At 35.9% G+C, this 144,179-nt stretch overlaps 5 protein-coding genes across 9 annotated transcripts; 2 read left to right on the forward strand and 3 right to left on the reverse strand.

Moving 5' to 3' along the window:
- Positions 1–2,113: 2,113 nt before the first annotated feature.
- LOC121294136 (ubiquitin carboxyl-terminal hydrolase isozyme L5) lies at positions 2,114–12,305 on the reverse strand. The gene is made up of 12 exons (XM_041217722.1): positions 12,209–12,305; positions 11,838–11,938; positions 11,258–11,321; positions 10,701–10,806; positions 9,384–9,509; positions 8,750–8,811; positions 8,272–8,402; positions 8,106–8,169; positions 7,649–7,751; positions 7,331–7,444; positions 4,267–4,365; positions 2,114–3,885 (listed from the first exon to the last, which is right to left on the reverse strand). Exons 2-12 carry the CDS (start codon positions 11,911–11,913, stop codon positions 3,841–3,843), a joined length of 990 nt encoding a protein of 329 aa, XP_041073656.1. The 5' UTR covers positions 11,914–11,938; positions 12,209–12,305; the 3' UTR covers positions 2,114–3,840.
- A 1,311-nt stretch (positions 12,306–13,616) lies between these two features.
- ro60 (Ro60, Y RNA binding protein) lies at positions 13,617–21,207 on the forward strand. Of its 2 annotated transcripts, XM_041277178.1 has the most exons (9): positions 13,617–13,782; positions 14,745–15,351; positions 15,908–16,128; positions 16,225–16,362; positions 16,570–16,707; positions 16,929–17,045; positions 18,321–18,434; positions 18,550–18,696; positions 19,025–21,207. In XM_041277178.1, exons 1-9 carry the CDS (start codon positions 13,777–13,779, stop codon positions 19,175–19,177), a joined length of 1,641 nt encoding a protein of 546 aa, XP_041133112.1. In that variant the 5' UTR covers positions 13,617–13,776; the 3' UTR covers positions 19,178–21,207. The 2 variants fall into 2 exon arrangements, with proteins under 2 accessions (XP_041133112.1, XP_041133113.1); XM_041277179.1 differs by lacking the exon at positions 18,321–18,434.
- A 4,752-nt stretch (positions 21,208–25,959) lies between these two features.
- Positions 25,960–32,503, reverse strand: LOC121294176 (glutaredoxin-2, mitochondrial-like). Of its 4 annotated transcripts, none has more exons than XM_041217783.1 (6): positions 32,328–32,500; positions 29,768–29,834; positions 28,636–28,812; positions 28,050–28,185; positions 27,701–27,796; positions 25,960–27,101 (listed from the first exon to the last, which is right to left on the reverse strand). In XM_041217783.1, exons 1-4 carry the CDS (start codon positions 32,402–32,404, stop codon positions 28,078–28,080), a joined length of 429 nt encoding a protein of 142 aa, XP_041073717.1. In that variant the 5' UTR covers positions 32,405–32,500; the 3' UTR covers positions 25,960–27,101; positions 27,701–27,796; positions 28,050–28,077. The 4 variants fall into 4 exon arrangements, with proteins under 4 accessions (XP_041073717.1, XP_041073716.1, XP_041073718.1 ...); XM_041217782.1 differs by having other exon boundaries at positions 27,954–28,185; XM_041217784.1 differs by lacking the exon at positions 28,050–28,185 and having other exon boundaries at positions 32,328–32,503.
- A 722-nt stretch (positions 32,504–33,225) lies between these two features.
- LOC121330821 (parafibromin-like) lies at positions 33,226–115,879 on the forward strand. Its single transcript, XM_041277646.1, has 17 exons — positions 33,226–33,369; positions 34,064–34,169; positions 34,259–34,328; positions 34,630–34,692; positions 38,856–38,908; positions 39,669–39,757; positions 41,704–41,920; positions 47,747–47,845; positions 51,153–51,231; positions 61,707–61,771; positions 91,779–91,836; positions 94,362–94,397; positions 94,722–94,809; positions 109,106–109,267; positions 112,919–113,019; positions 113,930–114,071; positions 115,144–115,879. Exons 1-17 carry the CDS (start codon positions 33,239–33,241, stop codon positions 115,178–115,180), a joined length of 1,596 nt encoding a protein of 531 aa, XP_041133580.1. The 5' UTR covers positions 33,226–33,238; the 3' UTR covers positions 115,181–115,879.
- Positions 74,197–79,980, reverse strand: LOC121330822 (beta-1,3-galactosyltransferase 2-like). Its single transcript, XM_041277648.1, has 2 exons — positions 79,337–79,980; positions 74,197–76,100 (listed from the first exon to the last, which is right to left on the reverse strand). The coding sequence occupies exon 2, from the start codon at positions 75,826–75,828 to the stop codon at positions 74,545–74,547; it is 1,284 nt and encodes a 427-aa protein (XP_041133582.1). The 5' UTR covers positions 75,829–76,100; positions 79,337–79,980; the 3' UTR covers positions 74,197–74,544.
- Positions 115,880–144,179: the final 28,300 nt, after the last annotated feature.

The raw sequence follows: 144,179 nt of genomic DNA on the forward strand, positions 1-144,179 counted from the left end.
TTAAAGAACAACAGACACGCTGGTATACATCTTTTTTTAAGTGTAGCAATTTAATTAGAAGGTGGATAAGGATATAATACAAAACATCTTTTACATAGCATCTTTTTGGTGGAAACAAAGAACTAAAGTATGTTTAGCCCGATAACACTGCAAACATGCATCCAAATGTTATCTTTGAAACCAAACATCCGAGGTCAGCATGGTAAATGTAGACAGCTTTCATCAAATTCATACAGTTGTAAGCTGTCATGTAGAGATCCAAAAAAAAAAAAAAAATGTAACAAAAAAATGAGGCAAGACTGAGAGCAGAGCAAATCACCAGCAGACTTAAATAATGGATTTTAGCAGCCTTAGCAAGCAACAAGCAATTGCTGTGTCCTCTCCGAGTCGCTGACGTGTTAGTGTGAATAACTAATTGATATCAATCTGCTTCATTGCCCATTTAGGATTGAGTTATATTACATGGTACCACATTATACTATGCTTAGCACATTAAAAATAGATATACAGTGGCTTGCAAAAGTATTGACCCCCCTTGGCATTTTTCCTATTTTGTTGCCTTACAACCTGGAATTAAAATGAATTTTTATTTGGATTTCATGTAATGGACATACACAAAATAGTCCAAATTGGTGAAGTGAAATGAAAAAAATAACTTGTTTCAAAAAATTCTAAAAAATAAATAACGGAAAAGTGGTGCGTGCATATGTATTCACCCCTTTGCTATTAAGCCTCTAAATAAGATCTGGTGCAACCAGTTACCTTCAGAAGTCACATAATTAGTTAAATAAAGTCCACCTGTGTGCAATCTAAGTGTTACATGATCTCAGTATATATACACCTGTTCTGAAAGGCCCCAGAGTCTGCAACACCACTAAGCAAGGAGCATCACCAAGCAAGCGGCACCATGAAGACCAAGGAGCTCTCCAAACAGGTCAAGGACAAAGTTGTGGAGAAGTACAGATTAGGGTTGGGTAATAAAAAAATATCCAAAATTTTGAACATCCCACGGAGCACCATTAAAGCCATTATTAAAAAATGGAAAGAATATGGCATCACAACAAACCTGGCAAGAGAGGGCCGTCCATTAAAACTCACGGACCAGGCAAGGAGGGCATTAACCAGACAGGCAACAAAGAGACCAAAGATAACCCTGAAGGAGCTGCAAAGCTCCACAGCGGAGATTGGAGTATCTGTCCATAGGACCACTTTAAGCTGTACACTCCACAGAGCTGGGCTTTACAGAAGAGTGGCCAGAAAAAAGCCATTGCTTAAAGAAAAAAATAAACAAACATGTTTCGTGTTCAGCAAAAGGCATGTGGGAGACTCCCCAAACATATGGAAGAAGGTACTCTGGTCAGATGAGACTAAAATTTAGCTTTTTGGCCATCAAGGAAAACGCTGTATCTGGCGCAAACCCAACACCTCTCATCACCCCAAGAACACCATCCCCACAGTGAAGCATGGTGGTGGCAGCATCATGCTGTGGGGATGTTTTTCATCGGCAGGGACTGGGAAACTGGTCAGACTTGAAGGAACGATGGATGGCACTAAATACAGGGAAATTCTTGAAGGAAACCTGTTTCAGTCTTCCAGAGATTTGAGACTGGGACGGAGGTTCACCTTCCAGCAGGACAATGACCCTAAGCATACTGCTAAAGCAACACTCGAGTGGTTTAAGGGGAAACATTGAAATGTCTTGGAATGGCCTAGTCAAAGTCCAGACCTCAATCCAATTGAGAATATGTGGTATGACTTAAAGATTGCTGTACACCAGCGGAACCCATCCAACTTGAAGGAGCTGGAGCAGTTTTGCTTTGAATAATGGGCAAAAATCCCAGTGGCTAGATGTGCCAAGCTTATATATACATACCCCAAGAGACTTGCAGCTGTAATTGCTGCAAAAGGTGGCTCTACAAAGTATTGACTTGGAGGGGTGAATAGTTATGCATGCTCAAGTTTTCTGTTTTTTCGTCTTATTTCTTGTTTGTTTCACAATAAAAAAATATTTTGCATCTTCAAAGTGGTAGGCATGTTATGTAAATCAAATGATACAAATCCCCCAAAAATCCATTTTAATTCCAGGTTGTAGGGCAACAAAATAAGAAAAATGCCAAGGGGAAGTCAATACTTTCGCAAGTCACTGTACCTTACTAAATATCATGTGTTTTACCATGATTACAAATAAAGGGGAAAGTTGAATTTATGGGTATAACATAATTTTAGTTTATAATATCACACATTTTAGCTGATATTAGAGCACTATTTACATTAAAAAAACAAAAAACAAAACACTGATCTGTGCTTAGTAGGGATCTTTTTATTACAAGAGCTCTACCATTATTTACACATAGAAAGAAATACTCAGGCTTGTGATTAGACACCATGTTTACTAATATTTACCACACAAAGTAAAAAGTAGAACACCTTTTGATTTATTGTATCATCTAAAAATCAGACTTTTTAAACTTTTTGGGAATAATACCACCAGAGATTATAGTGCTGTTTCACAAGGCAAGTGTAGCTGGTGCTACCCTTCCAAGCATAAAAAAATCACCTCATAACTGATTAGGTGAAGAATCACCTCCAGCAGAATTTTTGTAAGATTCTATTGATGCAAAAAGTACTATTGAATAAATTCTTTATTCACAAACTCCTAGTTATTACTGCCCTTGATGCCTTGAACTCAAAATAGATTGGTTTACTAATCTTAGCTTATCTCGGGTTGCTACAACCAAATTAAAATCCCAATGAAGACAAGAAACACTGTACACTGTGTTTAAAGTGTGTGCAATCTTTATGGAAATACAGATGATATAATGCTGTAATATTACTGTGTTATGAAAATTTAGATAAGGCGATATTTGGTTAAAGGACAATGCATTAGGATTTTGACGTACTTCATCCCTTTTTTAGGTCAGATGTTTTAATTATATATCTGGTATTCTACTGTGCAAATTAGATTTACAAGTACTTGGTTCATTTTTGCAATCTTTGGTATTTCAAAGAGGATACTACTGATGTATGCACCACATAAAGTGGAGAAGCAAAGCGTGAATCACATTTAGCCTCTAAAGGTCTGTGCTTTCAGGTTTGGTCAAATTCTTACACAACTTCCTTAGTACAGAGAAAGCATATGCATTGTATCTATCGATACACAAACCAACTTACAGTAGTACACCATTGCATATACAGGCGTTTTCATGTTTTCAAAAAATAGTCCCACTTCACAAAATGACCCATTGTATACTTCCTGTTTATAAAGCTCCCTCAACAAAAAAGAGCACCATCTAGTGACAAGCTGACATTTTGTATCAGATAGCACACACCTTTATTATTCTCTCCTGTACTTCAAGCTATAAAAACCTTTCAGTTTATATAGGGTAATCCTTTTTCAGTACCATAATAAATACATGTTAGCTTTGTTGAACCTATCAATATAAGGATGCCATTATGGTGCCCATATAAAATTATTATTGATAACAATGCTCCCATTCCAAAGAGCCCTTGGAACTGCCAAACACTATCTAAATTCCATTTGTAGTATTTCCAAGCACGCAAAAGAAGCTACAATATCTAAAAAAAAAAAAAACAATGGATTTAACAAAAATCAAGAGAAACCAGCTACAAACATCTATTTATATTTGAAAATACAGAAGACATGTTTATTTAAACATTTCTGCATGCATGTCATAGACTTCAATTGTAATTTAGCAACTGTGGGTATGGATGAACTTCCAACACACTTCCCCCATACTCTGCAGATTACAGATGGCATTGAAATGTTCGATGGGTAGAAAGAGTCTTTACAGGAAGTGGGAGGCTAACAGCAGCACATGGTTACTTGGCTTCTTGGGGCTTTTTGACATTCTGTTTTTCTTTAGCCTGAAAAACAAATACAGCCGATTAAAATGTAGATAGAGATGTATAGCTTTTATAGAAGAGACAATGCATTACACACACTTTAAGACATTAAAAAACTGAAGTTATTTACGTTAGCAAGGAATTAAAACTGAAAAATAATGCATGGAACTATCAGAACTGTGCACCTCTTCCCCCTCAGGAACAGATGGATTAGTATTATTATTATTTTTTTTTTTTTTTTTTTAAACAACAGTGCCATCTAGTGGTAGTTCGGAATATAACGAGTTGTTCAGTAGTTCTGAATAACAAACAGTAAAACCGCAAACCTAGTACAAATGCGTTTTGTAAAGTTAGACATTTGCAGCATTAGTCTTTTGTTAGCAAGTGTATGGAACAACTCACCTTTTCAACCAATGGTATTAATTGCTGGTATTCTGCCAAAGTCTTCAGTAGTTCCATAATAAAGGGAAGGTAGTTGTGCTTTCTTCTGACATTTTCAATCTTAAGTAAAACAAAAACATCAAGACTTCAGGCAGAAAATGGTATTGATAATTTTCAAAGTAATTTTTAAGTGGTCATTTTTATTGAGTGACTACAACTTAACAGTAAAGGATAAACAGATTTTTTAAACTACATTACACAAACAAATTAAATAACTCAGTCATTATATTTGACTAAATCCACACAGCAATTTGAATCCACAAAGCAACCCAAGAAAATTCTTAGCTTAGTTACCATGGAAATGTCTTAAGAATTTTATAAGTTCATAATTTTTCTTAAGTGCAATTCACGATGATTCTTAGACATAATATTTTCTTAAATATAAAAAAAAAAAAAACTTAAATCTTGAGGTGACTTAAGAAAATTCATAGCTCATTCTATCATTAGTAGCCGCATATCATGGTTGAGTTTGTGGTTCAAGACATAAGTTAAAATTTAAGGACTCGTCTAGAATATCTCCGAAGTTACAAATTACACCAAAGATATCGTTTTATATATTGCGCCAGTAGAAATGTAAAAATAACGTGTTTTACAGAAGAATGTGGAAGGAATATCATTCTCTTAATTCTCTGTTATGTTATAGGTAGTTGGAGACAAACTTGAGGTGTCACAGACCACCTGCTGCCGGGCAATGTGGTCCGTGACAGATGCCATCCTCACAAGGCGACAACTATATACCTATACCTCAACAAACTGAAGCTACAGAAGTATGTAAAAATGTTCAAGAGTTTTGCTGATATTTACGTCTGCTAAATATCTGCAATAATGACAAAAAATAAAAGTTCTCCAAATACAATACATTATTCATGAAGCTTGACATAAAAACCATCTCAAAATATGTTTTAAAAAGTTTTAAAATGTTTTTTATGCCGCAATATACAGCACTTTATGTCAACAACGGCACCTTGGGCTTACTTAGTACAGTGGCCTATTTAAAAAAATATATTGAGTGTTATTAGCTAGCTTAGCTTCCTTGCTAACAGGAATTTCATAACCTTGGTAATGGCTTGAGAATTTCGTAGCTAAGAATTCTACTATCACCCTTCATGAATAGAACTTACAGTGGCTCACAAAAGTATTCACCCCTCCTTGGACTTTTCCACATTTAATTGTGTTACAACAAGGAATCAAAATGTTCTAAATGAATTACAAATATAAAAATAGAAAATAATTGATTGCATAAGTATTCACCCCCTTTGCTATGACACACCTAAATAAGCTCTGGTGCAACCTATTGTCTTTAGCAGACAAATAATTAGTTGCATAGAGTCCACCTGTGTGCAATTAAGGTGTTTCACGTGATTTCAGGTTAAATACACCTGTCTCTGGGAGGTCCCACAGTTGGTTAGTACATTTCCCAAGAAAAACTACATCATGAAGACGAAGAAACATTCAAAGCAAATCTGGAATAAGGTTCTTCAAAAGCACCAATCAGGGGTAGGATAGAAGAACATTGCCAAGGCATTGAATATTCCCCATTATTAAGAAATGGAGAGAATATGGAGAGAAAACTGTGAATCTGTCTAGAACAGGCCATCATCAAAAACGGAATATCCGGGCAAGAAGGGCACTAGTCAGGGGGGGGGCCACCAAGAGGCCTATGGCAACTCTAAAGGAGTTACAGTCTTTCACGGCTGAGCTGGGAGACACTGTGCATACGGCAACAATAGCCCAGGTGCTTCACAAAACTGGCCTTTATGGGACAGTGGCAAAAAGAAAGCCATTGTTGAAAAAAACTCACATCAAATCTTGGCTAGTTTGCCAGAAGGCATGTGGGAGACTCTGAGACTAAGTGGAAAAAGATTCTATGGTCTGATGAGACCAAAACAGAGCTTTTTGGCCTCAACGCCAAATGCTATGTTTGGCGCAAGCCTAACACCGCACATCATCCTGAGAACACCATCCCTAACGTGAAGCACGGTGGTGGCAGCATCAAGCAATGGGCATGATTCTCTGCATCAGGGCCTGGAACGTGAAGATAGAGGGCAAAATGGACGCAGCAAAGTATGGAGAAATCATAGAGGAAAACCTGCTGAAGTCTGCAAGAGGCCTGGGACTTGGGAGAAGATTTATCTTCCAGCAGGACAATGACCCAAAACATACAGCCAAAGCCACACTGGAGTGGCTTAAAAACAAAAAGGTCAATGTCCTGGAGTGGCCTAGTCAAAGCCCGGACCTCAATCCAATTGAGAATATGTGGAAAGAGTTAAAAATTGCTGTTCACCAAAGGTCCCCATCCAACTTGACAAAGCTTGAGCAATTTTGCAAATAAAAATGAGCAAAAACTGCAGTTTCCAGATGTGCAAAGCTGGTACAGACTTATCCAAATAAACTAATGGCTGTAATTGCTGCCAAAGGTGCCTCTACTAAATATTGACTTAAGGGGGTGAATACTTATGTAAATCAATTATTTTTTGTTTTGTTTTTTTAATTAATTTAGAACAATTTGTAGATTTTATTTTTCACTTTGACATTATTGACTTTGTGTTGATCAGTTGCAAAAACTCCTAATTAAATACATTTTGGTTCCATGTTGTAACACAATAAAATGTGGAAAAGTCCAAAGGGGGGGTGGAATACTTTTGAGAGCCACTGTAAGAAACAAAAAATGATATAAGAAAAACTTCAGACATCTTTGTCGTGTCAAGTTTTATTTATTATTATTTTCTTTTATTATCCGCCAGAATTGGTTTAGAATAAATAAAAAAAAAAATCCATCCCCACCGCTCCCTCCCTGGCCCGTCTCTGAAACACTCAGAGAAGGAAGACAACACACCCTCACCCAACCTCTCTGTGTCACTGCCATGATTGGTTTTACAAGGCTCTCGACCTCCCCCTACAGTATGGTGTACGAGCCAGACAGCCAGCACAGATCTTCCCTGTTACATGCACATTGTGCAAACACTTTGTATGTAACTTTACAGCCTAATATAAGAACATCTGGAAGTATTTTATGGACACTTACCTTGTATTGTTTTAATTTTTGATTCTCCTCTTCAATTAACAATTGGTATTTTGCAATTTCTGATTGAATGGAACTGAACAGGGTGCTACTCTGGTCTGTGTCCATTGGTTCTTCCTGTATATTAAATTGGAGTTAAACAAAAACCAAATACAACATTAACCATTGGTTCACTAACATAGAAAGACATATTGTATGGATTTATTTCAACTTAAAGGGTACACAGCATCTACTTGAATTTGATCTGCACATCTACTTGATATGTTCTGTTGCATGCACTTACTGTGTTTGATATTTGGCAATACATGTTATAAAACTTACCTCTGTGAGCTGCCTCTGTAGTTCTGCAATCTTGCGTTCATAAACCAGCTTTCTATCTGAGACAATTGCCATCAGGTTAAACCTTATTTCTCCTTCACTGTATCTAAAGAGAAAAAAAACACATTACAGTATGCAAACACAAGTGGGCAGCAAGTAATTTTGTATGCCAAAAGAAACATTTCATAGGTAGAAAACATTCATTATTTCATGAACTGCATGTATTAAAATGTACTTTATACGGCAAAATTAGTGCAGTTTTAAAAAGGTCTTGTAGCAAGCTTTTTTTTTTTTTTGTCCAAAAACCATGACATGACATGTCCATACACATACTCTTTGCCAATTTAAAACAATGACCTTGCTATTCAGAAGGCAGGGTTTCAGATATGTTACCAATAGACAAACTGGGTCAGTCTTAACAAACAAACATCCTACTTAGATAATATTGTGGAACATTTACTTTTGTATTCTTTTCTCTATAACTGGTCGTACTGCGCTGATCCAGTCATCTTGATTACAGACACCTGAAAACAACAATAAAAAATTATAGCATGCGATAAAAATACAAAAAAATAAATAAATAAAATTGAAAACTAACTCTATATTGCTAACAAAAAGAAGCTTACCCAGGTCAATCGGACCTTCTCGAAGCCCATCCAGTTCATATAACCTGCCATTAACTGGAACGTAGCTCACAAAATGAAAAGCATCTTCATCTTTTGCAGTGGACTTTGTATCAAATTCAAACATCTGCTGCCTATTAAAATGCAATAAAATTGAGTATTTATTAAATTAAAATCTGAAGCCAGTTGCACGGCTTGATTTTGTCCACATTTGTTCAGACTGTCTACGTGCCCCTGGGAAAACAAACATGTTTCTAGAGGCATGGAGATAAAACAGACATTGGGATACAATTACTTGTATTAAAAATTGAACAAATAAGGTACTGTATCATCTGTGCATAACAGCTTAAGGATGCAATTTACAGTGCCAGACAATAGTTTATTGTGGCTAAAGTTTGAAAAAGTGCCATTTCTTTAAATAGTTGTCTAATTCACTCTAACAATTTCACAATGTCATATTACACATTTAAATATGTTTTACCTTGCAAAGCTGTTGTGGACTTGTCGAATCACTTCGGAATTGCTTAGTGCCAGGCCTTTCATCTGTTAGTTTTTTTTTGTTGTTGGTTTTGTTTTTTTGAAAAGAAGAAATTATACTCATTACTTTTCTGGCTGCTTTGATAGAAAACAAACTAATAACATCTGACAAATGAGTCAAGAAATCTTGGTCAATGTCTATATAACAAAAAAAAAAAAAAAAAAAAACAAAAAAAAAAAAAAAACACACACACACACACACACACACACACACACACACACATTAAGTGGGAAGGCCAGAATTTATCAAATCCTTAATTGCTATTCAAATTGTACTATAGGTCATTTTTCAAACAGTTTTCTAGTGTATTGGGGACATTAGCATTACAATCTTGTCCTTGCACGGTTTTGTATATCTCTGCAACATAACCAAAGGTGTATCTTTTAATCCTACTAATATCAGGCTTATACTTAAAATAGCAAGAATTTTACTTTAGAGATTAAATAATTTGTAAAACTAAAATTAAACAACCTCCTATAACATTATTGTTCAGATACAGTATGAAAAAGAAAATGAAAAGAACCAAAGTTAAATAGTATACATTCAAACACAAAAGCACAACATAAACTGTACTTACAGTAGCATCGAAACTTTGTGAGAATTCCTTGAATTCAGTCAATGTTTCACCAAGCTGCATGTCAGAATGGTGGCAGTTCAATAATACACTTACTATAGCTTGGGTCGCACATGCATTATTAATGACCTAAAAACCAAAAAAGAAAGCATTACACATGTACACGGTTAGCTGTGGAAAATATGATGAACTACATGCCTTAACCATATCAATAGCCTGTTAACAGCATTCATTCATTGCGACTTCCTCCAGTTCCTAAACCCATGCTTGAAACTGACTTGCAAATGCAGATGCAGAAATTTATTTAATGATTAACCAAAGAGTAATCCAGTGCGGGAGATGACATTACTTAGTAAATACTGACCAGTCATTGGTCAACTGCAGCTACAAAATATGAACAGCCAGGTGTAGCTTAACACCCTGCTTAAATAATTTATATATAATATACATTTATATATAATTTACATTTATTGTTAAAACTCTTTTCATTTATACAAAGTTTTTTTCTTCATCTACGTCAGCCCCCACAAAGATTTGAACTATTTAAATTTATTGTAAAAAAAAAAAAAAAAAAAAAAAAAAGTTGCTAGATGCTTTTCAATATATTGGATAAGATAGGTAGACAAGACCAACATTTCAGAGATGTGGACACAAATCACATTTCTGTTTTGATTTCACTGCAAAGTATAAAAGTTTATTAACCCTCCTAATATGTTCAGAATTCAGGTACATCTGTTACATATTCAGTCATATTGACCTGATGCAATTTCAAACTAATTTAACCAGCCTTAAATTAATTAAATGTTTTTATTTGCAAAGGTTTTACTCTTTATGCTCTTTTAGTCCAGGAGCTGTGATAAAACTTCTTGGGAGCTCCTCATTTTGAAATGTCTTTACCAGTGACATGCTGTTGCAATACTGACAGAGAAAATTAGGCTCTGCCTTGTATATAGTTTTTTTTTTGTTTATAAATATCTCCTGACAGGTGCAGCCATTTCAAGAAATAATAATACAAGTATAATAATAAAATAACAAATTAAAGAAGTTTGTTTTATTCCTGCACACAAATCGACATAGATAAATACCATGGGTCAGAGTGACCTGAAACATCTTATTCGTATACCTATTCTAAAAAATAAATAAACAAACATCTCAGAGGTTCTGTTTTCTGTGTATAGATTCATGACCCCACCTTAGGAAAAGTCTAAAATATCATACAGAAAATGAAAAGAAAAACAGCATTTAAGCTAATTGGAAACTAGAGTCAGGTCAAATAGACCTGAAACCTAATAGGAGGGTTAAAAATGTGACTGCAAATACCTGCTTAGCAAAGAAGAGGTGATCAAGTCTTGAATCCTGTACAATGGACCCAGCAGGTTCCTCCCCTGGCTGCCATTTGAAAAGGAAAATCAATCCATGGACTGGCCTATTGAAGAACAAGCAGCAAAAAAAAAAAAAAAAAAAAAAAATCACTTCCATAAAGTGATCAACATTCAGAATCCCACAAAGAATCAGAACCTTTTATGGAATGCATCTTCCCTTGACACCGAATGGTTAGAATACTGTGCCAATAACACTGTCGGAAATCTGCTATTTGCAACAGTAACACCTTATTTATGTAGAATATTTTTTAAGCATGCATTTGTTCCTTCTATATAAGAAATGGCAAATGCATCTTCTTTTGGGTGATCTTTGGCTACTGTTCAAAACTGCATTTAAAATAAATTTATCAATGGCCCTTGTTCTCTAATGCTTCAAAATACCACTATGCAGTGCTACAAAATATCAGCTAGACATACTATTAAAAGTAAGGTTTGGTAAATGTTCACAAAATACAATATATGTCCAATCAATGTTCATTTGTCTAGAAAACTCACTTCAGTTTTTCAAAGTTTTCTGGTTCCATGCTCCATATTTCTTCAACCTGGGATCCCTTACAACCTAAAAATTGTATATACCCCAAAAATTAAAAAAAAAAAAAAAAAAGTCACAAAACTGCCACCCCAAAACTAAGACTGCAAATTAAAACCGCATGGCAAACAGGAAGACTGTAATTGGGTTATAGGTTATTTTGAGTATACAAAACAGCAATGTTCAACAAGCATTACAGCTACGATTGCTATTCTTTCTTTTTTTCTCTCTCTCTCTCTCTCTCTTTTTCTTTGCGCTCGACACGATACGACCCGGGTCATACAAATGCGTCCACGCCACCGGTCGCTCCCTTTTGAACAAACCTCAGCTAACGCCAAGTACATGAGAAAGCTTCTTTAAATTTCGTGATAAATAAACAAAAAAATAATAAATAATAAATAAATAAATAAATAAAATTCACAGATTTGGATACTGCATTTACACAAATAACAAGTACCTAAAATCAGAAAGACAGTGAAAGTACATCATGTTATACACGTCCTGTTTACACAAAAAGCATGCCCATGACAATATTGTAGCTCATACCAAACCCTTTAATGAGTTCAGTGAATACTCCAGGGTCACTCTCCATTAGACACCATTCTCCCGCGCTTCCAGACATTTTGTTGAGATATTTATTTATTTATTTATTAAATTTAAATTAATGGACCCAATGGATGGTTGACAACAATTGATCAAAGACGTCACCGGCGATAGTAACATCTGTTGTTCCTACACTTCCTTGTTGTAGTACAATATATGTCATAGCTCCCATGACAATATGTTTCATAACGGGCGACCAAACCCTTTAAATCAGAGTTTCAGGTTTGGAATACTCCAAGGTCACTTATGAGGTCCAGTTAGACAGGACACCATTCTCCCGCGCTTCCAGACATTTTGTTGAGATATTTATTTATTTATTTATTTATTTGTAAATGGTGGTTAGACACAATTGAAATATGATCAACGTATTCGCTCTCTAGCTTTTCACTGCAGATGCCTGCATAAGAAAGGAAACTCCGCCCCTTTCCCGACAACCACTGCAGGAAGAAGCTGCCCAACACTTCCCATCTCTATGGTAACAATATATAACACACATTATCGAGTCAGTGGACATTGAATATAGTCGAATGCAAACATATTAGGTAGGACTGGTTTAAATGATATGAAAGTAAACAGGTCTAACATACTGGATTTTAAACAAAATGAGTGTCCAGACGCCAGCGTAGAGTCCTTAAAACAAGCAGTTGACTGTCACTCAGTTTTGGATTTGAAGAGAGAGAATTACCACTGGCGGTGTAGACGGAAACCAATGAAATATTAACAACGTTTGATAAACGGGTGGAATTGGTGCTTCATTTTTTTTCGAAGAAGGATTATTTGTGAAACTATGTTGTTTAACCAGTTCATTATTTTGTGGAAATACCATATTAATTAAATGACTTTTTTTTTCTTTTTTTTTTTAGAAAAAAAACAAAACCTAATTTAATTGTAGTTCAAGAAGATATATAGTTCACGCCATTCACACCATTATTACTTAACAATAAAAAGCCTAGAACACGACATTTCTAATAATTAAGATTTATTTACCAAGCGATTGCCTTTATAACCGGTGCAGTGTTGTTTTTTTTAAACTTAGGTGGCTGTATATAGACCCCTTATTATTAATGTTAATTTGTCAAAACAATATACCTATAATAATAATAATAATACTAATACTACGACTACTACTACTACTACTACTACTACTACTACTACTACTACTAATAATAATAATAATAATAATAATAATAATAATAATAATAATAATAAATACATAAATAAATAATCCTGCCTAAGTATTATGCGCATTTAAAAACAAAAACACGACCCTATAGTTAAACTAGAATAAAATGACTTTGTTAATGAAAAAACGGAGAGGAACAGATTAATTAGACTGTTTAGAGTAAAACGTTAAATAACGTTTACTGTAAAACGAACAATGCAGATAAATAAATAACCAACTCATTTGATGCATTTAATAGTGCCAGATTGGACTGTGGCAGTGAAATCTACGCTTCCATAAATGTTAAACCTTAGTTTAGTTATAGCTTTTACCATACATATGTAACACGTACAACGATATTGGATTAACCGTGGCACAGATGTGATTAAAAAAATTTAAAAAAAATAAAAAAATGTAATTTACAGAAATTACATTATTCTGCTGTTTTTGGATTGTCGTTCGAATTATACAAAATGCAATCACGTGGGGATACGGAATTTGCAAAAGACACTGCCACCATGGGCCGATGTTGGTGGTCCTTACAGGCAACGCGTCAAATTAGAAAAAAATGGTACATGCGCAGATCTGTCCATTGAGCCTTGTTTTTCTGTAATACTTAGGAGCATCACAACGGCTTGTTTGATTTTAATCGGAGGCCAATAAGAAACAAAATTGTACATATTACCACAGTGAACATATACAACATCGATTCTGAACAATATGGAGGTAAGTAACCGTGTTTTTACATTTCAGTGGCACATACACACAAAGAGGTCGATTGAACAGGTGAATGGTTCATTTAAATACTACATTAAGTCTTTGTTGTGAGTACAACAAAGGACGTATGAGAGGGGTCTTACGTGTATACTGATGTACGCAGTGTTGGGCTGTTACATTGTCGAAGGATGCAATTGTTATATTCGAGAGTAGTGAGTACTGCTGAGTAAACATGAGGATGAGTAACGGATTTGCTCAGAGGCAGACACCACATTTCTCCTTGGTTACACAATGCGTTGCGTTTAGCTAAGTAGGTGTTTAACTTATCCTATTAACATCTCTTTCCAGATTGTTTGGATACATAAGTAAAAAGAAAATCAGACAAATGATTGTGTCTAATGCATTATTGTACTGATATAGACTGTAAATGTTATATGGAGAGACAATAAAGAACAATAGTCTAGATATATCAGTGGACTTTTTTATTTTCTTCTAAATTAGACTTCTTAATTGTTATTAGTTGTAACATTTTAGTTACATAAAAATAAACTCTCTCTCTCTCTCTCTCTCTCTCTCTCTCTCTCTCTCTCTATCTATATATATATATAGAGAGAGAGAGAGAGAGAGAGAGAGAGAGAGAGATAGAGATTGATTATTTTTATGTATACATAATTAGTGGAGGTCTGTCTGGCACACATAAACTTTTACTTGCATCAAGTTCTGCCCCTCAAAAAATAAATCTACTTTTAAGTAATTTTACGAGTTGTAAAGATATCGCTATAAAAAAGAAATTTTAAAAACAAGAATATTAACTAGTTTTATTGAATTCTGAACTTTTAATTAGGTTTATTTGTAAATGTAAAAGTCTGTAGGCATACATTGATTTATTTATTTTTTTCTCCAAGATAATTCTCTTGTAACTTCTAATTTTCAGTGTGGTACAGTAATACTATAATGTATTGTTTTGATAGATGGAAGAAGTTGAGCAAATGGAGGCCACAGGAGAAACAGTTCCCCAGTCACTGCCCCTGAATGAGAAACAGGCCCTAAACTCAGCAGGTGGATTTACCTGGGAGGTGAATGACATGACACGCCTACGTCGCTTTTTGTGCTATGGCTCAGAAGGTGGGACGTATTATATCAAAGAGCAGCAGCTGGCATTGGAAAATGCATTGGTTTTAATCAGACTTATAGAGGATGGCAGGGGTGTTGAAGTGGTTCAAGAAATCAAAACATTTTGTCTTGAAGGGAGAGCAGCAAGAACAAACCCTGCCCTGTTTGCTCTTGCCGTTTGCTCTCAGCACTCAGATATCAAAACCAAGCAGGCCGCCTTCAGAGCTGTGGGGGAGGTTTGCCAGCTCCCCACCCACCTGTTTACTCTCATCCAGTTTAAAAAGGACCTCAAGGAAGGCATGAAGTGTGGTATGTGGGGCCGAGCCCTGAGGAAAACGGTGGCAGACTGGTATAATGAGAAAGATGCCATGTGTTTGGCAATGGCTGTCACAAAATATAAGCAAAGGAATGGCTGGTCACACAAGGATCTCCTGAGACTGTCACACATGAAACCTGCAAATGAAGGTAAAAAACAAAATGGTGTATTGGGACTGTGTATATGTTTTACATTTTTTGTTTAAATATGATTTTCATACAGGAAGTTGTAAAGTTTGTAAAACATAACTTTAACCAAGGCATACCACACAGATTTTTGGCTAACATTTAGGGGGCTCAGCACAGTCTGTCCTAAAAAATAAAAATTAGATAAATTAAAAACCAACTCCATAGCCACTTTCTACCACCATAGAAATTGTGCAGGATTTTCAATTTTATAATTCAATAAATACACAGAATTAATAAAGTGTCGCACCATGTTTTTTATTTTTTTTATCCAAACAATTAGGCTGTTAAATATTTAGCAGCTGCCAAGGCAGTTTATTCACACAAATCTATAAATACATAAAAAGCCTTACATTTATTACATGGTGAATTGCAAGGGAAACCTCCTCCTAATAGGTTTTCCAGTTGGACAGTGGTGTTTCTGAAAAAACAGTTTTTGTGGTATTAATTGGAATTAGACATATCCTTTGAACCTGACCATCTGCACACTGTATTTAATAATCATCTATGTTGTGTTAAGGGCTTGCACTGGTCGCTAAATACATTACAAAAGGTTGGAAGGCTGTCCAGACAGTGTATAACGAGAAGGAGAATTCAGACTACATCCGAAAGGTTATGCAATACTTGGAAGCTGTGGAAAAAGTTAAACACACCACTGATGAGCTGGAAGTAATTCATTTGATAGAGGAACACAAACTAGTCAGAGAACAGTTACTCACCAGCCACCTAAAATCTAAAGAGGTATGTTGTGCTGTAATGGAATGTTAATTTTAGTAACTGAGTAATCATTTCTATTTCTAGTATTTTAATACTAATAAAAATACTAATCCTTTATAGGTGTGGAAGACTTTGCTGAAGGAAATGCCACTAACTGTGATGATGAGAAATCTAGGAAAGATGACGGCAGACATGGTTCTAACAGGAGACGTTGCCATGGTGTGTGAGAAAATCCAGAATGAAAACATTTTAAAGAAGGTGAGAACTGTTACCATCTTTTTGTATGTGATTGCATAGATGAGGAGAGACTGAAAGTTAGCTCAATGTCCATTCAATTACTGGCTGATTTTGAGACTTCCAAAAGCTGCCAGTTAGCCAGATTTGATTATGATATGTGCACACATGTCTACTGGAATGGCAAATAGGTTAGAAAGAGATTTAAACAACTTCATATTTATTTTCCAGGCACGAGTTCATCCTTTCAATGTCTTAGTGGCTTTAGAGACCTACAAAAAAGGCAGTGGAAACCGGGGCAAGCTGACATGGAACCCAGATAAAGACATCCTTGAGGCACTAGACAGTGCATTCTACACAAGTTTCAAGGTTGGAACAGGGGGGTGAGGGGTGCTATTTAAATTATTTTTAATTAAATAAACATGCTTTGTGTATTAGAAAGGCCTACATGTGGCACAGTGTGCAATATATCTAAAAACAATTTGACAAGATCTAGCCTAGGGGTTGTTGTGTTGAAATCTGCATTTCCTGATCAGGCTGAGGGATGATAATTAGAGTACAGGGTTAATGCCAATCACTCTTTTCCTCAGAATGTGGAGCCCACAGAGAAGCGGCTGGTCATAGCTGTCGATGTCAGTGACTCAATGAACAGCCTTGTTTTAGGGAGTTCTATTACTGCCGCCAGTGTGGCTGCCGCTATGACTATGGTAAGCCAATACCAATTAACAAGACAGAAGACTTGTATAGGTTTTAGTTTGTATATGACATATACCTGACAAAATGGGACCTTTTAGTATTAATTTAAAAATATGCAGCCTTCCATTTGATGCCTTATCTTAAAGGGTAATTGGAGGCAGAGTGGTCCCGTGGTTAAAGTCCAGTGCTTGTAACTAGAAGGTCACTGGTTCAAATCCCACCTCTGACTGACTGTGTGACCATGAGCAAGTCACTTAACCTCCTTGTGCTCCATCCTGCGGATGAGATGTTAAATCAGTGTCCTTTTGTAAATGACTCTGCAACTAATGCATAGTTCACAGCCTACTTCTGTAAAGCGTTTGTGATGGTGGTCCACTATGAAAGGTGCAATATAAAAATAAAGATATAATTATTAATGTAAATGAATATACAACCATGTCAATAGAAAACATGTTAACTAAAGCTTCTGAGGCATGTTCAGCTTATCCTTGAGCAGTATAACATATAAAAACCATTAAAACAAATTAACATTGAATGTATTGGAGCACTCTTCTGTCGCGCTTTGTGTGACGTCCTGTCATTGACTCGCTCTGTAGTCAAACATTCTGTTGAGCGTATGTCCTATTCCTATATTATGTAGCTATTGTTTTGTTATGCCCGCCCTTTGCTGGTGTAAAGGCTTAGGCACATAAAAATACTATTTGTTACTGTTTTTCCTTTTGTTATTTTTGCACCCAAGCACTTTGCATTCCGACGTAATTCACCCTGCTGGCGTTCATTGGTGTGGGTGGCGGCCTGCCTTTCCATCTCACCCAGAAAGCTGACAAAAAATTGAAATACTGGCCAAACAATTGACTTTTTAACAAAATTGACGCAATGAGACACATTTGTTATGTATACAGAGCATTTAGATTGTTATTTTGAGTACCGTTCCCCATTAAGCTTGTACACAGCCAGTAGTGCTACTCCATTACATTGCCATCTAGGCAGTCCATGACCTATGAATACGCTTTAATTGATTACAATAGTTGGAAAGTGAAAGGAAGTCCCTCTGCTTAGTCAAAAAGACACACCTACCTGTATGGGCAGTTTGCTTAAATTGGTCAGAATACCCATATAAACAATCTGAAATTGGCACTTTTTCTTGCTGCATCTACAGTCTTGCCTCCCATCAGGTCTTGTTTGAGGTATCTGTAGAGTTACTAGCTGTTCACAAACAGTTGATAAGATACTGTAATAAAGAGGTTTTATTTATTTATTTATTTATTTATTTATTTATTATACAGGTTTTTGCACGCACAGGGAAGGACTCACAGATTTGGGTTTTTTCACACTCCATAGTCCCTTGTCCAGTCACTGCAGACATGACTCTTCCACAAGTTATGAAAGAATTTGAAAAGGTATAGACCATCTAGATAAATCTGTTTTATTAAAGTGGGTTATTAATATAGGTATAACATGCTTGCTAAAATAAGTTTGTTTTATTTAGTTGGTTTACTTATCTGCCTAATTTAGATTACTATGGGGGCCACTGACTGTGCCCTTCCCATGCTGTGGGCCCTGGAGACCAACATTATTGCAGATGTTTTTATTGTTTTCACTGACAATGAGACCTGGCTTGGGGACATTCACCCAGCAGAGGCACTGAGGAAATACAGAAATGTAAGTTGATGACTATTTTACGTTGCTTTAAAATAATTACCAGTCTTGATTTGAAAGCTGTGTTATCAATCTGTCTTGATAAGTCTGTACTGCATGTAAAGTTTGCTGACATCACAGGATATAAGCAATGTGATAAGATAAAAACCTAAAAGTTAATTTTATTGTAACGTATTTCAAAAGGAGGCTGATTAAGATCAGTATCATCCTTTAATTGCTGTTTTCCATTTGTATATGCACCAAAACGCCTTGTGCATTACACATCTAGCCAGTAGTATATTGCTTAAAGCATCATTCAGTTCCTGTTTTGTTTAAACCTTTCTATTTCTAGAAAATGGGAATTTTCTCTAAGTTAATTGTCTGTGGAATGACTTCAGATGGCTTCACCATCGCAGATCCTCAGGACCGAGGGATGCTGGATATCTGTGGCTTTGACTCAGGAGCTTTGGAAGTCATCCAACATTTTGTTATGGATATGATTTAAATGAACCACAAAAACTGAACCACAATGAAGAATAGCACATTGCACACAGCTGCAAGATCAATGGAAAGTAGAAATGCATTTTGAGGAAACATCAGCACGTACTGATATACCAGCCCAACACCGAACTAACCTTAAGTTTAACCCCTTTGCTGCATGATGTGTAAACATCAATAGAGAGGCAATTTCATTTGTCTAGTTGTTGTGTCCAGCAGGCTAGACAACACCATTGATTTAATAATATATTGAAAATGAAACTGAACAAAATGAAAATAATTTAAGCACACACATTTTAGAACTACTGAAACTAATTACCTATTAAAGGTTCAATGTACAGGGCAAGGTGCAGCACAGGGTTAACAAGAATTGTTCTTCAGCACATTTTGATTTCATTTTGTTATGATTTTGAATTATGGTATAAGATTATCGTACGAGTCATGAGACATTAGCAAAACCTTATTAACTAAGAATACATTAGATTGGTAATGCATACAGTTTTATATAGCTATATGAGTAAATTGCATATAAGCCACATTTTATAGTTTTGAAGCAATGCATGCTATTTATTGTATGGTTTTTATTTTATATTTTTATATTTTAAGGGATCATTCTTAGGTGATATGCTTTTTAAAAAAGTTAGACATGTTTGAGGAACTAGACGAGTTTGGAAAGAAACAAGGTTACATTGCTCTTAAGTAAAGAAAAGGTCAAATGAAAAACTAGCTTTGTGCATTTTGTAAATGCTTACAGTTTGTTTTTAACATTTTATTATATTAAAATGCAGGTAACATTAATTGGACGTAACCTTTCAGATTAACCACATTTATATAGTACTAATGTAACTTTAAAATACAGTTTTTTGGTCTAAATATATTTATACTAATATAAACAGTTAATAAATAACATACAACATGTACCCCCTGGAAAGTAAAACCTGACTCAGAAATATCAAAGACCAGTCAACTGTGAAGTGATTTTAAGGGTATAATGCTTTCTTACAAGATGGGTGCTTACAGTTATCCGTTTTGTAGTAAATTTTGGTAAATGAACCATGGTTACTTAGTTTAAGGTAGGTATAGCTCTCGAGTTACATTTTATAAATAGTGAGTATAGTATGCTTAAAGAGGTAGAAGAGTAGACAAAAAATACTGTAACTGATTGTGTACTAAAAAGTATAAATGTGATGGCTAGGAACTCATGACCTGTGATTGAGCCTTTTGTACATCTAAAATACTAGATGCCAATTAAGACCAAGGGGCCATTGCACAATAGGTAATTACTGTAAACGAGAATGTGCAATAATATGTAGGTGCTGTTTACACAGTGCATTGCAGGAGAATAAAACATCGCATCTTGTAGCATTTTTTAAATTCATTTGTTTTGTAGCAGTAATTAAACAGTAAGTACATTAATGGAGATTGTAAAGCGTTTTAGGGTTCAGTGTTAGTAGGAATGGTGAAAATGGATTTGCAAAGTAGGAAGTAAATGAGAATATGGGGATTACAAAATGTGTTGTAAAAGGGACTTGCAACAAGTTAAAATCATTGAATTTTTGTAAAGTTTATCAACACAAATCAGGGACAAGCACATAAGTAACAAGAGAAACTACTGGGTACATACATTAACACACTTGGCATTTGTTGGTACAGTATTTGCGTTATTAAATGTAAATAATACAATTCTTAGACACTGGGGCACAATTAGGTTGACTTTGAGCTAGCAAATAACATTCTAGGTAAATAATCACACATGTAATAAAGAGAATGTAGCAAATGAATTATTTTGATTTATTTTAGATAAACTAATATATTCTCCACAACCAATTTTCCTAAAACTCACAGTGACTTTCTGTGTGATCATATACTTAGGACATGTACATGTCAGGTTAACGATCTGTATTAGATTGTTTTGATCTTACAGCCACCTGAACTAATCTGTTACCTGCTTTTACGAGCCAGTAAACACACACACACACACAGTGCCGAGAACAAGTTTGTGAACCCCAATGAAAATTCCATAGTTTTACCATGATAGCCGCCTTAAATCAAAACCAGTCTTTTCTTAAATATCCAATAGGGTTTATATTAACCAATTCCATGTCTTTTGAAACAATGTATGAATTAGACAAACAATAGTAATTAAGATTCAGGATATGTGAAAAAGTAAATGAACCCCTGGTTTTATTATCTCAATTAAGAGATTATTATTAGAATCAGGTGTTTAAATAATTAGGTAGATTTTCAGGGGTGAGTTTGGGAGGCTCCATCCTACATAAAAATCAGAAACTTTGTGAGTTTAGGCTTCACAATACAGGTGTGTGGAAACATATTATGCCATGATCAAAAGAAATCTCTGAAGACCTCAGAAAAACATTTATTGATGCTCATCAGTCTAGAAAGGGTTACAAAACCATTTCTAAGAATTTGGGGCTCCAACAATCCACTGCCAGACAGATAGTCTACAGATGGAGAAAGTTCAAGACTACAGTCACTCTACCCAGGAGCAGTTATCCTACCAAAATCTCTCCAAGAACCGGAAAATCATTAAGGAAGTCACAAAGAGTAACATCTAAGAATCTGCAGGCCACTCTCGCCTTGGCTAATGTGACTCAACTATCAGAAAAAGACTGAAAAAGAATGGTGTTCATGGAAGGATAGCCAGGAGGAAAACACAGCTTTCTAAAAAGAACATTGGTGCCCATCTTAAGTTAGCAAGAGAGCACATAGATGATCCACAAGACTTCTGGAACAACGTTCTCTGGACAGATGAGTCAAAGGTAGAACTTTTTGGCCTCAATGAGAAACGTTATGTTTGGCGAAACCCAAGCACTGTGTTCGAACAGACGAACCTCACCCCAACTGTCAAGCATTGTGGTGGGAATGTGATGGTTTGGGGCTGCTTTGCTGCTTGAGGACCTGGACGGCTTTCCATCGTTGACACAACCATGAATTCTGCAATGTATCAGAAGATTCTAGAGGAGAATGTCAGGCCATCCGTCTGTGAGCTGAAGCTGAATCGAAAGTGGGTCATGTAGTAAGACAATGATCCTAAACATACAAGCAGATCTACAAAAGAATGGCTGCAGAAGAAGAAATTCTGTGTTTTAGAATGGCCTAGTCAAAGTCTAGACCTAAAGCTCATCGAAATGTTGTGGCAATTTGTCCATGCAAGGAAGCCCTCAAATGTCACCAAGTTGAAGTAGTTCTGTAAGAAGGAATGGGCCAACATTCCTCAAAACCGATGTAAGAGACTTACCAAGTTACTAGAAACGCTTAGTTGAAGTCATTGCTGCTCAAGGGGGTGCCCCCAGTTACTGAATCTAAAGGTTCATCATTTGTGGATAAATAAATGTTGAACAAGTATCATATTTTGTGTCATTTGTTTAATCAGCGTATCTATTATTAGGACTTAGATTAAGATCTAATAACGTTTTAGGCTTGAAATATGTGAAAATCCTAAGGGGTTCACAAAGTTTTTCTCTGCACTGTGTGTGTATGTGATTATATTATATATATATATATATATATATATATATATATATATATATATATATATATATATATATATATACGTACGTGTGTGTGTGTGTGTCGATGTATTGTAAAGGATACAGGAAAAAAAGACTGATGTAGACAAAATAAGCAAAGTTTATTGAACAATAATAGAACAAAAAATGTTTCATACACTACAAACCAATAATCTTTTTTAGAGCAAGCCAGAACTTGTAGACTAGGATATTTTTATTAAGCATGACTTCGGGTAAGAATTCAGAGTCGTTTCTAGGCCTTCTAGAACCAGGTTACCCGACTCCTGGAAGGGGTTAATTACACCATGTTTGTCCCTAAAGCACTATGAACTAATGCGTGTGTTTGTGGCTGTAGGTTGTTGTACGTCATAGCAGGGGAGAAAGGAAGGGAAGGGAATGCAAGCCAGCTGACTGCATGTATTTGTCTGTGTCCTGCTTTCACATTTTTTAAATGATCAGTTTGAGAAATAAACTTTGTTCATCTGCTGACTGGTTTATTACAAAGCACACGCTACATTCAAGATTCATCTTCCAGCAGGACAATGACTCCAAACATACAGCCAAAGCTACAATGGAGTGGCTTAAAAACAAAAAGGTCAATGTCCTGGAGTGGCCCAGTCAAAGCCCGGACCTCAATCCAATTGAGAATATGTGGAAAGAGTTCAAAATTGCTGTTCACCAAAGGTCCTCATCCAACTTGACAGAGCTTGAGCAATTTTGCAAAGAATGGACAAAAATTGCAGTGTCCAGATGTGCAAAGCTGGTAGAGACTTATCTAAATAGACTCATGGCTGTAATTGCTGCCAAAGTTGCCTCTACCAAATATTGACTCAAGGGGGTGAATACTTATGCAATCAATTATTTTCTGTTTTGTGTTTGTAATAAATTTAGAACAATTTGTATTATATTATTTTTCACTTTGACATTATGGATTATATAAAACAATGGGTTAAAAGAAAATATGCAAATAAAGCATTACAAGAGCCAGCGTTTTAAAAGTCAACACGGTAGCTGCATGCATATTTTGCCCATTTTGGGGCTTATCAGTCTAACGCAACTGTATTTTGACTTAGAGTAAGTAAAAACAAGTAGCTTTTGAATTAAGGTGAATGAAAGCAATCCATTTGAAAAGCAATGGGTTATAGGGAAATATGCAAATATTTTTTTGTATGTATATATATATATATATATATATATATATATATATATATATATATATATATATATATATATATATATATATATATAAAAATCAGACCAACATCATCTCACATTCGTAAATATTGACACTTGCTTTTAAAGGGAGATGCAGCCTAACCCCTGAAAAAGTTGTCAATTTTTTGCTTTGTTCTTGCATTTCTAACCATTTTAATCGCAGTCTGGAGCTCTGCATTATAATTTCTCATTTTTCTGTGCTTCAGTGGGACAAACAGATTGATACAGAATGGTGCGACTGAGGGAGCATTGCATTTTGAGGAATCATATCATCATAAAGAACTGTCTGCGCACACCAGTGGCAAGTCTATCACAAACCAGTAAAGGTACGCATACCATAGGTTGAAAACCACTGGTCTAGTCGGTCAAGCCGAGTGGCTCCGCTACAACAGGTCGCATGGAAAACTGAGACGTTCAATTTTAGCAAAAAGGGATTCGAAGAGGAATCAATCCTGAAAATGGATTCGGGTAATATCGAAAACCCGGGGAGTTCTACTACTATGTAGAATAAATGATTTTTTTTTCTATGGGTTAATATCGCGACTTCCTTACTGTGCAGAAATTTTTTTTTTTTCTACGGGTAAATATCGCGACTTTCTTTGTATGCATCGGGACGCAGGACATTTGCTAAGAAATCGGGACTGTCGCGACCATATAGTGACTGTTGGCATGTATGCTATATATATATATATATATATATATATATATATATATTATATATATATATATTATATACATATATATTAGTGTTATTCCTCACATATCCTCTTGCCTTTCTGATAGCTGAAATCTCAAAAAACCTTCCCAGACCTCAGGGTGAGAATTAGCCTTGGACTCATCCGGGGTGAGTTTTAGGCTAGGCTAATTCTCACAGGGTGAAAATTAGTCTGTAACACTGGTCACAGGCTGGAAATGAGAATGCTGTAAAGACAGTGTAATGTTGTGAGGTGAGAATCTTGTATCAGTAAAACTGGAATCAGGATTTTAATGCTGGAAATCACATACTATGAAAATGCAATATCGTGTCTTAAGTATTTAACTTATATAATTTCCAAATGCATATGTTCATAAGCTTTCTCAAAGTAAATGAGGCTTCTTTATGAATGTGAAGCATGTAACATAATACTAGTCAGCACTCGGATATCCATTACCAAGATAAACGCCAGTCGCGTTATACCGCCCTTGTATTAAGAATGAAATCAATCCCATTATATCATTAAAAAAATCTAATATATGAAAGCCCTTAACCATCACACGTGATTTCCAACTCCGTCACCAGTTTTCTGATACAAAGCCCATCTCTTAAGTGTTACAATGTACTTGTTTATCGGTCACAGTCTGCATTTTTTTTCCTTGCATGCCAAATCAGTGTGCCTTTTATTGTGTAGCTACACAGCGCTTCCTCTAATTTCACCATGACAAAAATACAGCAAAAACAAAAGCAGCTACGGTAATGTAAAAGTTAATAATTAAATGATGAATTTAAAAAAAAAAAAATCTGCGATCTTTAGTTGCTTTTGTGGATTTTCATTTGCAAGTGAACTGTGACATTAGGGCCTTATCGAGCAATATATTCTGCAATGTTGAATACTGACTTTTGATACAGTTTTAATTCTAGAAACTGGTGGGTTTTTTTTTTTTTTTAATCTTTTGCTAAATTGCATTGCCTTTTACGCAGTTCTGTGCATTTTGCTGTTGGGGAATTTTACATAATGCTACAATACGGATCAGATTTAAAAGTATTATGTGTCCACAGTCGTCTCTTTTTGCCAAGTGATATTTTAAGGATCATATTGCTCTAAATTAAAGTACTTATTCTGTTAAATATAATGCTGTACCAAACAAAACCAACTTCAGTACATTTAAGTGGAAGCCTGCTTATTTTAAAACAGTCCTTTCCGCTATATATTTTTGACATTGTATTTTTTTTTTTTTTTTTTTGTGTGTTCCCTGAAAAAATGGACAAGGGTTGGAACAGGCCTGTGACAGGATAGCTTGTGTGGGTGACATCAGACCAGGAAATGAATGGACATAAGGCAGTACGTGTGGGCAAATAAAACGCTGGCTGCAATCAAGATTTATTAAATAACATTTTTAAAATAATAAACAAAACAAAATGGCCAAAATAACCAAACACTAACAAGCGGAATACAACTACCCTGAGGATGGTGGGAAAACAGGTAAGCAGCACACACAGCAATTGTATTCCTCTCAGGTCTCCTCTAACACCCCCTCCAGCGAAAGCTGATGTGCTCTATGCAGCCACCTCCAAATCAACAAATCATTAAATTAAAATGGAGATGGCTACATGCGCACAAGTTTAATAAATCTGCATGGCTGTCAACTAATTCAGTAATTGTTAAGCTGATCAGCCACACATTCTCACGAAAGGTTCTCAAGCACACAAAACAATACCACATAATGGCGGATGGCATTTCTGCCCGTCCTACATTTAAACAATAAGGGCTTTTCGACATCATACATAATATAGAAATCATAATACTAATACAAGACATACATTATATATTGTAGTGATCCTGGTTCCCACAGGCAGGCACATCACACAGGGCGAGGCAATCCACACACAGGCGGAGGGCGGGCGCGAACTCGGGACCTCTCTTACTGAAGCACAGCGCCGATACCGCTGTACAAAAGAGCTGGCTCCTTTGCAAGGAGTGTATGTCTTTGTATGTGATTACGTCACCTACCAGCCCTTCAGCCTGCCCCTATATAGTGTATCGTGCACGGGGGAAGGCTGCGCTGACTATTATTATTATTATTATTATTATTATTATTATACAATTTTCTTTTTTTTTTAAACTCTGTTTTTGGCTGTTCTAGAGGAGGGGTCCTGCTCCAACCTGTTCTGACAGCCGATTGGCTCTTGGATGACAAGATGTTAAATACTGCTATGTGACTAAACATTTTTGACATGGGTACAGCTCTTATTATTATTATGCATAACCTCTTGTCAGCAACAGTTGCTACTTACTACTTATGAAATTGTAAGTTTGAAATTACAGTAAAAATTTACAAGTTAAAAAAGAGGCAGTAGGGGAAATTAGTTTCTTGAAATAAGTTGTTTTCTGCACAGGGATTTCCAAGTACTTGCACGTGGGCTGCCAGGAGAAGTGCAGCCATCTGTGCTGTGCATTGGAACAGAACCCCAACTTGAATAATATGCCCCTAAAAAACAGTAACATAGAGAAATGTGTACATGTTACAGTTCATGTGTAAAATTGGTAAATCTATAGTCGATTAACCTGTAGCTATGTAGATCTACCAGATCAGAGGTCAATGTATAAATAAGTAAGTAGAGAGTAGTTAGTGCTACAGCATTTGAGGTAAATTCAGAAATAAAGTAACGTCAGGAAGCTTAATGGCAAAAACATAGGGTAAACAATAGGTATGGTAATAATGACATCCCTTCAACAAAACACATGCCTCTACTAAGTGTGATTTAGTATTCAGTTGAACAGATTTAGAAAAAAGCATAACCTAAGTGCACACAGGTTTTGCATTACAGTGAGAATCACACGTAGTACTCCATAATTTTGCTGACAAAACATTATTTTGTATTGTGAATTGTTGCCAGTGATTTTACATATATATATATATATATAGATATATATATATATATATATATATATATATATATATATATATATATATATATATATATATATAGATAGATAGATATAGATATAGATATAGATATATAGAGAGAGAGAGAGACAGAGCAATAACAGCTGAGCACATTTTAATTTAACTGTAATCATTAGTACCTTAAAATAGAAGTGGTAGATGGATTATGGAATGGCCTTCAAGCTCTGCTTTAAAGATGTCTCAGATGTCAGAGTAGTAGTGAAAATCAAGAAACCCTGCAAAGGCATGATTTATCTTGGGTTTGAATGCAGCAACATGACAGTCACCAAATTCTTCACTTACATGATCACTAAAATCCTCAACTAAACTGGTTGGTCTGATAATTTAAAAACAAACAAAAATACAGTACAAACACATGCAGCCTATTTGTACCAATATGTATAATGCAGAAGCTCTGCTCATTGCCAGTCCAAAGAGATTATATTTCCAGGGCCCTTTAGAAGCTACAGGAGGCAGGCTGAGACCCACTTGAGTTGTCCATTCCACTTCCCTCACATCACGGGGCACACTGCTCTATCAATGGCAACAGCTTGCCTCTCTTATGAAGTTCTTTTGTTTCTGAACCACCGCCAATACATGTACCATTTACAAACACTCTTGGAACCTAGGCAAACAAAAAATACACATCATTTAGATTAGCACTGACATAGAATGGTTTGTGTGTGTTTTCGATTGCAATTTAGTATATGTACCCATCTAAATGACAAGCAAACCCAATAAAAAGTGTTTATACAATAAGCAACTTTTTATAATCCCCAATACCAGTATGAACACTGGGTATCAAATTAATATGCTTAACACTAGTGGTTGATACCATAGATTAAAGACAAAGAAACACAAACAACATAACTGAGCCCTGTTTTGAAGCACAAAGGCAATTTGTCATAGATAAATAAAATAATGAAGTATGAAGCTGCAAATAATTACTCAGAATAATAATGTAAAGTTGCTTCTTGGAAATATCATTCAATTAAAGTAGTTTTGTTTCTCTGAGAAAATTAGCTTTTATCTTTGAACTTAAAACTGGGCCAAGTATGTGTTAAAAGAACCTCACCGTCCTCGCTCCGGTCATTTCACCCAAAGTGTCCTGAAGCTGTTTTCCTTCTTCATGCTGATCCAATTCGATTACTTTATATGGGGTGCCGATTTCGTTAAACACGTTTTTAGCCAATCGACAAGAAGGACAGGTGGTTTTGGAGAATATCACAATGCAGTTATGTGAAACCACTTCCTGAAAAAAAAGTAAACATTACATTTCAAACACCACCACACCCTCACATAAACTAGAAATTGACAAATCTAACAAATTACAGAATACTAGTCAGAATAGCCTTTATTTACACAGCAACTTGCAGCACTAGGTGGTTCAAGCAGGGAATTTGGTGATTGAAATGAATCAGTCATTTAAGTCAGTGATCCTGTTGCTGATTACACAGTGTAACAATTTTTTTTTTTTTTTTTTTTTTTTGTTCCTGGGTAGTAAGTGTTATTTCCTAATTGCTTATGCCTCAAAAGTATAGAAAATGTCTATTATTCCCCGCAAACTTTGCTTTTGTGACCAGGACAGGTAAATTTCAAAATATCACTATTTCCAATGGGAAAATGGGCAAATGTGTGTCTTTTCATTCACATAAAATCAGAAAAAAACAACATATGAATCCAAATTAACATGTATTTATACTAAAGTAATACAAAAATGACTACAAAAGAGTTAGAAGTGAGTTGATCACTTCTAAATCTTCTGTAGTCATTTTTGTATTTTTAGTATAAATACATGTTAATTTGGATTCATATGTTGTTTTTTTCTGATTTTATGTGAATGAAAAGACACACATTTGCCCGTTTTCCCATTGGAAATAGTGATATTTTGAAATTTACCTGTCCTGGTCACAAAAGCAAAGTTTGCGGGGAATAATAGACATTTTCTTTACTTTTGAGGCATAAGCAATTAGGAAATAACACTTACTACCCAGGAACAAAAATTGTGTAACACAGTATTATTGACCTACCCAAAACATATGAACATAACATTAAATCGCAGTTTGAAAATATTGTTTTCCACAACACACATACATACACCAACCCTCCTTGTTTATAAAAAAGGACAATATCCAGCATGGAACAACATTGTTTTGACATCAAATAGGAATTCCAGTTGTTTCTGTTTTTGACTGATGTAAACATACCTGAACAAAGCTGGCAGATGCTGTATTAAAGGAGGAACCCGGTGGACTGTTTGTAAAGTTTCCCATCCTGTAAAGAAATGAAAAGAAATCATACTATTGCCAAATAATCTTTTGGTATATTTCAATAATATGCACTAACTTGGAACAAAATATCTATTTACAGATTCTGACAGAGTTCAATTGTATATAACACTATAGTTCTGATAACCCACTGTGGTTATACATTTATAACTAGTAGGCTTCAGACTGAAACATACCTTCCCCCATGCAAAGTATATCAATGCATCATCTTTTAACAGTTGACAGCTGATAAGGGCTTGTCAGCTTAGGTGTACTGACATTAATACAGTGAAAAGAAATAAAACCAGCACGGTCCAGCTTTAATCCATTACTTTCAGCTTCGCCATCCACTGATTATTACAAGTTAAATCTCTAATCTCTGACCAATAGGCACCAGCACATAGCACGAACATAATGGGACAATTGCAACGAACTTGCAGTTAGTACGGAACTGCGTACTAGCTAGTATGGTATCTTGGGATCATCCCCAGCTGCGTACTAATTTAATACCAATTGGAACGAAAAGAAAAAGCGAAACAAAGTTGGAGACTAGGTAATCTCCAGTTTTAGTACAGTACTGAGGATTGTGGTTTTGTTTTGGTGTGCTTTGAAACAGGAAGTGAAGAGGGCCGGGGCTCAAAATATGAGCGATTGCTAGAAACTGTATTTTAAATGTGGTTTTTCGTAAAGGTTTTTTTTTTTTTTTAAGAAACTAAAACATCTTAATTAGTGTATTTATTTGGATTTATTAATGCTTAAGTTTTAAACTTGAAGGGTATATTTATGCACAACAAATACAGAATTCCCCTTGCGCTTTTTTTTTTTTTTTTTGTTTTTTACACCTGCCCCCCCCCTCCCCTCCCCTCCCCTGGAGCCCCCGCCCCTGCCCTGCCCTGCCCCGCCCACGGGACGGGACGGGCCCGCCCTGCCCTGCCCTGGACACCGACTGGACGTTGTGGCTGTTAACTTGTTTGGTGTTGTACTTAGTCTAAACATTGAATACAATGCTTTTTCTTTTCTTTTTTAAATATTGAACCCGGCACAGCGTCGATCAGCTATACAAGAGAGCCGTATACAAGACAGCCGCAACCGCTTACGAGTGTATCAATATTGTTGTGTTGTGTCATCTACCAGTTCTGACCCCTACGCTATGCAAGCTACAGCCTACTAATATGTAGCATTGGCTACTAAAAGCATACTTTGACAAGTATACATATAGCCTGTTATATATAACTTAAAAATATATTACTCGTATATTAAATATTGTAATTATGTTCCATGTGGGTAATACATAATTACTGTACGGCTTTAAATATATTCTCAATTGTTTCATGATATTTGTAATAAATCCATTCAACTGTAATTGTAATATTTTGCCGTTAGATCATTTTTTTTTCACTGTGGAAGCGATTTTATGAGTGTAGGGAAAGCGTTTTCCGTATTGTTATGTCACGAAACTCATTCCAACGCTACACGAATATATTGCAATGCCAGCAATGGCATCCCTTATATAAAAACTAATATTTGTATATATATATATATATATATATATATATATATATATATATATATATATATACATATATATATATATATATATATATATATATATATATATATATATATATATATATATATATATATATATATATATATATATATACACACACACATATATATATATATATATATATATATATATATATATATATATATATACACACATATATAAACACACAAGTAAATGTCTTTTATATGTAAAATACAGGTACATGGATTTGTGATTATGAATTGTTCAGTTACAAAAGTTGCCAATATATTTTGGAATTTTTCACATTTTGTTCCACTCAGTACGGTAGATTAGGTTAAACTAACTTAGCCTCGTAAGAGTATCCTCTAGAGGGCAGCAGCAGTTACTTTTGGCTTCGTTGTAATTGAGACCTTTTTTAGTACGTAGATGGGGACAAACTTCATCCACCAAGTTCGTTGCAATTGGTATTTAGCTTGCGTACTAACCTCGGGATCATCCCCAATTAGTAGTACGCTGCTTTCAACTTCAATAAATTGAAGGAGTTTGATAAAGCTAACACTCTTAAAGTCAGTTTCAGCACATTATCTGACAGCAGTTTAACATGCTCTCCAACTCTACCTTCCAGCTCTTTTAAACATCGTACTGTTTATTTAAATACTCCACACTGGAGTAGCTAATATAGCATCAACGGCGTGAATTGAGTGAGTGTATGTGTACTTGCTGAATAGAAAATAAATATTCCCTTCACAGCTAAATTAAAAATGAACGTTACATACACTGTACGGACGTAGGGTGCGCAGATTTACACCGAGAAATAAAGGGCACCTGGACACAGTCCAAAGCCTATTATTAGTAACTTCAAAGAATCTCATTTTGTATTTTTGACAAAATACCCAATAATACAATTATTTTGCAAATGCAATTAACATTGTATTTAAAAAGGGCAAATCATGTTAACAGCAACATTACCTGGATTTGTAAGTTCGATTGCTGAAACTGTTAAACAAACCCCTTGTGTTACTAATGCCAGATCTCCAGACGAACATTATAAAACAGCTAAATGAAGACGACAAACATTACACAACACTCTAACACCAACAGCAGTGACCGAGGTTTGAAAACATAACCCGGAAACACGTGCTGAAATGTACTTGAAATGTTGTCTAATAATCTGTCGACCCCAAACATAGAAAAGTTGCCCCATGAACTGCCTGAAAAACAAGCCTGTGGGATACACCATGTGCCCATATTTTCAACAGTTATTTACCAACTAGTATTTTCAGGTATTCTTCTTCTTTACTGTACGAAGTATGTCAAGATTGAACATACAGACTCGTGTGCTGTTTATTATTAGGAAGAGCATCCACGTGCTGAAGCTACAGACAGTACATTGGCTGTTCATGATGTGCACACTATTTGTTCCTGAGTGATATAATAAAACAACGTGGACCGCTAAGTCTTAATTTAATAAACCATTTCCCTGTCGCTGTAAATTGTACAAAATACTTCTCAATGTGGCAGTGTAAATGTTGGTGTCAGTTCCAAATATGGCTGCACCAGCGGGAACATAAAAAAAAAAAAATTGCAATACACATATGTATTTCAGTACCACATATTAACCAAACACTTACTCTATACTATGGATACCTGAGGATATATATATATATAAATATATATATATATATATATATATTATATATATATATATAATATATATAATATATCACTGTAACTGAACTACATCCTCTAATGAAGGGCTGCGTTTTCTGCAGTGATTTTTTGATCAGGCGCTATGATCGGACAGGCACGCCGTACACTAGTAGTCGATTTCTTCTCTTCCTGGGGGCCTGTAAGTTTCACTCAGTGGAGAGCAAGTGAAGATGGCGGACGTGTTGAGTGTCCTGCGTCAGTATAACATCCAGAAAAAAGAAATCGTCGCCAAGGGAGATGAAGTTATCTTCGGCGAATTCTCCTGGCCCAAAAATGTGAAAACGAACTATGTCATCTGGGGGTAAGCGATTGCTTTGTTATTCATCTTTAGCAGTAGCAAAAAACTTTTTTCTCCACTGCATTATTTGTAGGTAGTCGGAGGAGTTGTTGACACACTCAGTTTTAACGGATCGGGAAAATCATGTCGGTATTTCAACCAAACGTTTTAGATTACACATTTACTAGTTGTCACTGTTGATATAGTGAAAGAGTCAGTTTCTAATGCTTCTATTTATTTCTAAATGCGTTTGATCAGGAATGGAAATATGTATTGCTGCTGTTGTGCTGGAGTAAGCATGGAGGTAATCGGATGTGTTGTTGACAGTAGTACTTCAACTTTTAAAGTAGAATATGCAGTAAGACCTGATAATGCCAGTGGTTGTTTTTGTCTCTCTCTCTCTCTCTTTTTTTTTCAGCATTACATCACTAATATTGCACGCCATGTATTTTCATTTGCTGTAATTACTTGGTTTATGATAGCTGAAGTTGCATGGAGAACTAGCTTCCTACTGACTGTTTTGTTTGACGATGTCTTGGTACCTAACTGTATATCCACTGGTTTTATACCAAGTACTGTGTGATCGAGATAATTGTGTTATTTTCTCAACAAATTTGTAAAAATAGTGCAGTGCGTATCATAATCTTGATTGAACTTTTCCCAAACACCTTTTTTCTTTGTTGTTACCTAATATATTCGCACGTTAATACTTTTGCAGGACAGGGAAGGAGGGTCAACCCAAAGAATACTACACTTTGGATTCCATCTTGTTCCTGCTGAACAATGTGCATCTCCCTCACCCTTCCTATGTGCGGAGGGCTGCAGTAAGTGTCATTAGTCGTCTTTTTACTGCAGTGTTATTGCACAGTTTAATTACACGTTCAGATTGACAGTATGCATTCTGTATGTTTAGACAGAGAACATTCCTGTGGTGAGAAGACCTGACAGAAAAGATCTTCTGGCCTATCTAAATGGCGAAAGTTGTAAGTGTGAATGATTTTTGTCTAAATCTTTAGCAATATAACATGCATACTTTGCAATGGTAACAATACAGCATATAAAGCATCACCATATAGGCTATACTGTATGCTTGTAAATATGCAAGCAGGCAGAACTTTCAGAGCATAACTTGTAGTGGCTACTCTGAAAAAGAAACCACAGACTGTAATACAAAATATGGCTTGCTAGAAGTGATACTTGCAAAATAATATTTTTAGATTAAGTTAAGAAAATGTTTCAGTAATTTACCGCCTCTTGTATTAATTCCTTACTTTCATTTTTTAGCTACATCTGCAAGTATTGACAGAAGCGCACCTATTGAGATTGGTTTGCAAAGACCAACACAAGGTATGTCTTCTGCTTTGTTAGATACTTTAGGCCAGTGGTTCCCAAACTGTCAGGACACCAAACGGGGTCGCGGCTATAATGGACGGGGTCATGAGTCTGATTAGTATTAACCTCATTTTCAGGCAATATTTAAGTAAAAAAGATAACTAGCAGTGGAAGTGTGGCACTGCTAAGAGTGCACCTCGTGTTGCTCAGAGTACCTGTGTTTTACCGCTAGTGGTGCTGATCACAGCCTATTCTGTATATATATATGTGTGTGTGTGTGTGTGTGTGTGTATATATATATATATATATATATATATATATATATATATATATATATATATATATATATATATATATATATATATAGTGTGTGTGTGTATATGTATGTGTGTGTATATATATATATATATATATATATATATATATATATATATATATATATATATATATATATATATATATATATATATATATATATATATATATATATAGTGTGTGTGTGTGTGCGTATATATATAAATATAAAAAAAAAAAAGTATTTGCAGTTGCACAAATGTATTGGCCTGCAAATGGGTTTGCATCCGAAAAGCAGGGAACTCCTGCTTTAGGCACAAACTGCCAGTTACCTTTAACAGTTATAAAGGGTACAGTATATAAGTGATGGCTGATATGTATGTAGCCAACTGATGGCGGGCACATGTTTATAACACTACTTTGATGTATTCGGACAACAAGATGATATATCACTTTAAAGGGGTATTACTTTTCATTGACGCCCAATTAGCTGAGCTGTTTAAGGTTTAACGTGGTAACCGGCAGTCTGATTTTATGATGAGAATTCTTTAAGATGGTGATTTATGTCATTGACACCTGCAGCATAGTTTCAAAGCCTAATAGCTCGGACGCAATTTTACGTATCAAGTTCAAATTTACAGGCTAACATGGTATACTAAATGTGTTGGTGAACTTGACATTGCCTAATATGGCTGCTATATTGAGGCCATGTGACTTTTAATTATGGTCTTAATATGTGTACACAGCTCAATGATTTCTCAGTTAAATGCCATTAGGGTGATGTCCAAAATAGGGATGTCACAGTATACCGGTTTTACGGTAAACCGCGGTATAAACGGCTAAGGTTTTGAAATCACAACAACTATTTTCTATACCGTGATTACCAAGTTCACACGGATTAATGTGATATGGACGTGCTTTTTTTTTATTCACTGTTTGTCCATTTATTAAAACTAACTAATGAACACTGACATTTCAAATTCTGAAAACTGCCATGCTTGAGATTATCCGAGTAGGCCATTAAGTAAGTGACATCATGTTTAATATAAACCACACTACTAAACCGTGACCGCTAGCAAACGTGATTGTCAGTAAATGAACACAAAAACACAAATATCAGCAAGAACAAGGCATAACTTTTCATCACTGCTTTCCTGTTAATTAACCTAACGAAATAAGTAACATTAATTACTATCTGTTGTATCGGTCAAGAGAAACGCAGTAAGCAGAGAATCAAAAACGTTATATTTATTACTTTGTAACTAAGTCTAAGATACTACAGGCACGTGTATTGTTTTTTTATTGTAAAGATGTTGCCGTCTCCGAGTTGATAGTGTTGTAGTGATTTTGGTTTTATGTGTTCAAAAATGAATGCAATTTTATAACTATCAAAAAAAAAGGCCTCTAGATGCCTCTTAACTTTGCAACAGTGTCACACCCACCTTTTCATTTTTCTTTGTGTTCATCGCTGTTAATATGCAGTCTAAAAAAAAAAAAAAAATTGTGGTCAGGCACTGCATGTCTTAAAACGCACTCGATTGGCTATTGCTAGGTAACACTGCTTCTCTTAACTTGGGTTTTCAACCTTTTTTTCTTAACTCAACCCCTTCTGTTGGGAGGTTTCAGCTAAAGTACTCTACAATTCTCATTCAATGAATGTTAGCATACTGGCAATATAAGACAGAATAATCTGGTTTACACAATTATTTTTTCTCCTTTTTAATTACTAAACACATTTACACAACAGTCTGGGACTGATAAATTGCTGAGACAAAAAAACAAAGAGGAAGCTTCATTCTTAAAACTTGGATGCAAACAATTAAAAGATAGTATTTAGGAATCTTTTGATTTCTATTGGGAAAAGTCACTAAAATAATACAACATAGTCTGCACTGTAAATGTTTACTTCCCACCTCAGCATAATTGGTGCCTTTTAAAATATACAGTATCAAAAACATTAACCTCAAGATAAAACTAATTCATTACTAACTAAAAATGATCCAAAGGGACTCTGTGTAACTTTGCACTTTCTGACTTTTGTGTTTTCCTTAGTTTTTCTATTGCCAGTAAGAAATGTATCAAACACCGAAGACATATTCAACCAGCTGCTATTGCTGTGCAGCCATAGTAATAAACAAAAACCGTCAAAGTATGATGACTGTGTATGTTTACCAGAGCATTTATACTTCTAAGAAACACAGAAACACTGTGCTTCACTGACACAGGTTTAAAACAAAGATCACAGCCAGCACAGACTGCACTCCAGGTACAATTGTCAGACACCTGCTTCACCTAAATCTACGCAATCGAAATCAGGCATGCGTACAGTGGAAAATCTGGACGTGATTATTTGTTTTTCACTATATAATACCGTTAACAATTCAAGATCGTTATGTTCTCTTACTTTCAATTTTTATTTGTGCATTTCTGAGTTTTCCTGCGTATCCCCTATGACTCTTAGAAGTACCACCAGTGGTACACATACCCCAGGTTGAAAACCTATCTTAATTAATAGGATGCCGTCCAAACTGATAAAGATAGAGGGTATTCAGTTGCAGTGGTCACATCCTTATCCCCCTGTCTTTCCAGACTGAGCCCAGAAAATGTTAATATTCTGATGTTTCTTCACAGTAATTTGAAATAAAAAAGCATCATTATTTTGCTGAGCCTGTGTGAGCTGGAGTGAACACCACTTCCAGTTAAGTAGTGCCTGATAGAACTGCAGTACCAGTGTGTTGTATTTGTTTTAAAACTTTAAATTAAGGTGTTTTTCTTGTTAAAAAATTATTTGCCTTGAGTGCATTTTTTAAATAGCCATTTAAAAACGGATTACAAAACAATGACGTTATACCACGGTATGGCGATGGCCGTGATATATTTTGTGATGGTTATCATACTGTCAAAATTTGAACCAGTGACATCCCTAGTCCAAAACAAATTAACATTTGCACTTGCACACTGTATAATCTCTGGCCATATCAGTAAATACCATATGACCAGAGAGGCTATTCACTATATATTTTGCCCCTGGGATGTTTTTGTTAACAAAAAAACAAAACATTTTGGGTCAATTTCAATGTACCACTTAAACTGGGTTAATTGAGGTTTTAAACCTCAAAATGAGTCTTAAAGGCCAGCATACCAATTTAGACCACAAGGTGTCAAAAGGCTTTTTCAACTTCAACAGACGAGCAGCAACTTGCAGAGTAAGTAGTGGGGTTTTGAAAAATACAGCGTTATACATCCCCACATGTTGCTACAACTGTTTAAAGAATGCATCTGTAATTTCTGGTTTTATTAACATCCTGACAACTTTTTACACTTATAAATTTAGTCTGTTTTTCAAAATGGCAGCTCTAGTTCACTGGGGTTTGAGATCCCTAAATCAATGGCTTTTCTGTTTCGTACCACTTCAGGGATCGTTATTGCTGTGTTACCTGTTTGACAGTGTGGGCAGTAACCTTTACACTACCAGTGCACTAGAGGACATTTTTCAGAGAGCTTTCAAGCAGACTTTAAAGTTGTCAGGATGTTAACAATGAAAAGAAAGTGCAGGTGTGAAATTTAAGCAGCAGCACCTAGGGACATGTAATGCTCTGTTTGTCATAATCCTGCTACTTGCTCCAAGACAAATTTTCGGTCTAATCTAGACCATGTAGCAGCAGATTTAACTTGGGTATTGCCTTTTAAAAAGATACTCGGTGATATGTAAATAGATTACAACTTCAGGTAAGATCTTCATGAAACATATTCATGTGATGTTTTTATTTTATATCTACAAAATTGATTAAAAATTGTTGCTATAAATAATTTGTTTAACTGCTTCAAAGTTTAATAAATTAGCATTGATGTTAAATGTGAATTTTTTTTTGTTTTATATACAGTTAAAAGAGCAGCAGACGACGCATCATCAGAGGCAAAAAAGCCAAGGATAGAGGTAAAAACAATGTCTAATTTTGTTTTATAAAATACTTTGTTTTTTTTGTTTTATACTGTGTAGGAAGCATCATCATAAAAAAAGTTAATTGCACAGGATGACCTACTTGGTTAAAAATATTACTTTAAAATATTTATAAACTTATTCACGTAGACTAGTACTTTTATAAGAAGTCTCTTCATATATGGGTCAAGTGCCAACTAGTTCCGATTTACAGTATTCCTTTGAATTTAAACCAATTCTTTATTTAAACAAATGGCCTGCGTCTTAAATTTTGAGCATAACGATGTGTGTAAAATTGGCAACAAGATGTGAATACCCGAGTACACAAACAGCAACGTGACTGACTGCCGAGAAAAGACGAACAACGGTGTCACTGCCCGATCTCGAATCATCATGCAGGCAGCCATTTTCAAAAAGCGTCCTTAGCTTCCTGAGGAATTAGAAGAGAAGCGTTTAGAATTTCAGCGTTTCATTATTGGGCTCTGTTCTAACAAACTGTACCAGCCTGGACAGATTGGAAATGCTTGTCAGACCCCCGTATTTTAGGTCAACTTTATTTGCCGATATAATTTTTGCTCATGTTAAGGGTGGGACATTTTGGGCTGCGTCTTAAATTTGAAGGACTACGGTAGCCTCCTGTGCTTTGAAAAAGGAATATTATTTACCTGAGAAGGCAGGGGCTGGATTAATTCTCACAGAACAAGCCCTTGGTTTGCAAACTCAGGCAAATTTACTGTAAACGTTTCTTTTCAATAAGGATGAAGAGCGAGTGCGTCTTGACAAGGAGCGGTTGGCAGCCCGTTTGGAGGGGCACAAGGAAGGCATTGTGCAAACAGATCAGATTAGGTAAGAGATGATTTTGACTGTAGAGATTATCCATAACTATTAAAAACTTAATTTAGAACTATTGAGTGTTTAGTAGTTCTAGTTGTTTTAGTAATTGAGATTGTAAATTGCAATATTCTGTTGTAATTTGTTAGGCAACAGTTCCAAGGCACGCAGCCAACGTCGCGTATAAGTACATAGTCAATGCTTAACTGTATGCAAAGTGCTGAGCCAGCGGAACGACAGAGGTAAAGTTGGCCAAATTAAATTGTTTGTTTTAATTTAACAGATGCTTTTTTTTGTTTTTTTTTCTCTTTCTCTTGCTGGGAGCAAAATGTTCAATTTATAACCAGATGTAATGTTAAATGGGAATAGATTAAATCTGCATTTGTGTGTTATGGCTACTTTTGGTGGGAATAAACGTACTTTCAAAATACTACTTGTGCACTTATTTTTCGTTGGAGTTTTTTTTTTTCTTTGAGAAACACAGAAGTAACGGGCAGCTAGTAAATGAAACCCATTTAAATTATTGTGTTTCTTTGCTGTTGCACAGATAAGCTCTTTTTGAATTCTGTGTGGTTTAAGATTGTTGACTGAAAAGACAATAGCAGCAGTATAGCGGTAATGTCTTTGTTCAAAGATTTCCATTTTTTTAAATAAATACAGTATAATTGTACTCTATGCTTCGACCACTGTGTTTCTGTAAGTACGTTGGTCTTGTGCAGGTATTACAACATGACTGTTGAGTTAAAAACTGTTCAGTTTTGTTGGTGGCGGCCCCTGGTTACATTAAGGTTGCCGACCCCTGCCCTAATGTACAGCGGTTACCCTGTGATGTCTTATATCAGGACAGCAGGATGTTTGAGCAAGATTTGCCTGCTGTTTGAAATGGAAGGAGCACAGCAGACTAGAATGTCAATTGCTTCTTTTAATTTGACCATATCCATGAATAACATGACGTCCACAATCAAGCCTCATTGGTTTAGACCATGGTAGTGTAATTGTGGCACAATAACAAACCTAAGTTGGTTTGGAATCACCTATGGTTCAATATGTCAATGTTTTAATATTGATGAATATAATCATTGATTCTTAGCTCAGACTTTGTGTTGTTTTATTTCACTTGTATACCAGAGAGCCTACTGGTGCTAAACTGTCAAACCCTGCATTAAGCCCCCCTCACAAATTCTACCATGACACAAGCCTTCTCTCCTGTGTGTGGAGGAGTGTGGGTGGGTTATGTGAGTAGTCCAGACCCAATGGGAAAACGAGTATTATCTATGGTTGCTAAGAAATAAATACATAAATGAAAAAAAAAAAAAGATATATAATATATGTATTACTCATGACAGAATTTAACGTTGCTGGCACTATATGAGGTATTCTTGCACCTGAATCTGGCGCCATAGCGACAAATTTGCATCAGAGTTAATTCAAAATTTTATTGTTTAGCAATTAGTTTTTTACTTTTGTATCAAGTAAATCTTAATCTTCTATATTGACACAAACTTCCATTGAGTCCAATAATTCCTATAAACTTTTGGAAGTGATGAGCTAATAAGTTACATTAAAGCCATGTGCTTAAGAAGAAAAAAAACAGGTTAAATGGATAATTAAGGTCATGGCAAATGTCATCTTTTGGAAGAATCCTGTACTTTCAGTTTTGCCCACAAGATGGCACACGTTGCTTTTTAATGTTTGTAACTGCAAACCAATACAGATTAACAAGTACGTGGCAACTAAAGGACAATTAATCACTGGCTGTTAGAGTATTTTAATTAATAATGCCCCAGTATTATTTTGGATGTTTGGTAAAAATATACTTGACTGTAAAATCCAAATCAATATTAATTTTAAATCTGAATTTTAACATCCGGGGATATCTTTTGAAGTATGTGGTCTTTGTCATTTTTTTTTTAATCTGTTACAGAATCAAGTACACTTTTTAAATCTTTCTTTTTAAAAAGGTCTTTGTCAGAAGCCATGTCCGTTGAAAAGATTGCTGCCATCAAAGCCAAGATTATGGCCAAGAAAAGGTCAACAATCAAAACTGACTTGGACGATGATATTACTGCACTGAAACAGAGAAGTTTTGTGGATGCCGAGGTGGACACGACTCGAGACATTGTCAGCAGGGAGAGAGTATGGCGAACAAGGACAACAATTTTACAAAGCAGTGGAAAGGTAATTCAGAGAGAATGTTTCTGATTCATCAGAGGAACTGGGAATAATGTGATAACTGTCCATCCCTAGTTGGGATTTTGAACCCAGAATCCTTTGCCTTTGCTGTAACCAACAGATTGCAATGCTAAGCATTGTTTTAGTATGATCACAGAGTTCAATGCATTTATTTTGGTGCTGGCATATCTTTAACTATGACACTCTTCAATTAAATTGCCTCTTTTTCACTGCAATCAGCACTACCAGCACGGTAGAGTTGCTTTAGCTAAGGCAGTCAAAGATAAATGCTAATTGGTGTCTGTGAAGCCAGCCGAATGTAATTAGCCTTTTATTTCAATGCCAGGTTGTGTGTTTTGCTGATTTCGGAAATGTCATCTGCCCATGAATTATGTAATAAGAATTGGGGGTGTACCGATTCACTGGTACAGCCTCAAGGTTTGCTTTAGATCGATACAATGTCAGCCATATCATTACAAAACTATAAGAATATAAGGTGAAAAACAAATGTAGGCTGTCGGGTTTATTGAAAAATAAAGTGCAGTCGGAGCAAGTTGTACTTTATATCCAGTGGCAGATATTACTTGGGTCCCTCAAACAATCCTGTGTTATTGCCTGCTGAATAACGCTTCTAATTTCACTGAGACTGAGTCTCTCACTCAGTCTCACTCACTATGTTTAGAAGTGTACAGAGGCTCTTCCTCTTGCACACCCTTTGTTGGATTTTTATTAATATGATTAGTTATTTTCTGTAGTTATGTTTTTATTTGAGCTGATACTTAACTCATAGTACAACTAAAAGTATGAAACATTAATTCAACATTTATCAAATTGTATTCTACCACAACATGTGATTACAGTTATGACATTTTGAGAGAATTAAGATTAAACAACAAAATATAACAATTAATATTAATCATTGTCTAAATTGTATGACTGATACATATCAAATTGAGACAACTTATAAACATATTAGTTTATAAGTTGATAGTCTAATGCAGCATTAGGAGATTACTTTTGGTTGTAAGGAAACACAATTAGTGCATCTCTACTTATGTCTTATATATGCTTTGTTTCAGCTTGCAGTAATGCTGTTTGGGTGTGGTTACCTTCAGGGAGTGCCATTCCTGACTGTTGACTGGCTCTTTAAACTACATGCTTTTTATTCCCTTATTGGCAAGAATGAAGGACGTTGTATGTAATGGAAATGTTTCATAGTGGAATATCTTTTAAAGTGAATATTTACAGATATGGAAGTTTAACAGAACAGATCTTGCCTTCATTTTATTTAATTGCCCCCTTTATTTTGAATAATTCATTTAGATTTGTGTATACACTTTTAGCATGAGAATTGTTTTAAGCATCTCTCCTCAAATTGTAAACAAAATGTCGCTGTGCATTTCTTAATGTAATGTTTCCCTGACCCCAAGCAAAGCCACGACGGTCACGTACAAATTGCATAGATGAACCTCAAGAAATAATATCAAAGTAATGGAAATGTTAAACAAAATGAAGGCCAGCTCTGTTTTGTTAAATGTCCACACCTATACATATTCGCTTTGTAAGTGATAAAGCTATGTTAAGCTAGTTGGAGTATTTCATCAGTAGACATCACATTTTATAATTTATTTTACTTGTTTACATTAGAATTTATTTTGCAAGTTACACAATAAAAGACACTTTTTCATGTGTTATTTATTGTATATTGATACGCATCGTATCGCAACTGATGTGTCGCTGTATGTATAACATATCGCTGTGAACACAAGGATATACACCCCAAATAAGAATATGCCTATATATCCAAGATACTAGAGCAACAAGGCTCTATCACTGTTAGAGATAACTGGCTTTCTTTTAACTTTGTAATAAATAATATGTAAACTTCACTTTGCCTGTCTAGCACTGTAATACAGTTTGACCTCTGTTTGTGTGAAACTGATTGGTCTGGACACAAATAGCACAGCTGTCTTGTGCTGTTCTCATAGATGAAAGCTGCTATTGATTTTGTCTGCTTTATAAAGCATTAACTGTTTAGAACCATAAAGCCCGTCTAGCTGTAGTAGTACAGGTTTTTGCAAGTAAACAAGCAAATATCTGCTTGTGTATATATTTTAAGCTAAATTTGTTTTTCATATGCAATTAAAACATATACAAAAAAGAAGCAAATGGCAAAACTAGTTTTGTTTGTGAAAAAAATATAAATTGAAGTGAGTTAACTACGTATGTAGCCCTGGTTGAGGTTGTCTTGCCATAAGACACTTTTTCCATTGTTAAAAAACTTTATTGGTGCAGTACAAAGCACTGTCTTTGAAGTAAGTGCATGTACTTTGACAGGTCGTATGGAAACTGCCTACAAGAGATTCATGTTTGCCTTTCATCTGAGATGCTTTTATAAAATGTGTGTCTAAAGGAAATGTAGTTTTGACTCTTGCCGTTTCTCAACCTCTAATAAGACTAAATGCGCTGCAAAATTCAGCCATCAGGGATTAAACCGTGATCTTGCTGATTTTTTATTTTCTGCCTTCTTGCATTAATACCCTTTTTGAAGTTTCTCCCTAGCTTGTTTGATGTGCTGTAGTATTGATGATGACATTTGTTTTAGGAAGGTTACTGGAATCTGCCAAGCAAGTATTCTTTTGACGACTGTCAACATAAATTGGAGCGTTAGGGAAAGCGCATTTGACATAAATTGGAATGGTTTGATGTCTGGTTAGTGTGTAGAAGTGTAAGTGTCAGATTCTGACATTCTGCAGTGCCAGGGGATTTGTTCTAAAAGAAGCACAGCTTGCTGTAGTAGAATGCCTACATGGTATTTATTTTCTATGTTAATTATTGTACTGCATGCTTAATTCACAGTTACAATAACCAGCTGTTGGGCATTCAGTAGGGGGCTCAAGTACTTTTGAATAGGATTATTACATTTATTTTTTAAATACATTCATATACCAAGGTAACAAAATAGCCATTACTTGTTTAAAAGCAAGATACCACTGTGCACATTTCTAACTAATCCATTGAAATGTTGCATATTAACTTTTAATGCATACAATAAATATATACCTGTTTAACAATTTACAGCTGTCTGGGTCATTGCAGATAAGGTTTTTTGCAATTAGGTGCACATAACCGGGTGTGACATTTACTGATAGGTTGGATCTGGTCCTCCAAATTGACAGTTTCCTCATGATACTTGAGTCGCTCTAATGTATTTTCAGAAGAAACCGTTTGAACAACAGCTTAATTCCTTGTGTACCTTAAGGGGTTAAGCCACCTGGACCTAAAAGCGATTTTGAAATCAGTCATGTTTGTTTCTGTAGTTACCAGCCAGAGATCAAACGGTTTGAATTGAGACTGCCTCACCCCTAGTAAGGATTGCAGACTAGCAGATCTTGGTGGTGGATATTTAGTTTCCCCGAGCAAGCTGTGCTGGCTGGTTTCGTCTGTAGTCTGCTTGAAATCACCTGTAGCAGTGAGCAAAACAAATAGATTGCTACACACCTTGTATGTGTGCTAGTAAACCTCACTGGAGTGAAAAGATAAATGCAATTAAATAATTGCAATTCAGACCTGCTGAAGAAAGATATGTGCGGCCAGCTTGCTTCAGCTGCTTGAGACAACATTTGGCTGGCCGTTACAAGTGCTCGGCTGTGTAGATCTGCAAGTATCTGTGTGACTAAGTATCCCCTATCTGTACGATGGAGGGAGTTATCTCATGAGTGTTCAATGCAAATGACACAGATGTTAAACAAAATGTGACCTAGTTTTTACCTGATGATTTTATCCTGCATAAGGTAACTGCTATTATCTGTGTTCTTACCCCTTCTAAGAATCCGCTTTCACGAGTTGCTGAGTTCTGAACCTGAAGTAGATTCACACCAAAATAAAGCTTATTTGCCACTCAAACTATAACAATTAATTTCCTAATATAAATGGCCCGTCTCAGTAGACCTTCATAGAGAGAGAGAGAGAGAGAGAGAGAAAACGCTGTTGATTTATTAACACTAAATTTGAATTATTTAACTTGAGCCCTTCTCATGCAGACAAGTTATTACGGCTCAAAGCCAGCATTGCAGCAGCATTTTGGGCTAAAGCGGCTCGGAGGCAACATATTTAATGATGTCTCTGAACCACTGCGCAAGGTAGTTCAGAGACAGCATGGATCTGTCTTAACTGCCTATGTGAAGAGCTATGCTGGCACTAAAGCTCTGTATTAGACATCCCATGTGACTGTATACCAGATGTACATGTAGAGGATACACTGTTTTTATTGATGTCTGCATTCATGGTATAAACATGATGGCCGATATTTCTGTCAGACGCTGCGATAGTATAAACAACATATGTAATTGTTTTATACATGTGCTATTGCACTAGTTAGTTTATGAAGTACTACATTTTATTATTGTAATGCAACTTATGACATCACTACACTGGTAGTGTTAAAAGAAAGTGTTGGTGTCTGCAAAAAAGTTTTGTTGGGATTTTTGCCATTTCTTAACTTTTTCAGGTAATGTTTGATCTCTTTCACTAGGTGGCAGAATTTTTCTATGGTAGGGAGACTCCAGATACTAGCTGTCTTTGTTTTGTAACACGCTTAATCATTATGGCCAACACTTTTGTATCTGCTTTTGTAAGTAGTTCATTTCATATTTAAATTGTTTTCTCAGCTTGTAGTTTTATTGAATCTGTTTAGTACTTTAGTCAGATGTGAGTCGTAGGTAATACCGAATATAGACAAGATGTTGTTTTAATAGGGTTCCATTAAAAAAAAAAAAGGAATAAATGCTTTAATTTCTCAGCATAGACAATCTTATATTTTTTTTACTCTTTTCTTCGTAATTGCTATCTATGAATAAGTCGAGCACAAATGATTGGATATTGCTTCCTTCTGCTAAAGCCAACAGTAGCAAATTACACACTCAATTTTGTTCTTGACAGGTAAGTTTGAATTTCAGAGTCCATTTGAAGTGTTGATTCCAATAAGAGTGAATCATTCATATTCTGTTAGAAATGTTATTTTTTAGTAGTAACCCTTCTTAATTTTCAAGACCGAATCATTCAAACACATTTTGCAAGCATTTTCAGGGACTGTGTGGTTAATTTTGTGCCTCTGTTTCACTACCCCATCTGTTCTTCCTGAGCCCTTCCTTATGTTACATGCACTAAGAGAACACTGGCCACAACCTTCAGCTACACAGTTGCTGGTTCCAAAGAAATATAATAGAGTTGTAAATCCCATGCACATAAGTAACAACCTAATGTATTATAATTTTTTTTTTTTCACAAAGGGCAGTGTACAGTATTTATTTTTACATAATATAGTTTTTAAAACAATCTCAGATATTGGAATTAGAAATATTAAGAATAACAAAAAACAAATCTTGTTTTTTTTATTTGCTAGCAGGAATGTGAACAACTTTTTTTGTCACCACTCAAAAATTGTACTAATGTACAGCAAGCCCAATGTTTACCAGGTATTGGAACGGTGTCTTACCTGTCACATCATAGAACCTAAACTGAAGTCATGGCTAAAACACTTTGTTCTGTAATTAATTTTGCATTTTCTTTTGAGCGATGGGTACTACAGATACAACAGCACCTGAAAGGTAATGGTCAGGGTCTGATTTGAAGAACACAGTATTCTTTTCTAAAATGATAATGATGCTCTGAATCTTAGAGTAACACCCCCCCCCCCCCCCACACACCTTTATTTCCTTCCATTTATACAGTAATGAGTTCATTATCATCTGATGGTGTTTAATTTTCCTTGCATACTGCATGTCAGAAATATTAGATACTGAAGCAATTACTCATTTTCTTTAATTGCAGAACTTTGCCAAGAACATCTTTGCAATTCTCCAGTCTGTGAAAGCCAGAGAAGAGGGACGTGCTCCTGAACAGAGACCAACACAGAATGCAACCCAGGCGGTGAGAACATTCATTTTAAATACAGCTTGTTTTCTACAACCTGAGGGTAGACTGCTGTTCTCTGTGCATTTACATGTATGTGATGTGTTGCACAGTCCCAGTTGCGCATTACACGTTAATTTGATAATGTGTCAAAATACTAGTACTGGGACGAACGCAGGATTTTCATGTTCGGATATTCGCTTATAATTTTAAATATTTGTTCGTTTTTCAAAAAGTAATAAAAGCCATTATATTGCTCTGAACGCAGGCAGAGACAGCATTGAGGCACCTCTGTGTGTGTGTGCTTATATTTTACATTAAGACGTTACAAAATGTAACGGGTTAAAATAGAAAAATATCCCTGGAGTAAAGAATAAATTGTGTAGGCGTTACTTTAACCCATCACATTAACTGTAAAACAAAGGATGCCAAATAGCTGTTCAAAATAAATAGTACATAACGTTGACACTTGTTACTTGTGCGTTTTTGTATCTAAACAAGCAAATGAAAACAACTGCAATTTAACTTTACAACTCAAATAAAACGTTGAAGTGGTGTTATAACTTGAAGGGGGGCAAACTTTTTCATTTGCCATTTTTTTTAAACAAATTCTAGTGAAACAGTAAATAAGTGCAAGGTATTTTTGTCATTTGTAGCGAATACGAACACCTTATTTTAGTATCCGAATACAATAATGCAAACTCCTCAATAATGCTATCCAATATTTTATTATTAGAACGTCTCAAAAAGCTTGGCAAATGTCTGATTTTATGAGTCCTGGATGCGGAAGCAGCTATCTTATTCATGTCTGTGGTGAAGGGACTGTGTGTATTGCTCAGATCCGCCTCCTTTATTTTTCGTTTTCTATCGGGCTCAATCAGCCATTGAAAGTTTCTCGCCTTTTTCTGGAGAAAAAATGATGGAGACCTGCATTTTGACATTTTTTTTGATGGTGTCTGACAGGGTCTGACACCGGACCGGAAAGGAAAAATTGTAATGTCAGAAATGGTCTGACCATAGGACTGCAAAGGGTTAAGCTTTCGGTTTTGGTTTGGTTTTATCCTTTGTCGGTATTGTTCAGTTTGGGAGAATCCAAACTGTTGGATCCCTGCCTGTTGGTTTAGAATTGGTTTTTGTATAGTTACTTGGCAGTGATGCATTTTCTCTGTAGGTTATCCACATCTGCCAAAATTTAGACTTAAAGACTTTTAGACTTAAAAGTAGGTTGCATCAACTTTCATATTACATTTTGGAGTGTTCCCTTCAGACACTTCAATTTTAACAAAGACAAAAAAAATTAGAAAGTAGAAATGCAGTCTACCTCACAAAATGTTTTAGCCAGGGCTAGAAGTTAACTTTAAGGAAGTAGTGACGATTTACTAACTGCTGGGAAAGTAAAATGGTCTTATTCAGTAGTGGCTTATTCGACTAATACCATATAACTTCAATTTGGTGCCTCCCTCTAATTAAAGACACCCTTGTATTGACGCCGCAGTCATATGTCAGGTTTATAATAGAGGCTGCCCTTGAATAAACGACGCTATCAACAAACAAACATTAAGTTATTTTTTCTCCACCTTAGTAAAAACACACACAGTAAAACAAATAAATGCGCAACACTGGCTATGTACATGTAACGCCCCCGAAGACACGAGAGGCTTAATCTAGCACGTAAATTACAAACTAATGTACACACACATAGTAAGCACATTTTATTTTATGGTACAGTTCTGAAAGGAAAAGTGAGAAAAAAAGAAATAACGAGTAGGATATTGAGTTTTTACTGAAATCGAGCTGATATTCTGAGGTAATTTTTGGTGCAGAAAAACATTTACATCACATTCTTGGACTGAACTGCCACACCAGCATTGTCCCGCCCTGTAACAACCAATGCATACTCCTGATTCGCTGGTACAGTACTCCCTGACCTCCCAACTCCCACCTCTCGGTAACTGTCAGTAAATGTACTACATTCCAGCCCCAAAACCACATGAGTATAGTGCTGCAGATCGGAGCCTCTCATGCTATGCTTCTAAAATGCCTTAAGTCATGTAATAAAATATTGCGGCGTTTGTAGAGCATATTGTTAAAAATAAACGCCGGCGAGCCAAATCGAAGCAGTACGGTAATTTATATATAAAAATAATGTAAAAAATAAAAATTAACACCTACCTGTTTTTTAAATAGACTGAATATCCCAAACTGCCACATAGTAGGTCTATATTTAAATCAGAAAGTATTTATTGAAACCACATTGTGCTCAACTAATTTATGGAACTAATGCAATTCCTTGTTGAAATGTATTTTGTTTTATCCTGAAGTTCTTCAAGAATGCACCCATATCTATCATCTAAGCATTTGATATGCCGTCAGTACGGTTAACCATGTTTCACTGGTGCAATTCAAGTGGTATGAAATTGTCCTCCTATCTGTCTTCAGTTATTGACTAAGATTTCGGTAACTAACAAATCATGGACATCTATGAAGGCAGCAATTTTAACACTAGAACTGCTGGGTTTCTGCTACTACCTAGAACCACCAGTGGTAGTCATTTTGATGGGTACATTTTAAAAAGCATTGATATGAAAATGGAAAACAAACTCAGATACAATTCAGAAGTTTTATGTATGAACATCATAGCCTGGGCTCATTAATCATGTCTCAGTAGAGGTGCCAGTTTCTGAGCGCGTGCACATCATTTTGGCTGCATCTGAATGGAGGAAAGATGAAGCAAACTTGCAGGTCAAATGTGAACATTTGCAAATATGACAAAGCCAAAAACAATTGTAATAGCCTAAATCTGGAAGTCGTGTAGCTTTTTTTGCTATATTTAATGTCTTACCTGTTTTTATATCTTCTTGTGTCTTCTTAGATGATTATTAGTTACCCTGTTTACTAACTGTTCCAGCAAGAATGTCGTAGGTGGGTGGCTTTGCTTCTGAAAAACAGAAATGTTGTCCATTTTACTAGCAGGTGTGCAGCTGTAATTTCTGTCCTCTCTACGAAAGTGATTTTTGTTGAGTATTTACTTAAAGGGGAGCACAATGGCACAAACTGGAGATACATCCTAAATGGAAATTTCCGAACCAATTATAAGAAAAAAATAAAATCGGCATCTGTAGTCTTTTCAGAAGCAGCCCCATAATTGAAAAGGGGGCCAGTGGTACTACAGTTGGTGCTAATAAGAAGATAATGAATGTAATAACCTTGGTAGCTACTCTCTTTCAATAGAATATAGAATACTTGAAATGTCTGAATGAAGTAGTAGTCGTGAATCACGTTGCATGAAGCTTTTTTTTTATGTAATGGCATTTTGTTTTTTTAGGATCCTTCCTTAAGAAACAAACAACCGGTGCCCGCTGCTTACAACAGATATGATCAGGAAAGATTCAAAGGGAAAGAAGGTAAAATTAAATCTTGTGTTTTTCTTTTATTTTTATTACATGACATAGTGATTTAAGTAAGACTTAATGGTGACTATTTTTATTTTTAGTATTCAAGATAATGAGGAGTGTAGAAGCTTTTCTGTCCCAAATGTTGCTTTTGTGTCAGTTGCTATTCAACAGTTGTTTCAGTTTTGACAATTAAAATTGCGTTAATATGTAACAGCTTAAAATTAAACCCTGACATTTCAACAATAAATATATCATGGAATTTATTATTTAGGAAAGTGTAATTGTACATGTCATTTTAGAGTACAACAATCAGGACTACTGCATTCTGATGCATTTTTATTGCAATAAATTGAGGATTTCTACCCCATTTAACTACCTACCTCCGTTCAAATTTAGTATAATTGTTACTTGTTTTTTTTATTATTTATTTATTATTTGTGGGGGGGGGGGGGGGGGGGGGGCTATAACAATGTTTGGGGGGGGGGGGGGGGGGGGCTGGGGGGGGGGGGGGGGGGGGGGGGGGGGGGGGGGGGGGGGGGGGGGGGGGGGGGGGGGGGGGGGGGGGGGGGGGGGGGCTTTGTAGGGGGGGGGGGGGGGGGTGTTGGGCCTCTGATTTTAATTTACTACCAGCCCAAGGCTATAACAATGTTAATTTCTTTACAGAAAATAGTGACAAATATTAGTCAACAATACATTTTTTTTTTAGTCAAGCGAGGACAAAAAACACTATGTATGACAAATACGAACAGCCAGTTATCTAGATATGACATTAGATATTGGTCTTTTCTGTGACGCTGACAAGACTAACACCGAAGTTCCTTGATGAAGACCACATTTAATAATAATATGTTTGGCTGTGGCAGTTTGTGGAGTCAAAAATGATTCATTAAATAAAGGCTACTTTTTAGTTTAGTGTGTTTTTATTCTATAATTACATCAGAAACAATTCAGTACCGTTGTCACAGGAAATAAGTTAACTGCGAAATAAGTCGCCATTAGCCTTTATGAGCCTTTTGTCTTGCTCCTGAACTCTTTCCTGGGAAAGCCAGAGTTGCCGCCTGGTGACCACCAGTGCCGCAAGGCATCAGCCCTCCGCACTGGCCTTGAGTTGGGCCAGTCTGGTGACTGCCTCAGAGACCTGGTTCAGCTCTTCTCTGTGAGCCGCCTGTACCATATCAGAGAGCTCCTTAATAAGGATGGCCTGATAGACAGAAAGCATGCTCGACACATTGGCAAGCCGGGCAGCTTGGGAGCAAGTCTTTTTGAGGTCCGTCTCTGTTGTCCGACACTCTGTTAGAACATTGTAGGTCCTTGGCTGGTGCAATGCCCGGTGCCTGTATGAGGGCCGCAATGGCGGAGTCCACCAGGGGGAAGGCTGCCAAGCCGGCACCCTCTGCTCCCTGCATGGAAGAAAAAACCTGACCTCCAGCCAACGTGCTAGGTGCTGACACTGGGTTGGACCAGGAAGACTGGACCTCCTTAACAAAGTCTGGGAAAAGGGGCAGTGTCCTGTCCTGTATTGGCTTAACCGAGGAGAACCAGGAGCCCTGGGACTCCTTGTCTCTGGGCCATTCCACCCGTAGACGTTGAGCCGCTTGCTCGCTCAAAGCCTCAAACGCTGCCCCTGGAGATACCTCCGGTTCCTGTTGCAGCTCTTCCACCGAGTTGCAAGAAGGTCCCTGCTGCACAAACTCATTGTCACCAGATGCCTGCAGAGAAATGATGTCCTCTTCATAGTCTGAGATAGCTTCAGGCTCAGACTCTGGCTCAACAGTCGGAATGGGTGGCCGGGGAACCGGAGCAGCCGTGGTGCCAGGGGCCGACAACGTACTCATCATGAGTGACTGTTGTCCCATCACCACCTCCATAAAACGACCAATGTGATCTGTGAGGGCAGAGATCCCGCTAGGCTGTTTGTCCCTAGGGGACCTGGGGCGCGAGAGGTGAACGCTCCTTAGGAGGGGAGCGCTGAAGTTGCCCCATGCTCCTGGTAGATGAGCGAGAGCGTCGCCTGAGAGACTGGGAGGGTGACCTGGATACCTGCAGGCGGGCATGAGATGATGCTGTACCACCTGAAGGGGGAACAGACTCAGAATGAGATGCCCTGCTAGAAGGAGATCCCAGCCCCACTGCCCTGTTGGCTCTAGCTTTTAGGACCCACCTCTGGAACTTCCCGCAGATAGTGCAGAATGCTCTGTCGGATAGAGCCGAAGCAGCATGTTCTGGACCTAGGCATGAAACACAGAATTCATGCGGGTCCTCTGAGCATTTTCCGGCTACAAGAGCCGCATTCATGGAAACCTGGCATAGCGCACATCACTTGCTCGGGTTGCACGGCGGGTACAAATGTGCACAGAGCACAGGAACGGGTATGTGCATGCTAAGTGCATGGGCACAGAACAGATGTGCACCAATGAGTGCACGGGGTGCTCGGATGCGTGGGCGTGTGCACGGAGAGCGCACAAGCCACAGGTGCGCGAATAAATGTACCAGAACGGGTATGCACGGGGTACGGGGGTGCACAGGTTCGCGTGTGCGCTGCGAGGGTGTGGTGAGACACACTTGGGGAATAATTCCTCAGAAAACCAGATTAAAATTTAGATCGGGAGATCTAAGCCAACACACAGAGAAAAAACTCTGTGTGCAGCTGGTGTCTGGAGCAGGCTGTGGTCTAATAAAGACCGCTGCTGAGTGTCTAGCAGGCTGTGATCTAAAAGACCGCTGTTGTAGTGTTCCGTCTGGCCCAGGGCCAACACACACACACACACACACATTGTGTTTCTCTCTGAAAGAAAAAAACAAATTTTAGTACAAGTAATAAAATATACAGGTAATAACAATAAGCTCTCAAAGTAATAAATAATAATAGTAAGTGAGACAGACTCGGAGTCAGCAAGCTGAAAAGAACGAGAACGCTCGAATAAGCGACTCAGCCGAGTGCTTAAGGGGATGCGAATGTAACTAGGTTTTCAGTAAGATAAACCCAGGGAAGGGGCAGCCGCCAGCTTCCCATGCACAATTAAGGCAACGGAGGGTACAAACACTGAATTTTATTTTTTAATAATCAGAGTGTTGTAGAACAACAAATACATTACTCTCAGTCCCAATCAGCAGCTGAAAGCAAGAGAGGCAGGGCTTCCTACGCTCTGCATAGTCATTCAGCACCCAAGTGGCGGGGTGCTGACGTCAGAGCTACGGAGGTATACCTAAAGACAGCTTTTATATTAAGCTCAGCGTAATCCTATCACCTGATGGCGATACCCATTAGTTGATGGCTATTTTCAAATTGAAAGAGAACCACAATCGTAGGCCATTTTAATGTTATAAAAGGCAAAAACAGTTTTTTCAGTCGGACAAAAACAATGACGCTATGGTAAAAATCTTGTTTCCCTCTGTGGAATGGCATCCACGTGTTATGGAGTATGTCATCCTGTGACGCCGACTCTGTATCTAGCTACTGACAACCATAGATATAGAATATTATGCCGACAACTACTTCCAAAAAGCGGAACCATGTGCATGACTTGTCCTGCCTCTCCTGCAGGGGGTTGCGAGGATCTGTTTCTTTTTCTCGCCCAGCCCCCGCTCCTCCTACCACCTCACTGTGAATGGTTCCTGGTGAGAACTCTGGTTGTTGTTTCGATGTTTCCAGTACTGAAAGGTTACACAAGTCTACAGATCTGAAGTGACTAAATGTATGCGTAATATATAGTGTTTAAATATGTATCCTTCCCTTAACCATTAAACCTTAGCGGCCTATTTATTCAGCGCCTGTCAGGCACGTCGGGTCCAATTTATTTTTACACACACTGTTTTTTTATTTATTTCTTTCTTTCATAGTAAAACAGGTTTAAAAGGCATTGCATTGCAAAAGGACACTCAATACTACATCTCCAGTCACCCCCTGTTCGCTGTATTTTTCACATACCTCTTCATAGTCGTGCATATTGATAAATCCTCTCCTGATCACTCGTTTTATCACCAAACTCCTCAGTAATGTGATCCAAATCATTATTTTATCACTATAACTATATCACCATCTCTGTGGTGCAGGGGCTATGTGTATTGCTCAGATCCGCCTCCCTTTTCTTCTTTCCCAGCTTCTCTCGCCTCCTATCTGTCTCACTTGGCCATAAGTGTTTTTTTGTTGTTTTTTTTTTTAGCCCCACTGAGAAAAAACGTCTAGAGACCTGTGCTTCACGTCTTTGATAATGGATTGGAAAGGGAAAATTGTAATGTCGGAACTGGTCTGACATAGGACTGTAAAGGGTTAATATTAGTATTAGTATTATTATTTTATTTTATTTTTTAATCATTACCCAAAAAAGATCCGGATACCTGGGTATTTTTTACTGTGGATACCTGGTACCGGATTTTCTACCCGTAGTGACCTCTAATAATATATGTTCAGGGAATGATGTGTGCAAGTTTAATTAAACCATTGTTTGGAGAAATAATGAAAGCAGAGACCTCGCCCTTTTGTAGTTAAATTTGCTTTGCGTGTTTTAATTTATATTCAAGACTGAAGGGCGCTGTACTTCTCTAAGTTCTTGAGACATGCCTGATTGATTAGTTTGTTGGTCCTGAAAAATGCTTACATGCCTTGAATTTATTATAATAAATTTTAAAATTAGAATGCTGGTTTGATAAATGCAGTTAAATTGAAACGACTATGCATATTCTTGCAGATGTTGTGCTTTTAACAATAAGGATTGATTGCACTTCTAGCAGACTAGACCACTTGCTTGTTGCTAGGTGAAAAAAACAAAAGCTTGGAAACACGTCGACACAATATTTAACCAGTCGGAGTTGAAGGGGTGGTTTTTTTGTGTTCAGCACTTCGAGAGCCTAAAACTTTAAAATGACTGCTAAGAAAATAACAGATTATTTTCAAAGCAAAAATAGTGACGAATGCAGGGTTTTCAAAATAAGCAATCCACAGCCTAATACTATATTTGCACCAGCTACTTTTAAAGTTATTTTTTGGGCATTATCATTGTCCATGTTGTATTGTTGTACTGTAAGTTGATGTATAGTACATAATAGCTAGAAGTATTCACCAAAATAAAAACCACAAAAAAAAAACATATTCCTTTTGTTGATATCGTAAGAGTATGTACCCAGGTGCTTATGAGAAACATTGGGGGTTCATGTATAGAGGCTGTACGCCTTTAAGAAGAAAGGCGTGATGGGATGTCTTCTGAACTGTCAGCTGATATACAAATACTTAAGTGCAGAGGTGCTGGATTATTACACTCCGGTTTCATGCAAGTTATGGTGACCAAACGTGTACGAGTACTGTTGTGTAAAAAATAATGTTTAAAATGAACAGTTCCATTCAAAAAAAGTAGAACAGCGAAAAACAAAAATAGGCTTGCATTAACAAAATGCCCTGAAAACTTAACATAAAGAAACCAATTTAAATGAAGCAATAAGCTCAATAATTAAATAATATACTGTGTTTACTCAAATTTAAGTCGCCCCTCAATTCAAGTCGCACCCCCAAATGCTAACACCAAAAATAAAGGTTAGGTTACAGCCAATAAGGATTCAACATTCCCTTGAAACAGACCACTCTGTTTGGATAATTTCAGTGTCTTACAACTGCCAAAGAACAGCAAGAAACTGTTCAGATTTTGTCAAAATGTGTGTAAAAGCCAACATTCCTCTGTACAAAGTGGATCAACCAGTAATTCAAGACTTTGTTAGCAAACACATTAGGGAGCTGGTGGCATTCCAAAGTGAGACCAATTGTAGCTGGAATGCTGCAGCTCTATTTTAACAACAGCCATTCGGATGATGAAGACTAACTCTGAGTTGAACTAACACGAATGTTGTTTTGTTTTTTATAATAGGGAATTTATTTATAATTATTTGGATAAAAAATAGTTATGTTTGTTTGGTTTATTGATTAGTGGCGCTGGTAAGCTTATAACTTGCTTAGAATTTGAAAGTTTAACCATTTTATTTAGTAGACGCATATATCCAAAGTGACTTACTTATGTTACACTGTAATGCAAGGTTACAGTTCCATAATAAAGTTATGACCTTAAAATACAACAGTCACAACAAGAATAATAAATACTTCCTGTGTTAATTGTTACCCAGTAGTACTATTTGTGTGTCGTATAATGTGGCAGGGAAAACTCATTTTAACCTTTTTTATTGTACTCGCGGAATAATAGTTTATTTATTTTTTTTTTATTTTTTTTTTTTTATTGCTGGAAAATAGGATCCCTGGTGATGATCTATATAGTACTGTTTTTTCTTATTGGCTCTAAAGTGTAATGAATGTCAGGTGAAATGTACATGGAAGGACTTAACCACTATCAAGTTGCAGAGATTGAGTATCACTTGTCTGAAGTATTCTAAAATGAATACTCAGGTGTAATTGTTAAATAAATAATTTACATTATTTGATGCTGTTAATAGATATTCATTTTATGCCAAATATAATGAGTTAAAAATAGGAGCCAGTTAAGTGTTGCTGACCTTTTTAATGCTGTTAGGCCTCATTACAAGTTCTTATCCCCAATATATCTATAGGCAGTTTTAATCTCTTTAAAGCACTTGGTTATACATTGCAAGTGTTTTGGCAAAAATTAGTGTTTAACAGGAGGTAATGGAATTCGGGAACATCAGTGGTCAAAATGGTGAATTCCACCTTTTATGCAGACCCATTTTGATACGAACCTTTGATGGTGAAAGACAGATGAGGTACAAATGGTGTAATAAACAGCATAAAGCACAGTTTTCCTTTTTGTTGCTTGTACATTTCAGAGGATAAATGACAGTGACCATGGTAGTGGGTGTGTGGGCGGATCCATTATACAAAGCACATTTGTGACAGATGCAGTCGTTAGCTCAATGAAGTGTACACAGATTCCTGTAACATCCATCAGTCAGTGCAGCCAAAGAGAGGGGGGAGGGGGGCATTTGCATTGCAATTCAATTATGCAAACCAGAGATTTTACTCTGCAGCAATATATGATGTGTTTTTTGTGTGTTTTTTTTGTTTTTTGTTTTTTTAATACAGATTGTGAAAGTCACACACCTGTTAAATATGTGTTCTTCACAAGACCTTATGCTTATTTGTTCCTCAACAAGCATTGGCACAAAAGTATAAAGTGAGCTGTTCTCTGTAGCCACTGTGGAAGTATTTGCAGTCTTTTTATTTAGAAACTGGTTTGCCTAAAGACAACAAAGACTTAGTGCAAAGTCAGTGTAGCACCAGCAAAAGAAATAATGATTCAGAGAGCCAGTGAAATGAATAAAACGTTAATTGAAGAAACCTCATTAGCAAGGTTATTTCAGTTGCAGCTTTTTATTTAAGCAGGGCTCTACATTTAGATTTTTTACTACTGGCCCCTGGACCACTGAGGTAGTGTTTTTACTGGCCCGGATACAATTTTAACTGGCCCAAAACTATCACCTTGCTCAGCAAGTTAATAGCAGAGTAATGTATTAGGTTGTGTGTTAGAGCCATTCAAAAATAAAATAAACAATCTTATGGATTATTTGTTTAACCATTCTGATTATGTGTATATCATAGATTTAAATGGTAATGGCTGATCTCTTTTTTTTTTAAATCTGGCTTTTTGTACATTAAACATGTTTTGATGAGATGACAATATGTAAATAAAATAATGAGTTATCATCTGCAATAAATTCACCCAATATTTAATGTCTAAACTATTATTGTGCTATTTTGTAAACTACATTCTCATACTTTAGGCTTTCAGAAATGTATTCATTAAATTAGCGAAGTGCTCCCCAGTGCTTTCTTCCACAGCAATATGTAAGAATCTAAAATATGCTAAATTGAAAACCAGAGTAATACATCAGTAGCTGCCTTCTTTCAGCATGCCTTGCAGGATATTGTAAACCAACCGATTCTCAGATCGTTGTCGCATGTAGCCTCTCCCAAGTCAGCACCAATCTTACTGCTGATACAAACAAATCCTGTAAAGATTGTGAATGGCATTTCTGACCTGAACACATTGTATCCCAAATCAAAAAATTTGACAATTCGATCCTGTTGTCCAGCTTCCATGCTCGTATCTGGGTATTCATCGGCGCATCTTTTTTCGCCACAGTCACAGCAGCAGACAAACACCTGCTATCTTGAGGACTATTACTGTGAGACTGGATATGAGGTCAACTAAATGTTGAATTGCCAACAAAAAAGCTGCTGTTTTATTGTCAATTTTTTTTTCTTTCTTCATCATTATTGATTTAAACGCTTTTGGCTTATTGGTGCAGTTGGTTGCTTAGTTGTTGGGGGGAGGGGGGAGGAGTATATATAAAAAGATAATTATAAAAACTGCCATGTCAAGGTAACGAATTGAACCAACAGATGGTGACTGTACAGCAAATAAGATGTGCGACGGGAAAGTTTGGACTAATTTTGTTAGAGGCCCAGTTGAGCCTCATAACTAACGGCCAAACTGAGATTTCTACTGGCCCTGGCCAGCTGGGCCGTGGTTAATGTCGAACTCTAAGTTTCTATTCTATTTTATTTTATTTTTCCAGTTTCAGTTTAGTTAGGAATATTCTTAACAATTTATATTTCAATTTTCGTTTTAATAATAATTCCAATTTCAGTTTCATAAATATCAGTTTCAGTTTTATAGACTTAGATTGTCATTTTGCTTGTTATTATTATTCATACATCACAAGTCTTTATTAAAGGTGACGTGCAGTAAAGTGACAAATACAGTAAATAAACAAAATATGGTAAAATTGCAATAAGTGAATAAAGCAGTATTTTAATAAGAAGTTTGCAGAATGCATGTACAGTGGGGTGGCAGGATATAGCTAGTGATGCAGTGCTGGATCCAGGCTGCTGTTAATCAGTGCAGAGTGAGATCAGAGGGGTAGATCCGAGTCAGTACGTTCTGTGGCAGTTCAGGGCTTCAGTATACACCATCAAAGTAAAACGTTTTGTTTTTTTTGCTGGTGGCTGAAGTGATTGAAACACCTTTTTAGTGAACTTTATTTATTGACTGATTTAGTTTTAGACTGGTGTAGCAGGACGGTAGGAAAGCCCTGCTTAAATGTATTTTGTTTATTTATTTTTAGAACAGGGTCTCCCCCGCCACTGTGTTGTTTTTGTATTTGTTTATAGTATTGTGTTTTATTTTGTTTATAGATGACTGCGAACCATCGTGTGTTTTTATTTGTTTGTTTATTGTATGACGGAGTAGCTCTGTTTAGTTTTGTTATTGTTTTGCAGCATGGATGGGAAGCCCCATCCACATTATAAAACTCATGCAGAAGGTGGCCATCTCCCGAATTAAGTGATTAACTTGTCACCTGTATAAATACCTGCAGCTCTCTGCACTCCGGGTCAGATGTTCGAGAGGCAGAACGAGAGTGGAGAGCGAAGCAAAACTAAAAACGCTTAAAGGATCCGTGAAGGCTGCTGCCTAGCCGGACCTTAACAGTTATTTGTGTTTGTGATTATTTTGGTTTAATTATTTATTTTATGTGAGCAAGTGTTTCTTTTGTTTAAGTATTTTAGTTATTTTTGTTAATTAATAGAAGGCGCACGCCGCGTCTTTTTGAAACTGCAGATACCTTGGTTGTTGTGCTTCCTCCTTCTGGTCTGAGTCACCGCAAAGCCAGTTTCTGCCACAGCTGGATTCTCATTGGTTGTCGTGTTGGCACGGTGCAAGCCTGACAGTTGGCAATTCATTTTTCAGTTGTTTAATTTGCAGGTCAATTGTGGAGCAATCGATTCGCCCAGAAGCCCGCCAAGGCTTTCATATGGATGAATTGACTAATTAATTTATGAATTGCTGCATGAATTGATTGAACTGCCAAAGTCATTTCTGAATTGGTGGACAAATTAATCTATGAATTAATTGACAAATTGAATAATTAATAATTTTGGCAGAAATGGCGCTCCATAGATTAGCACTAATCCTGGACTACCTTACTTAAAATAGTCCAAGATTAGCGCTAATCAGAGTTTGAGACCAGCTGTAACTCGCATATAATGAGAGGAAGTATTTTTGTGTCATTAATTTGTACAATGCGTTTTTATTTATGTATGTATATATTTAATCATTTCTGCTATGTGTTTAGAAAAAGTCATGGTGATGCAGCAAACGTTGAATATTTTTTGGTAAAGTCCATTGCAAGTGTAATTAATAGGTTGAAAGCATATCTTTGAAAAAAAATGTGTGTTTTAGTCAGAAGCTTAAATAACCAACCCACCCCTGGAATCCAATAATTTCCACACAGTAAAACAAATGTAATTATTAAATGATTGACTGATATTCTATAGGCTGTAAATGTGTTCATCAAAAATGGAAATTTAAAAGTATTAAATATCTTACATTAGCTTCTTTTGCATCCTATCTACCCTTTTATTACAGCTTGTAGTTCATCAAAAGTATCATATTTCAACTCTGTTCCATATGTCTAGATACAGTTAATGTTTACTGTAGGATATTAAGTGTAACCTTTGTGCTTTTCAGAAACTGAGGGTTTCAAGATTGATACCATGGGTACTTACCACGGCATGACCTTGAAGTCTGTGACGGTAAGTGGCTCTTATGGTTTCGACAGCTGTTGCTATTTTCCGAAAACTTTCCAAAAGTATTTTCTCAAATTTAAAACTGAGCAATACTCCTCCCTCCCTCCCATTTTAATTTAATTACTAAAGACATGAATTGTGTGTTGGGCTGAGGAAATGGTGAAAACAGACATTTTCAATTAAAACTATAGACCAAAAGTTTTCATTATGAGAAATAAACTACTTACGGAAAGTTGGTTGTGGTTTGTGTTGGGCCACATCCAGTGCAAAGACTCTATAATGTGTTCTAAACAAGCTCTGCAAACATTGCTGCAGTATCTCCAGATACTAAGGTAATCAGGGTTTTGCATTTCCAATATATTCCCATGGAGGTTATATTCAGTTAGGATATGCACTCATCATCTTCTAATGTACAAAGTTCATACCACTTTATCCACCAACTCGGGTTGCGTACCATGTAGTCGTGTCGCCCAATGTAGAAAAATACAGCTAGAAATTAATTGCATGTAATGGCATTACCAAGGACCATTTGTGACTTCCACAGACCCTGGTTGAGATAAACAGGAACTGCTTGAGACTTTTGTAATGTCAGTTTTATTTCATAACATACCTATTTTTTTTCTTCTATTTTGTGTAACTGTTGGGGTCTTAAAATATGAAGATTTAGCATAGAACGTACCAGTAGCAGTGTATTACGGCTATTTAAACGACCTGACAAAATTTAAATGGAAATTACTGAATATTCCTAAGCAACAATGCCATTAAGAACTAGAATTGCCCCATTTTAAAATTAGCAGAGAATTAAAAAAAATAAAATAAAATAAAACAAACACTAAAAAAACTATACAAATACATTTGCAATATACATGGGTGAGAGTGCTCCGTCTTAGATGGAATTCCATGAAAATGGTCTCCCCCAGGTCCGTTCCTATGATTCACGTAGAAATGCCAATATAATCTGGGAGGGGGACGGGGATGACTGCAATGTTTTCGAATGTACGTAGGCTTGTGACCTTTTAGTATATTTTATTTCTGTTGAACTATAACTTTAGACCTGAGGCACCTAACCTATAGAGTACCAGGGAGGCAAACTATATATAAACTCAACTTTGCTCTGTGTAAACACCCTACTATTCTGTGTTTTGTTATGGTTTTGCCTATAAACGGTAAAATAAAAAATAAAATAAAAAGGAAAGTCATACATAAGATGCCATAAGTTCAACATTAAAAATGAATAAATAAAAGCAAAACGGTCCCTACACGAACATTGGTTTGACCCACCATAGTCTACACTATTTACAACAGCTATTGTAGCAGCGGTGTGACTGCAACAGAAGATGCTGGGCATTTTGGATATTACAAAAAATGAATAATTAATATAGGCTAGGTAATTGTTAGTTGTAGTTTGTTTTATTTGCTATTAATTAAATTATATTCATACAGTTATTTTTATGTATGATCTTTAAATAAGGACGTTAGTAGGTTTGTGTTGCTGTGGGGCCATGAACGGGTTTAAGTTCAACAACAACTCTAAATAAAATGTTACTGCTGTTAAGCACTGGTAATTATCTGAAGCAGTGGTACTACAAAATAACAGAATCCTGTTTTTACTTTTAGAAATGTTTTTTTTTTTTTTCATAAATGTCGTTCTTTATTAATTCATTTATTTTTAGCTTTCATAGTGAAGGTTGTTGTGTACTACTCATTCAAGCAAAACAAGTAGGAATTCAAGTCAAGTAAGCTTATTTGTGTATAAATAATGACAATAGTTTAATCTTTAAAGGCACGCACCTGAATCGTAAGGTAATTAATCTGTTTGCTTATACAGTGCTCTTACCGCTGTTCTGCGCACTGTTAGCCCTGGTTAAAGATATAAATAACGTACCAGATCCGATGCAAGTGTAAAACTTGCCTGAATATTAAAGTAAGAAATATATATATAACATATATATATATATATATATATATATATATATAATATGTATACTTGTTGCACTAGCAGCAGCAGTTGCATTATTGTTTTACATTATTGTTCTGCACTGTAACTCAATGGACCATATTTAGAAGCAAGCACAAAAGCAAAGACTCAATTTCTTACAGCAGTAAGACCATTTTAATAGTAGAAAACAAGAACCACCTCTTGACTGGTCCTTCCTGCAACTATGTTTATACTGTTGAAATTGTTTTATTCAGCAAAAAACAAACAAAAAAGTCTTAATTAGCTTCATTTTCTATAGTAAAACAGTGCTTTTGACATGGCAAGTATTTTGAACTGCCATACTTGGAGATTAATTACCAAAGAACAGTACTTGCTTTTCTTTGTTTAACACTTTCCTTTAGTAAACTACATGTGAGAATTCTAGGTGTAGCACTGTGCAGAGACGTGCATGTATTTGTATTTTAATGTGTGCTCAGTAATGATATTGTACATTTTTATGCCGAAGCATCTAGGGCTGCAACGAAGAGTGCAGTTTGAGCTTCAAAGGTTCGGAACACATTACAGAAGAAAGGTTCAAACCTTTAGTGGTACTCATTTGCATAATTTACTGGTGACATCACCATAGCTACTTGCTAACTGCGGCGGACTTAAGCAAAACTAATTTAATTTAGCAGTCATTGTTCCAAGCAGGTTATCAGTCAATCACATTTTACTACTACTAATTATTATTATTATTATTATTATTATTATTATTATTATTATTATTATTAATATTATTATTATTATTATTCAATTGAGCATCTGTGGGATGAGATGGAATGAGCTATTCGGAGTAGAGATCCACTACCAGCCAACTTGACACAACTGTGGGAAGCATTGGAGTCAACATGGGCCAGCATCCCTGTGGAACGCTTTCGACACCTTGTAGAGTCCATGCCCCGATGAATTGAGGCTGTTCTGAGGGCAAAAGGGGTGCAGTGTGTATGTGTATATATTATGTATATATATATATATATATATATATATATATATATATATATATATATATATGTGTATATATATTAATATATATATATAGATATAATATATAGATATATATATACTATAATATATGTGTGTGTATGTGTATGTGTATATAATATATTTTTTTTTTTTTTTGAAAAATATAGTCGGACTGATGAACACAAATAAAAGCTGTAAACAGGATTCATTCTCCTGCGACTTTTTGAGAACTTGTATAATGTATAGCACAAAACAGACCTCAATCGCTTGGGTGCTACATATATATTTGACTTTTTTTTTTTTTTTTCCCCGCCCCAACATAAGGTGGCCAAGTAAATAAAGTTTAACATAGCACTAGCTTGTACTTTAAACCGTGGTATGCCTGTTTAAGCAAATGGGAACAACAGTAAGGATAACAATTTGCACTGTTCAAGGGGCATTCAACGTATGTCATATGGTATATTTAAAAAAATAAATAACTGCACTCTTACCGTAAACTTTTGAATATCTATATGGGGCTCAGATCGGTGGAAGAATGGACATTAAACCAGCCAAGCATGTCTCCTCAAATGACATTGAAATGCAACTAAATCCTGTATTTTGAACCCTGCTGATACTGCAACAGGACCATCTTAGCCTTGTTTACCTGTGTATCTGAAAAACTGTCTTTGGTAAGCAAAACCATTAATTTTCATCAGAATATTAAAATACATTTTCATATTTAGAGTACCGTAAGCAGGCAGATGCGGTTTTCCGCCATCCTTCTAGACACTTTTTCAGAAGTTCAAAAGACCCTGCTTTCTGAGAATGGAGTGAATGACTGGAAAAATCTTTAAAAAAAAAAAAAAAAAAAAAAAAACTTCAGAAACATTCAAAATCTGGCACCACAAACAGTGTTCTGAAAGGTGGCGTTTGTTCAAAGGGTCGAAGAAAGTATGTTCTGATTTGTAGCGTCACATGCAGTTACAAATTCTCACAAAACAGTGGTTCATTAAAACAGACAGTGTGCTACGAGAATATTTTGCCACAAGATCTGTAAAATCAGATTCAGATCGAGCTGTTTGTATAGATAACAGCAATTTGAGTAAATGTTGAAATTGTGGTAGTGGTGTGGCGGTTGCGCTGTAGAAACACGAGAAATATGTTTGTTAGACCTGCTTTGCACGCCTTCGGGGGAAAAAAAAACATCGGTCTTCTCTCACGTCTCTCGATTTTTTTTGTGTTGGTCAGAACAATTTCTTGAGGGTTTAGGCAATTTATTTTGGGGAGGCTTAGCCTTCCCCAAGCCTCGTATACGTGCCGCCCATGTATACAGCGCTTTGATGTCAAGATGTTGAATGAAGGAATTTGAATCTGGTTAACACAAGCTTTTTTCAAAATTAAAATTATTAGTGTTAGCCTGTATTTTGTATGTTTCCAACATACTTTACTGTAGCACTTCTCTTACACGGTCTTGTATACTAGATACTCTGTACATATTTTACTGAAGCACTACAACCGCTATAGGTACCCCCCAGTGCTTTGGATACTGTACCCTGCTCCATACACGGGATAGGCACCATATAGAGTTGCTACGATTTGTTTGGATTTTAATACAACAGCTTTTGTTTAAGTAATATGCATTATACAAATAAAAAGATTCTATTAACAGAAGGAAAAAAAAAATACTCATGGTGCGTGAATGGTTTCTGACGAACCTTCAGAGGTTTCAAACTTCAAATTCCTGGCTAGCGAACAAGCCTTCTAATATAGCCCTAGAAGCATCTGCCCAGTTTTGTAGGTTTGCAATTTCTGAAACCATAACTTCACAACAGTGAGGCCAATTTCTGCTGCAGTGCAATTAACTGGCGTTTATTATAATGGTATCTGTAAACATAAAGTACATTTAAAAAATGTAGCTTTCCAGATTCGGTTTTCCTTTTGTGTTAAAACTTCTGTTCACTTATCAGAATTATCTATAGTTGCCTTGGCTTGTTTTAGAAAAACACTATTTTTGGGGTCTGACATGAAAGGTGACGCTTTCTGCACCAGTAGAGTTCATTTCAAAACCTGCTGATGAAACTAGATAATAGCCACATCCTCTTTTAAATAACCCTATATAGCTGTTCGTGCGAGATAAAACGTTTTATTTGAAGAAACCTTTTGTCAATATGGACAATGCACCAAGCTGTTTTTTGATCACAGTTAATTTTGTTAATGAATTCCTGGAAGTCTAATATTATCATTTATGGATCATGAGTACATTTATCTTTACAATTTCTTTGAGTCATTCTAATATTATATACACCCTTCATCTGTGTTTATGCTAAGCCAGGGGCAAGCGTAGTGGAGGGTTACTGTTTTAAGTAGCAGTTTTGGGCAGCTGTCCCTTTTTCTTACTGATTTATTCATGTAATCACTGAAGTGAGCTTTAACTAAGTATCCACTCTAATGCAGTGCCATACTGACTCCAAACTGTATTCACTCTAATGCAGCACACTTCTTAGACAGCAGGTAATTGCATATAGTCCAAGTACAGAGGTGGAATCCAGGCAATGCTCCAGTCTAGTTGCTTCTGGATCCTGTGAAGTAGATTTAATTCAGTCTTCTGTAGGTGTGGATATATCGTGCAACAACCATTAGTAAGCAACATTAAAACTGTTGGCACTTCTCATTTTTGTAATGAATAAAAATAAGAAAACACACGCCCAAACACACACACAGGTTGTGTCCAGTTGGCAATCATGGCCTTTGTACTTTGTGAATTGAATAACATGCTGTCAAATGTCCAAGCAACCATGTGAAGGATCTGAAGCTCACTGCTAAAGTACCTTTTGTGCTTTGCCAAGACCTGACAATATAATGGACATAAAATAGAAGATTGCTTTCTGCCACAGACTTTTTTTTTTTTGCCACAGCTCATTTTTTAATCATATCTCGGCAGTTTTATAATGGTTTTCAACAAGAAATATCTGTATTTCCAAATGGTACATGACAGACTCGATTTTCTTTTTATCTTGGACCTTGTGTGTACCCATTGGTTATTGGGTGTCAGTGGTGACCACACAGTTCTGCATTCCACTCTTTCGTAATCTGGCCGTGTCATGCTAGAATCCGCTTCTCATGTTTTATGTTTTGGTTTTAATTGGAAACAATGGGTGTTGGTTTTTATGCATGGGTCATTGAATCACCGAACAGATAACTCTACCTCCCATCTTTATTTTACACCAAAGTTGGTTCTTAGGATTGCTTCAAGCTGTTGTGACAGGCAGCATGTTGTAATCTGCAATGCAGGGTTAGGAACATGCTGCTCCCACTGCAATTAACTGAAAATGTGGCAAGTGATTAATAACTGCACATGTTATGTGATGTTGTTCAGTGACATCCCCTAGTCCCCCGGTACTGGTACTTTTATTGGCAACATTTTATACCATAAAAACGTTCAGCACTTTAGTCCGAGTATAAAGACACAACAGAGAATTTTGCATCGCACATATTTTACACACAGAAAATAAATAAATAAAATCAAGAAAATGGTGTGTGAACACATTACCATACGATCTGGCAAATAAAATTATCAGACAGAAAATGCTGAGTGCAGTCAACTTCCCCTTTTAATCAAATAGCTGCCGGTAAAAAGCAGTCACACTTTATTCTGGCACTGAGGTGGTTAAGAGACGGCTCTGTGCCGGTACTGAAACAGCTTTTTCTCAGTGTAAATTGCAATGCTGCCACTGACACTGCATTTTGCGTTCAAGGTGGATTCCCCCGCGTGCAATTTCTTTTTCCACCACGTGTTGATTGAAGAAATAAATCCAACAAAATAGCAAGTGACCCAGACAGTAATTGCTGTGAAAAAGTAGTAAGGGAGCTTTTGACCATCAGAGCAGGAGAGAAATGCACGAATTGATGGAACTGTGCAAGATGCTAATGTTTTTTCAACAATAGTAGAAAAGTTAATGACACGCTGCATTGTGCGTAATAGAAAGCAAGCGGAGGCTAAATTCTCTCTATGTCTTCCAATCTTTTCATTAGTGTATTGCGATATTCAGAAAGTGTAGTGAAAAATATCACGCATACCTCGGCAGGTACCAGAGGAGTCAATGTTTTGATCATGTTGCTGAACACTAGCAAATCGTTAGCACGAGAATATCCGTCTTCTGTGTAAGTGATGCCAAATTGCCGACATTGAACCGGCAGTATTGTGTGTAAATGGTGAATCAGTGCAGGCAGTGATCCTGCATTTTCAGTGGGAATAAGGCTTAATACTTTATTAGAAGAAGATCACATGCAGGGAGATTGTAAGGATACCTCTGTTTTTAGTGTTTTCAGCAATATCTCTTGGCTTTGTGTCGGCCTGTTTACAAGAAAAACCCACATGTTCTTCGTAACGGGTCTTACTGTGGCTGAAAGATGTTTTCTGAAACTCAAGCAAGTCCATTAATCTTTGCAGTAGTAATCCCACAGCAATGTACTCTGCAATGTCACTTTTGTTCAGTGAAATTTGAGAACATTCTAGAGTAAGCTAAATAATGATTATCGTTATTATTATGATTATTATTGTTGTTAGTATTATTTGCCAAATACACTGCTTTTATTAATGTGTTTTTGATTTTTTTTTTTTTTTTTTTTTTTTTTTTTTTTTTTTTTTTTTTTTTTTTTTTTTCCGTTACTCTTCAGTGCCCAATATTTCACCAAGAACACATTGTTCTCGGAGTCAGTTACAGTGATATAGTCGACATTTTTTTCCTGCTGGAAATCAGAAAGTTGCATATATTTACATATGGTATGAATATGTATGAAAGGAACTGACATAAGGCCCTACTGAAAATATTTAGGTACTATCTTTTTGGTCTTTGGATAACTAATTTTATTTTTAATGTATCAGGCTGGAACAACCCGAAGTACTGGGTTTGGTGCTAATTTGAGATGGTAAGATTTTAATTTGTCATGGAATGACCCATACTGGGTAGTATCTGAGGCTCAAAGCCCAGCCTCATTACACAGTTAACTGTAAACATTTGAGTCTCTTGCAATAAACAAATCCTGTGGTTAGTACAGAGGACAGCCGTAATTATATTATACAGGATAATACCTATTGCAATGAACTAAACTCTAAAGGTTTTCCAAGTTGTAATGAACTCAATCCACAAGTCTTCTGCCCCTAGAGTTGTTGACAAACGGTGAATTGTCAGGTGTCTGCAGCAATGGAGATTAGGGTTAGGCAATGCCATTTATTTTGTCCTTTTAATTTAAACCATGTGTGCAGATGAATTGAAAACGTTTCAGTAATCTCAAAATCAAATAATCTTGACTAGCCCTATTGCTCATATGCCGTAGTGTACAGATATGTCAGCACATATAGTGTTATCTTGAAAAATAATCAAGTTGGTTGGGCTGATGGGGCCAACATGAGTTTTTAAATTCCCACTACTGATGCAGTGTTGATGTAAAATTAAATCTACAGTTAGAGATTGGTTCATTGTTGGAAACATTCCATCTGCCAGTCCATGTGTAACTGCTGAAATCTGCCATCTGTTGGAAAATGTTAGTGGATATCATCTTGCCTGAGATGATGGCCTAGAAAATTGCACAGCAGAAGAATCTCTTGAGAGGATAATTTGCTGTGGGCTGGATGTTTGTGTCTGTTTCTTTGGAAATGCTGTGCCATAGACTGGTTCAGGAACTGTCGCTCTGATAGGTCTCAGGTTGACTTTAAGGTCAGGTTAAATCTGATTTCTGTCTATTACAATAACAAAAAGGACTTTGGGGATTCATTCTTTCTTCAAATCTGGACCACACTGTAAACTAGATGTGTCATCTCAGTTGTGTATCCTGGATAGATATTTGAATAAATGTAAAGTCTGTTCCCTAGCCCAGTAAACAGTGGCTAGCTTATTTTATATTACAAAGAAGTTTTAGATTCATGGTCTGTTATGGTGACCATTAGGAATGCATTGCAAGATTCTGCCTCGCACCCCCTGGATCTCTCAACTACTTGAGAAATAATTACTATAGCGAGGTTCTCCCCTCTGCGCCCCCATTTGGAACGTGATGCTCCCCTGCGTATCTGAAGTTTATTAAAAATAACTTGAGAGATGCACTGGACTAGTATTTTTGTTTAGAATTTTATATTTAACTTTATATAGAAACAAATATTATTAAACCCCTAGATGGCAACTCACCATGTCACATAACCAATATAGTTTCAGCTAACCCACAAATCTGGCCATTGGTCTTTCTAGTCGACAGTCAAAGAACTGTTGCAGTCACCCAGCAGTCCCACTCGGATAATGACACTTGCTCTGTGACATCATAGGTTTAATAAAACAGTTGTAGTGAAACTACTGGCCAATTATTGAAAGGCTTCGCTTAGACAAGGTTTTTTTTTTTTTTTTTTTTTTTGGAGAGACATGGGCCCTCTACAGTTACCATACACAGTAGAAATACACGGAAATTAAAACCATCATAATGTATTCAATTTAACATAGGTAGTGTGTGTGTTAATTGGGTCAGGGTCAGTAAAAACACTACGTGTGTGTGTGTGTGTGTGTGTGTGTTTTATTTTACAGAATGGTGTTACAATGTGTAACACAACACGATATCCCAGGAGTAAAGAATACATTTTGTAGGCCTTCCTATACCCCAGTGAATTAACTACAAAACAAAGGATGCAGTTCAAGTTCAGCGTTGTTCTGTTCATTCTCGAAATAATAAATAGTAGATAGTTAACACTGCATTTCGTTTCTTTTTTTACTTTTTTTATTCCATGCCATTGCCGTTCCTTCGCAGTAAACTCGCCATAGACACGTTTTCATAAAGTAATAACATGGTTTACTTGTGCCTTTTTGTAGCCGAATAAGCAAACAAAAACTGAAATTTAACTTTAAACATTTTGAATAAAACAAATGTGGAAATGGCGTTGTAAAATGAAGGGGCAAAAACTCACCGTTTTTTATTCTTTTTTATTACATTCCACATAACAGAAAGTCGCAACAAAAATATATAATATATAAAATCTATATAAAAATCGCTACAGAACATTTCTTGCAAGTTGGGCATTGTTTAAGCGAGGCATTTTCTGCCCCATGACTCGCTCTAAAGCAGCACAACCAGGTGGCCTTTAATAGAGATCACTATGCATTTATTTATAATCTGGTTTGTTTATTTTTTGCTGTCAAACTTTTAAATAGAGGCTCAAGAGCTGGCGTGTTGATCCTGTGGTTTTTTTTTTTTTTTTTTTTTTTTTTTTTTTTTAATCTCGCATCTCGCAGAGCTGCTTTCCAGTTGCTATTTTTGAATGTCGTGCAACTTCTGGTGAGGTGGTAAATAAGTGTATGGTACTTTTATCGTTTCAAGTGAATACGAAGCCGAACATTAAAAATTTAGTATCTGAAGCTTGTGTGTGTGTGTGTGTGTGTGTGTGTGTGTGTGTATATATATATATATATATATATATGAATGTATTATATCATATACATAGTAAAATACAATATATATATATATATATATATATATATATATACAATATATATATATATATGTAGTGTTGTGTGTGTATGTGTATATGTATATATCTATATATATCTTACACTCCACCACACAGTTACATTGTAATTAAATAAAATCATTGAATATATGACTTTTTGTGTATCTAATCTTCTGAAATGTAATCATTAAGGGCTAGTTTCACAAACCCTGATTGACACAAATATCGGATTACCTTTTGAAAAACTTGATTGTGTAGTCCATAATTACTGCAAATCTGGGTCTGAAAGAGCCATAAATTTGCTTGTAAATGGATTTACAAAAAACTAGGTTCAGTTTTCAATGTAGGGCTTTTCCTGTCTGTATGGAAAGTTGAACACCAATTTTATTATATACAATAGGTATACAAAATAAATAAATGTCAGCTTTTTTTTTTTTTTTTAGGAAGCAGTCTGTTTTCTTTTTATATTTGTGCCTTTTATTTTCATTGTTTTCTTCAACAGACAATAATTGATGTACATAGAGAATAAACTGTTAATACTACAATGATTAGAGTTTTATATATATAATTATATATATATATCTAATATATATATATATATTATATACTAATATATATATATATGGTTGATCATTTATATATACTAACTTAAATTACATTTTTATTACATTTTCACTATGGAACATCAGAGCCTTTTAAATACCATTTAAGACAGCATTTAAAATTAGAATGAAGAAAAAAAAAAACTTTACATAAGCAGCATATTGTCAGAATTAAAGCTAAAGTAAGTATTTAATGATTTATTTATTGTTATTGTAAAGTTAAGTTGCATTATAGCTTTCCCTGTTGAGCATTTTCCTCTGTACCATTGCAAGTTTAAAGCTGTTTTTTCAGATATTAGTCTGTCATCTTCATACACCCTAATCGCATTATCTTTACCTGGTAAAAGGGAATTTGTTCTATTAAGTATTAAGTAGCACAATTAATAAACTGTGGGCTGTAATGTAATGCAACATAGTCTTCCTTTTTAAATTGGAGTGTGCAGTATTTCATTTTAAATAGCCCTTCCCAAATCCAAAAATCATGAATTAATCTTTCAGTAGATACAATATGTGTGTGTGTGGCGGTTTTTTTATTCTCAGTATAGATTTGTAGTTGGATCTGTTTTAGATCAACCCTTTTTTCGTATAAAACACTGAAACATTTTGCTAAATGGAGTTATGAGCTAGAACAGTGTTGTAGTTGGCATTTAATTATACTCTGATGCTGTACTCGTATGGTATTTGTTGTTAAGTCAGTAGTAACATGGACTAATGCATTGATTTGCCCTTTTGTAAGTGTCCTAATTTATTGAGTGACCCAGAAAGTTGAAAAACACAACAATATTTTAATGTAGAGCTATGACTAAAAGTTTGCATCACCTAGAATTTTAGGATTGGGACATACAACTATAAACATAATTTTAGATATTTTATTTAACATCATGTAATCAAATAAACTAAACAATTATATTGCAAGTGTTTTCCAGAAGCCATAGTAGTAGTACAGTATTTGATAATTTGTTTGTCAGTTTTTTGTTAAGTATTTGGAAAACTGTGAAGCGGTGTGTAATTCAACACGCAACATTATTCAGCAAGTTTCCTTTGTCTTTATGAAGCAAAATTAATTAATTCTGTAGGGTCATGCAACATGTTTGACCATAGCTGTAGTTGTGTATAGATATACTGAAAATTCTTATTATCTTACCACCAGGTTGGCTAAAGCACCTAATCCTGTTTATAAATGTCAATAACCCCCCCCAGGTAGTATTCAGTATTCACAAAGTAGTAGTCATTGATTGTGACAAGGATATTATTCAAAGAATGCCTTTTCTACCCTAAACATTTGTAACAGAATTCAGGTTTATTTTTTTTTAAAGCTTAGGTAATGTTCCTTTTTGTATAGTGTTCCTCTTTGTTAGGTATGCTTTTTTTTTTTTTAAAATTACATAGAAACAGTGCAAAAAAAAAAAAAACTTTGCATAGTGCACTAGCAAGCTTTTGAAAAAAATGTCAGCATTTTTTTTGTTTTGTTTTACTTTTTTTTTTTTTATTGGCATCTAAAGCATCAACTTTACCACTGGTTTGTGCATGCTCAGTATTGCACATAGTGGAATAGGAACACACTAATAGACTTTCCATTATACTGCCACTTTTATATGCTACCCAACATTGTTTTACTTGCAGTACATGACATTTCTTTGAAGCTTAAAAAAATAATTTCAGTTAATGATTGACGATGGTGCCAAAATCACTGAGCAGTTGCTCATTCATAATTGCCCACTGTACATGCTGCTTTTTTCATCCTATTTACATTTTTCATCCCAGTTCATCAGTGACTCCTTTTCCAGTGCAGTTTCCTGTGTCGATACCGGCCTCCTTTTTCCTTGGCTGCGTTGATGCAAGCATTGTGCTTATTATATTGTAGGTGGTTCCAGTATTTGATAAGATCACTGGGCTGGAACTGATGGGAGGTAATAAGGTGACTGTATTTACAGCTTGAATAGGAGACCCGCCAGTGATTGAAGATAAACTCATTGGGTGGGGGCACTGGGTCAATGCGCAGTTTGGCTAGGCAGATCCCCACATACACGTCCTCCAAATGCAAGCGTCGGATGCTTAAAGAAACTTTATATATCTTCTCTGCCAGGTCCCCTGAGAATACATATCCTGTCCCAGAGCAGAAGACTGGGTAACGCTCACTGGGATAGAGTTCAGGCGGCATGTGCCATTTGCTATCCTTATTACGATTCGGGGCATATCCCCTCATCAAATAACCAGTAAAGTAGTTGCGTCTGGCGGGAAGATCTGGCCTCAAGAGTTTCTGAACCAAGTATTCTGTGTTCACAAACATATCACTGTCTGTCTTCATAACGTAGCGAGCATATGGGCAGTATGTGGCCACCCAGTTCATTCCCATTAATGTTTTGATGGTAAGGTTGTAGTAAGTGTCCAAATACTCCTGTTGAATTATGTCTTTGTGGCGCCTACTCTCCTCTAATATGGAGTGCTGAAGGTAGCTATTTTGGTCTTGTGCTATTCCTAGCAGAAAAAGTCGTACAGTTCGTATTCCTGGAGTTAAGCTGACATTTCCCCAGGTCTGCCTAATGGCATTCCTGGCTTCTACTTGTTTCGGTTCAGCTGATATCAAAAGTATCAAGAAGGGACTGTTGCCCTGGCATTTGTCTGGCTGATTGATGATGTATCGGTAGGGCTGAGGGCTTCCGTTGCCTCCTGTCCCTTTCTCGTTGTACAAGCTGTTGTTGGCACTCAAGGTGTTCTCCAATCCAGTCACCTCTTGCAAGGACAACTCGAGATGGCTGGAGTTGAGAGCAGCCTGTGTCTTGTGTACTGCAGGAAGAGCTTCCTTCCAAATGCTCCTCAGTGAACTCTGATTGGTTTCGTTTTTGGTTGAACGGAAACCCCGCACAGTGTAGGCTACAGGGTTCTCTCTCAACCCAGCCCTGCCAGGCAGCCAGTCCTGGTGGTTAAATAACAGGAAAATGGCAAATAGGAAAACTAGAGAAAGTAGGCCAATGATGTGTGTTCGAAAAAGTGACCGCTTGGCATTCCAGGTCATCTTTAATCGGCAGCAGTGGCGCCTTCTCCACTGCATGATGCAGATATCAAATTCTCCTGAAGTTTTGTTTGGGTTTTCACATTTAAAAAAGTTTCACCACTTTTGTAAACGTTGCTCCAGTTCTCAAAAGAATCAGGGGGGTGTTTCCATTTCGCTGGTCTAGTAATTATTTTTCTTTTTTTGTGGATACCTTGGCAGCTTTTTAGTACAGGTCAAATATAAAGAACTACAGTACAGCTGTTTAAACAAGCTTCCCTTGGAACGCCACGTGCATGCTATCGGGTGTGTTGATTTATGTTTCCGGATACCTGAAAAAAGAAGAAATTTAAGTTATAAAAAATAAATTTTTATTATTATATATATATAATATATATATATATATATATATATATATATATATATATATATATATATACATATATATATAATAATGTGACAACATGATGTTTTTGCTAAAATTGGCTTTGTGGTTTGTAAGGAGAAAAGGGTGCATCTATAGGAGACCTATATCTGTAGTTATAAAAAGTGTAACACAGAGCACATTTTCTTTGGTCCTGCTGTGCTTAGTACTTGCTTCATTCAGACTCCTGCTGTCTCTGGAAAGCCAGTGAGAAGATGCATCTGTCAAAATGAATTTGCAGAGCCCAGCAAACTTCACTGCAGAATCTACAGACAGCAGCAAATGAAAAACTCGTCACGATCATTCACCTTCAACCTTATCAGAGCAGTGTTGGGAAAAGGGTAATGCTTCATGCTGTGCTATTGGTTTATAAATAGAACTTGGAGAAGGAGAAAGGTGTAGCCTTCGCTCTAACATCGTGCATCATTGCAATGATCTGCAGCTTGTTTTGACAGCAGGGTTTAAAGTGATTGGTTTAATCAACTTTTCTACTGTTGGTCAAGTAGTGCAGTGTAGACTTTATGGTTCCAGTCCAAGACAGTGGAATTTATAGAATTGAGTGACTAGTAGTATTTTAAGTCAAGTTATGTTTCCAAGAGCAGTATACATTTTATATTTATTTAATCTTCTGTGTGAAATGGCTTAAGACCTTGCCCCCTCGGTAGTCATCTGATTGGCCTGAGGGATCGGCCCCCTTCTAGCTTTCACAGCAATTGTTCTCAACAATCGCTGCACTGTATTGTAGGCCAGCTAAGGAAACAAGAGCTGTGTCTTTGGTTAGCAAGGATTCGAGCTGGCTGATCACATCGTGCATGGAACAAGTTTATTTGTGATTTTCAGTTTACCTCGCTGTACTATACTATATATATATATATATATATATATATATATATATATATATATATATATATATATATATATATATATATATTGGTTTTTTATAAAGCATAAAAACAATTGTATTCTGTTACAAGGTTTTGTGCTCGGCTCTAAATACTTGACATGTCATGTGCTAAGTTTACATATTTGGATAAATGAGAGGTTTCAAACTTGTATTAAAAATGTATCAGAAGGACCAGTGCAAGCAAAATGAGTTGTTGTTGCCATGGTAGTGAATTATAGGTCAAATTTTTTTTTTAACACAGCCATTTTCTTTTTGTCTTTACTTATTTCACATATTTGATTTCCTTTTTAAAGAGCTGTTATCAGTGTAAAGATGCAATATATGTTTTTACTTTGATGGTTATCAGTGGGGAAACCAATATCCAAACACCTGAAGAGAATTTTGAGTAGCTGTCGTATTCATATGATTGAATTAGTTTTTCAAGAGCTTGGACATTACAGTACATATTTAGGCTTGGCATCTTGATAAACAATTTATTTGTATATAATTTGGTTCTGTGGAAAAGGTCATATATGACTGGCATTGAGCCTGCAGAAGTTTTTGCAGACTCATGTCAGTATAGTTTGACTTGCACTGTTCTTGTTTGATAACTTCAAATGCACAGAGTTGGGTGGATAACAAGACTGCCTTATCAAGTGCAAGGGAAACATTGTTTATTGAGCTGATTAAGGGATTATTGTGTTGAATATGGATAGATTGCACAGTTTAGTCTCATTGAATGAAGGGATTGCCTTGGGTCAAGTGTGCAATTGGTTGATGTACTGGAGTTTTAAAATAAGATGTGACTGCTTAAAGGTTTCTCTCTTTAAACCATCATTAAATCATGTAGGCCTGTTTGTTTTATTTTAGCATTCTTTTCTTTTTATACAGTACCATTGTTATGAATGTAGTCCAATATTATATTAAAATATATATATATATATATATATATATATATATATATATATATATATATATATATATATAGATATATATAATATAATAAACATATTATTCTGTTTAATAAACATATTAATACAGTGTATCTATAATACATAACAATGGTAATCTGGGCAATGTATCGGGGGAATTCTATGGTGTTGGTGCCAAGATGTGCGGTCCATTTTTTCAGTACCTGTCAGGCGCGTCAACTCAGTTTATTTTTACACGAGTTGTTTATTTACACTTGCTGTTTTAAAAGTAATTTTATTCACAGTAAAACAAGTTTTAAAAGGCACTGCATATCAAAAGGACACTCAGTACTGCATCTCCAGCCCTGCCACATCTCTCTTCATAGTAGTACGTACTGATCAATCATCTCACTCGATTTATCACCAAACTCCTCAATAATGCTATCCAAGTCATTATTTTATTACTATAACATCTTAATGTTTGGCAAATGTCCATGATTTTCTTTGAGCGCTGGATGCGGAATCCATATTATGTCTGTGGTGAAGGGGACTATGCATATTGCTCAAATTTGCTTTATCCGTAGAAAAAACTAGTAGAGACCTCTGAATGATGCCTGTTTGATGCTGGACGGGAAAGGAAAAATTGTCATTTTGGACCTGGTCCAACATAAGACCGCAAAGGGTTAATCATAGCCTGCCTACGTTTACCTTTGCCAGTTAATTTAGTATGCATGTGTATTGGAGACGAGGAGAAATTGGGGTTGGGGTGACACAGCTGCATATGAAACTAATGTAACGTGATGGTTCAGTGCTCATAGCATGTGTCAGAATGGAAGTAACTTTTAGTACTGATGAGGTTTAACATTTGAGACTGTATAACTTGTAACTGTGTGTGGAAGCACATTTTCTATTGCATCACTTTTCCATGTTTTGAGTCCTCTGTTAAATTACTGGGTCAGTCATGTTCCACAGTGAATACAGTAAAACTTTAGGTACATTTCTGCACGTCATGCTTGTCAGTTATTGATTGCTTTGCAGAAAGCAATGTACAATTTTGATTTATTATTAATGTTGTTGTTGTTGTTTTATTATTGTTATTATTATTATTATGTTTTATTATTATTATTATTATTATTATTATTATTATTATTATTTTTATTATTTTAGTATTCTTAATTTTAAGTGCATTGGCTTTTTATCTGTTTTATTTAATTCAAGGGATGAATAAAATCCATTGACTTTCTTTGCCTCGCTGTATAAAAATCAGATGTTGCACTCCTCAGGAATGTAGATAGACAATGAGTCTCTTGTGACCACAAAGATAAGAAACAAAACATGATTCAAACATACCTCTTCCTGTAGAAGGCTCCTAATGTAGAAGAACATTTTTTTGCCATTTGCACGCAGTTTCTGCAAACCAGCAAATAAGTACTTTCAAGGTTGCTATTCTCCAATCATGCACACATCGCTGTGTTCCTTTCTACACTTGTCATCCAGTCTGTCCGTCTGTTGTAGTCATCATTTCATTCTGCTTCAATAGCCCACGATTTTCTATTTATTTATTTATTTGTATCGTTATTATTTTAAAAGAAAATGAATACAAGATGATTTTAATCTCGATACACAGGAGCTGCATTGAGAAAACAATTCTCTCCCTTCTCTTCTGTCAAATAACAACAGAGATTTGCTGTCTCTCTTCAGTAGTATCCATTCCTCCTCCTCTGCTTTAATATTCAACTGCAATCTCAGGCAAGCGGTGAGAGAATGCACCAGTCCAGCAGTATTGCATTGAAGAGCCAGAGCTTACATCCACCGTCATGTTGCTAGGCAGGGTCCTTCAGGAATGAGGGGGAACAAAAAAACCAAACGGTTTGTTTTAGAACTAGCTTTCTGATGCAGGGTCTACAGAATGCAATGCACACTGCCTCATCTGCACAGGGGAGGCAGCTATTTAAATGTGGGCTTTGACAGACTGTGACCGAGAGGATATTAACATCACTGCTTATTTTGCAGGGATTCCCACGTGACTCATTCATATTCATTTCTGCTAGTTCTGCAGTGTGCTTTTTTTTTTTTTTTTTTTTTTTTTTTTTTTTTTTTTTTTTTAGAACTATTACATTTTCTTTCTTTTTTGGGGGTGGGGGGCGGGGAGTTTATGAAGTGACTTCAACGTATTTATCGAAGTGCGTGCATATATTCCTCATACTTTATGAAGTGCATAAATATTTCGAATGTGATTTTCAGTGCATATTATTCCTCATACTAATTTTGTTTTTTGGATGGTTTTAGCAGCACATTGTAATGTTTTACTTGTTTTGTTCAGTAATCTGTCAATAGATCTGCCTTTTTCAAACATTTCTGTATAGAAGTGTATCCACTAGCTTGGCATAACATTTTTTACTGATGGGACATTTTCTGCCAGCAAACATTTTAATATGTCTCTGTCAAGTACACATCCTAATGTGTGTGTGTTTGTTTTCCATATAGTACATCTGTGTTGTTTGTATTTTTTGTATAAGAAATTATATTTAATTAAACACCCTTTTTACCTAATTTAACTGCAAAATATATCAACAAGAGTATTTCCTGTAAATCTTGCCTAATATTAATTATTTTCATTTTGTCGGCCTTACACTTTCCTATGTATTGCACTTTTTTAAAAGGTTTTTTTTTTTTTCATATGTGTTGCTGAACAAAATTTATATTGATTTTACTTCTTGGAATATATTTTGCTGCTGTGTTTTCAGCTTGTCTGCACAAATAGCTTTAAGAGGTCACAAAGGCACGCAGAGACATTAAACATGTAAGTCGGAGAAAAAGCAACAAATTGGGAGTATTTTTAAAACTGAACCCTCGGTACCCAATTGCTCCTCGAGGTCTATGAAGGACTGACAGTACAGTAATTATTGTAGTAGCTCCTTGTACTTTTGTTTTCAACCAAATGAAATGTATATCATAATATTCATTAAATGTATTTACATTCATCATATATCGAAAACATACAGCGACTTTTTCTCAAACTGCTGAACTTATGTTAGGGTAGTTTTCTAGTTGTTTGAGTGTATGTTGCCAATAAAGCGTTAAGGTATTTAATGTGTTTTTCTGCAGGATCAAAAGTCAATTTGTGCGATCTCAACATCCAGTCGGTATTCACAATAACACCTTTCATGCATTTCCCTTTGGCAAGTTAGTAACAACGTGGTGGGATTTATGCAATTTCTAACCATGTGTCAGTGTGTAACAAAGGAAAGTGGCACAAAACCTTGTTTTTAAACAAAGTAACATGGTGATGTACAGTAATCCCTCTAACATTTGTTTTGTTTGAGTTCAATAGTCTTTGTAATAAGTACAAAGGTTTGTTTTTTTTGTGCTAATGACTTTTAAATTGTATTTGCTTCAATTATTTGTCGTATAGCTTTCTTTTCCTGACAAATCTAGTTATTCCTGTATTATCTTAAATATAAGTTCATACCTTTTCTCAAGCATTTTATATACTCTATCTGTACATACATATCTATCTATACATATATAACACAGCTTGGAAAAATAACAACTTCTGATTGGTTAAACAGCATGACATGACCGTGCCTATATATAGTGTATAGCACGGCTTCCATACTAATGAGCCACTTCACACTGAATAAATAAGTGCACCATCAAGGCTAGACACATAACAGTAGATGAGGAACAGCTAAATGAAATAGAAGAAAAAAACCTGCATGGGACTTTTAATGTAGTTAGACTGGTTTAAGAAAAAAAAAAAAGACGTGCATTTTAAGGAAATAAGTTACAAAACAACATAACGACCACCTAATCACAAGATCCTACTTGATCGATTAGAGCAGTGGTGCGGAATTCGGGTCATGGAGGGCCGGTGTCCCTCCTAGTTTTTGTTCTAACCATACCCTAAATTAGTTAATTGGACCGATTAAGCTTCTAGTAAGGTCCAATAAAGTACTTTAGGGTGCACTTGGAATAAAAAACTTGCAGGGATACCGGCCCTCCAGGACCAAGTTGTGCACCACTGGATTAGAGAGTTTATTTGGTCTCTCTGGCACTGCCCCTAACTGGTTTAGATCATATCTAACAGGACGTCAACAATTTATCTCCCAGGGTGTGTTTAGTTCTGAGGTTGGGCCAGTAATTTCTGGTGTCCCGCAAGGCTCTATCCACGGACCCCTATTATTTAGTATTTGTGAGTTTCCCCTCGGCCACATTTTAAGGTCTCATGGCATACACTATTATTTTTACGCAGACGATGCTCTAATCTATATTAATTCTAAACCTGCTATCAATGTTGCTGTCACTGCCTTAACTGCCTGTATCTCTGATATAAAAAATTGGATGTCGCAAAATTTTTTACACCTTAACTGTGACAAAACTGAGGTAATGCTGTTAGGTACTCCCCGCCAGCTAAGTAAAACCAGTACTTTAACCCTTTGCGGTCCATTTATTCAGCACTTGTCAGGCAAGTCGGGTCCAGTTTATTTTCACATGTGCTGTTTATTTTACACACGCCCCCCCCCCCCCCCCCCCCCCCCCCCCCCCCAAGTAAAACCGGTTTAAAAGGCATTGCAAAGCCAGCCAAGCCCCACCACATGTTAGCTGTATTTTTCACACTCTTCTTTATAGACATGCATACTGATAAATCCTCTCCTGATCACTTGTTTTATCACCAAACTCCTCAATAATGCAATCCAAGTCATTATTTTATTACGATAACATCTCAAAAAGCTCTGCAAATGTCTATGATATTCTTTGAGCGCTGGATGTGGAAGCAGCTACCTCCTTTGTTTATGTTTGCTTATCTCTGTATGGCGCAGCTGCTAGGGCTGTTGCTCACACGCCCCTTTTTGTTTTTTGAGGTTTGGGGGGGGGGGGGGGTTTGGTTTCATTCAGCCATTGAATGGTTTAGACTAGAGACCTGTGCTTTACGTCTTTTCGATGGTGTCAGACAGGATCCAACATTAGACTAGAAAGGGAACATTTTAATGTCGGACCTGGTCCGACATTGTACCGCAAAGGGTTAAATCTTTATATACTGGACAGGTTACTTCCCACTGGATGTGGGGCTCCATCCAAAAGAGGGGATACCTTGTCATTCTTGCCAATAGCAAAGCCAATCCCCCCTGCGATAGGAGGTGGAGTTCTATGATTCTGTAGTGTCATTTAAGCAGAAAAAGTTACTTGTCTAATTTCACCAGATAGGCTTATATTTTTACAGTAGAAATGAGGAAACGGCCATTGAAGTAGTAACATGGAAATGACGACGGGACCCAAGGTTATACCGTCTCATGTTGGTCTTGTTGAATCGGCATCGGTGTGGAATGTCTACGTGCAGAGTTGCATGGTTCACAGGTTTGGGCTACATTTGGCAGTAGATTTGAAAAGCCTTTCATTAAACCCAGGAACATCACAGACTGCTCAGAGACAGAGTTTAAATGATTTCTCACTTCTTTACCATTTAAAGGGGCACATACAATTATTACAATGTATATGAAACCGTACATCTGGCATTGAAGAATGCAGCTTGAAAATGTATTTTGTCTGTCATAATAACAAAATGAGAGAATGATTGATGTATAATGCCAATAATATAAATTTCACCAAGCAGTCTTCCTGGAAGATAAAATATTTGGGTTACTTTCCGCATACCTGAGAATGATATGTTTCCCAAGAGATTAATTATGTGAGCTGCATTTGGAAACGCAAAATGAATTAGGACATTTTGGTACAAATTTGTTCTTGAGCCTTTTATAGACCCACAGGGTAAACTGGGTTAGCCACAGATGCAAGCATGTACACAGAGACTAATGTCTAAGTAAAGCATGTTTTTACATTTCATACCTCCTACCTGTATAAAGTGGAAAGTGGGCTTTAAAGAGTGTGGTTTATCCAGTGGTCTTTCATTGTTCACTGTACATTACAAACTTGGTTGAGAGTTGGTGAAGTCAAATGAGTTGCCTTGATTATTGTAAGTTTGGATTATTTGGAGTTTGAACATTACAAGCAGTGAGTGAATGATTTAATGGCAGGATAGTGAAGTGCAGATTGAACAGAGTTCCTCTGATAACCTCTGATTATGTGAACCGGGCAGCAGATTTAAAATTCCAAAACACATTTAGTTTAATTATGAAATGAGCATAACTTGAATAAACAATTCCTGTTTACCATGATTTGTCCATCGCTATACCTGCTATATTAGAATAAATTCTAATGCTTTTTCATATATATATATATATATCTATTATATATATATATATATATATATATATATATATATATATATATATATATATATATATATATATATCTGCTATCTGCTTTCTCTGTGCATCTCATCCTCAGGTAACAGATGTCTCCATTTTAATTTGTCCTCTCTCAAACTGACAGCTGCTACAATGTTTTGTCCGACCTAAGTATCAGCTTTCTTTCTGTCCTTCGTTGAGCAGCGTTTCAGTAACAATTAGATCAACTAACATCAACAGAGTACTGTATACTTTGTCTGCGATGCCCCCTTGGCAAAGAATTCTGGAGTGGAAGGGTGACAATGATATGAAAAGCTCCTCTGGGGAGTAGAATTTGTCTGTCAACATCTAGCTACGTCCAACTGACAAGCTGGGCCAAAAGTATCTTGTCTGCTGATGAATTTAGCCATTTGTTTCCATAACATTAAAATATGTTACTGCAGAAATATAGGCAAACAACAAATGCTATACTGTACAGTAAATGTATTGTATGTTTGGCCCCCCCTGTGGTTTAAACTAATATAATCCTACATAGTCACTGAAGCCTTTTTTAAATATCTGTATTTTCAACTACAGATATGTCCCCTCATATCATCATATTCATCATTTTATTACAAGTCAAAATCTGCAATTTTGGGGTTAGTATTTTTGTAGTTATTAAGTAACCAGTAGGTTTGTACCACTCATGTATGCTTAAATACGTTTGAATCTTTTCCGGACAAAGTAATTCAGATCAGATTCTGCAATTGCTAGATGTTCAGGGTTACATTTAATTATTTTATTATTCTTCTTACTTTGGTTTCCACACATGTAATGCACAGTATTTGTTTGTTTTTGAAAAAGGCAAGAACACATTTCCCACTCAGCAACATTTGATACATTCTGCAAGAATTAAAACTGAACAGATATCAGTTTCACTAGGTGGTGCAATTGTATTAGTGAGTATTTTTGATATTCTGTTTTTTTTTTTTTAATTGTTAAATTGCTGAAATTATCAAACATGAAAGTTAAAACACTAAAAGTTTCATTATTAAATCAAGCATTCACACAAAGTACAAAGTTTTCAGGAAACTGCTCAGCTTTGAATAATTACACTATGTAACACAATTTTTGTTCCTGGGTAGTAAGTGTTATTTCCTGATTGCTTATGCCTCAAAAGTATAGCAAATGGCTATTATTCCCCACAAACTTTACTTTTGTAACCAGAACAGTGATATTTTGAAATATCACTATTTCCAATGAGAAAACGGGAGAATTTGTGTCCGTTCACATAGTCAGAAAAAAACAACATATGAATCCAAATTAACATGTATTTATACTAAAGTAATACAAAAATGACTTCAAAAGATTTAGAAGTGAGTAGTTTTTCGAGATTTACGATTATACTGTAAATCACTTTCATGACTCAGCCCCCAAATGTAGTCTCCCATCATGTTCTCGTTATACTGTCCTTGGTAGCGGCGTTTAAAGTCCAGTATATCCTGGTGGAAGCGCTCGCCTTGCTCCTCCGAGTACGCTCCCATGTTCTCCTTGAATTTATCAAGATGAGCATCCTACAGCCCATTGTGCCGTAGTTCTTCACCAGAGTCTCAACCAGCTCCACATAGTTTTCGGCCTTGTGATTGCCCAGGAAGCCCCGAACCACTGCGACAAAGCTGTTCCAAGCTGCTTTCCCCATACTAGTGAGCTTCTTGAGGAATTCATTGCATTCCAGGATCTTCTTTATCTGTGGTCCGACGAAGACACCGGCTTTGACCTTTGCCTCAGACAGCTTAGGGAAGAAGTCTTGAAGGTACTTGAAGGCTGCCGACTCCTTATCTAGAGCTCTGACAAATTGTTTCATAAGGCCCAGTTTGATGTGCAGTGGTGGCATCAGCACCTTCCGGGGGTCTACCAGTGGCTCCCACTTGACGTTGTTCCTCCCCACAGAGAACTCGGTCCGCTGTGGCCAGTCCCGCCTGTGGTAGTGCGCCTTGGTGTCCCTGCTGTCCCAAAGGCAAAGATAGCAGGGAAACTTGATTAAACCGCCTTGGAGACCCATCAGGAATGCCACCATTGCAGCCTCTTGATGCCATCTCAGAAAAATGCAGATTTGTATCCACTTAGGCAGCTGGAACTAAACTGAACTGGTGGGCTTAAGGCCCCTGTATTTATACTACTATTTATATTACTGGAAAGTTCTAGAAGTTACTCCAAGTTTACTCGGCACTGAAAAATAGGTAAATTTCAAAACATCACTGTCCTGGTCACAAAAGCAAAGTTTGTGGGGAATAATAGCCATTTTCTATACTTTTGAGGCATAAGCAATTAGGAAATAACACTTACTACCCAGGAACCAAAAAAAGAATAATAATAATTGCTACACGGTGTTATAGTTTTGTTGGCAAAAGTAGATTAGATTGACACTTTTTTTTACTGATGGCAGCCACGTCTACTTTGTCTTGCATGTCGGTGATTTGATGCATACTTTAACAGTATTGGCTTTACTGTGAAGAGTTTTCATAGTTCAGTACAAGTTAATTACACACCTGTCTTTATTTTGCCAATAATGGTATTTAGCTAATTTGCTCTTTCAATTCTAATGAATTGTTGGCCCTTTTAAGGCTTTCGTACAGTAAAAGCTCCCAAATGGCCTACTGTAGCTTACCAGTTAGGAATTTCAGCATTGGATTTTGCATGCAAGGACAGACATATTTTATTAAATGTGACTTCATGGTTTCATATTAACCCTTTATGTTAACCGAGTTGCTGACTGTGAAGTTGACCTCTTGCCCAATATGGCTGACATATTGAAGTCATGTGACTTTTGAAGTTGTAGCTGGTACGCTTGGTTTACAAACCATTTGACCTAAGATGCATTTAATTGGATTTTTTTCCTTTGGAGTTGCACAACTTACTCAACACTTTCAATATGTGAAAAAAGTGGTGGAGCTATGAAAAAACATTAAAAATAAAAACCTGAAAAGTCTTCATTAGATAAGTATTCACCTCCTTTGCTATGACACTCCTAAATAAGCTCTGGGATAAAGTTGTGGAAAGGCACAAATCAGGGGGAGGGGTATAAAAACATTTCAGAGGCATTGAATATCCCTTGGAGCTTGTCAGGGTGGAGGGCAAAATGGATGGCTAAATAGAGGCAAATCCTTGAGGAAAACCTGCTTCAGTCTGCAAAAGAACAGAGATTCAAGCACACACCCAAAGTGACACTGGAGTGGCTTAAAAACAAAGTGGATGTCCTAGAGTGGCCCAGGCAAAGCCTGGACTTGAATCCAATTGAGAATCTGTGGCAAGACTTGAAGATTGCTGTCCACCAACGATCCCCATCGAACTTGACAGAGCTTGAACAATTTTGCCAAGAAGAATGGGCGAATATTGCACAATCCAGAAGTGAAAACCTGGTAGAGACTTAACCCAAAAGACTCACAGCTGTAATTGATGCCAGAGGTGGTTCTACCAAGATCTTCAGAGTGTGGAGTCGGTTGTGTAAATCAAAGGGAAAAAAAATTCCATTTAAATGCATCAAGATTTCAGCTTGTAACACAACAAACTGAAAATGTCCAAGGGGGGTGAATACTTCCTATAGGCGCTTTGTGTATGTGTGTGTGTGTATATATATATATATATATATATATATATATATATATATATATATATATATATATATATATATATATATACACACACACACACACGTACATATACCGTATTCCTTCAATTTGGCGCCTCCCTCGAATTGGCAGCTCTCATATTGATGCCACAACTTTATAATAGACCGCCTCTTGTAAACGCTGCTATCAATAAAGAAACATTTAAGGTTTTTTTTTTTTTTCTCCCTATACATACTAAAAAAAAAAAAAAAAAAAAAAAACACAGTAAACAAGTAAATGCCCAATACTGACTGTGTACGTGTAACGCCCCGAAGAGATGGGTCCCTAAATCTAGCACATAAATTCCAAACTAATGTAAACACACGTAGTAAGCACATTTTATTTGACGGTAGTACAGTTCTGAAAGAAAATGCAAAGATAAACTACGCACATAACTGCAGTCCTTCTGAAGTTCTTAGGTGGTTTTGTTTTGTTTTTAGTTCAATTGTAATTCTGGTATTCAATCCAGTACTAATATAAACAATGTGCTTACTATCTATGAGAAGATTTTGTTTCTGTTTCTCTTGCAGATAAATTACAAACAAGCAAGTTATAAGAAATAATTGAGTGGGATATATTGTAGTTTTTACTGAAATCAAGCTGATATTATGAGGTAATTTTTGGTGCAGAAAAACATCTACGTCACACTCTTGGACTTAACTGCCCCTTAACAATCAATACACACCCCTGATTCGCTGGTACAGTACTCCCCTGACCTTCCAACTCCCACCTAATAAGCTCTTGGTAACTGTCACCGATAAATGTACTCTAGTCAAAGCAGGTTAGCCACACACGCTGCTACATACAGGTAGGCTACTGTATTACAGAAAATAAGCAACGGCAATATTTCTGAAATGTCATAAATCATGTAATAAACTATTACTGTTTTTATTGAGAACTCTGTGTGGATGTGGACAATTAACGGGAGTTGCTGTCTTGTCTTCCACTTCGCTATGGCTGTCCACTGGAGGAGATTTTTGTATGCAGTTTTCCAAGTCAATGCAGCCTGTGCTTGTAAATTTTTTTCGAACACTTTTGTAACGCCAGCGTTCGCACTGTTATGGAATGAATATTTAGTGTGTCCAATTTTACCCCAGTTTTTTTTTTTTCTTTCTCCAATTTGGAAAGTGCGATCATTTTTCCTCCTCGCCACAGAAATTCCCCCCCAGCTCAGGAGAACTGAAGTTTTAAAGGGTGACCTCGAATCCCTCCACTGAGCCTGCTTCCTCTCTTACACAAGGAACTCGAGAGTGGATGTCAGCAAGTCACTGACCTCTGGAGGACAAAGGCCAGCCCTGCAGTTGTCTGCTTTTGAGCTCACTGGGCACCTGGCCAGCACGGTTCTCTGTAGCCCGATGAGGAGAAACAGTCCCTGCCGGTTTTGCCTCCCGAACCCTTGGGAGCGGCAGATCCAGTGAGAAGCTCTCTTCATAATCCCCATTGAAGACTGGTGTCTCCACACAGCCAGGACGCGAACCTGTGCTGTATGACTCTCCTTTTACCAGGTGAGCTACTCAGAGTACCCCAGGGAACTTTGTTTCCATTTCTAGTTATATTTTTGATTGTCCCATTTTACAAACAAAACTAATTCCATGCAAGTTTCCGTTTCGCACCAGTACTTTTATGTATACATTTTTATTGCAGCAATACGCATTACAACCTTTCATTCACCTTTTAACTAGGGTGGGAGAAGCAGGTGTCTGGCGATTCTGCCTCTATGAAGAACTCGACTCAGAGTGCTCTGTGGTACTCATGGACTTTGCAGTTTTCAACTTGTTGTATAATTAAATACAAAACAGTGAAGCACTATCTGTATTTTGTAGAAGTATAAATACTACACAATACTTCACAATACTCATACTTTGACGGTTTTTGTTTTTATTACACGGTATCAACTACTTTTGTTCTGTACCACAACTACTTTTGTTGTCGTTACCACATTGGTTTTACCATTATCAACAACCTATATACTAATAATCATAATGTAATAAGGATGAAGCCAAGCCATATTTAAAATCTTAAGTGTTTACCATTTATTAGTTCCAGATACCAATAATGACATTCTACATTGAACAGTATTGTTTAGATACAATACTGTTCCACTAGCATTAACAGAGATAAAGTAATTGATCAAGTTAGTTTACCATGCTGGGAGAGACACTACACATCTGATCTGGAGGTATTGGGTGCTTCTCAAGTAAGCATCTCTACCCAGCTGTCATGGAGTCTAGCTGACTTAACTTGTTTGTTATGGTAAATCACAAAGTTTAAAAAACATTGTTGCCTGATCAATGTGCTTCCTTTAGGGTCTGCTTCAGCAAGACTGATTTCCTGTTGCAACAGCAGTTTGGAGAGCAGACCTTGTTAGCAGTCCTATTTAACATTGCCAACACATTTTCTTTCATTTGATTGCCAATGCATTTTCACCCTACATCTGCAATCTGACATGCACATTAAAAGGCAATATTGAGGGCAGTGAACTAGTGAACAGTCATTTCATATACAATTGTATTGTTCACTGGGGCTTACCGGCATGTGTTGTCACCATAATGGTCTTATTCTTAATACATTTGTGGCGTAGGCTTTGTTATGGAATTTTGGTTGTTAGAGCAGCTGTAGGGAAATATGCAAATTAAGGACTTTTTCTCCCCACAAGATGCTATCGATCCGTTTTATCATCTATTTTATGGGCTGTTACGGAGTCATCCTTCAGGAATTAACTTAACTACACTTTTTGATAAGCTTTGGCAGGTATTTAAGAGGAATCTGTGAACTTCTCAGCAAACATACTAAACCTTTCATTGAAGGTGTAAAGTTGTTATAAATCTAAATTATGTATCACTTTTAATAGCCAGTGCTTATCTAGCCTACCAGTGGACAGAAATCTATCTACAAATTCCTAAAGTATTGCTAAATGTTTTATTGATTTACAATTAAAGTACAGCAGGGTAAACTTTTTTTTTTTTGTATGCTTGCCAACTATAAAATTAGAAACATGTTAAAAGTAGTATCCATTTTTGTAGAAATATGCACCATCAGGTCCCCTTCTAGGATTTTTATTTATTTTGTATTTTGTAGATATTCATACAATGCCCAGTTACAGTAATACATTTGATTGAATTATACAACTACGTTCATAGGGGCTAAATGTACCTAGAGCTATCTAAACCATTTTAAGAACAGCAATGTTTAAAGTATCACATTTAGGGATGTGGATGTTGTTGTTGTTGTTGTTGTTGTTATTATTAATATTTAACAGATGGTTTTATCTAAAGTGACTGAGACTTGGGGGCGAACTATGCATCACAACTGCTGCTGCAGAGTCACTCACAACTGGACCTTGTTTTTACGTCTCATCTGAAAGACGGATGATTATTAAGTACTGTGTATGGAAGTCCTTGAGCCATATTCTCAATTGTTTGTAGTACTTTACATTGCATACAAAATTGCAGACGGAGCAGTTTTTTTTGATCACTTAGATATTTTGTAATAAATTATGAACAACAATGCTGATGCTTAAAGTTTTTTAAAAAGCTTTCAGTAATTTATTATTTTGTGTTCTCTGCCCTCATTAGTTTGTTACTCCCCATTGATTAAGAGTCTGACATTTAAATGTGTAAATTATGCACTGTCTAGATCCTGATAAATAAATGGAGGCTTTTCAATAACTGCCATAGATGCTTTATTTAAAAATAAATACAATAAGTTACATTAATGTTTTAGGAGTCTGCTTCCCTTGAAGTAAAAATAGTTTATGAATATTTGTATCACATAGGCAGATTATGTACTTTAGTCTTTTATAGTTTAGTTAATGAGTATTTAACTTGTGCCATTTTATTTTTATTGCTTTCTCCTGAAACAATTCCTGTTTTTTTTTGTTTTTTGTTTTTTTTTAAGGAAGGGGCTTCAGCCAGGAAAGCACAGACACCAGCAGTTCAGCCTGTTCCAAGACCAGGTAAAGTCTCTCTTTTTCTGGTTGAAATGTTGGCTGTCAAATGTTTTGTAAACCTGTTCCAGGATTTATCTTGAGCCAGGTTTGCATGGGTCATTCCAGCTCGAGTAGACCACATTCTGGTGGTTGTACCTATCTTAAAATAAATTAAGATAGGTAATAAAACTTCCACACGCTCCCAGCAGCTTTATTCACAGTTGTGGTTATCGTAAAGGTCACAATATCTGTGATATCTTTTGAGAACATACATTCATGTGACTTTAGCAGAGGGATATTGAAAAGGACACGAGGGGCAAGAACTAAAATTCAGCTGGATAAAGTATTGTTGCAGTCTGTACAGATCTCCTGAGCTCAAAACCCAGATTTTATTTATTTAAAAAAATAAATTAAAAATCAGTTGCTGGCAAAGCTTTGTAGACCAGTGTATTAGCCCTCATGCCAGAATTTGTGTTGACTTTATTTATTTATTTATTTATTTAAACAATACCTGCTGTAGCTGCCTAGTAGCTTCCAGTTAATATTTTCTTATTGCATGTTCTATTTGTCATTGCTGTGGTGGGTAATAGGGAATGTTGCCATTTAATGAACACAATTTTCATGGTGTTTTGTGCACGTAGTGCATGCATGATCATTACTGCAGGGTTACATCACACATTTGCTTTGGACAATTAACATGTGCTGGGTTTGTCACTAAACAGGTAGCACATGTGTTTGTGCAAGTTGGCTCTGAAGCAGGGCTGCCACTGTGTTTAAAAGATGGTGATCTTTGGGTATAGTTTGAATATATATTTGAAACCTAAATCTGCCATCAGCTATGCAGAACATAGCAAATTTAAGGGATTTGATTAAATGTATTTTTAGTAAGCAAGTAAAAGAGCACGCAAGATGATTATTTGAAACGTGAATAAAAATGAGAAGCACATTCAACTTCCATCCCTCTTACAAGGTGTTTTTTTTATTTTATTTCTGTGGGTTTTTTTGAAGCTCTCGTGTTACATAGTACACTAGCAGCATTTAGATAAATTGCAATTTCTCTGAGGGAAATCTCTGCAGTTGATATTGAAAATTAATAAAAGTTTGACTAACTGCTGTCACACAAACCTCCAGGAAGAGAAGTGGTGCTGAGGATAAGAAGGTTTTGAAGATGCCAGTTTTTAATATAATATATTTTCTGTGTCGGTGTGCAACTCTCTAGAAAAACAAAACTGCATAACCAGAAAGTAATATTCCCTTAACTCACTTGTGTATTTTTGGAAACATACCTCTCACCTCTCCCTGACAGTGAGCATCCTATTTAATACGCAAGCCTTTGCAATATTATTTTGTAAAATGCTAAAACCACTTGCAAGTGCTTACAACAGCAAACTCAAATCAGATTTAACATGTTTTACATAAGTCTTTTGAATGAGTAATACACCATGGCAATGCAAGCTGTGAACAGTTTGTCATGTATCCCTGAGTTTTAAGGTCTGTGTATTGGAAGTTAACGGTCATTACTCATTTTAATAAGTGGATAGTCTTTCATAATACTCTACAGATGAATCTTTATCTACTAAGCACTCACATAAATTGGTTTTGGAACATCTAGCATACCAACAAAATCCAAATCTGTTACACCAAAAAAATAAGAAATACAATAAACAGCTGATGTAATACAAGAATATGATGCCATTACCTCGAAGATGCTGGCTCTGTACACATAAATAACTTGCTTTTGTTTTAATTATAAAGACTTGTAAAAAGTTATTCAGAAGAATCATAAACACCATTGATATGTTTAATGCACTTTGTAAAAATATAAAGTACTTTTAGAAAAAAAGAGATGGATGTTTGCTTTCCTCTTTGAGACAAGCTTTTACATTGACATATGAAAACAAGCCTGCTCCTCAGTCATTTCTTCTGGCAGCACATGGTAGGAAATGAAATGTTAACTTTATTTTATTTATTTATTTATATTTTAATTAAAGCTGCAGTGTGCCCCTAACTTGTTCAGATGTGCTCCAAAATGTTTTTAAGTGCTGCAGTTTGTTGCATTCTTCCATGACCCACTTTCTAGTAACAGATTTTCTTTAGAATTAAATAGTTATTTCTTAAGTGTTCAGCATTTCAACCATTTTGGAGCATTGGTTCAGCTCTTATTTTAAGAAAAGTGAAAATGGCTGTTATGACCGATTTTTACATTTCACAGGTTTACTTAAAACAACCACAGTTTTTAATTTACCAGGTTTATCTGTTGTATCAAAGGTTTCACTCCTACGGTGAGAATATTCAAAACCAAGGACTGGCCCAGCATTCTGTAATCTTGACTAGGTAATAGGTCAGAGATTTCCCAGATTCCTGGTACACTGTCACTGAGATGCCAAGTTTGAAGGACAGACAGATGGAAAGCAGGATGTTTGTATTCTTTGCCTCATTTTGTGGGGCTGTAGTCCAGCTCCATTAATTAATGTAAGTAGGAAGTTATTTTCTGGGTTAACTTAAACTAACTTCTTATCTTCTAACATTCTGCTTGTGTTTTCTGTTGACAGTTTCTCAGGCCAGACCTCCTCCAAACCAAAAGAAGGGTAAGGCATTCAGAAATCTACAACTATAGGCCAAATGGTAAAGATCACAAACAATTCACAAAACCAACATTCATGAATGATTAGACCAGGCATGATGTACCCGAAGAACTTTGAAGAAATTTGACTGGCCGCATCATAACCCATAGAAAGTAGGGTTGACAGCTTTTGGTCTCATGCCTGTTCCAACAAAATAATGAACAAGGAGGTAATGTCTAATTCTAATTTTATTCAGCAAGTAAGAACTGCCTGAGTGGAAACTTGCACAGGTACATTTATAACATGAGGAGATTCTCCTAATATGTAAAACGGCTTTCTCTCTTCTAGGCTCACGAACCCCTATCGTCATCATCCCTGCTGCCACTACTTCATTAATTACCATGCTAAATGCAAAGGATCTTTTGCAGGATCTAAAGTAAGTTGATAAACAATTGTGTAAAAGCTGCTACCCACCAGACGCGATGCGTCAAAATGAATAGACCCTATACTTTTCATAAGTATCGCAGGAGCAGCACCAGGGCGGCACTGGAGCGGCGCAAAATAAATAGGATTGAATCCTATTTTTTGCGATTTGACACATGTCAGCTAGGATATTGAGCAGTCAAAGAACAGCTTCAATGCACGTGGTCCAGCAGGGTGAAATGGTATCAAAAAAGACGAAGGAAATAATAATCTGTCATTTTGAAAGAACACCCAGAGCTTTATGACAAAGCGACTCGCCATTTGAAAGATAATATGTGGGTGTCCATTTCGAAGGCACTGGAAAAGCCTGGTATGTATGATTTATTACCATATAAGTTGAAATACCATCAGAGAAGACACACACACATAATTTCCACATCATGTTGACAGATATATACCCGTCTTGATCGCTATTTTTGTCAGTAGCAATTTTGAACAGTTTTCAAACCTGTCGCATCGCGTCTGTCGCTTCTAGTGTGTGGTCATGTGCGAAAGTGTGTCGTCATCACCTTTTTATAGTATTTCAGTTTTTCGATTTATCACACGCATTTTATTATTATCAATAATATTTTTGTTCATTCCTTTATGATGTGGAAAGCTTTATTGTCAGAGATTAGAAAGGAAACTAGATTACATCACACTGAATTTATTCAGTTGATTTAGCAGCTGTTTTATAAACCCAGCTGTTCATAGTGTGGGGACAGATTTAAAACCACTAATACCTGCTGCTACAGCTGACCCATGGTTCCTCATGCAGTGCTCATAAGGAGAACAGCTGTATAACATGCCAGTTGCAACGGATTGCTTGTTAATGAAAGTGTTCTGCTGCCAAATGCAAAGGTTACTTTATTCTTATTCTTATCTTATTCTTAGGTCTTATTTAGTAAGATTTCATTATGGTGCATATAAAAACAACGAAAGTTAATGACAAACACGTTTACGACTTGATAGATGCCATTACAAAAGGAACCAAATACATTGAAAAAATAAGGGTCAGCTCATATGTCATTTGTTAACACGAAAAGATATAGAATCATTTGTTTATGAATACATTGATGGGATCCTAGAATTTGTGGATGTTATTCAACAATTAACCATATTGCATGACCGTGTTAGTTCTTGTTCAGGAGTTGCAGTTGTAATAGATGTTAGTTAGATAGTGATAGCTGGGATGTATTGATGCCCTGCCCAGTCACTGCCAGCAAACAGTTCAGAGATGCCTAGATAAATAGTTTTTCTTAAAAATATAAAAAATTAATTATTAATAATAATAATAATAATAATAATAATAATAATACATTTATAATATCTATTATTTTATGAAATACACTGAGTATTTGTAGAAAATAACATTTTAGTTCCTCCGCTGTCTGTTTTGGTTAATGATTACAACTCTGTATTTGACTATCAGAAGTGGCAAATTCTGTTGGGGGGGGGGGGGGGGGGGCTATTTTGCATTAATTACTAGGTGTAATCATTTTGAACAGTTTGGTGTCTACTGGATTTGTCTCATAGCTGCATTTTTGTTAGTGCTGTACAGAGAATTCCTGGAAGAAATAGTTTAGCCCATGTAAACCTATTGATTTTAGAAGTGGGAAATATGAGAGGCCTAGGCAGCTCTGATGTATTGGCAAAGCAAGTGTAGTTTTTTTTTTTTTTTTTTTTTCTGTATTAAACCTAGCTAAAGCTCAATCCTGAAAAAATAGAATTGTACCTTGTACAATTAGTTTGACTACATTAAATGAAACGTGAGATTGACTGTCCAAGTAGTGCTTTGACTTTCAGATCTTGAAGAACAAATACTATCCGAGATTGTATACACTACAGCAGTGGTACTCAATTCTGGCCCTCGAGATCCAATCCAGCCCAGGTTTCTACTCCAAGCAGGTTCTAATGTAGTTAATTGAAGCTGCTAAGAGGCAGTTAACTAATTTAGGACCTGGTTGGAATAAAAACCATGACGAGTAGATCTCGAGGGCCAGAGTTGAGGACTACGGTGTGATCTTTTGGCATCTCTTAATTGCTGAAATGTACCTACAAATTACAGTGAACCAAAATTAAATTGGGCAGTGTTCTCACTGATCATGATATGATATGAACATATTTTGGAATTAAATAGTTATATAAAATAAAACATATTTTAGGGTAATGGCTTTCTATGAAATAATAGAAACTTGAAGGCCCTACTTCAAACAAACCCTTTCATAAAGGTTTAATGTTCATGTACAGGGTTTAAACAGAGTTAATAATACTGTCATGAGTACACACTGCAGTAGAACGTTGTGCATTTTTAGAGCTTTTTGATTTAGGATCATTGGGGGATGACAAAGGAATCATACATTGTTCAAGCCCATTAGTGTCTCACCTTGAACTGCTATTCTGCACCTTAATGAGCTGCAAAAATACATTTGACCTTTGGTAATGAAGACGACATTTTTTTATGAAAGAATAACATATGACGTTCTACTGGAGAAATAAAACAAAATGAAAAACAAATAATTGGTAGAAAGCACACCACTAAGGAAGCATTTTCTTATGGAATGAATGTTTCAGGAGAATAAATGAACCCTAAAGGAAAATGACCCCTTTGAAAACATATCGACTTACAATTCCTAGGTGCAGCATTTTCTACACACACACACACACACACACAGACACACACATATATATGAGAAATTGCCATCATAGCATTTTACTGAGTCCATAAATCTCCGAAATGCAGCCTTGATACGCAAAAGTCAGTTCTCTCTGGATGCATAAAATGGGAGATAGAACAGGATACATTAAATGTACCCTAAAGGCTAGTTCTAGAGAATGAGGTAATCTCCACACAATTTATGTAGCATACGGTATGTGTACAAAGGAACTCAGGTCTTAAAGGCCAGTAATTTAGATTAGGTGAGAAATGCATTGAAGACCAAGTATGTGGTTTGGGTTTGGTCACGCAGGTAAACAAGGTTGCATGCAGCAATTTGGGGAAATCTTACACCTTTTACAAAAGTACAAGTTCTGGGAAATAAAAACTACTACTTTTTTTTTTTTTTTAAAACAATTTAACTGCACAGTCAGCTGCTTAATTATGTTAATTAACACTTTTGTGGTGGCTTCTGTGGGTGGAAATGTACGTTTGTATGAACTGTGATTTTCTTTAATCACTTCAGTGATGGGATGCAGACATGTCTTTTTGGATAGGTCCGTAAGGAATTATTTGCAGTGTAGCATTAGTTACAGATAAAAAAAAAACAGCACTTGGCTTTAGGCCACTTTTAATTGTGATCCCGGGATAATGTGTTAACTTCATTTAGGCTTTTCCAGAAACCTTATGTCATTCAACAGCTGCTGTCTGGCTAGAGGAATGGAAGCTGATTTCCCATTTCTTAGCCACCTGGTTCAATTCCCAAGGCAAGATACAGTGAAGTTAATACTGTAGGAAAAATAATTATGGTATTTTGATATTTAAAAATGATTTCATAATCTCAATGCACCACTTGCAGTAACAGTTTCTATTAAAATGACTAACTGATTTTTTTACTGTAGTTCACTAAAATATTCAGGTATCTGTTCAATCACACTAGCAGTGTGAAGTGGTGCTCAAAGGGCATTAAAATTGAATGGAGCTTTGTTGCACACTTAGATAAGAATGAACAATTTAATAGATTGAAATGGACCAGGTTCAAAAAGCATAGCAAGTAATGACTAGCTATTTCAGACGCCAACTATAAATAAAGTACATGATTTCTGTGTATCCCCTCCGTAAAGGAATTTGAAATGAAATTGTATTAAATATGATGGCATTCCAGGTTGTACAAGCATTACTTAATGAAAATGTTCCCAGATACTGTTGAAGATGTCCTTTTTAAATACTGTGAAAAACAATGTAAAAGTCGATTTTTCTAGCCATTTTTGCGTGGCCCTTAAAAGGGGAGAGCGTCTAACAGGCCATTGCGATGTGTGCGCTGGTATGTCTAATATTAAACTACTGTACCAGTGCCACAGTGGGATTACTGCAGCCACGTTAATATGGCTCACACAAACTTAACTGTCAGCATTCCAGTTATTTTTTCAGGCTCTAACACAAAAACACTCTTCTAATTAAAAGTTTTAATTTGTTACTCTCAATACCCCAAGTTACTTTGAATGTTAACCCTTTGCAGTCCATTTATTCAGAGCTTGGACTTTGGACTGGAAAGGGAAAATTGTAATGTCGGACCTGGTCCGACATAGGACTGCAAAGGGTTAAATGTAAGTGTTCAGACTGTTTCAGCTTAAATATGTCGCACCTATACTGTTTCTTTGTTAACAATAAATGTCAATCTCTATGAATTTCTGTATTCCGACACTCCCAAGCCGTTGATTTGTCAACATTCAGACTAAACCTGCCCCTGGAATCCGTAGCAAACAGCTATTGGTTAGAAAGCAGAGTAAATTTATCAAGTGTGACTTTGTTGTAACTGCAATGCTTTTTGAGACTGGTGTGGCAGAATAGGGGGAGGAATCAGGCGAAGCACCTGGCTTCAATTTGTTTTAAGAACAGAAGCCTCCTTCGATGAGCAACCTGGCTGTTTCCTGGAACTGTCCGTGCAATTTATAATTTTGGGAGGTTTAAACTCTGAAGTCAGCATGTGAAGTATATTAAATGAGGAGAAACAATGTCCTTCTTTTCAAAACTTCTCATATAATTAGGTTTCTTAAAAGAAAGTTAAAAATTGTCTATTTAAATGTAGAATGTCCTTGTATTCTTTCAAATCTAGACTTGCTTAAACTCGGGAAAGACAGAAGACAAAACATCAACGACAGCAACGGCATGACCTTACTGACATGACAAAACCTATTCTGATCTTTACAAAGTGATGTTTATTTTATTTTACTTTTTAATTTACATTAACCATAAATGACCCCATTCCACACTGCATGTGTTACTTTATTGAAATATAGCAACTGCTAACTTTCACAAGTAGCGAGCACTACCCTGCACATTTGTGGCAAGATATTTCAGTCTCTAGTGCTGAAAGTGCTGCATTTTTTATTCCTTTTACAGAATTATATTACATTATACCCTTGCTATAACACCCTTCATTATGATGAACCTTCGGCTATAACGAGCCTGACCCCTGGACCCCAAATAAAGAATAAAAAAGATAATACAAACAAACACTGATGACATCCCGGACTGTACAGACAGGATGCCGCTTCTGCAGTCAAATCAACACTTTTGTCTTAATAAAAAGCACGAGCTGTGTAACTATACTTCTGAAACAAAAACAATTTTATGTTGCAACAAAGCTGGAAACTATATTGGTCGTTTGAAAAAAAGCAGGAACGTGAATATAGGTTGTCAAAAAACACTGTTTTTAACTTGTTCAGCAACCATGCGGCAAAGCAAAATTGATTAAAGAAAATACTAAACGAAAAAAATAACTAGAGCATCAGATCAGCTTTTCATGTCGGGTTGATTTGGAATAAAAGCTCAGTTGGGATTCTTGCATGTTAAATTAAGATTTGGTGCACTTTGAAACGATTCATGTCAGATTGACTTTAAATAAAAGTTCTGATTCAATTCAGGATTTTTTTTTTTTTTTTAATCTTTATCCTATTCGTTAAAGAATTAACTTTGCTGTAGGTGGAATACTGCATACATGAGACAAACATGTGCATGTAATTATACTTTTATTCACAATCTCATCTCATGAACTTACTCCAACAGTGTTTTGCTCATTTTGACAAACAAAAGGTTAGTTATAGCGAGGGTGTACTGTTAAAGCAAGTGCACGTCTCCCAGTCAAGCCATATATCACCCATTTGTCAAAATGTAGCATCTATATTTAGTTTTCAGCCTTTGAAATCATGTATACGTTAGGGGCCAAGGTGGTTGCATTGTTCTGTACTGTACAGCCTGTATATTGAATATTCTCTTGAGTACTTTCACAGAGGAACTGCTGGTGTATGCACAGGTGCTATACTTAGCTGCTGCCGAGTGGTTAATTGAGCACATCTTTTACTCTGCTGTTATGGAAATTGTATAAAAAAAATGAAAATTATATCTTTCCCAGTGTCTATTTTTCATTGAAAATAAATTCAATCTTTTAAAAAATGGCACAGTCATCAGAGGAGATTTCAGATTCATTGTGAAGGTTGCTTGTTTCATATTGGTGGCAGCAGCTGTACCAGGCAACTGAAGCTCCTTTGAATGGTGGATTTAAAATAATACATTAAAAAAAAAAAAAAAAAAAAAAAAATGTATTAGTGTTAAATATGTATTGCTGTTCAAATTAATATGTAGTTATGACCTTCTTGAAAATAGCCCATGGAAGAAGTTAAACTACAGCAGCAGAAGGAACACAGACATAAACATTGGATTAAAATGTACAGTACTGTCAACAACTTTTACAGACTGTAATAAAAAACAGTAATATTTAATTAGATTGCACTTTTATATGCTTGCATCCAAGGTGATTTACATTACAACATATGAAAGTACAGATATATATATATATATATACTATATATATATATATATATATATATATATATATATATATATATATATATATATATAATATGGAAAATGTAATACAATTTGACAAGCAGGGCATTAAAACTTTGAAACGCACAAATACATATCTAAACACATGGAATATAACAAAGCAGTCAATTTCAAATATATTTTCAAATTACAGATAAAGTAATTGTTAATACAACCTTTAATAAAACCCTTATGTTGTGTAGTGGAATTTTAATGTTTACAGTAGATCTGTTATTCTTTTCAGCAGATTCAGACACTGCTAGCTGAAAGTCTGGATGTGCACACCAACATTAAACACATCTGAGACTCCTTTCTGTATGAAAGTGTAGCCCAGCTGTCAGACTAACATTTACATCCTAGAGCTATTTTTGGTCTCCAGCAGTGCTGAAAATCTTACTGGGGTTTACTGTGGGCCTATATACTACGTTTGATATCAGCTATTGTCTTAAATAAATATATACATTTATCTCTTTGTCCACTCCAATGAACGCCCTAGTTTTTTCACTTGTGAAAGTAATGGTGCTTTGTTAGATTGTTGTCATTTTAAAAGTCTATATGGTGGTGCTGTGGTGCAAGCATCAACCATCTGAACCAAAGTGGTTTTATAACTCTGCATTATTATGACTCTAAATAATAATTTAATCCTGCTCATTTAACCAATCATCCATATTTCTTCAATCACATGGACCTATATGTATTGTAAATGGCATTGTATATAATATACAGGAGAGCTGCTACAATTGTCTGTTTAAAAAAATTAATAGCAATAATTGTACCAGAAAACCATTAATAAAGAAATCGCATAATAAAAACATCCTGATTTGCAAAATATCAGGAACCATTTTAATTTAAAAAAAAAAAAAAAAAGTGCACTTAACCTGCTGGGTCTTTTGAATTATCCACTTTTCCCAGCTCACAGAATACAAATATTGGTTTTCTGTAAACCTTTCTGTCTCTTCAAATTTAGTGTAGTAACACCACTGCAATACATATTACCATAAATACACTTGGGAGGAGTTTTAGTACACTGTTACCCTCACAGCCACCTTTGTGCTCTCCTATACAAGTTTTTAGTCATAGGAGCACTATTGATTAGCAACATAAGAAAACCCACGCATACATTGCAGTGCAACTACCATATTTTGTTTAGTACTAACTATTTGTGATTTAAGAAGACATGATACAAACTCAAAATGTAATTAACTAACTTAATTATAGATTGAGAATGACTATACTGTTCTTCTTGAATCTGTTATGTCCATTGCTAGTAGCAAGATGAGTTAAAATAAACTAAATTGAGTGTAAAATCAGTTACTGACAGCATGATCCAGTGAGACAATCTCAATCTGTTGGACACAGTGCAAAGGTGCATTACGTTTAACTACTCTAGGGACAAAACTTATGTTTTGAAATACAAGGCACACAATTAACAGGAATTTTTATGTTTTTTTTTTTTTTGGCAGAATATGTTATGAGGAAAATATGATCAAATACTGTATGATCCAAATTTAAGAAACCACTTTTAATGGAATTACTATAGAATTGTGATTATCTTAATTAGTGCCTAATTTGTATCCTGTTTTTTGTTTTTTGTTTTTAATTCATACATTTACATTCCTGTATTTTTTTCATTTGTGTTAATTTTATTTGTTATACTTCTGATGGCATGTGAATGATTGACATCATAACCACTTTCTGAGGATAGCTTGCAGGCCCTTAAGGCAAGGCAGCAATATTGAACTGAAATATATGTACAACTAAAGGTCTACAAAAAGCCTTTTTATACACACGAGCCTTGCAGTGAGCAAATAGCCATGGTTAATCTTCCACATCAAGTCGTGATAATAGTAAGCACAAGGGAGAATGGATTAAAGGCTTGCTCAGTCCGGTGTGTCTCAGCAAAGGTGGCTTAAACTGTTCTTCAGCTGGCTAGTAATAATATGGAATACACTGGGTGCTGGTGGCAGGCTTAGTAAAGAACAAACAACGATCAGTTTACAACTGTCAGGATTGAATCTATTCTAAATATTTTGAAAGCAAACATTTGGTGATCCGATTTGGTGATGTTGATACAAAACATGTTGTATTTGTTAGGAATTTAGCTTTTTAAAAGGTTATGAACTTTTACTTGCATTATAGTGTACGAGCACCTTCAAAAATGGAGTTGAGATTCGCATTTCAAAAGCAATGATAATACCCAGTGTTGAAGATTTTTGTATTAAGAATTAGTTATTTTCCCTATTTTATATATAATATGTACAATGATTTGCAGAAGTATTCACCCCCCCTGCAAAGTTTTCACATTTTGTTGGCACCTTGAGCCTACTCCACAACGCTTTCAAATTAGACTTTACATGTAGAATCTATACAAACTACTCTACATTGATAAAATAAAAGAAAATGTATGTTGAATATAAATAAGTTATATTTACAGAGAAAAACAGATTAATCTCAGTTGCATAAGTGTTCAACCCCTTTGCTACTGCAGCCCTAAATCAGCTCAGGTGCAAATGATTTGTTTGAAAGGTCTCAAAATTTGTGAAATAGTTTCAGCCTTTGTGTATTCAAAGTGGTTTAATTTGTAGATAATTTTTCTCAGGTATATAAAGTCTTTCAAGCTGCAACTCGCATAGTGATCCAACAAAGCAACCATGAAGACCAAGGAGCTTTCAAAACAAGTCAGGAATAAAGTGGTAGCGAGGTACAGAGTAGGAGAAGGGTACAAGAAAATTTCAAAGGCGCTGATTATCCCTCTCAGCACAGGGAAGTCCATCATTTAAGAAGTGGAAGATGCATCATACCACCCAGACACTACCCAGATCAGATTGCCCTCCCAAACTGAGCAGCCAGACAAGCAGGAAACTGGTTCGGATGTCACTCAGAAGCCAACAATGACCTTGAGAGATCTGCAGAGTTCTGTGTCTGAAATGGGAGTCAATGTTCATATATCAACAGTAAGCTGTTCCCTTCACAAAGCTGGCCTATATGGACGGGTGTTAAGAAAGAAGCCATTACTCAAAAAGTCTCATCTTAAAGCACGTATGGAGTTTGCGAAAAAGCATGTAGATGATATTGCAAACGTGGAAAAAGGTTTTGTGGTCAGAAAAAATAAAAATGGAACTTTTCGGTCTAAATTCCAAGTCTGGTGCAAGCCCAACACTGCACATCACCCAGTGAACACCATCCCAACTGTCAAGCATGGTGGTGGTAGCATCATGTTATGGGGATGCTTCTCTTCAGCAGGGACTGGGAAGCTTGTCAGGATGGATTGTGCAAAATACAGGCAAATCCTTGAGAGAAACCTGTTTGAGTCAGCCAAGACTGGGGAGGAAATTCACATTTCAGCAGGACAAAGACCGGAAGCACAAAGCCACACTGGAGCAGTTGAACAAGAAGAGAATTAATGTTCTTGAGTGACCCAGTCAAAGTCCAGACCTTGAATCCAATTGAAAATTTATGTCAGTCAATCGACGATCCCCAACAAACTTATCACAACTGGAGCAATTGTCCTGTGAAGAATGGGCAAAAATGCCACCATCCTACTGTGCAAAGCTAGTAGAGACCTATCCAAAAAGACTCGTAGCATTAACTGCTGCAAAAGATGCTTCTACCAAGTATTGACTTAAACGGCTGAATACTTATGCAACCAGTAAATTTCATTTTGTACATTTTCTTTGCAAGTTTTAACCTCCTTATAGAACTGTGTTCAGTTTAACCACTACAGCTTTCAAACCAAAATAAAAAAAAAAAAAGTTTCTTTGAAAAACCGTGCATAAATTATTTCAAATTTAACGAAGTGTGACATTATTGGTATGGGGTGAACACTTCTGCAAACCACTGTGTGTGTGTGTGTGTGTGTGTGTGTGTATGTATATATATATATATATATATATATATATATATATATATATATATATATATATATATATATATACACACACACATACATATGTGTGTACAGTGCTCCCTCGTTATAGTGCTCTCAGTTATAATGCGCCTTGGATATAACACTCTTACAGCATGTCCTCCAATTCCCTATACTAGTGATTCATGCAATATTTCTACAGTAAATACAGTACTGATAAAACTGCAAACAACTTCTCAGTCTAACTTCCGTTTAAGTCTCTCCCTTTTGATACAGTATCTGAACTGAACAAAAGCTGCGCTGGCACTTTATAGCACAGACATCTTATTTAGCATTCGTTTTATAACTAAATAAATATTAGGCTTATTCTGTGGTTATCTTTCCTAATGTAATTACTTTTTTGTTGCGAGAGGAGCTGTAGCTTTTAGCCCCACTCTGCCAGCTGAACCTGGGGCGAGCCCATTCCCTCTTCCCCTCACCCGACCTGTTCTGCTGCTTGCACTTGGTTTGCTTGTCTGTTGCTTCAAACTGAACTCCTGACCAGCCAGGCTATTTATAGTTTAAAAACTGCAAATTAGAAATGAACTACAAGTCGGAGTGTTGATTACATGGTGCGTTATGCAAGGTTAATTCACGGAAAGTTTTTGGTTTCATTATATGTGCATTTGTGACAAAGACGGCTGTAGTGTGGACATCAGACCAGAAGAAACAACACAGTACTGTGAGATGAAATGATGAATGAATTCGCTGCTGCGTGGTTTATTATTAGGAAATAAAACAGTTATACAAAAAACAGGACATGGCACTTGACGCCAAAATAAATAGACAAACAAAACGGACTAACACTTAAACAGTGGACTAACAGACAAACACACTGACTCAAAACAACGGTTATATATTTACTTTGCTTAGTTTTAAATTCTCTCCTCTCCACACCTATTCTCCTCTCACCGAACAAACCCAGAGCGAGTTAAAACATACTGCTTTTATGCAGCTGTACCGAGACTTGATTGCTAACCAATCATTCAATTGGAGTCTCGGTACAACTGCACGTGAATTAAGTGCAATTCCCCATGCTCACATATTATTACATTTTTCCTGTACGTGGAGTGCTGTGCAATCCTCGTGTAACAGTAACACACAACACGTAACATACAACACAAAATACACACAGGGACGGGGCAACGTTGCCACATACTCCTTATGTTTTGTTTTGTATATTGTAACGTGTTTTCATTTTCAAGTATCTACAGAAACGTATACAATGTAAAACATTGTCAATTATGAAAAAAAAATAGTTTCCAGTAAATGTACTCAAACTGTTGACTGTTACTGTATGTGTGTATATCTATCTGTGTATATGCTTCCGAGCCTGTTTGTTTTTACCACCAGTTATCTCTTTTGTCTTGCAATTTTGCAGCTTCTTTGCAGTCACCATTAGTTAATAATTGTATGTAATGAGCATTATAAACAAGTCAAAAGTGAACTTTGCTAAAAAAAAAAAAAAAAAAAAAATGTGCATCTGTGCTACCTATTATTATTATTATTATTATTATTATTATTACAGTACTTGGATAAAAACATCCCTGCTAGTAGGTTAATATCGTCTTGTAATTAGTTGTTCAGAGATGACTTAAAAGTTGTAAAATACTGAAAAGGGTGTTTCGTTTTTTGCCTTGTAGGGGAAAATGTTTAAATGTCACAAGTAATATGCCACGTCATTTTTCTTCTGGAGTGTGATGATGTTTTCTATAAGGTCAACTGCTTTATTCAGACATCCTGCTTGAAGTTGTTGCCGTGGATATATACTGATTATGTATGTGTGGTGATTTTTTGAATTTTCTATGTGTCTATTTGACTTTGACAGCATTTATTTGTTTGTTTACTTTAATGTACATTTTTATTGCTGTTCATTTGGCCAAAATATTCTGAGATTTCATGACTAATAATCTTGGTTGATCACACTGGGTACAATTTATACAGGTAATACACTGACAGCTTGTTAAATACCAAGCCAATGTTACAGCATCTCAAGCATTTGAAGTGATTAGGAGATGAAAATTAAATACCAAATGACAAAGAATGCTTTTTATTTTAAGTTAAGGTGGGCATAAACCAGTTTTAATCGGGGCACAGACAGGATCTAGCAAAATGTGATTCATAGTTATTAATTGGTTGATTTGTGTGTTCCACCAATACAAGAGCTTGTCTTGGTCCCAGCTTTGTTCTCATTTAGTGACCTGACGACTTCACGGTTTTCTCCAGGAAATTTATTCCAATCTGAAGTACTGTATGGTTTGAACCATAAATCCCAATTGAATTGGGTTTAATTTCTGTTAATTCTTGCAAGTGTCTTGTAAAATGAACATTGAAATGGAGCATTTTTAAAGTAGTAGCATATGAGAAATCATTCAATCATACTGTAGTAAGACCCTCACCTCAAGTACAGAATACCCAGAAAAATAATTCTGGACTGGGATATTAAGAAGGCTGTTAGTTTGTACATCACACAAAAAAAAAAAAATCATCATTCTTTCCTTGGTGTCTCTTGATCATTCTACATAGATGTTGCCAGGAAGTCCAGTATACCCCAGGTGAATTTATCTTGATTTGAGGATCATGAAAGAAGAAAAATGACTGCAGCGACATTTTGTAAAGCATCCCCTCTGCAGACTCTCCAAATGTGACCTCTTTCCTGTGGTACCGGCAGAGATGAATCATGTCTGTCAGCCGCCAGAGATCTGGGAGGTGCAGGCAATCGGGGGGGAAATACACCTTTCAAATTCAAACTACCAGACGTGACACTGGTATCCAGGAAGGTGGTGTGTTGTGTGTCTGATGCATTAGAACAAAGGAGACAAATCTATTACACTGTTCTATAGCAATTTGTCATACTCTGCAGTGTGAGACAGATGACATTTACCAAAGAATGGCACGGCGTTATCTGAGATTGTTGTTTGTGGCAAATTTGCTCTGGTAATTGTTTCTTTTCACTCGGGAGGACTACATTTTCGAAAATATAACAGTTGTTAAAGTGTATGCAAGTGATTGTATTGATTACTTTGAATTTGTAGTGTAGTGTTTCCTTTGGGTGAGGAGAATTTAACGGTGAACATCCGATGCTGCTGTACAAGTCTGCAACTAGGGTTAGATTTTGAAAAAGTATGTTCCTCCTGTTGAGCCTATTGCTAATTCTTTCTGACCACCATGGAATAGTACTTCACATGATGATAAACCAGTACATTTAAAGAGACGTCCTGCTTTAACCAGTTATATATGTACAGTATTAAAGCACAAATACACTTTTGATTTTGGCATATTTTCCCTTGTTAATGCAGGGGAGAAAATAACCCTATTGCATATCAGTTTCCCCCATTCCAGTTTTAAAGTAAGCCTGATTAGCCAGAGCACATAGGTACGTGACAGAGTTCTGTTTTCTGGTTCAAAATGATATAGCAATTTTTTTTTTTTCTTTTTTAAATGGTGTATTGGCAAGGGAGCACGGTGGTTAATGCTGATGGATACAATGACTGATCCCAGGCACTAAGACGGGAAAAGAGCCTAAGGTGCTTTCCAGCAATTTGAGACAAACCTTATCAAAGCCCTTCTACTAAAAGTGAAATAATTAATTTAGAACACCAAAAGTAAATCACAGTGCACTCTGTGTGTCCAGATGAAATACAGAGTGCAACTGTTGTTATTCATATCATTGAGATGAAATCCAGTGGCCAAAAGGTGGTAGCAGACCTGCTCTTACAAAGAATGGCTACCACGACATGTTTTTATGCCTTTTATTGTAAATTGGACATCCATGTCCCTAGTGAAACTAAATTTAATAACATTAATGTATTTTTTTCAAAGGTTTGTAACATCTGAGGAAAAGAAGAAGCAAGGCTTTCAGCGGGAAAACGAAGTCTTGCTCCAGAGGCGAAAGGATGTGGTCCAGCCTGGTGGGACCAACCTCAGTGTAACAGTACCTTACAGGGTGATAGACCAACCCCTCAAGCTTGCGCCCCAAGACTGGTATGTTTTGACATGACACTTATCAACAGCATAGATCCAAATGTATTTATTTTTTTCCAGCCTTATTTAACAGGATTTTATTTCACACAAGGTTAACTGTGTTGGTGTTCTGGTGACCGTCGTCAATAAGTATTTTAAAATCTGACCCAGCTTTGTCATACAGCCAAATATGTCAACTATTTGATATGAGCAGCTGATACACTGCATTAAATAGCCTTGTTGTCAGTTTGTTTTTTTATTTCCAAAAGGTCAGTTTGCAAACCCCTCAATCATATGGTTCAGACTAGCTCTATGTTCTTGATGTCAAACAAGAAATTGGAGCAACACATGTCAGAAGCATTTGACAGGATCTCGCATCTATACCAAGTCATAGCCTAACACAACTGTGTTTTATGAATTTGTAATAGATTTACATAGAAACAAATATAGTCTCAAAATAAAAATGTTCAGACTAGGGTTGAGCACCAATTTTGATACAATATCGATAATTTCCATATGGTAATGTTGGAAAAATGCTGAAAAATACCACTGCAGTATAATCAAGTTTATTTTATGTTACGATACAACAAACCCGAAACATACCTATCATTGTTAGTCTCGTAGGCAATATTAAACCATTTTTTTCCCCACTGATTGGCATTTTTCTTTTTCTAAGAACCCAATGGTAATAAATGTATTTCAAACATTCAATAGCTAGAAATCAAGAAAAACAACAAATCCACAACCTGTGTACCCTCTCTCGTATGCTGTACTCCTGTTTCTTCACCTGTTTCTTATCCTGTTTTGAAAAAGTGCACGCATCAACTAATTAACACTAAAACCGTCAGATTTTGGAACTACCTAGACCCGCCACGTGGGTCACTTTGACCCATATGTTTTTAAACTGCTTTATTATGAAAATGAAAGACATACTGTCGGATACAACTGAAAAGTTGTATTCATGAACATCATAGCTAACATCTGCATCACTGAAGCACCGTATTTAAATGGAAAATTAAACATAAAATGCTTTATTTTTAAGATGAGCGCATATACAGCACAACTACAAACAATTAAAAAATATAATAAAATACACATTTCAAAAGAAACATGTATGTACATATACCCGTGTACAGGTGTAAATGGGTACTGTATATATACACACACAACTATAAAACCAAAATCATTGTTTCTAATACTACATAAAAAGAAAATATAGCACTACTTCCGGTATGATGGCTGCATTGTACTCTATGGAGGCATGTACGCGTCTGCCAGCTGACTTTGCCTGCATCCAGGAGCTGTGTTGTAAACACAGACACAGTTCCATTGAATACTATTGTGTAAACTGATGCATACAGACCTATAAAACAGAAATGTTTTTTTTTTCCTAAAAGTAATATAAAAAAAGAATATATAAAATACGTTTCATATTAGGCAAATAAGTTGTTATCATATCTGCCCTTTCAGTTTGCTGTATGCATCTGAGTGCAGCTTGCCGTATTCCAATCAAAATGACTACTTTCAAGATTAAATATTTCCTTCTGATATATCCCCAGTTGCATTTGCTGATTAAAACAAAGGATTGTTATCTCCCAGGTACATTGAAAAATAAGTAACTAGGCTTTCACTGAGTTGGCATCTTGACAAATCCACAATCACAGCAATCTCTGTCTCAAAGGCTTGAAATAAAAGTGAAAAAACATGTGCTAGGAGGAGGGGGTGTGTCTTGTTTGCTGCATTTACAAAAATAATAGAATATCTTGTGCTATATTTAAAAAAAAAAAAAAAAAAAAAAAAAAAAAAAAAAAGACGTGTTGTAATGCCTGGGTCACATTGACCCCTGTGGCGGTTCTAGGTAGAACTGTTTATAACTTTATCATTTTTGCGATTCAGCTATCAAATGCCATCAGGATATTTAATTCATATGTTTAGAAAAAGTCAAAAACGGACATACACATATGACTTAAAATGTTAATTGCTCTTCAGGTTTTAAGTGCAAAATGGCAGTACTAGTGTTAAGAAACAGGACCGTCTTTTTTTAAAGGGATACACAGCTAAAGACAAATTAACACAAAAAAACATAAACAGGAAAATCGGCTTAAATAATTTAATATGCATTTGTTTTTTCTTCCATTCAGAACGTGTTCACAAGGTACCAAACGCTATTTGCATGCTGCATTAAGTACCACCTTGAATAAGCCTGATCTCGTCTGATCTCCAGAAGCTAAGCGATTATTTTGAGATATGTGCATGCGCCAGTGTGGATCATTGCATTTTTCCCCTGCGTTTACTTACACTGTTGTTAATGTATTTTTAAAATGTGAACTTTTGGTATTATAAATGGTGTACTTTTAAAACATCAAAATACATCTCAAAATAATGCAACATTCAGCATGACGTCATACTTAATGCTTTTAGATGTGTCATGCATTTATACGCAGAGAAGATTAAATTGCTAGCCTGCACAGTGAAGTATAGTAAAACAATATAACAAGACCTTGTTTTTCTCCATGGATATTGTGAAGCAAAGCACCACTAAGTTAAAGTAAGTTATAGCTGCTTTTTATGTAAATATCTATTAATATCTATATGTATGTGTTTCATATTGCATTTGTGTTATTATATTTTTCTGTGTTTTGGAAGACTTCGATATTATCGATTTCAAAATATGTGCACAATATAGATACTTAATTTTCATATCGATGCCCACCCCTACTTCAGACTATTTTTTTAAGTTATGGCTATCAATACAAACACAGATGCAGTGTGGGAAAACAGTTATCGGCTCTCTAATGGCAGCAAATGTGAGTTGTTTTCCTTAAAGTAGCACTGTCAGCTGCTGTATGACACTTAATCCATATTCATGAAATGCTAAATGATCCTTAGAGATTTAAAGTGACTTTGTGCCTCCTAGGTATTCTTTTGAATGTGAATCCACATTTTCCTTATAGAGATAGTAAGTAGAAGGACTTTAGGTTGTTAACAAGGGTCCAAGTCATATTCCCTCACAAGTGTAGGATTAGTGCAGTGTTCCTGGGTTTTCAGGGAAATTTCAGCCAAAACGCAAGTGTGCCTGTGCAGGGGTACATAAATATACTGTGCAAGTCTGTTGCCGTTTTGAAAGTCCAGTAAACCTCAAGTTTTAAAAATCCTTTTGTCTATTGCTTTTAGAAGCAGGGTCACATGATGTGACATCTGAGGAGATTGCCTGCCTAAAGGTTTAATGGCCAATACAAGTGCAATCAAGTATCAAAATGTGTTGTGGGTTCTTAGTCCTTGGCTTTAGTATAGCATAACACAATTCAATATTAAATCTACGTGTGCGTAAAACAGTTAAGTTGTCAATGTTTTAATCAGTTTTAATTGATACTTGCAAGTATAAAAAACATATAACAAAGACAAGATGGGTCATTTTTAGTATGGTACAGGTCAGTAATATAAAGAATCCGGTAGTTCTCAATAATGGAATGTGTCATTATCACACACCACTGATTTGGATTATGTTGACGCCTTTTGTTGGATGTATTATCTTTTAAACCTCATATTGATCAACTGTTAAGGACATCTAGAATGATCTGACATCTAATGTAAGTAACAAACACATAATAAATATTTCCAGAATGTTTTTTGCCGGATGCCGTAGGGATTTTCTTGTTTTTGTTCCCTCAGGGATCGAGTTGTGGCAGTATTTGTGCAGGGTCCTGCTTGGCAGTTCAAGGGCTGGCCATGGGTCCTGCCTGACGGGTCACCTGTTGATATATTTGCAAAAAGTAAGTTCATTGAAAGCTTTTTTTTTTTTCCTTCTTTTCCCCCTACAAAGTGGATCGTTAGAAGCTCACTTCAGTTGCAAATTTAGAAATGTAATTTACAGGAATTCAAGGTATTACATTAAAATCCAGATTGGCAGGCAGGTGGGCAAAAATCACTTCACTCCCAAGTAAGGCTTTAAAATAAAATAAAAAATGTAAACTCCAGATCTGACAAGTTCAAGTAATTTACTTCAAATTTAAATTACTACCTGGTTGCACTACTACTTTTTTTTTTTTTTTTATATATAAAGACTGCTGAACCTAAAAGCAATTTGATTTGTACAGTAAGTATGGGGAATGAAATCTTTTGTTTTTCTGCTTATTGTGATCACAATCCACACAGCCCTCTTTAGCCATGAGTCATCATATACAAAGACATATTTCAAAAGATGATATAACCTAGACAATTGAGTCTGATCACAGTAAATCTAGGGAAATGGACCAAATGCATCCTGTGAATCATTGCTTAAATATCTTGTCAATTGAAACACAATTGCATTTTTGGAAAACCATGTCCTTGAAACATATTAAGGGATTGTAGAGTTTTGTTAAATTGTATTTGAATGTATTGTTTCAAAATAATGATTAGAAATAGCTTGGCGACCTACTTAAGATAGTCTATTGTATTGTTAAAAGAAATGTGTGTGAGTATTTACCTCCAGGCTGCTAGCAATGCATTAATTCACTTTAAATTGTCCAGCAGAAAGTGTTTGCTCCCCACCAAGTTAGTGAGCTTTCTTTTATTCCCTGTTTTGTCTGTACTTTTTCAGAAATAGTATTATTTAAACTTTAAATAGAATACAATCGGGATAGCTTGGTATGTGTTTTCTTGCCCTATGAAAATATTTTAATTTGAATTGTTTGTATTTAGTCAGAGCATTCCACCTCAAGTATGATGAGGTAAAGGTGGATCCCAACGTACAGAAGTGGGATGTGACAGTGTTGGAACTAAGCCATCACAAAAGGCATTTGGACAGACCTATTTTCTTGCGTTTCTGGGAGACACTGGACAGGTGAGCAATGTTGTGCAGTGTTTACTGTATAAAGAACAGCACATTTGTTGTTATGTCAATAGCATTGTTTATAGGTTTAGCACAACTCGTCTGTATGCCAGATCTCCACAGCAAGAGATGGTAGTGATTTGTGATAGTTTCAGCCAGTTCATGATTTATTTCCCTTTGTTTTATTTGGCACTAACTCATGCTCTGCCTTTTTGTGTTTTAAGTTCTGAACATTTCCGAACAGATAAACCTGCTAGGGAAATCAGATATTGCCGTCCAACTGGGATCTTTATTTTTATTAATATAAAAGATATATTAAGATGTGAATCCTGGAGTAAAACAATGAGAGGATTAATATAACTCTGTGTTTGGGCATTGGAACATATTGCGTGATGTACAGCTATGGCCACAGGTTTTGCATCACCCCTTAGAATTTAGCTTCATAAAGTCAAATGAAATCTGCAGAGTAATGTTATGTTAACATATTGAATTACTGCCTTGTAGTTTTCCATATGCTAATTAAACACTGACAAATTGAGAAATGTGACATTTTGAAATCTAACATGAAATACTGTACTACTATTATTAATATCATTTTGTAGTTTCTTTAGCGAGAGAGTGAGTTTGTTTTTTAAATGTGTTCTCAGTCTTTAAATTTTAGGGCAATACAAAACTGTTGGCCATAGCTGTACATACCTCATTAACAACTAGTGTAACCATGATTGGAATAAACTACAGATCACCCCAAAACAGTCCTTTTATACAAAAAAAGCAAACTAGCTTTAACATGCACTTCCTAAGTTCAGCTCTTGATACTGAGACAAAGTTCAAGGGCACATCAATATGTATGAAACTGCATCCGAACAAAATTTGTATGTCAGTTCGTTTTTCTTGCTCTCGTGGGACTTTTTTTATTTATTTTTTTTTGGTTCAGACAGAAAAAAAAAAAGCAGCTCAACAGCTGCCTCAATCCTAGCTGTATTTATTTGTACTGTGTGGGGGCATTTATTTTGTCCCTGCTTTGTTTGGTTTCATATTGTTGACACTGATTTATTTATTTATTTTTTTTTTATAAATCAAACAGGTACATGGTGAAGCACAAATCCCACTTGAGATTCTGAGTCTACAGTCTGTCACTGATTTTTCTGGTGGTTGGATTAAGAAATATGAACGTTTTAACCTGCGTGTCCAAGAACTGTCAGGAGCTTCATCAGACAAGAGCAGCTTGCATCCACTCAAACCTGTTTGTTGAAGGATATTCTGTGCTGGCAAAATGATCTGTGTCTGCCTTAGCTTGAAGTAAACATTTTTGTGGGTTTTTTCCAGTTTTTATCAGACCTTAGGCTGTCATCTAGCAAGCATACCAAAAGGGTGTATTTTTGTAGCTGTTCGTTTTGTTTTCATTCAGGAAGAAATCCCTGCATGTGTTTTATTCCCCCCCCCCCCCAAAGTTTTTTTTTTCCTTTCAAATTGAGTGGAAATAAATAATTAAATAAATATTGGTCATTTATATGATGATACCACTTGTTGCAGGTTTTTTTTTTTTTTTTAGGTAAACATTAGTTCTTTTGTAATGAATGTACATTAGTAGTGTCCAACATTATGGCCTTAAAATCTCAGACCTGTCCATTGACGGTCAAACTTGATAGCCATAGAAGTGAATAAGGGACAACACCCATCTTCAAGTCTCAAAATATGTGAAGAACTCTTCTCAGATGATACCACTGGATTCTTGACTATTTAGGCAATTTGATTGAACCAAAATCAGTTTGTGTTATGAATTAACAGGAAATGGTGAAATAAAACATTTACTTAGTTTATTGGCATATTTATTTTTTGTTATTTCCAACATCACACTATTTAGAAGATAAGCCGTGCAATCATGCTCACCAGCAAAGGTTTTAGAGGTCACTTATATCTGCTTTCTAGAAAGCAAATATTTAAGTTTATAAATATTTATATATATAAATATATATAATATATAATATTATATATATATTATATAGTGCAAACGATATGTCTTCTCATAAGTCAAACGATGTCTTCTCATAAACTGCTTGAATATTGAATGTGAAATGGTTGACAGCTGAAATGATCTATTCTCTGGTTAGATATGAATAATAATGTTGTCCAAGCAGGGATCTGTTCACATTTACCTAAAATAAGTGTTTCAGGCATTCAAGATACTAGCGTTTTTGGCTTGTGGGTTACAAAACTGTTTGAAACTGCTTCCATTTTAATCAAGGGGTTGATGTTGTACATACCCCTTTGTTTTGGGACTTACACTGTTGTTAATCTACATGTCAAAATAAATTAATCAACACTTTCCTTTTAATTATGTTTAATCTATGCTTCTGAAGTAGATATTTTGCAGAATATGATAACCCTTCGAGTTTTGCTGTTGTGATATATGCAATGATCTTAGTAAATGATCTCATTATCCTGCATATGAGAAAATACAAAAGACTCTGTAGCCTTGATGGCGCTCTACCTCCATTTTTCTTATTTGGTGCAGTAAAGGGTACTTGTTGTTTTATCCATTAAGAGCTTAGTGTCTGTTTATTTTGTTATTCACAAAATTGTTTTATAATTCATTATGCATAGGCTGGCTGGTTAGCTGACGTTTCATAAGTTTATATTATAGAAATCTGGAAAACTGGCAAGATTCTGTATGTTGACCAAAGCTCTCTAATGCAGACAAGATTTATATTCTTCCACGTTTGTGAATATGCCCCTTTTTGATAGTATACAATGGCTGCTGTTATACAGTTTATACAGTGTTGACGATGCTGCCTTCACTTCAAGCCTATGGAGCTGAATGTGAAGTGGTGGTAGAAATGCTTCAACTTTTGAAAAAAAAAGAGATGTACTTTCATCTATATTGCCTTTAACCTGTAACTTTTTTCAGTAAAGCTAACATCTTAAGCACAGAGAGTTTTGGTCAGTTTATGCAACGACCCACAATGCTGTAGTGTATACCGCAAGTGTGAATCTTGACATTACTGACATAAAAATGATTAAAGAACACTTTATGATGATTGCTGGCACTGGCCAAATATAATTCTCTAAGAGCACAAATTTGTTGCTTGGGTTTCATTGCAACTTCAATCAGCGTTCCAAACGATTTATTTATTTTATTGTGCTGTGGGGAATTAAGGGTAGTCCATGCCTGGGTAGCCATTACTCATTCAACCAATGAATTGTGCTCCATGCTGCTAATGCTTTTAAGATCTGGTAGTATAAAGAAGCCAGTTTTAAAAGAATGACCTAAATAAATGGTGTATTTTATAATGCTGTAGCACAGGCTCATTATAATGCATGGGGGAAAATCTATTAGGAGTTCACACTGTGGTTTCAAATAGGCTTTTTAGATTGAAAACCTGTAATTTTTAAATATATAAAAAATATATTTGTTTTAATATTCATCATCAAAAAAAAACTATTTCAATATATATACGTTTAAATATAATTTATCCCTGTGCTGGGGAAACCGATATTTCTTGGCTCGTATGATGAACTCCACACAGTGTGAACTCCTGGTTTCCATGTTGCTTGGTCGGGAGAAATAAACTGACCTCTTATCTAGAGGTCATCTTTCCCTGAGAGAGTGGTTCAGTAACCTTCCCTGCACAGCGGGAGAAGAAAAAATAAAGAAGAATTTTCTGCTTACACTGTTCAGCGGTTGCTTCCAGTGTAATTAGGTATGAAGGGTTTTTTATTTAAAGGTACAGTAGCCGGTAACTTGAAAACAAAGTAACAGACGATCAGCTGTGCTTGCATGCAGTGGACGGTCTGGATGAGCCGGTAACTTGAAAACAAAGTAACAGACGATCAGCTGTGCTTGCATGCAGTGGACGGTCTGGATGATGTCACTGACTCCTGTCCAAACAAGGCCACACTCGAATACACAGTGATGTGTGTACCAGTGCTGTTGCTGTGGGAGGGGCTTGTGGAGACTATTCCTACTGCTGCAGAGGATAAGCAAACCTCTGAAAGGTTCCCCTTTAACGAGGTGGCCTGGAGCATGTAACTCAGACGGTGGACTGTGATAAATACAGACGATCAGTGGTACTCTGCCTGCAGTGGACGGTTCGGATGATGTCACTGACTCCTCTCCTGAAGACAACATGCTGGAAAATTCAGTTGTGTATGTACCAAGGCTGACACTGTGGTAGGGTTTCACCCTCTCCTGAACATCATCTACTGACGCAGAGGATAATAGGCATCTAAGGGGTTTCACTTCCCCTTCTATTAGGTGGTCTGGAGACCCAACAGGCTGTATGTAGAACTTACTTACATACATGTATGCTGATGTTGGGATGAGAAGGTTTCACCTCACATAAAGACCCAGACTTAAATGGGCCCCAGACCCAAATAGGTGAGTATGGATCTTCTATGTGTAAATAAATAAAAATTATAGAGGGGTCTGGAGACCTAATGGGTTACATATTTGCCCTGTATTCTGGTAAATCACCTTTAAAAAGTCTGCCAGATGAAATAATAATAAAAAAAATAAAAGAATATATAATAAAAAATAATAATAAAAATTATTATTAAATTATATAATTAAAAAATAATTACATGCAGATGCATTGATGCTGTTTTAAGGATTTCATCCTCTCTTTTGCAATAGCCAAACATAGATTTGATCTAAAACCTTAAAGTCAGCTCATTAAGGTGTCTGTCAAATTAAATAATAATAAAATATTGTCAAATAATTTCATATATATATGCTGTTAGAAGTAGCAGTAGTAGGAAGGATCCCCTCTTTCAAAGGAGGAGGGTGGGACGGCCAATCTGTACTGCTTTGCAACTGTGAGAGGTGTTTAACCGACAATTGTCTTTTAGGCATTAACGATTCTACTATCTTTTGAAAGGGAAGCCACTTCCAGCGGGTGCCAGGGACGTGGATCTTTCTATGGCCATAATAATACATTACATACATTTTACTACTTGATATTCGTACCTCTACCCTACTTTCGACAAAGTGGGCAAGATACGCATTCACCCTTATGGGCCTGGAACTGGAATTGACCCAGCTAACCACAAGATAGATAGCCAACAACATTGAAAACAGTTTACACTAGTGACAGACAGGTCTGTACACTGAGATTTGCTTACGCACAGAGTTTCTACAAAGAGATCTAATCTGTGACTAAAACCATCTACAGTGCATCTAAATGGAAGCCTACTTATTTTAAAACTGTCTTATTAGCTATGCATTTTTGACATTGTATCTTTTTTTGTGTTCCCCTAAAAAAGGACAAGTGCTGGAACGGGGCAGAATGAAATAATCAGATATGCATCACACTCATTTAACCATCACTGAAGTCAATATTTTATATGTGAGTGCTGATTGTAGTATGCATAGCCTTTAATACAAATGGCACATTTATGTAATTGTTAAATCTCTTTCCAGTAAACACATTCTTTTTGTAGTAGTAGCTTTCTGGTAAATGAAAGAATGAAGCTGAAGTCAGACACAGAACCGCAAACAAGGTCAGTATAATATGTACTTTACAGAATGCACCAAACCATAAATGTGCTGGGTCAGCCAAGTCAGTAAATCTAAATGACAACAGATCATTTATAGCTCTAGTGAGTTTCTAGCTGTTGTATTTTTATCTCCTGTTTGTGTTCGGTGTGCAATCTTTATTGGAGTGGCTTAGGCAAATGTTGATTCAGACTTTTGTTTTGTTTTTTTCAGTGTGAAAATGATAGCGATATTATTCCCAGAAAACATTGAATCTATTGGCTCTTTCCTGTAATAGATGTAAATACAACATGCCTTTTAGGTCTGACACAAGGCTATGAAGCAAACCCATGTATATGTGTTATGTGGTTAAAGGACGTATTTATGTTGAGTTATTGATATACATGAATGCAGCCATGTATAAAACATTCCACGGTGTTCAATGATACCATCTGCTTGTAGGGGGATTTGACAGGCAATTTATATTCCAACACAACAGCGATCCAAAGCATACAGCTAAGTCCAGTCTGGACTTCTTGGAAACAAATATAAAAGTTCTGGAATTGTCTTTGCAATCTCCAGATCTCAGTCCAATAGAAATGCTTTGTAGCCAAGTGCTGTGTAACCAGTCTGAATGAGTGGACTGGTTAAGAATTATCAAAATGTCTGAAAGCTATAAAAAGCCACTAAATACCTTTGCCATAAACTAATGCTTCAAATTAAATGTGTTTATTCATTTGTTTTGTATATATATAAAGGTTATTTGTTAAATTGCTAGAAATTGTTTATTTAGCTTTTTGGTTTATTAAAATGTGGTGCATGCTTTCCTTAATCTGTTGCCTTGAATTATGGTGTGATTGATTCTTAGGGATCAAGTGAAGCTTAACAAAAAAAAAACCTGCTGGCACCACACATTATTCTCTAATTCAAAAAGATAGAAATCTAAAAATGCAGTTGGTTAAGTTAAGGCCATTAGATCAAGGTGCACACACAGCCATCAGAATACAGTATATTCAAAAATTCCACTTGTCTCTAGTACATGATACTGGCCAATTAAAAACTGTAGAGAAAGCTCTCTGTGTCCCAGAGCACATGTTTTCTTTAAAGTCCAAGCGGTTTTAATAAAGAACTGAAATTTCAGACTCTTCTCTGAAAAGACCTAAGAGAACTACGCACTCAAATACGTTGTAACACCACTTTTTAGCAGTGTCAGTGCACACAATGCTAGGTAAAAGTATTGCTTTTATATCTGATACTCAGTTACAGAAACAAAATTATCAGTTGTAAATAATGCTAAGTTGGGGACTGAGGCTGTTTACACAGAAATACTCTAAAAAGGTGTTTTATTATGTGTAATAAAACCATGTGCATCATTTTGAATGGTCAGCAAAGGCATGTACAGTGTGTTGAGAAAATATGTTTAACTTGGTATACAAATAAACTACATTCTTTCTCTGAAGTTACATCTATAGGACTGATTTCACAAAGGAATGACATTGACTGTCGGCATGAATAACACTGGCAATTTAACTTCAGTGAAGCTGGGATGCAGACATCTGGTGGGTGCTTGACTGTTAATTACCTGTAGTCCAGCTGTCTAAATGCTGAGTTACTTTAGGTGTCCTTTTAATGTATTCTGGTGGTTGGCATATGGTATGGAGAGACAAAGAGATAATTACATTTTAAAAACCAAAGTCATTGCTGGAGTTAAAAAATATGTGAAACACAAAACTGTTATTGTGTACTGCCTATTTTATCTTTCTTTTTTCTAACTCTTCAACATTATAATTGTAATATCAACACAGGGAAGTGTCTGTTCAGTATTAAAATTACAAATTTCACTAGCTCTTGAATGAATAATATAGAACGACTAGAGCAACAGTGCCTGGATACATCAATTAGGCAAATGGAAAATATAATATTATATATATATATATATATATATATATATATATATATATATATATATATATAATAATATATATACTATAGATATAATATAAGTTAAACTTTGACACCGATGCACAAAAGAAACGCAACACTCAGGTCTAATGGAGTTAATCAAAACAAAATGTGAACAAAATCACAGAAAATGTGAACAAAAATACAAATATGTATGAATCCGTATGAAATGTGACACACTGTCAAAATGAAAACATTACAAAGTTAGTGTGACCCTCTGCCCTCCAGGATGTGGCCTGTCTTGAACAGAGTCGGTTTCCTGGTTTCTCTGGACTAGTCTGCTGATTGTTGAAGCCGAACATCTCATTCTCCGGGCAACTTCTCACAGACAGGCTGCCTTCAGTCATGCTGATAGCAACCAGGCGATCTTCATTACTCAATCTTTCGCTGTTCTTGCATTAATTAAAATCATGGCTTTTCTAGTAGCTATTTATACTATTCTTAATCGACTCATTTTGGGAATTTTAACTCAAATCAAATACCAAACACTGAGCACATGGCGTTTTCATGAAATCACATTACTTGAGCTCAGTATTTTGTTATCCCAAGGAACAATACTACACAAACAATTGACAAAATGTAAATAATATTAGTATATGCCCAGTGAGCTATTGATGTAAAACTTAGTTGCGTTTTCATTTTTAGTAGTGTTTTCATATATATATATATATTGTGTGTTTAAATTATATATATATATATATAAAAAGGTATGGTGATCTCTTTATAAACATTTTTAAAACGGGCATTAAAAGTATTGCAAGGGGGGGGGGGGGGGGGGGGGGGGGGGGGGGGGGGTGCTGTGTGCTAAAATTAATGACAAGTATTCTTACTGAACAAAAACATGACTGCTTTCCCAAGCTGAAAGCACCTGTGAGAGTACAGGATGAAAGGGGTTTGTGATGTGCTTTGAAGAATAAACCAGTGATGTGTCTACTACCAGTACAACCACACCAGCACCACACTAGAGTGGTGACCAGGGCTTGTCAGAGTGTGATCTCCAGTGGGCAGTATTTGTAATGAGCTTCTAGTGCAGAATTGCTCTCTGCAAGGGGGGTGCTTTGTCATTGTCTGTCCTCCCCACCAAAGAGGAAATGGTTCTGCACAATAAAAGGAGGGAGTTGGGGGTGGGGTTTCTATCCTGCTGTCCTTTCTTCCCAGAATACAAAGTGCTACTGTGTGTGCAGCCGGTGCAATTCCAAGCTCTACAGTGGCGTATCTCATTGTTCTATATCTACTGAATACTAAATTCAACAATTTAGTTTTGCCTGTTCTGATTTTCTCCAGTATTTGTCCATATTATCCATGAAGCAGAAAGCACTTAGATTTAACATTTCATCTGAATGATGGTCTGTGCCTCAAACATGAAAATTCAATGCTGGAACATTCAGAACTTTTTTTTTTTTTTTCTTTTTTCCTTGAGGCCACTCATACAGCTCACACAGCTTCCAAGATCTGACGAGTTCAAAATCCAAGGTGATATGGCTTCTCAGGATTAAAGGCTAATTACAAAATCCACATTCTTCCTGCTAGGGTGTATAACTAGGTTGCTTTAATCTCTTGATTATATAATTTCTGTACATCTCAATCCAGGTTATTCTTTACATTATTTGCATATTATCTGTGTCTGAAAATATGCTGAAATGCTTAATAATGAAAACAATGCTGTTTCAGTGATGAAGATGATAACTTATTGATGACTGAAAAACTAACAGTAGACCATTATCTGTTGGATAAAAGCAAGGTCTGTTATATAGCAAGTAATGAATACCGTGCTCCCCCTTTATAACGCTGTAGTCGGGAGCCATAGTTCAGAGACTGCTATTTGTGTTCTGCTTTATAACGAGAATACTAGTGTTAGTGTGTAATGGTATTGTGGGGCAAATGGGAGTCATGACTATACTGCCTTATAGCCTGTTCCACAGTATAAATATTCTCCTTATAAAGGGTGAGCACTGTACTTTAGTTTTGCAATACAGTACAAATATTTTGTATTAAACAACAGCACTATCATTAATTACACATCTATACTTGGAGTTAGTGCAGGGACACTGAATATAATAGAGACCTTTAATAATTATGTTAGCCAATCAGAAATATTGCAGCCTCCATGCTTATTAAATCCTGCTGTCTGATTGTCTTGCTGCTATGATCTTATATTGACATTAAAGCCAGTGACACTTTCTTTCAGATGGATTACTGAATATGAAACAATACCATGCTCTGCTCTTGTTAGTTGTTCTTTAACAAGCAGTTTTGTAAAAGTAATAAGACACTCTAAGGATTTCATTATACTGACACGATTGAACTCTTTGGGTGTGAGGCCCCCAAGCCAGCAGTTTCCGCTCTCTCCAAGGTGAGCAATTATGTAACAACACCTTGTCCTTAAGAACATAAGAAAGTTTACAAACGAGAGGAGGCCATTCGGCCCATCTTGCTCGTTTGGTTGTTAGTAGCTTATTGATCCCAAAATCTCATCAAGCAGCTTCTTGAAGGATCCCAGGGTGTCAGCTTCAACAACATTACTGGGGAGTTGATTCCAGACCCTCACAATTCTCTGTGTAAAAATGTGCCTCCTATTTTCTGTTCTGAATGCCCCTTTGTCTAATCTCCATTTGTGACCCCTGGTCCTTGTTTCTTTTTTCAGGCTGAAAAAGTCCCTTGGGTCGACTCTGTCAATACCTTTTAGAATTTTGAATGCTTGAATTAGGTCGCCACGTAGTCTTCTTTGTTCAAGACTGAACAGATTCAATTATTTTAGCCTGTCTGCATATGACATGCCTTTTAAGCCTGGAATAATTCTGGTCGTTCTTCTTTGCACTCTTTTTAGAGCAGCAATATCTTTTTTATAGCGAGGTGACCAGAACGGCACACAATATTCAAGATGAAGTCTTACTAGTGCATTGTACAGTTTTAACATTACTTCCCTTGATTTAAATTCAACACTTTTCACAATGTATCCGAGCATCTTGTTAGCCTTTTTTATAGCTTCCCCACATTGTCTAGATGAAGACATTTCTGAGTCAACAAAAACTCCTAGGTCTTTTTCATAGATTCCTTCTCCAATTTCAGTATCTCCCATATGATATTTATAATGTACATTTTTATTTCCTGCGTGCAGTACCTTACACTTTTCTCTATTAAATGTCATTTGCCATGTGTCTGCCCAGTTCTGAATCTTGTCTAGATCATTTTGAATGACCTTTGCTGCAGGTCAGTGTTTGCCACTCCTCCTACCTTTGTGTCATCTGCAAATTTAACAAGTTTGCTTACTATACCAGAATCTAAATCATTAATGTAGATTAGGAATAGCAGAGGACATAATACTGATCCCTGTGGTACACCACTGGTTACCACACTCCATTCTGAGGTTTTTCCTCAAATCAGTACTTTCTGTTTTCTACATGTTAACCACTCCCTAATCCATGTACATGTGTTTCCTTGAATCCCAACTGCGTTCAGTTTGAGAATTAATCTTTTGTGCGGGACTTTGTCAAAAGCTTTCTGGAAATCTAAATAAACCATGTCATGTGCTTTGCAATTATCCATTATCGATGTTGCATCCTCAAAAAAATCAAGCAAGTTAGTTAGACACAATCTCCCTTTCCTAAAACCATGTTGACTGTTTCCCAGGACCTTCCTTCAGGTTCAGCCCTTTAGGGGTTGCTTTGAGCCTATGAATTCTGATATGCTCAGTGTTAACTAGGTGTTCATGGTTGGGTACTTTTTTCAATTGGAAAAATCCTCAGAACCGTACACAGATGTTGGTTTTTTTGTTGTTGTGCTGATGTGCTAAAGGGATGGGCTTTATCTACACTTTTTCTATTCGCATTCTGGGAAGCAATATCGGATAACCTAGATCCACAGTTATTTTGTGTATATTGCATGGTATGATTACATGCATAAATACACACATCTGCAGTAAATACGTATTTTCAGAAGTGCTTATCCTCCCCCCTATGGTAATCTCCAGCTACAGCTGGTTGCACATACATTTATCTGCAAAACTGCTTGTCCAATCATGAGACTATATTTAGGCTACATTTTTGAGAGAATGAGATTCTGAATGTCCAGTTGTATTTCACACTTACATTTTTCCATTTATCTGTAAAATCATTAATTAATTTGTAAGGAAACTTGGTATTAACGTTATTCAGTATTCTGTACACACTTACATTTTTGCACGTATCTTGAGGACCCAATTATTTCACTTACTGTACGTCACTCATTTTAATACACCATGATACAAACACATAATTTGTGTCTAGATCCATTTGTGAAATTCTCATTAAACTATCATTGCCATTTCTTATACTATTCTTACTGTGGTCATCAACATTTATTCATTTATTTTTTAATTTTACTACCATGTCGGGGGGGAATGTAGGTTACTGACATACTTTATAGATGACCACCAAAGTATTCCTGATAGCGTGTTTTATTTTATATAGCGCCTTTCATAGTGGACCACCATCACAAAGCGCTTTACAAGATGCAGTAACACCAAAATCCATAATACTTTAAATACAGAGATGTGCATAATATATGATGTACATCAAGCACTTCTGTTTATTTTTTTAAGTCCTGACTGCCATGCTCAGCTACCCATTCCCAGGGTTTGATAAACTGTTTATTTGTATGGATTATGTTTTCCAGTTTACAGAAAAAAACACCGTGCAAAACAGGAAGCAACAACCAGGGAGTAGAGTAGGACTGCTCCAGAAAGAGCTGGGGCCTGGATGCTTTTCATGAATCTGACAGCAAAACCTTTTCAGCTTGAATTTAAATAAAAGCTATCATGAAGTATACTCTGACAACTATAACTCTTAGAATTAATTAAAACAAGCACTGTTATTAATAAGAAATGATTGTTTTAAAATTAGTTTCAATTAATTTTATGTTTTGGTGACCATATTTTCTGCTTCAAGGTTTAGTACAGGTTTAAGATTTGGAAATCGGGGCTTATAAGAGTAATATACCTTTATATTTAGGATTTTCTGTAAGAATTTCCACAATAGCACAATATATTTATATATGTGTACAAAATAAGCATAATCTTTAACTCCAGTTATAGCTGGATAAGGAGACAAACATGTTAACTTTAAAACAACATAAGATATTTATCAATCAATTGGAAACTATCTGCGTATGATTTTCCAGGTGAAATATTATCTGTGTTAAATTAAAAAAAGGCATGTAATTGTGTTCAGAAGACTCATATTTACCTTTAATGAACATTTGCACTGAAGTTGATGGAAACATTATACTAATATTGTACAAATAAGTGCACTGGTGGCAACAGAACTTTCCAAAGTAAACCTATCTATTTTCATGTGCTTTATAAAAATAGATGCTAAATTGGCAGATCACATTTGATCCATACATACTGTCATTATTGTGTTAATACAGATTGGCATCTTTGGATAATCTAGAACTACTATTGTTCTTTGTGGTGTAACAAGATACTCCACATCTAGGTATACTGCTCAGGGTTTTCCTTACACATATTCTTCAAGTAATAGACATGAGGTTCAGGTTCACAGCATTTACATGCGTCATCTGGAATGTTTAGGATATATTTTAACCTTAAAATTATTGTGAAAAAGTAGTGGAAATTCTTGTGCAGAGACTGCAGTATTGCTATGCTTTACACTAGATGATGTCCGTCATAGGTTTTGGTTGAAGTTATCACCATGTTTTAAGAGGAACCAAGGTTGTTTTCAAGGTTCTCTTCATTACTCCCGAATTAATTTAGCTATGACAAAACCTTTGTCTGTGTTGCTGAAATCCAGTCTCATCTCCAAAGCCTGTGACCTTTATTGAAGCTACTTAAGTCCTGCAGCTCCACTGTCTCTAGCAGAATAGCTCCCATTATGTAATCGGCTCCTCGCTTTTTTGAATTAATTTACCTTCATATACTAGCAAATGAGCAAAGGGCTTTCAATTATGCTCCAACTAAAAAATATGGTTCACAGGTAAATGAAAACTAATTCCATTATCAATTATTTATAATGTATCTATGCATATTTTAAAGGATAAATACAGTTTTATAAGTAATGCACTGTAACTAAGGTATTAGAAGAAACCTTTAATAATAATAATTCAATAACCTGACATAAGGCTTTCCAGTGTGTCATTAAAATTGTAATCTTACAGCTCGTCTTAGTATGATCATATACACTAGGGTATTAGGATCATGTAGAACAGATGTGTAAAGCCTCATGGTCTGGTGTAAAGGAATTACATGTAATTCTTATAATGCCACAGTTATATGCTTTAACACACTTTATTCATTTAGTCTTTAATTGTCCTAAATAATATTAATAATCTGATATGTAATTGTTATTTTACCAAAAAGTGTCAGTTAATTACATTTCATTCATGTGTCTGTATTCACTGTATATACGTCAGAGAGAAACTAATTAGACAGCGGAACTGCTTTACAGGAACTAACTGCGTCATCCTATGAATGTGCACAGGCTGCCATGGAAACAAACAGAAATCTGTTCATTTGGATCTTGACCAAATATGCATAGAAAAGGCATTTGCAGAGAACAATTGCAGCCTGTTGCCATAATAATTTCCCAGCAGCAGGAGACTGCCATATGACTGACCCAAATCACAGTTTCTCTTAATTCTTGTTCTAGCAAATAAAACACACTCATAAAACATCCTGCTATTACAAATACAAAATTCATATGGTTATATCCAAATGCAAACTGATCAATAGAAGGATAGGAGTGATAGGAGGATGATCACTGCATAAGGGTTCACATTTATGAATGAAGATCCTAATATGTTTGTGTTCTTAAATGTACATATGGACCTATTTAAATGATCTACATAATGCACTAACTTGGAAACAACCCCCCACCCCCAAATTGGTAAACACCATCAATACAGTAATACAGTGGTATTTATATTCATATGATATAGTGTCAAATAACATCAATAGCCAAACTGTAGCTACCTTGCTGGTCAAGCAAAACCTCATGTACTTTAGAAATGTGAAAAATAAATAAGGAGTTTATGTTTAAAACGGACTTTGCTAAGCATAAAGCCACCTTATAACAATATTCAGATTGAGCAAGCAGGCAAATTCACATACGTTTTCTGGATTAGGCAAAGACCGATCTGAACGAGTGCACTAGTTAAGAATGATTGCGGGAATGCAAAGGTCTTTGGTTTATTGAACACAGGGATTTATCTGATCCCTTCAACCAGCATAGATCATTTAATATAGCCTGGATTTTCTCAAATGAATTGCTGTGATTAGACAGGGCAGCGCCAATCAGGCAACCTGTACAGTAAAAAAGAATGTAAGATTTATTGTTGGCACTCAGAATATGTTGGGGGGGGACGACGACAAATTGGTTTTAAGGAAATGCAATAAATAAATATGACTATCATCCTTCATATTAAACTTGTAATGGGACTCCTTTATATTTGCATGGATCAATATTTAAACATTTGTGAATATCATCCTAAAATTGTTATATTCGGGTAGTCCTAAATACTGTTTAATAATTAAACATGTTTTTAAAATGAACCTCTGATTTAATCACAAGCCAAGGCAACTTGGCTTTATTTGTATTGATGCCTTTCCAAAACACAGTTTAACTTTCATTGAGACTGAACCTATTTAAAGGAATTTAAGGAAATATAGTATCACATGTTTGGCCTCTTAAAAACTGGTACAACAATAATACTTCAAAAGATCTGTTGTTGAAACAGGCATTGATATTAGATAAAATAAGGCAGCACCCTACAGCTGTTACAATGAAGCCCTGTATCCAAACATGATCTTTATCTGCTAGCAAAGTAATATAAACAGAAGCTTTTGAAATGTCCAGCACTGTCTCATGACTGCAATGTAGTTTTTTTACTTGTGTTTTCACTTTAGAAATTGTAATCATATAAATGAAAAAAAAATCTTTATACAGACGAACAAAGATGAACACCGAAAGTACACCTTCATTTATTGACCCAAGTATCTTCTCCACGTAACTTTTTCATGGCTGCTCAGATGCCAGTAATTTAGAATTATAAGTTAAAAGCTAAATTTCTCTTTCTAGACTGACTATTATTCACTTTGTAGCCAAGGGCTGCCTTGGGTTGGAATTCTTCTAAAGCTATCATGGGTTGAACTGGCATATCTAAATATGTCTGATATTGAAGCATGAACATGTCAACTATAATGTGGAAGTGAATAATAAACACTAAAAGTAACGATTCAGGACACCGTTTCCTTGGAATGCCTTTGTTTTTTGTTTAGTTTGTCCTTTTTGCTATAGAGAAACATTAACTCAAAAATATATTGCTAAAAATGCATGACTTTTTTATTTATGACTTCTGTTTTTGGACATCATGCAGTTTAATTGCAAGCAATGCTGAGATAGCTATAGTTCATATATCTACTAAGCATATCAAAGAACGTGCCATATCTGACTCTCCCTTATTTGTATATTAATGGTCAGATCAACTGGCACCATTCCTGTTCATGTTGAAATGAGCCCATAGGCACCCGAAGATTTTGGCGTTCTTAAAAATTTGCATCTAGTCTATCTGGCAAAATTCATGCAGCTCACAATGGCTGCTTCGTATGCTCAGTGTGTGTGCGAATGAGGCTTGGCTAAAGGCAAAAATGTATTATTTTATCGTAATGCATAAAGTAAGGTATAGTAAAGATATAATGACATTTCTTGCTTGCAAGTATAATGTGTTTTTACAGCCCAGAGGTAACCTGATTATGAGAATGTCAAAAACATGATCAGTAGTTTGCATATTCTAAACTTTATTACCATTTTTTAAAGCTTATTTTAAAATAAATGCTGTTACATGTTCGATTAACAGCCAACCTGTGTGTGTTCATCATGCTGGATCCTAACACCTGTACAGTAACCCAGGAATACAATTCCTGGTCACCCTGCAGACTGGTTAATATAGCACAGAAAAAGGTGTGTGAACATCATACAATGGTTTATTTATTTGCACTACCTATACTGTGTTTAAAGGATGCCCACTGCACTTAAAATAAATACAAAATAAATTAAAAAAAAAACAACTTCAGTGGAAGGTTGTGTGCAAGACAAGCAGAAGCTGTTACCAGATTGTCAATAGTAATGAAATCTGATGTTTGAAATGTAGACACTTATTGATTTCCAAAAGATGTCTGAAGGGCATCATCTTGTGAGATGAAGGTCCTTCCAAAGTGCATAAGAAAGCATGTTGTCATATCAGAGGTCTTTCTCTCAGTAAATTGAACCAGTGGAAAAACAGGAGCATTAAAAAAAAAGGAACGCCTTGGCATTTGACTTACAAAAGCTGTAAGTAGAGGATGCATTGAGTGTGCTTTGTTTCTCCTTTGCTAGAAGAACATCTTCAACTTGCTCTTGGATTAATCCAATCAGAAGAATGGTATTATTGGTAAAAAAAAAAAAAAAAGGTCAAATAGGTCGGACAATAGGCTAAACCGTTTTCAGTGTGAGATGAATAGCATAGTCCTCAAATAGAGAGAAACTTGCATGCCTTAGCATGTATGACTATCCTGTCAATACAGATCATCATGTAATGATATGAATCACACAATTAGTTAAATACAATGGATCTTCATAAAGGAATTAATGGAAGTATCCTAAAGTATATGCTACTGTTAATACTCAAAGATGAACTAATGCAAAGATCTCTTGTAAAGAGTATACCAAATATGAAATAGATACATCCACTACGAAAAAGATGCATTAGTCTAACACGAATAGAGTTGTGTGATTGTGATACCAGTATAATAAGATAACCTGTCCACAGAACCCTGTTCTATCATCATTATGAAATCTGTATGAAATTGTATTTTTTTTGCTAGGCATCATAGAAAAAACAATATTTAAGTTGTATGATCTTCTGAAAATAATTATATCTAAAAGTATAACCTTAAAAAAAAATACAGTACATGTATTGCATATATTCAGCATGATTTATCAATATGTGACAAATGATGCTCTTAAAATGTATTTATTTAATTTTAGGAATTTGGAATCGCCAATTATTTTTCCCCTGATTTTCTCCAATTTGGAATGGCCAATTATTCAACCCGACTCACCGCTGCAACCCCCACTCTAACTCGGTAGAGACGAGGACGAGCACTCATGTCTTCCGAAATGTGTGCAGTCAGCCATCCTCTTTTCTCGCACTGCAAGCCTGCCATGAAACCATTACTGAACTACAGCGTCGGAGGACCACGCAGTTACCTAAAGACCTGTTTTAATATTCTGATTAATGGCACAATCTTGTGCAGTCTTCCAAATTCAAGGTCCAAAGGAAAAAAATTATACTATATACTGTCTAAAAACATATTCCAGACGCAAAAGGTTTTTAAGCGCTGACGCACACTTTTAATAATACAAAAATAAACAAACCTAAAACAAAAGCTAGCTCCTTCAGAGCGCTAACTAAACATATAGGAATTTCCTAGCTACCAAGCAGATATCTAGGCTGTTTATCGGCATAAAACAAAACACAGGTTATATTTTAAACAGAACAAAAAGGCTTCACACTCTACCTTTTTCAATATGACTGTACACACAAACACTCTGACTTCTTCACTCTGCATGTCCAAGCAGCCTCACTGATGTTCTTAAATATTGGCACTCTAATTTACAATGAGCCAACTGCCAAAAGAATTCATAAATTAAATAAACGCGCCTTTGCAAGTATATTTTGGCAGGTAGAATTTTAACCCCCCCTCCCTGCTCCGTTACTATATATATATATATATATATATATATATATATATATATATATATATATATATATATATATATATATATACACACACACACACACACACAGTGCCTATAGAAAGTCTACACCCCCTTTCAAAATTGTCACTTTTTGTTACCTTATAGCCTGGAATTAAAATGCATTTAAAGTTTTTTTTTTTTTTTTTCATTTATCTACGCATCCTACCCCAAGTGAAAAAAAATATTCTAGAAAATTAATTAAAATTAAAAACATAAATAGCTTGTTTGGATAAGTGTTCACCCCCCTTGTAATAACAATCCTAAATTAGCTCAGGTGTAACCAAACATCGTCAAAATCACACACCAAGTTAAGTGGCCTCCACCTGTATTAAATTGTAGTGATTCACATGTTCAGGATAAATTCAGCAGTTCCTGTAGGTTCCCTCTGCTGGGTAGTGCATTTCAAAGCAAAGACTCAACCATGAGCACCAAGGCACTTTTAAAAGAACTCCGGGACAAAGTAGTTCAAAGGCACAGATCAGGGGATGGGTATAAAAAGGCCTTGAATAGTCCTTGGAGCACAGTCAAAACGATTATTAAGAAGTAGAAGGTGTATGGCACCACCAAGACCCTGCCTAGATCAGGCCGTCCCTCCAAATTGGATGACCGAGCAAGGAGACTGATCAGAGAGGCTACCAAGAGGGCAATGGCAACTTTGCAAGAGCTACAGGCTTTTATGGCCAAGACTGGTCAAAGTGTGCCTGTGACAACAATATCCCAAGCACTCCACAAATCTGGTTGTATGATAGGGTGGCAAGAAGGAAGCCATTACTCAAGAAAGCCCACCTTTGAAGTATGCAAAAAAACAGTCAGGAAATTCTGTAGCCATGTGGCAAAAAATGTTGTGGTCTGACAAAACTAAAATGGAACTTTTTGGCCTAAATGCAAACCGTTATGTTTGGCACCATCCCAACACAGCGCATCACCCAAAGAACACCATTCCTACTGTAAAGCATGGTGGTGGCAGCAGCATGTTTTGTTTTTCTAACCCTTTCTATACTAAATAAATATCTTGTTGATTTCAAGGAGGCTTTTTAAGTTTACATAAAAAAATAAAAATAGGTTTGCAAAAATGCAAATAAAAAAACACAAACATTTTTCATCTTAGTCCTATTTTTCATTAGTCTTAGGCTGCTTCTGTAACTTAAACACTCATAAAACAGCATAAGCTATTGTGGCATAATTATGCATGCACTATACTGCTTTGTACAACAGCTTGACGGTCACACCAGTGGAGAAAAGGATTCAGGTCCACTTATATTTTGAATGTATTTTTTATATCCTTCACTGGGGATATGTACGGTATGTTACTTACTGTATACATCTTATCTTTACGATTGTTTTTTATTGACCAAATTTGTACTCAATACCTCTGTCACATACATCTGTTTTGCATCCCTATGCATTTTCAATTGAATTATCCTGCTTAGATTACCAAGTTAATGTGTGCATTAGTGGCAGCCTGGCACCAAAATCATGTTTTACGTATGCAGAACACATATTGTGATAAGGGTACAAAAATAAATATGCACATTTAGAGGGTATACAAGTATCCCTTAAAATATGACCCTGGAATTTGATATATATTTTTCAGAGTAAATACATAAATGAGATTTTACAAGCACTGTTTGCTTTTCACAATCTTGTCACACAAAAGGAACTTTATTAATTATTTAAACAATGGCTGTATTTAGATCCTCAGCTGATAAGATCAATAGAATACATGCCATTGGATTCAGTCAATTTTAATTCAGAACTGAGCACTGCACGTATTTTTTTTCTATTACATCACCCATTTGATTTATGTACCATAGTATTTCACTAGCATGAGCAAATTTCTCCTTTAGGAAAGAGTGCTATACTGTGCTTATAAAGTACACACTGTGATAACAATGTCTGTTCTGCTTATTGGATCCTAAGGGTATGTTTTCTCATAGCAGCATAAGCAATCCAATGTAATGCCATGTAAGATTGTGTTCACATAACGTTAGTATTTTGGCTATAATCTTTACTAGTAATGTTTGCAAGGATTTAGAAATATAGTACAATATATTTATCTGTTGACTTTTTAATTTATTTCTGCTCTCCAGTATGAACCATTTCTGGTACTGTACTGTTAGAATGTAAAGCAAGTCCACATTACCAGACTGAAGTCAATTGAGTGTGAAAGCGATGCTTAAATAGGTTGCTGTGCTGGATGTTCAGAAAAATTGAAACGGAGGAGCATACAACATTGCCAGAACCACTGGACTGTATGTTGTATCTCAGTCCTGTATTAGTATTATTATTTAAAATGTATGGTTTGGTGTGTAGAAACACAATGTTTTGTTATTCTTGTTTAGAGCTTGGAGGGGGTTAAAATGCCCCATCCAGATAAAATTGTGAGAATGTGTGGTCCTGTCTGTGTCCATTATCCTTCCTGGTCTGACGTCACCACAAGCCATCCTAGTCACATGCATCAACCACATTTTTAAGAACTGGACTTGAGGAAAAGATTCTATAAATGTGCAAACTAATCAGTGTAGTGTACATTATACTCACCAGAGTTAGTACTGGTGGAAAAGAAAGGGGGTTATTCATAAAAACTGATTGCAATGGATAGAATCAAACACAAATCCCCTGATTTGCAACCAAGTACACGTATACTAATAGTGACGTTCCATGCCAAGACCTCTTCCCAGGGGGAGAATTTATATATGTAATTACTGGTTTATTTTTTTTATCTCTTAAATTATGTTTCTCTTATATTCAATACATACCATACAAATCACACTGTAACAGGGTATTGAACAATTAAAGAGGCAAAGCTAACACATTTTCAACAAACTGTTTGAAAATTAGTTTTTGCTAAATGTAATCACAAATTTAAAAAAAAAAACATACAATCAGTTTACATTTAAAAGTACTAAAGTAATCCACCTCCCCATACCTTCCTCTTCTATTTTACTTTAGGATTCTCAACTCTGAGGGAAGCTTATCCGTAAATATGACACATTTTAAATGTAAAGTCTATTTAAAAATATGTTCTTATTGCTGGTCGGAGATAATTCTCTTGGAATGAATGATACTGCCCTGTGAACAGGTTTCTCTACTGACACTTTTGAATGGGATTAAACACTTCATAGTGTTCTTTTAAATAGTCACTAACTCCTACGTAGGTCCTATGTAGGAGATTATTTTATTAATTTTTTTTAATTAGCACTAGGGCGCTTCTGTATAGTTCTGTCTAACAAAGACAGATGAGTATAACATCTTGCATAAATTGCCATCCTGCCTATTCTGCAATATTGATGGGGGCTGTTGCTAAGCTAAAAGACATTTGTCAATTAATCATGGGCTTGGCAGTTAATCTCGGTTTTAATCGCATATTAAATTGATACAATTACTACATCCAGCTAATTTAAATTTGTTTTATTATTGATGTTACTATTATTACCACTAACTGTAAATAAAGTTGTTTAAACTGTATTTATTTATGCATTTGCAGAAAGGCAGTTTCCCAGGCCAAGAAACGAAGAAATTTGGTACGCTCAATTGGCTGCTGAGGCAGAACAGCAAGGATGGAAAGTCCAGGTTTACTCAGTGGAGGTGGGTTGTCAAGAATTTGTGGCACATTCCACAATCCGGTTTCTCAGACATCTGATTCAGTGGTCAAGAGTTACGATGCATAGTGAAGAACTTATCTGAAGCGGCAGAGGAGCAGTAACTTTCTCTGGTTGAGACGAAGATTCTGGTTGGGGACATCAAGCACAGTAGAAAGAAAGCAACGTCGATGTAAAGGAAGATAACAAGGCTTGGCTTAGCTGAGTGGGGGACGGACGGGGGTGATACTGGGACACCAGAATCACTGTCGAGCACTCTTAAGATGTTGTAGGCTAGTCGACTAAACACCAAGGATGGAAGGTGCCACTTGAAGACCCCAGAAAAGTACCCTACTCAGCTCAGTCCAGGCGATTGTCATGCTGATGTGCTAGGGAGGCCGAACAGCGGTTGACCCCTGGAGCCAGCATTGCTGTCATTGTGTGTGCTGACGCACCAGTGAGGCAAAGTGGGATGATCCCGGGAGCCAGCATTACACTTCAGCCATCAATACTAGGCAGAAGAACACCAGGCATTGCAACCACATCACAATCGCAGACCTTAATGAAATGGGCCCAGTTTCCCCTTGCTAACTAATTAATTTCTTAAAGTAAAACAGCTCTTACTAGATGTAAAGTATTATTAGAAAACATCTAAAAACAACTTTGATACTTGAAAAGAACAGACGAGCTGCTTTCTACAGCACACTTCCAGAACGTGGCAAAGTTACAGCCAAACCTAATACAATTTAAGTAAGCTTGTACTGTATGCTGCATGGCTGGAATGCCTATGAATTAGGAACTAATTTTGTTGTTGTTAACATGGCTTTGCAAGGTGATGTTTAGGAGTCAAAACACATTAAGGCTATGACTAGATATCCAAACTTTGGAATCAGAGTGCAGGAAATATGATAAATAGGAGTTTGTAAAAAAAAAAAAAAAAAATAGTCTTAAAGGTGTATGTAAAGGGAACTATATATATATAGAGAGAGACACACACACACAGATACAGATCCAGGAATCTGGTCAAAGAGGTCAAGCTAATGAATAACATAAATCTGACATTTTCAGCTGGCCCATGGTATAAACTTGTGACAGAGAGTGAAGTCAACAATCGCCCTCCTAGTCAACAATCTCCCTCCTGATCTGTGAGGGCGCTGTTTAACAGGAACAGAGTACCTTGTACTGGTTGGTCTGGCAGTTCACTCCAGGGTCAGATGGAAGCCAGCCAGCCAGCCAGGAAGAGGGAGGAGTCACAACATCTGATGTCATCACGGTACGTGATGTTTCAGTCATGGATTGGAGGAGACGTGACTGAACTAGCTATTATCACAGGGGGCATAACTAAGGGTATAATTGGAGATGTGATGATTAATCTGTTCCTTTGATGTGGTTATGAGAATGACCGAGAAAGGAAACAGACTGTGATAAGCGTATCATGAGTGTTAAGTGTTTTGTTTGTTTCTAACTGTCTCTGCTTGTCACTGCAGAGGACTAACCTCCGGGTAGCTAAACCGCCAGCCTCCACCCTCAGATACAATTGGAACGTCAGCGTTCTATAGCTCACGGTCATACACCTTGACACAGCTCAGTTTTCCAAAACCATAGCAACAGAGCAGAGGAAGCAGACAATTCTCAACAAATGGGATTGCCACTTTTTTTTTTCTTCAGGAAAAGTGGTGTAGATTGATTTGGAGGCTATTCTCCTTGACAGACCCAATAGTGAGTAAGACGAGGTACACCCTTATCTGGTTGGGATTCATGTAGGAGCATGTTGGTCGATGGACAATTGCATTTTAATGAGAAAGAGTATTCTTTTCTTAAGTTTTATGAAAAAATGTTTAAAATCATACTTAAGAAAAACAACAATGTGTAGACTGTATTGATTGATTAGTTCTGTCTCCTTTATATTTTTTTATCAAAATGCTGTATCATGGTCAAGTAACTAGTGCAGGTGACAGATTAAAATGCCAAAAGTACTATTTTATTTAAACCTCAGGTGAAAATTGGCAGTGCAAAACACTAATAATGAACAAAATCAAATCCATAAGCCTGTATTTAATACAGATGTTATATATTGAATATACAGCTACTCAGTCACTCCAGCCTCAATGGAGTCTCAAATCTTGTCCCCCTAGAATGAGCTCTACACAGGTAAGTATACCCTTCCTTATCACTATCTCCTCCCCAGGACTAATCCACTACACCTTAATTAAAGTATAGTCTTATAAATTTTACAGTATCTGCATTAAATGATTCACTAAATGTTTGGGTGATTTCCCTTTGTCTAAAAACTATATACCCACTCTCACCAGTTAAGCATACTATAGTTAAAACCCAGCTAAGGATATTCTTTTACCCCCTGTTAACGGTTCACATTTATTCAAAACATGAAATGCATTTAAAAAAATATTAACAAGCACTTTCACTTCTCTTCTTTAACTAAAAAATAAACTTAAGCAACTCACTAGTAACACATTGTGTCCTCGAAAATGTGTACTATTCGTAATCACAAACATAGTTACAGCGATGTTCTCAGAACTAACTCTTACTGTATCTTTTCATAGCAATTTATTATTTACAATGTTAATCACAAACAACTGGTATTAAAAAGAGAGTCTTTAGAATAATGTCCTTCTGTAATACTATAATGTCCGATCATAGTGATGGAGTGTGTTTCTCTTTTGTTTTCACTCCATCACACCCACTTTCCCCGAGGTAAAGTTAGTGAAGGCCTCCTAAGGTTATTTAGTACATTATATATATATATATAATGTATATATATAATGTGTCCCATATATATATATGGGACACACTGTATAAAAATGATGGCTCAGTTGTAAAACAACATTGAAAGTGCTTAGTTTGGTTTTCAGTCATGAGATTTACTGATCAACTTGTTTGTACCTACAGTACATTATTGAGATTAAAAATGGGCTAAAGCCATAAAATACTAAAATATCGCCCAATAGCTACTTCTTAAAGGGGCTGCTTTCGAACAGACGTGAAATTTATCAATGTCTGTTCTGCTGGTAAAATCATTACAAGACCATGTATTATTAAACAGCTTTGAGGATGAATGAGCAATGACCCAGGGGAAAGCTATACTGATACACCTACTCATGGTTGAAGGAAATCAGGATTGGCAATATTGCTTATAAGCATAAAAAGTTTAAGGTTCCCGACAGTGGAACTCCTCGCATTGTTTATATATATATATTTGTTTTGTCATTCTTCCTATAATATATAGCACTGTAAATGTCTTTTGCACTGTAACTAGGACATGCAGACATTTTAGTTTGAAAACTTAATTGTGTTACCATCATTTAATAGCATATTATTTTTGTAATTTACCTTCTATACCTGTAAAACCATAAATATATATGGACATATATTTTTTTTAAACTGGGCTTACATTTACAGTATGTTTTTGCTGTATTTTTTATGTTTATCCCACTTAGAAGATAACAGCTGACTTTCTTTTTGTATGCTTTCATTCGATTTGTCTAGCAGGTAAAACCCAGCTTGGTAAGCTAGTATTTGTGATGTAATTTTCTTTACACCAGCTGGCCACTGATCTAAGGAATAACATTTTGCGGTGGTACTCCCACGCATGTAGTACAAATGAAAAATATTGATTGGCTCTTGTGGGTCCAGTATGTGGGGGTTTTTTGGAGGTTTTTTATCTTGAATGCCATGCCACTTGTTGTTGATCAAAAAAATCTGCTCCAGATAAATTACTTCTGTACAGACTGTATTGGATTGTATTTGAACATATAAATACCTTTAACCAGCATAAATAATTTAAGGGATTGTTATAAGCATATGCACTCACACATAAACAACATTACTAAACTCTGCTCCCGAAAAGGCAAGACCGTTTTAATACTCTTTCAGTTTAAATGACCTAATTCACTAATATACATGGAAATGTAATCAGAATATGCAATCTCATACTGTAGTACTTATGCTGAAAAGGAAATTCATACCATTTTAACTGCAGGCATCTATAAAGATTATTTCCATGACATATCCATGGAAACTTGTAAAAATGAAATTTCTCACTTTGGTTTCTAATAATATTCCACCTTCACATAAACCAGCCTAATGCCAACTGGGTGTCTTTGAGCTGCATGTTATTAAAAATGAATGAGTTTTATTAGGGCATTCTGCTTCCTTTAGAAGACACAGACAATTATACCTAATTGCACTGATTTATTACAAAAGGCAGTGACGTGAACAAAATGACCCACACTAGATATAGTCAGGCAGCTCAGGGAGAGAGATGCTTTAATTAAAGTGATAACAAAATTGAATATACAGTCAGAATATTATGTTTAGTGATTTTAAACTGGTTTAGGGATGAGATGGTTCTTATTAATAGGTGAGAAGCATTCCAGTTATTCATTATCAGTATTATTAGTATAGAGCTTAATAATAAATATCCAACTATATTAAAGGGTCTGGAGTCAGCCACACATCATGATAAATCATACATTCTTTTTTAATGATAAAAAGAGAAAATGGTTGGGCCTTGAGAATGAGAGTTTGTCTTACTTGTTTATATCGTTAAATTAAATAACCTGGAAACTTGATGGAGTAACCTTGTGGTGATGTATTGAAGCAAGGTTGCAATTACTGTGTGCAAATCCTGTTTAGGCTGATAACCTATAACCTCTTTGTGTTTTTTTCTGACAAATGATCTTTAGAATTTTGGAATGTAACATATACCTTTCTTCTAGAAGTTGTGATTGAATGTTATAATGAAACAGTGATATAATTTGGGTGCTGCATTTACTTATTGGATCTACCCCATATGTGTCAGAATCAAAGACCAGTTACATATATGTATGTCTTCAGTTTTATATTTGGATGCTAACATTGCTAACTATGTGTTTAGTAAAGGAACTGCAGGCAAAGAACTAGGGTTGTACGACAGAAACTTTTAAGAGACTACAAGACAAAGTTTTACATAGTGTAACCAAAGCCAATTATAGCTGAAACCACCTTTTGAGGGAGTTCTGGAATAATACTTATAATGCAACTGTAAACACAAGCTGTTGTGGCAACACACTGATTTAGAAGCTAAGTCATGCCCCCCTGCTAGTGCTCATAACAAGGCAAAAAAAACAAACTATAGGAATGCTGGCAATAAACTTTTATACTTTTTGGTTGACCAAGGACCACAGCCTAAAACAGATGAAGTACCTGTGTCACTGGTATACATCCTTGGCTGATCTCCCTAAAAATCGGCACTGTCTCATCAATCCATGCAGACAGTGTTATTAGATGGCAATGTGGCAATACTGTACCATCTGCTGTGGAACTAGATAGTAACATTGGCGTACTGCACTCTTGTGAGTCCAATATGTAATAATTTCACTTTGTGTATATTACATAATCTTTACTGCAATGTGATTCTTGTCTTAACCAACCAACTATCCTGCACTGTGTTTTTTTTGTGTGTAAAACAAATAAAACCAGGGCACTTAAGCCATTTACCAACTGCAATCCCTCTGTCTCTCACTCGCTTGTACCCTTTTTCAGGCCTTTTTAATAGGCATGGTCAGAATAGCATGCTCTGTTTTGGGAACTGAAAGAGTATATCATTAAGTGTATTGGTAGTGATGAATTGGTGAGAAACACAATATAATGACATGCATCAGTGTTGAGATTATACCTCAATCTTCACTTAATTAGGAGCATAATGGCACAATTAAGACAATTCTTAATGACTTAGAAACAGCAATTCCTACTGAAGAAGGTTGCCTCAGTAACATGCAAAGCTCTTCTATTACTAGAAAATATCAACTACCAGCTGGCTTGTAAACCTACATGGTAGAGCATTCATATGACCCTTAAGACAAACCTTCTAATTGCATGATTGTTTAATTGCTTTCTGTACTTAAGATTTTGCCAGCATATGCAAATTAAAAATATATTCAAACATTTCTGCTGTTATAAATACATTCAAAATTAGACTTAACAATATATGACTAGACTTCAAAATAGAAACTAAAGGATCGGAGCAGATTGAGTTTTGTCAATAAGGGATGCCAGGCGTATGACATTTTTAACATGCTTCTGTGCTGGATACAGAAAGAGTGAACACAAGAATAACTTACAAGTCAGAATGCCCATATCTGTGCCAAACCAAATGACTAAAATAGGGAACGGATAGAGCAACAGTGGAACACAACAAAACCAGTAGAGAGTAAGATTGACAGAAAACAGCTTTCAATGTGACCTGAAACATAAATAAACAACCATAATAGGATTAAATTGGTACTACTTCTAAAATTATTACATGAGAGTAACGGTTGTTTACTTCAAGCTAGTATTGGCATTAAAAAATAACTGATTGATTGAAAGCTTTGTATCCTCTGCATGTATCCCTCAGTCATGCACTGTAATATCACACTGAAGTTAAACCTTAAATAACAAGCATTAAGACAGTTTATACTATGCAGTAACTGCTGTAGAGAAGGAGTTTTGTTTCAAGATATTCTAAAAAAAGGATGATGTTATAAATGGTATAAATAAAAACAACTGTGCTATGAAAAATGACACAAAACGGTCTAAGTCAAGCAATGGACAATAGGGGCTAAAATACCCCTCATTTATTATGTAACATGCACCACTACTACTATGTGTACTTAGCCATTTTAATCCCCATCTGAAATCATACCCATGCTTTCCAGACCCTGGGTACTCACCTACAACAGGACCTGGCCATGCTATAATAATAGCCTTGGATTAGAACATACAGAATATCCCTGTTCTTTTTATTTTTTTCACTTATTACTTATATTACAATAACATGTTCTGTGTGCTTCTCTGCTGTGTTTCTGTGTAGATTAGTTACCATTATCTATTCCAAAAAAAAAATTTCAGGCAGAAACAGTATAAAAGTAGACTCTTTGATTTTTTTATTTTTATTTTATCCCCGGTATTGTCGTTTCTGTACAAGAAACAAAGTGGTTTCATAAAGTAATATCACTACTGTGGTTTACTTCTGCCTTTTTTTTTTTTTAGATGTACATGCAAGTGAAAACTAACATTTCACTTAAATAAACTCTTCAAAATGTTTCAGAAAAGGGGACATTGTACAAAGAAAAAACACCTCATCGTTTTGTTTTGTGTTTATTACAGACATCGTAACAGAAGATACTAGGATCACAACAAAACAAAATGTTGATCACTATGCTTAGCATGTACCTTGCAAGTTGGGCCCGTGTTTAAAAAGTGTGAAGCACACCTCCTTCCATATTCCGATTCTGACTCGCTTACCAAGTCAGAAGCAGCACTTTGTTAATCTATACTGGCCCACACACCACTTGCCTTTTTAGAAAATTTCAGGCAAATTCTGGCAATGTGGTAAATCAGTGCAAGGCAAAACACATTATGATAATTATTTCTAATATTTATCAAGTATGTCATTTATGGCGAACACTGACTTGGATTTTTGCCTTCAAATTCATGTGCAGCAATGGTCGTTCGAATATATAATTTACTTCATAATAATGATAATTGCTGCACACCTAAAGTAACAGAGAGTAACAAAAATTAAATAATATAATGCAAACTCATATATTAACAAAAAAAATCTATTAACAACAAAGCAGCATACCTTAAATTGAAATTCAATTCTTTATTTGAGCTGTGTACAAAAAAAAAAAAACAGCTTCCCTTAAATGGAAATTAAATTTATGCAAGGGGGCACAAGATCTTTATTTGAGTTGTATGTTTTCGCTCCACAGTTTATTTAAATACATTTTATTTGAACTGTGCAAGCACAAAGTGTCAATCATTCCCTCCAACCTCTCCCACTTCCATTGAGGAAATCGAGGCTTAGTCTTGCTGTCAGCCAATCCCAGCCAACTTTAGATGGAACCCAAAACTGACACTCAACAGACGATGAGTTCTGGATGGGGGCTCCGAGCTTTACAGAAGGAACGGGTTGAAGTTAATTACTTATTCCTGATTCAAGGGCTGAAGTTAGTTACTTTTTCGCACAATTACGTATTGAATATTAACTCACATACTAAGGGGGAACTCACATAGATAGTCTGGATGTGCCACCTCAAACAGGGTATTATTTTAAAACTTGAGCATTTGAGTGCGTTGTTAAATTCATTGGTGCTCTGCATCGCTGAGTCGGAAGTGACATGACTTGTTGTACATCGGTGCAGCGAATTTAACAACAGTTTGGTGAATCAATAGAGCTGATAATAATAATGAAAGGTTGCTGCTGCAGCATTCAAAGCTGTGGCTGGCCTGTGTAAGCTGAAAGCTTATTGGGATGACGGTTTAG

Source organism: Polyodon spathula, chromosome 18 (assembly GCF_017654505.1).
Source record: "Polyodon spathula isolate WHYD16114869_AA chromosome 18, ASM1765450v1, whole genome shotgun sequence".
Classification (NCBI taxonomy): Eukaryota; Metazoa; Chordata; class Actinopteri; order Acipenseriformes; family Polyodontidae; genus Polyodon; species Polyodon spathula.

What these genes read in the sequence shown, in the direction of transcription:
- ro60 (XM_041277178.1), top strand. An exon ending in CATGAAACCTGCAAATGAAG is followed by an intron (nt 15,352 to 15,907) that starts GTAAAAAACAAA and finishes TGTTGTGTTAAG; the next exon opens with GGCTTGCACTGGTCGCTAAA. An exon ending in CACTGAGGAAATACAGAAAT is followed by an intron (nt 18,697 to 19,024) that starts GTAAGTTGATGA and finishes TTCTATTTCTAG; the next exon opens with AAAATGGGAATTTTCTCTAA.
- LOC121294136 (XM_041217722.1), bottom strand. Translation starts at nt 11,913, where the DNA reads ATGTCTGGAAGCGCGGGAGAATGGTGTCTAATGGAGAGTGACCCTGGA. An exon ending in AGAAGGTCCGATTGACCTGG is followed by an intron (nt 8,170 to 8,271) that starts GTAAGCTTCTTT and finishes TGTTGTTTTCAG; the next exon opens with GTGTCTGTAATCAAGATGAC. An exon ending in TACAGAGGCAGCTCACAGAG is followed by an intron (nt 7,445 to 7,648) that starts GTAAGTTTTATA and finishes TTTAATATACAG; the next exon opens with GAAGAACCAATGGACACAGA.
- LOC121294176 (XM_041217783.1), bottom strand. Translation starts at nt 32,404, where the DNA reads ATGTTCGTCTGGAGATCTGGCATTAGTAACACAAGGGGTTTGTTTAAC. An exon ending in AATCGAACTTACAAATCCAG is followed by an intron (nt 29,835 to 32,327) that starts GTAATGTTGCTG and finishes ATTTCTTTACAG; the next exon opens with GATGGGAAACTTTACAAACA. An exon ending in AAATGACCGGAGCGAGGACG is followed by an intron (nt 28,186 to 28,635) that starts GTGAGGTTCTTT and finishes TTGTTTGCCTAG; the next exon opens with GTTCCAAGAGTGTTTGTAAA.
- LOC121330822 (XM_041277648.1), bottom strand. Translation starts at nt 75,828, where the DNA reads ATGCAGTGGAGAAGGCGCCACTGCTGCCGATTAAAGATGACCTGGAAT.
- LOC121330821 (XM_041277646.1), top strand. Translation starts at nt 33,239, where the DNA reads ATGGCGGACGTGTTGAGTGTCCTGCGTCAGTATAACATCCAGAAAAAA. An exon ending in GATCTTTTGCAGGATCTAAA is followed by an intron (nt 94,810 to 109,105) that starts GTAAGTTGATAA and finishes TTTTTTTCAAAG; the next exon opens with GTTTGTAACATCTGAGGAAA. An exon ending in TGTTGATATATTTGCAAAAA is followed by an intron (nt 113,020 to 113,929) that starts GTAAGTTCATTG and finishes GTTTGTATTTAG; the next exon opens with TCAGAGCATTCCACCTCAAG.